Here is a 104,015-nt window from a genome sequence, read left to right as displayed (position 1 = left end):
ATGTGCCAGTGTCCCACAGAGTGACACGCGTCAGCCCAGATCAGCAGTTCCTAGGGCCATCTGTATTCTGGCTCCAGGTCCAGTCAGCTGGTCTGATCAATGCTAGGGACTGCAGTACCTGGTAGCTGCAACATCAGCCACCTACAGGAAGCACCTTTGGACCCCCCTCTCCTGGCCGCGTGCTCAGATTTGTGGTTGGCCCTTCTTGCTCTGCCCAGGCCTGGTCCATGCTGCACCAACACCATGTCAGTGGGCTTGCTGATGGCGGGCTGAGGTTCTGTGGGATCACAGTGCTAAATGCTTCAAGCATAATGCTCTCCGTCTTCCTAGTCCCACGGTCTGGCTGCTGAGCACCACAAATCCGTCATGCTGTCAGAGCCAGGCCCACTCATCCCTGCAGGGGGCCCAATGGCAAACCTGGCTTTCAGGCCCCACCATGGCCAGTGCTCCCCAGTCCTTCCTGCCCAGGGCAGAGCCTCTCTGTGTGCTCCTTGCTGCCCAAGCCCCTCACTGCACTCTCCTGCCTTGCCCATCGCTGGCCGTGCCAGGTTCCTTTGTTGGTACTGAGAGCCTGTGTCACGTTGTGTCATTGCATGGCCTGTGTTGGAGCTTCGCTCTCCAGAACGCCATTCCGCTTCAGCGGTTAGTGTTACGTAATTGGTGCTGCTGCTCTGAATGTCCCCAGTCCCAGATCACAACCTCTGCGCTTGCAACTGTGACAGTCTTGGCTGCGTCTTGGCTTACACTGCCCTGGCCCACAGAGCACTTGGCTCCTATCCCCAAAGGCTGCTGTTCACTTTGTACTGTTACGAAACATGGGGCAGCTTGTTGCATTTTATCAGTGTTTCCCTCACCCGCCCGTGCTGGAATCTGCCAGGGATGCACGTGGAGAGAGAGTAAAGGGCTGAATGATCTCCGTGCTGTAGTGATGCCATCTAGTGCCTCTAACCATACAGGGAGAAGCCTCTTGGAGTACTGGCAGCTGGCTGCAAGTCCGGGCTACGGGCACCAGGAAATGGTCCCTGATACAGAACTCACATTAAAGTGCTTGAAGTAGCGCAGACACTTTTCAAACTCTTCCATATATTCCTTAAAATACGACAGCAGCGTGATCTGACTGACTTCTAAAGTCAGTCAGGACCCCGGCCTCTGGTGTGCACACGTCTCCCAGGACTGAGAAAGGCAAACCAGCCTTCTGGGCCTCAGCCACAGAGTTCAGATCCAAACCGTCAGGGTCTTCGGTGTCAAACAGGAGCTGGGTTAGAAGTTTGTATCTAGCTGGGGATTTTCTCTTGAGTTTAGGAGTCTTTGGGTCCCAGGTTTCGGTTCAGGCCCATCTCTCGTTAATGGGAATTCAGGGAGGCACTAGACACAAACACAGATATGTCAGTCCTGGTGAAATCCTCTTTCTTCTTGTTGAGACTCTGCCTGGAATATAACCAGCGTCTGGCTTGGTTCCGGGGCATCATGGATTCAGCACTACAGAGCCTCTTGCACAAGGTCTTCAAACACATGATTAATGCACGAGGGACTCCGCAGGTGGCCTGCAGATCTGGATACTGCAGTGCCTGCGCTGGCCTTTCCTGAGGAATTCCCCACTGTGACGAGAGGTGCCAGCCTCCTAGCCATTGTCCCTGGAGTTCTGGCTGCTCCCAGCAAGCTGAGATCACACTAGAAACAACTCTGGCACAGGGGTGCTGGAACAATTTGTATAGTGGGGGAGCTAAGAGCCATTGAACTAAACAGTAAACCCTGGCTATGATGGAAACCACCTCAAGCCAGGGGGTGCTGCAGCACCCCTGCACCCCTAGTTCCAACACCTGTGCTCTGTCTACGCTGGTGCTGCCCCCACTAAGCGGCACCAGGGCTGGCAGTACCCTTGCCAGTTTTGTAGGTAAGGGGGGTTGCATTGTGGTGTGGTGGCGTATTATGGAGATGCTACATTCCTGGCTTGGGAGGCAGGGTCCTAGTGAAAATATTTACCCTTTAGAACAAGATGGGTCCAGGTGGGCTGCAGCTCTGCCAGCAGGTTGGTTGCAATGAAAAAACATCCATTAATCTCCTGAACGTGCCCATAGTGAGCAGATCTTGTCCAGGGCATGCAACCCTCAGCCTCCTGCTGCTCTCTGTGCTCAGGATTCCCTGCTTTGTCTTTGTGGGGCTCGTTGTAGCAGAAGAATCATATGCACTGCTAAAGGCTGGGGACTGACTGGCTAAGCGGCAGTTTGGCAGATTACAGAGGATTACAGTGTACGAGAAGCTGGATATGAGTCAGCAGTGTGCCCTTGTTGCCAAGAAGGCTAACGGTATATTGGGCTGTATTAGTAGGAGCATTGCCAGCAGATCGAGGGAAGTGATTATTCCCCTCTATTCGTCACTGGTGAGGCCACATCTGGAGCATTGCATCCAGTTTTGGAGCCCACACTACAAGAAGGATGTGGACAAATTGGAGAGAGTCCAGCGGAGGGCAATGACAATGATTAGGGGGCTGGGGCACATGATTTATGAGAAGAGGCTGAGGGAACTGGATTATTTAGTCTGCAGAAGAGAAGAGTGAGGGGGGATTTGCTAGCCGTCTTCAACTACCTGAAAGGGGGTTCCAAAGAGGATGGAGCTTGGCTGTTCTCAGTGGTGCCAGATGACAGAACAAGGAGCAATAGTCTCAAGTTGCAGTGGGGGAGGTTTAGGTTGGATATTAGGAAAAACTATTTCACTAGGAGGGTGGTGAAGCACTGGAATGGGTTACCTAGGGAGGTGGTGGAATCTTCATCCTTAGAGGTTTTTAAGGCCCGGCATGACAAAGCCCTGGCTGGGATGATTTAGTTGGGATTGGTCCTGCTTTGAGCAGGGGGTTGCACTAGATGACCTCCTGAGGTCTCTTCCAACCCTAATCTTCTATGATCCTATGAAAAGGACAGTGCTTGTCAAGGCTTCCTGTTTCAACGTGTTACAAGGAACTGCATTCTGCTAAGAGGCTTCTATAGAGCTCGCAGGGGCTCTGGGCACCATGCTCAGCCTGTGGTGTTAATCCTGCAAACATCTGCAGCGGATGGCTCCACAAACACATTCCTGCCCCTCACTTTTAAAACACACACGCTTAAGTAGCTGTCTGCAAGGAATGAGAAGGGCTTTTCCAAATGTATTTAGGTGGGGCCAGCAGAGGTACACGCTGGTAGCACATGGTGAGTGCCCACAGAATCCGGATGTCTTCTTCTGAAATCCGACGAAATGGGTCTTCACCCACGAAAGCTTGTGCTCCAATACGTCTGTTAATCTGTAAGGTGCCACAGGACTCTTTGCCACTTCTTCTGAAATAACTAGCTGTGCATTAATTAATGATGCAGAGGTTTTAAATTGTCATTGTTAGCTTTCAGGGTCAACATGGTCCTAAGCTGAATATGTGGAACTGCTTGACTGTCTAGCTGCAGGCTGGAGAGGATGGGGGAAGGTATTTTCACTCAGCCCTATCTGCAAAGGGTTAACGGACAGCAAGCTGTCCTTTTCTAAACACAGACCTGCAGTACCCACTGACGGCTGGGGCTCCACACTGCACATGGGGCTCTGAGGGAAAGGGAGAGCTCTGTGGTCATGTGGGGATCCCAGAGCCTGGAGGGACAAATCTTTGAGGTTCCCCAAGGGCAGAGCATAAAGCACTAGCCACCATTAGACTTCCTTGGGTATCATTCCAGCCAGTGTCGCCCCAGAGCAGCTGCTCAGCTCCCTCGAGGTTTGGGTCAGATGCCTCTGAACTGTGAAAGCGGCTGTTGCTGAGCTTGCCTAGGTTGGGCAGGAGTGGGAGGTGGGGGCTGGAAGGGGGCAGTAAATGCACAGCAGGGAGCAGGAGGCTAATGGCACCTGGCTTGTAGCGCCGATGCGCCCTCTCCCTGCTTCTAATACAGCAAAGTAGCGTGTACCACCCCCAGTTCTGGACCGGGACCCTGTGGTGCGAGGTGTGCACGCTGGAGTCGTGAGGTTTGAAGGACCACTCTCCCAAGTGGCCTGGGCCTGGAGCAGGTGCATGGCAGGCGGCTGATGCTAGGCAGGTGGGGATGGGAGAGAGGGAAGGTGACTGTGTTTGGCCTAAGAAAATCCAACAAACTCTATTTGGAAAACACTGTCCCAGCAAAAGGCCAGGGCATGATAGGGCTCTCCATTCCCTGCCTCTCTCACTGCGGGGTGGTTGTTTATATATAGTAGCGCCAGCAGCTTGCCAGGTGCTATGCAGCCAGAAGGCAATGTCCCTTCCTCACTTGATCTGAGGGTGACTCGCCTCCCCCGAGGCTGGGGCACCCTGCCCAGTGTGGGACCGTCTGATCTCAGATGCTTATCAGGGTCTTGCAGCAGAGGAATTAAACCTTGATTCCTATTCACTCTTGTGGTTTCCTGGAGCCCAGGGTAATAGCTGTTCCAAGTGCTGCCGAAGCCACGGTCTCGGTAACTGGCGGATGAGCAACTGTTGCTCTGGTTAGGGCTGGGGCTGGATTGTGCTCGCCACAGCATGAAACAATGCTCACGCCAGTTAGGCTGCAAGGGTATGTCAGGAAGCATCCTGAAATCCTGCCCTTTGGTGACTCTGATCCAGAAACCTACGTGTGGCAGCACGTCCCAGGACTTGCAGGGCCCAGAGCTAAGCCAGCTGGACAGGGGTGCCGGTAGCGAGGAGACACCCCCACTTTCTCTCCTGGGACCCACTGCCAGAGGGAGGGAGCAGGTCAGCCCTTCAGCTAGAGCTCTCTCAGGAGCGGTGGGTGCGCTCGGGCTTGGAGCCAGCCAGGTGCCCAGACAAGGAAAGAGTCTTTGTAGCACCAACTCCCCCTCCTGCCTGGAGAGCAGAGGAGGGTCTGTCCTGCTGGTGTCGGTCTCCATTAGCCAGTGCCAGTTGCACTGCACTATCCCTTCATCCCACCTCTGCCCCTGTGATGCTGGGACCCGGCTCGTCTCCTGTTTGCTTTCGTGCATCACCGTAGTGCTGCGCAGGGCTTCCGGCAGGCCATGCTCAGGGCCTGGCAGCAAACCACAGTGACAGAGGAGCGCGCCGGAAAAAAGGGCACCAGGCTGGATCCTGGAAAGTATTAGGCAACCTCCCCTAGGAGCCTTGCCAGTCCCTAGGAGTGCGGGAGGGAGGTGGCGCGAAGCGGTTTCTCTTTGAGCGGAACAGGAAGCCGTTTGTGGCGGTTGCTGGCTGCACGTCCTCTGCCGACTCGGGCTGTGCTGTGAGCTGCCAGTCTGGGCGGCCCTGGGGTGCTTCTGGGCCTCTCCTGTCCATGTCACCCAGCAGGGTCACTGCAAGTGTCTGCAAGCAACTGAGCTACCTTGGTCTGGGCAAATCGCAGGCCAGGAGGGGCGGGTTTGTTTGTGACTCAGGAAAGGGGAAGTGGCAAGAGGATTAAGTCAGCGGCTGCTGTCACTTCTGAGATGAGCCTTGATGCTGTGTCTTGTCCCGATACCGGGCAGAGAAGCCCAGGGCATGGGCTGGTGAGACTGCTGCCACAGCGTGCTGAGGAGAGGCCTCCCACGTCCCGGGTAAGTCCCGCTGTACAACCTCCACCCCCGGCTCCCGGGCCCTGGGTCGTTGTTCGATTGTTGCAATGACTGGTGGGAAAACCGACTAGCTCCAGGCCAAAAGGGCTGGGTCATGGGCTTTTGTAACTCTCCCTCACCCCACCCCCCCCCCCCGCTGCCTTGCTGCAAGGACTGGCCCAAAGGCCCCTGGGATGCAGGGCTCCGGGCCTAGAGGGGGGATGTGTGGGGTAATGGGAGAGGTTGAGGGCAGCGGCTGTAACTTGAGGCCTCCCCTCTGCCCCAGTCTGTGGAGGGAGCTGAGGCATCCGGTAGCACTGGGCCGGGGAAGATGCTCTTGGCCTCAGGTTGAGAAGTTTCTGGTGTTGGTGAGAGGGGTCACAGCAGAGCGGGGCGGCAGAGGGAGCTGGGGGTTGGGCACATGCTGCAGCTGCCCCTGGCTCCTGGGAGTGGTGAAACATGCCGGGCAGCTTCTCCCTCTGTCTCACAGTGACCCGCAAGCCCCGCTCGGTCCGCAGCGTGCAGGCAGGAGCCTGGCCCCGCTGCCCAGGGCCGCCGGCCTGGGGGTGAGATGAGGTGATGGCGCCCGTGCCAGCCACCGGGTGGCAGCACTGCCCGTCCAATCGCGCGGAGGCCTGTCGGCCCGCGACACAGCAGGAAACCCTGATGTGGATGGCCCCATCATCCCCACATTGGGCAACGGGGCATCTTGTGACTCCGGCTTCCTGCTTCCCACGGTAGCCGGCTGGCTGTAGACAGGCCCTAGCCCTGCGCCGCCTCCTCCTCCCACCCCTGTTCTCCCTGGCCAAGGCGCCTGCCCCCAAGCTGAGGCGAGGGGCTTTTGTGCTGCTCCCGTGGGAGTAACTTCATCAGGAGTCCCAGGCACCAGCTCTCCTCCCGCCCGCTCCAGCGGTGAGGGGCAGGGCTGCCAGGCCCCAGGCACCCAGTACCTCTGGCATCGCCAGAGCCCTTGGGCTCCTCAGCTGGGGGGCAGCACACCCAGGGGAGCTACCGTCAGCTCTTCCCGGCTCTTCCCTGGGGTGATGGCTGGACTGTCAGCATCGGCCTGCGTGCACGGCCCCCCACTCCAGGAGCGGTGGAGGCTGGTGTTGGTCTGACTGTGGCGAAGCAGAGGAGGAGCAAGGGGCCTCTGCGCTCTGCAGGCCACGGGCTGGGACAGGAGAAGGTTGTGGGGCTGCCCCATGGTGCCTGAAGGACTCCACCCACCCGCAGCATTGAGGGAGGACAGGGCCCTGGAGCCATGGCTGGGATTCTGGAGGAGAAGCTGGCCTGGGACCCAGACGACAATCTGGACCCAGCCCTTTGGGCCCTGTGCAGTCCGGCAGCTGGAGCCTCGCACAGGGACTGGCGTCAGGGCATGTTGCTAGCGCGAATGACCTCGTCCCCTATGGGGTGGTGTCACCAGCCCCGTGATCTAGGGAGGGGCAGTGGAGACGGGCCCAGGGAGTGACTGACCCCCAGTCACACAGTGAATTGGGGTCAGAGCCAGGAGCCCCCCGGCTCCTGCTAGCTTCCTCGGGGCCTCGCTCGGCAGACTGGCGGGACAAGGCCTGGACTGATGCTCTGGTGGCGGGAGAGAGGTCCCGGCTGGAAGCTGCGCCCGGTGGCAGGGCGAGCAAGAGGGCTCATCTAGGCTCCACGGGCGTCTGCCTGGAGCAGTGTGAAATGTCTGTGGACTCTGGAGCCTGTTGCCTGGTGTGAGAGAGGACGGGAGCCCTTATGAGTCCCTCTGGTCCCTCACTGGTTCAAGTGATCCTGTCATGGGCCTTGGGCTTGGGTGGGGAGTGCTCTCCGCTCCTGGGGTCAAAACAGCCCTGAGCGCGGCTCTCTATAGTGCAGGCAATTCTCTCCCAGGCCGTTCCCAGCTGAGGCAATGCTCTCTCTGTTCTGGGCTCTGTCCTGCTCTTCCCGCTCTGCTCTCTCCTCTGGCTGTGGCTGGGGAGGGAAATGCTCAGAGCTGGTGGGTGAGGAGACTCCAGAAGCCAGTGCCTGCTGCTCCACAGGCTTAGGTTAGCAAGGTCTCTGTCAGGGTTCCCTCCCCACTCTGAACTCTGGGGTGCAGATGTGGGGACCCGCATGAAAGACCCCCTAAGCTTATTTCTACCAGCTTAGGTTAAAAACTTCCCCAAGGCACAAATTCTTTCTTGTCCTTGGACGGTATCGCTGCCACCACCAAGTGAGTTAGACAAAGATTCAGGAAAAGGACCACTTGGAGTTCCTGTTTCCCCAAAATATCCCCCCAAGCCCCTTCACCCCCTTTCCTGGGGAGGCTTGAGAATAATATACCAACCAAATAGGTAAACAAGGTGAGTGCAGACCAGACCCTTGGGTTTTTAGGACACTAAAAACCAATCAGGATCTTAAAAGCAGAACTTTATTATAAAGAAAAAAGTAAAAGAAGCACCTCTGTAAAATCAGGATGGAAGGTAATTTTACAAGGTAATAAGATTTAAAACACAGAGGATTCCCCTCTAGACAAAACCTTAAGGTTACAAAAAACAGGAATAAACCTCCCTCTTAGCATAGGGAAAATTCACAAGCTAAAACAAAAGATTATCTAATGCATTTCCTTGCTTTACTTACAGTTTTGGTAATCTTAGATGCTTATTTCAGGTAGGGTTTTAGGAGAGGGTTTTTTCCTGCCTGGTCCCTCTCTCTGTCCCAAGAGAGCACAACCAAAAAGAGCACAAACAAAACCTCCCCCCAATAGATTTGAAAGGATCTTCTTCCCTTATTGGTCCTTTTGGTCAGGTGCCAACCAGGTTATTTGAGCTTCTTAACCCCTTACACGTAAAGGAGGGATTTTATGCTACCTTTAGCTGTTTGTTTATGACAGTCTCCCACAAGGCATCTCCCGGGGAAGTGGGCTTTGGGGGAGACCAGCCTGAGAGCAGGGCCTGGCCAGGGACAGGGTCTTTTCACCCCAGGCAGCCTGTCCTCTACTTTGTAAAGAGTCGGCCACGTAAGCGAGGCCTGAGAAGTAGTGAGCCTAGCTGTAGGGAGCAGACTCGGCCTAGATGAGTGGTACTCAACCAGGGTTAGGGGTACCCTGGGAGGTATACCCCAGAGGTCTTCCAGGGGGGACATCAACTTATCTAGCTATTTGCCGTATCTTACAACAGGCTACATAAAAAGCACTGGCAAAGTCAGTGCAAACTAAAATTTCATACAGACAATGACTAGTTTATACTGCTCTATATACTATGCACTGAAATGTAAGTACAATATTTATATTGCGTTTGATTTATTTTATAATTACATGGTAAAAATGAGAGAGCCAACCACTGTTCAGTAGTAGTGTGGCTGTGACACTTCTGTATGTCTGATTTTGTAAACAAGTAGTTTTTAAGTGAAGTGTAATTTGGGGGTATGCAAGACAAATCAGACTCCTGAAAGCGGTACAGTAGTCTGGAAAGGTTGAGACCCACTGGCCTAGAGCTCAGGCAGGCTTCCCATGGCTAGAGCTCTGCTTTTCCAGCCTTGCCACGGGGCCAAGGGGTTGGGCTAAAATTTTGGGGCATCAGCTGGGATGGAGGGGTGGGGGGAAGCAGGCTGAGTTACAGGCACAGAGTCAAGGGGTCCACTCAAATTTTGGGTGATGGGTCAGGTCTCTTATTCCATCTGAAGCAGCTTGAAGATGGGGGCCCTCCTTAGCCTGATCAGATGCTGTGGGGAAAATGAGCTGGAGACAAGTCTGTTCCAGGGGCAGTTTCTCCCTGCTGATGGTGGGTTTGCTGCAGAGCTTCCCAGAGCTGTTGGCTTGTCTGAGGGACGGCTTCCCAGGCCTGCCCCGTGGAACTCACTCAGGCTCTGCCTTTGCACTTGGATACGCTGCCAGCCAAAGCCGTAAATGCCAGGCCCGTGTGCACGTGGTGTTCATCCTGTGTTTCCATGGCATGAGTACTCGGGACCCTGCAGCGCTGATTGAGTGGCTGATGGATTTGGCAGGCTATCATCATCGTGACCAGGAGTGGAATGGGGAGCTATTTGCCAGCCAGGGGAAAGTTACCAATATGCTAATAGCTTGTTTTTGTATTTAGTTTCAATCCAGTAAGTAGTGTTTGGTGCTTAGGGAGCAGAGCTGTCGTCCTAGATGTCCCCATCCTGCCTGCACTCGCTGCTGCAGGAAGTGTGCACGGCTCCTTTGTGCAGGTGGGAGATATAAAGCTCAAGAATTTCCCTCTGGCTGCCTCTTCTATCAGCTGATACTTTTGACAAAACACTTGGCTTCTCCACTCCCCCCTCTTGGCAGCTCCTGGGCTGGAGTCTGCAGAGCTGCCTCAGACCGTGCTGTGCTCTGCCTTCCAGCAACTGCATCGTCGCCTTCTGCTTGGGTTTTATCCCCTAACGGGGCTCAGAAGGCTCCCCGATGGCAGACTCGCTGCTAAACCACTCCTGGCCATCGTTCTCAAAGCGCTGGATGAAGAGATGGTCCTTTAAGCGAGGTAACGTCCCACTTGTGGGCCCTGGATGCCTGTTGGAGCCCTGCTCTGTGGTCCTGGGTAACTGCTGCAGAGCAGTGCAGACACCCAGACCCAGAGCAAGATGGGAGCTAGCGGAGTTTGGCTTGCTTTGGCAGAGAGGCTTATGTTTGTTTAGAAACGAGCCTTTTCTTGCCGGAGGGGATGCTGCATAAGTATTTGTTCATGCTTTTCCTTCCCTTTAATCTTCTCTTCAGGGCACCTTAAGTGCTTTTAGCAGCTGGGTAATTGGTTAAATATCAGTCTTCTGGTTTGATAATGAACTTGATTCATTGCTCCCAGAGGACTGGAGAGCCTAAAGTTTATAGAGGCAGCTGTCTCCAGGTGAACCTCTGGCAGCGCTGCAGGTTGTGTCATGCTGAGAGCTCAGCTCCCAGAGCCATGTGTGCAAAGGGGCTGAATCTTGTGCTTTCAAGGAGACCCCCTGGAACTTGTGGACTAACAAAGCCTCAGCACTTGACAGGAGCAGCCTGTGATTTGAGGAACGTGGCGCGCCACACAGTACTGAGTAAGGCCCTTTGTTAATCAAAGACCAGCAGTGGTAGTGAGTGGTGACGGAGGAGACCGATTCTGGTATTGGGGTCCTCAACCCCCAAACGCTGCATAACTTTCTCTGCAAACATTGTGTTGCTATTGGCTGAGCTAGAGCCAGAGGCCTGAGGAGCATGAATTTCGCAGTCACTTGGGGCTTGACTTGTCGCTTGCAGACATCATTTCCCCAGTGAATATTTACAGTGTGCAACTGCCATGCTGCTCTGATGCTTCCAGGTATTTTTACCTGCGATGTCAGAGCTCTCAGCCTGCTCCTCCCCCTCCTTTTCACCTGGCTCCATTCTCCCCACATACCTGCCTGCCTTTTCCCCCAGCACTCCCCTCTCCTGAGTGGATGAGCCTTGGATACAGGGTGGATCTGAGACTCAAACTGAGGGACACATGGAAATTCATTCTGGGCAGGAAGCAGAAATTGACACGGGACTAGGCTCCCAAAAGGCTGATTCAGGCTAACCCTTTCCAAACCTGGTTGTGCTCTGGCAGCTGGCTGGGGCGCGGGGAGATTTGAGGCAGCTGATGAGAGCTGAATTTTGCTAATTTCCAAATGAAGCCAATCTCCCTTGTAGCAATGTCGTGGTACTAAGTGGCCCCTATGCATTGGGTTGGAGAGTGTCTGTCTCACACCAGCCTCCCTCCTGCAGCGCTGTAGGTTCTGCACACAACACAGCACTGCCTCGAACGGACTGTCCATTTGTGGCATGTGCACAGGATGCTCAGCTGTAGCTCAGCTCTGCCCTGCAGGTCTCTGCTGCGGCTGGAGAAGCCCTTTCTCTGGGCCAGATGCTCAAAATGCATCTGAATCCCCCACTTCCCTCCCCGCAAGTTATCTGGGACCTTTCAAGGTGCTTTATCAGTGTGACAGGCACAAACGGTACTGGGCTCACGCCATCCACCACCGACGTGCCGCCGTCTCTGGGGTGTCACAAAGGACTCGTGCGCGCGCCAGCTGGTGAATGAGAGAAGTCCCTGCATACAAATCCTTCATGAGCCATGTGGTGTGGGCTCTAAGCGCTCATCTAGTGGGGACCACCTGTTAACCGCATTGGTGTCAGGCCCTAGCTACTGGGGAACTCGGGAGCCAGGGTTACATACACAGCCTCTCCCAAGCACATCTCCTGTGCCCTGGAGCTGAATACCCCCGTGAGATTCTCCGGGAGCCTTTCTCAGCAGGACCCTGGCAAGTTCGTAGTCGAAGTGGAGCTGGTTTAAAGAACAAAGCCAGCACTTTGCTCCTCTCTGCCCCCTGCCCAGCGGCTGCCCCCACGTGGTTGACGGCTGGCCTGTTGGGAGGGAGCAGGGGATTTGTGTCAAGGAGTGAGAGGGGGAAAGGGCACTGGGTTGTCTTCTGGGTCTCTCAAGCCTGGAGCAGAGTAGGGCAGGTGAAGCAGCTACCAGCCTCAGAAAATGGACAGCGGGTGAGTACACGTGCCTGGAAAACAATCTGGTTCAACAGTAGCAGTTGCTGACAGAAATCCTGACCCAGCGCGGTCAGAAAGGGTCTGGAACCTATGACGACGTGGGGGTGTTTGCTGAAGGAAGCTAGAGTACAGCACCCGGCAGGCTCGGGGGCTGATTTAGGGGAAAGAGGAAGAAGCTGAGCGTATGTCACTTGGCCCTGGGCCCACTGCGTGAAGAGTGATTCCTACGGGGAGGGGGAGGTCCCGAGGGTGCTATGAGGGGCTACACCCCTCCGTGATGGGGAAACGGAGACTGGAGCTCACTCAGATGGATCCTGCTGGGTAATCATCTCCGGGGGGAATTCCAATGCTTGGAAGAATTTAAACTAAACTGGACAAAGACCTAGCAAGTATACAGCCAGAAACCATGTTGCCTTGGCGCCCAGGAGGGACCAGAGGGAACCCAACCGGGACCTCCTGCTGCCTGTCTCCCTAACGTGTGTGTGCATTTGTTTCCTTAGCAGTCAGCTGGCCCTGCCTGAGCCCAACAGCCAGGCCTGGGCACAGCTTGGAGGAACGGCTGGAGACTCCCCAGTGTATGGCTGCAAGTTACTGTTAGAGTCAGACAGCTTGTCTCCACTCCCCCAGCCCAGCCCTCATGAGCTGCTCTCTGCCACAGCGAAGGGCTGCTCACGCATGGCATTGGCACACGCACCAAGGGGTCGCACTCGTTCAGAGCCCCCAGGAGTGGCAGGTTTATTGCGCACTCTACAGCTGTCTTAGTCTGTAGCGCTAATAATCCGGAGAGCCAGCCCGTAAAGGGTTGGCTTTGGGGCCAGAAGGTGGCTTCTTGATAGTTCTTTTTCTCCCTTAAACTTGCTGCTGTTATAAGTGTCCAGGAGTCTCTGGCGCATGCTCTGCTGCTCAGGCTCCTGGGAAACCCCCTGGGACCCAGCCATTCCTGCCTCGTGGAAAGATTACACGGTGTGGCAGCGCTGCCTTTCTTCACAGTGTCTGGTGTTGCCTTTTAGAAAAAAGAAAGTGGGGAGAATGCCTGAGATGTGGAGACCCTGAGCTGCGCATACGGAATGTGCGCTCTTGATTTTTCTCCAGCATGTTTCCTCCCCAGACGGTTCCCTCACTCATTCACTGAGCCCCACTAAACCCTGCACTCTGTTGAGTGGGGGGAAACTGAGGCCCAGCTAGGGGGAAATGTCTTGCCCAAGGTCATATAGTGAGTCAGTGGCAGAGCTGGGAATACACCCTGACAGTCTGTCTTGCTCTAACCACTAGGCAGGTGCAGCATTCACATCAGATTCACCTGGTAGCCCAGTCTGCAAAGAACCAGGGACTGGTTTGTCAGAGACATCAGCAAGGGCTGCACTGACTGGGCTTTAATCCTTCGTGGTGGTGGTGGTGGTGGTGGTGGTGGTGGGGATTTAACCCCTTGTGGTGGGGTTTTCCTGGTACTTACACCCAGACTCTGCTTTGATGGAGTGGAACCTGCTCAGCCTGTCTCGATATCATCAGATCCAGAGAGGGGCTACAGGCCTGCATGCCTTTCTGCGTGCCCCTGGAAACGGGACGCTACTGGCCTCGGCCAGCCCTAGGGGCTGAGGGGCGCAGGGAGGTAGCATGAGCCAGGGGCACAGAGTGGAAGAGGCTCCAGTGTTGTCCTGTCCTTTGGGACCTGGGGGCAGATTCACCCAGGTCACAGGCCTGTCCTCTCCTACCTGCTGTGCATTTACACAGGTCCCAAACTGTCCTGTCGTGCTGCATGTTCCATCCCTTCTATCTGTGCAGGAGCTCCGCTACGGTACCAGGTGCCGGCCATGAAGCCAGGCTGTGGCTGAGCCTTAAATCAAACCAGGCTCCCAGGCTGCTGGTGGGGCCCTTTCCAGTCCTAGGGAACTCAGAGACAATTTCCCCACAAACTCACTCTGGGGATTCCATGGCCAGGCGCTCGCTCGCTGCAGCAGTACCCTTTTATGGTTCCCAGCCAGAGGCGCATTAAGCAACCACAGTCCTAATCTGCTTAATGTTTCCTTAAAGCAAACAGTGAATGCTCTTGAGAGCGTCACTCTGTCATCTCATCTCCAGCCTCCGGCTGAGCAAAGGTGCGAGCTGCTGCTGAGTGCCGGAGGTGTCTATCCGATTCCCCACCCCTCCAGCAGTTGCCGCATTGGGCCTGCCTGCCCCGAGGAGCCTGCATCTTTTACAAAGGAGCAAAACACACAGAGCCCAAGGCCTGGTCTATGCTTCAAAATTAGATGGCCCGAGCTACGGCTCTCAGGGAGGGGACGCGTTTTGTGACCTAAGCCCCCCTGACAACACAGCCAGGTTGATGGAAAGATTCTTCTGCCTCAGAGAGGAAAACCCTTCTGTCGCTATGGGAAGCATCGACACGACAGGAGCACAGCTTCAGCGTGGTAGCGGTACCATGATAGGGCCCGCAGTATAGACATGGCACGGGGCTGGCGACTGCGCTGAGCCCAGAGGCTGCAGGTTCCTACTCAGAGTGCTGTTGAGTGGGGGGAGCCTAATGCGGCGCCTCCTGCCCCGTGCAGGGCCATGGACTTGTCCAACTCTCCCAGAGTGGCACTGTGGATGCCCCTTGCCACGCAGTCCACTCCTGTGCTTGGCAGGCACGTGTCTTAGTCCTGCCCCGCACTGTTGCTCCAGGGTCACTCAGTCCCACCTGGGCCTGTCCTGCTCTCACTTGTGCTGTTGGAGTCAGGAAGGTGTAGGAGGGGAATCCTGCCTCTGGGTTCCTGCCAGTGTACTTGAGGGCTTCCTTGGGGCCAGGAAACCCCTCCCGCTCAGCAAAGGACGACGGATCTCCTCAGCAGTTGCTGAGTGGCTGCTCTGCGCAAGTGTGGATTGGTCTTGCCCAGCTGGTTCTTGTGTGCACACCAGTCTGCCCAGCCAAAATTGGGAATGCAATTTCAGAGGCTGGTTTGCGAATGTGGTGCGCCTGCCCACGTGCCAATCTGTTACACATAGCGACCAATTGGGTGTGGCTGATAGCGGTGCTGGCTTAGTAGGAAACTGTCCTGGGAGGGACTCTCGGGGCTGCTTGTGTTACATGTATTAGATCGGGGTTCTCACCCTTTTTCTTGCTGAGCCCCCCCCGCACCCCCCCCAACATGCTATAAAGACTCCATGGCCCACCTATGCTACAACTACTGGTTTTCAGCCCCGCCGTGGTGGGGCTCTGGCTTGGGATTTCTGCCCTGGGCCCCAGCCAGTCTAACGCTGGCCCTGCTTGGCAGACCCCCTGAAACCTGCTCACGGACCCCCAGGGGGCTGTGGCGCCCAGGTTGTGAACCGCTGGATTAGATGAACATGGTTGATGTGACATGACACCCGTGGTCCACAGTCTGCACTGGCTCAGGGCATTTGCTTCTCCTGGCAGTCGGATGAAGCCAGTCTGACCTTCAGGGCATCAGACAAGGCTCCTTTTGTTTCCTTAGTCTTTGGCTCCTGGGAGGGTTTGCTGGGGAGTGTGTGGATGGCTTTGCTACTTGGCTACCCCTTCACCTCGTCCCTCTCCATGGTACTAGCTAGAAAGGAGTCACTGCAAAGGTAGCGTGGGGTTTAATTTGTCATGTCTGGCTGTGCACATATTGCCTAAAATGGTCTCCCAGCCCTATAGCTCTGCGCTCTATATGCTGCTGAGTAATGATGCCTTGCTGTGCGGGGCTGTGTTATGAAGTTTATGGGGGTTGGTCTGCAGGACTGATTTATCGAGTGTTGAACAGGGTGTCTGCAATGCCCAGAGAGGATCTATGTTGTGCTGTGGGGTGGAGAAGTTACGTTGGCTGCAGTCTGTGTCTCTGTCCAGATCCCCAGCCCCGGGATGGCACGAGAAGAACAAGCTGAATGTTTTCCAGGATTCCAAGGGTGCTGGTTCCATTCCAGGGTTCCACTTCAGCACTGAAGATTGAAGGCCGCCTTGTACAGGCACGAAAGGCCTCTTTCTGGAGTGGCTCCGGCAGGCAGGACGTGGCTCCTGCTGTTAGAGGAAAACACTTCATTGGTTTAACTTCGACCCATGTGACTCGGAGGTATCACCCACATTGGTGTGGAAGAAAACACGTGTCAGTCTGCAGTGACTGCCTGGTCCCTGCAGCTGGCTACCTGTGGGGCCCTGCCCATTCACTTTCAGAGAAGGTCGCCTGTTTCAAAGGAGGCACAAACAAGAGGCTTCGTTTTTCTTCCCTTGTTCTAGGCAGCTCTCATTATGAAAACAGAGCTTGCTTCCCTCCCCTTGGGCACTGCCAGCTTAGCAGTCCCTCCTGCTAGTGGCGTATCTGGCACAGAGGCCAGTCACTGTGAAAAAGACTTGGGGCGGACAATCACCCGAAGATGAGCTCCCAATGCGATGCTGTGGCCAAAAGGGTGAATGCGATCCAGGTCCATGGGAGGGTCTACTTCCGTGTCTAACCCTGTCTGTCAGGAGTCTCTCAGTTGCTTTTGTCACATGGGGCATCCAACTACCTGCCTATTTAATCGCAGCCCAATGTCTGTGCTGTAGCCAGTCAGCTTGATTTAGATTTGTGACGTGACGAAGTGTGAGATGTCACCTCCGCTCCTCCTGCTACCTACTAAATAGTCCAGCACAGCCCTGTGACAGAGCAAACAAAAGGTTTTAGAAATCCTGGAACATTTTAATGGGGGTGTTTATGCTGATAGCCCATAAGTAATAGATTCAATTCAAATGTCTCTTATGTGGGATTTCAGTGTAATCTTTTAGGATTTTTTCTCTCATATGAATCAATCAATCCATATGGGAAAAAATAAAATTAAAAATGCATATTGCCAGACACTTGCTGATTGGTAGCAATTATAATTTGAAGTCTCTGGAAGGAACACTGAATTCTTAAGATTCAGGAAGGAAAGGTTAACAGCCATCAGATAGCTACATCATTGCATGCCAAGTTCCATGTAATGCATTGGCATGCAGAGGGAGGTTGTATGCTTACTCTAGGACAGTTCTGTAGGGCTTACCCATCTTGAGGCTGGTTGTATACTCATCACCCAGTTCGATGCTGGACAGTCCTGCGTGTGTAGAAGAGCATCAAGCCAGCCTAGTCTAAACAATGAACCATGTGCATGAAATGCATAGTGTTGTCATTGCAGACAGTGAATTTAAACAAGTTTACAATAGTTAGTTCAGGTTTCCTGGTGTCAGATACGGGGTCAGCAATAGAGATCTACAGAATACTTTGTTTGATTTAGATTTTGAAGTGTGTTGTGGTATTCCTTGCAGAGTTGGTTTGCCCTGTTGGGTCAGCTGGAGCGTTTGGCCTCTTGCAGAGAACAAAGCAAGAGACTGTACCTTAAATTATCTACCACAATGCTTGGTCTGGTGGCCTGGCTTCTGTCCAGTGTATTCCTTAGAGATGGCATCTGAATTCTTCATGAGTCATGCCATGGTTTAGAGATCATGGTTAACATTTTCTGTGTGGCTCGCTACATAGGAATGTGCTGTAGTCAGCTGGATGATGCATTGTACCACGAACCATGTCAAGCCTTTGTTTTATTTCTCAATGAGCTATCAGGTTGTGTGCATACACACACTTTTCTCTCACACACAAACACTCTACAGTGCAGAGGACACGGACGTAGGAGCGTTCTGATACCAGAGTATGAAATCCTTCCATGCTGCTCAGGGCTGTCATTAGAACCCCAGCGTATGGCTCTAGTCTCACACCTCCAAAGTCTCCTGGGCTGTAGCCTTTAAGAATAAAGGATGAAAGTAAAATTGTTGGATGTGTTTAAATCTTAAATTCCCATGGAGGGCAGCTGTCTGTGGGCCCTCGAGCAAACTCGTAGGACTATAAGCCCCTGAGAAATGCCTCAAAGCTTGTGACAACTATCTGCAATCCAGCTCTGGAACAGGGCATTGTCCGTGACTACTCTTTATGTGCTTTAGCTGAGAATGCTAATTTCCTCTTTTCAAGGACAGTGAATCTTTCACTGTTGGGACTTATTGTGAAACAGCTTTTCATTCCTGCAGTATTCATGTGTGGGGCTGCGGACACTGATAATAGGCTTTCATGCCAGGAGCCAGGAGAAATCCTTCCCCAGCCAAGGATGCAGATGCAAGTGACCAGGCTGGTAGAAGACAGCTTGCACCCTTTGTTCTGAGTGCCTTTGGCACTGCTCTGTGGAACCCATCGGGGTGGGAGTGAAATCTGTGGGTGCTGGACAAGCCCATCTTTCTCTGGGACAGTCCAGGACTATCCAGGTGAAAGCAGGTTACATACATGGTGGAGCTGTGTATTTATGGAGAACAGAACCTCATTTGGTCGGAATGCTGAAGAACCCTGGCCAGCGAGGGGAGGAGATGGGGGAGCGCCCAAGGGCATTCCTTGGTGGAAGCCATGTTCTCCTTGATGTACAGAGTTGTCTCTGGGTGTAGCTGATCTGGGCTCTGAGCCCCTTTTCTTCAGTGTCACTTTGGAGTCTCTGGGAATCTGTTCTGCGGAGAAGGCCACTGGAATGCCTGTATGGGATTCCTCCCAGCTGACAGGTGCAGGGGCCTGGGGGCTCACGGAGGGCTGGGAGAACAGTGCAGGTCACATGCCATGGAAATTGCCTGCTATAGCGTGTGGTGTTACCCGCACAAAATTCTCTGTCACGTGCACGCTCTGGGGCATCCCACCTCTACCTAGTGCTCAAGGCGTAACCTGGTTAATTTGGGCACCCCAGCCCTTTCCCAGTTCTTAGGGCTCCAGGAGAAAGGCACCTAATTTACCCCTCCGTGGGCTCTGGGCTCTACTCCTTCTGGGCTCAGAGCACACATCCATTCCGTGTGGACTCAGGGCTTAATCTTTTGCAGGTTTACGGGGTCTTTTATCAGTGAAAGAGCCTTACACAGTAATATCCTACTTAACCTCTATTTATTAACAATCACCAAAACAGAACACACACCCTAAACATACAATGTTCACCACTCCCACTCCCAATAAGACAGATGAACTTTTCTTGATGGCCAGTCAGGATCAGGTCATCTGGGGACTCCAGCTTCTGCACTGTGTCATTGGCAGAGTGTTGACGTCTGGCAGCTTTGTTCTTGGGGCTTTGTCCTGGAGTTGGTTCCCAAAGAACTTCCTTTCGGACCCCAGTTTATATAGTGAAACTTGAGTCCGGCTTAGATGTACCTTAACCAATCATTTTACTAAATTTTTACTAACCAATCCTAACATACTGTAACAAAATTCTCTAACCTAATCATCCCACCACCTTAATTAATTTACACCTAGTAAAATTAATTATGTAACAGACAGAAACAATCACGGGTGGCCGGTGACCCGGCTGCCCGAGGAGGCTAACCCCCGGCATTTCCCCTTGTGCCCGAGGCCCTGCTCCTACCCGCTTCTATCTCCCCTGCAGGAGCCCAAAGCACCCCCACCGCAGCCCCCCCTGCCCAGTGACGGACGGACGGACAGATGGGGGGGCGGGGCCCAGCCCCGGTACGCCACAGCCCCGGTGCTCAGGTGGCCGGGCAGCGTGGTCACCGTGCCCCCAGCCCCAGAACTCCAGGCGCTCCCCAGTCCCGGTGCTTGGGTGGCCAGTGCCAGGCAGGCAGCACGGCCCAGCAGCAGCTGCCTGGTGGCCCCAGTTGCTGCAGGAGGCATGCTGGCCTGGGGGCGGGGCCACGGCAGGCTGTTTGGGGAGGCAAAGCCTCCCCTTGCCTACGCTATCCGCCACCCGTGGAAACAATCAAAGAACCAGACAGAGATCACACAGACAAACAATAGAGAAGTGGGGACCATAAAGATAAAACAATAAAGAAATGAGGATTTTACAAGCACAACTATTGATAAGTGATTTCTTGACAGACAGACGCTATCAAACTAAGTTTTCTTTAACCATCTTAAGATCTGTTTCATTCTCTGGTGATGGTGGGTGCTCTTAGGACAGGAGCCTCCTTCCTAACAGCCTGCTCTGACCTTGTTTTAATGTACCGTAATTTAGATGGAATGTGAGGATGTGACTTTCTGCTGCTTAGCTACTGGCTGCTGCTGTCTTACTGTGGCTGCAGACAGACCTGAGGCCTCACAATATGGCGACAGTAAGTCGCCTGCTGTAGCAATCCTGGGAAGAGCGGGCTGGCGGAGCGCGAGCTGGCTGCCTGCCCCAGCCTCTGCTCAGGCACGTGCTGCTGCGACCGGTGAGCTGGTGCTGCTGCCGTCAGGGGGACTCTGGGGATGGGGAAGCCTGCCGGACCCTGGAAAGAGAACAAGTGGGGCAGGAGATCACTGAACCCAAACCCAGCCTTCATGCCAGACCCGAGCCAGCAAGGAGGGGACGTGAAGGCGGCTGGGTCCCATGATGGTTGTAGGCGCTGCCCTGCAGTGGAGGGGGAGTTAAGGAGTGTGGCATTTCAGCTGCTCGCAGGACAAGGCCTGCCCGGGGGTCCTGCTTGGCTCATGATTTAGATTTTCAATCCCTGAAGGTTTGTGGTAGCTCTGGTCAGAGGAGTAGCCCTGCTTCCTCCCCGAGAGCTGAAATTTGGGGCTCCCCTCCTGAGAGCCATGGAGGTCCCACAAGAAAGCCTCCCATAGCCCTAGGGCTGCCCTGAATTCTCTCAGACCTCCCCCCCCCGGCTCTCAGCTCTCGTTCAGGAGCCGCATTCGCTTACGTTTCACTGGGTTGGGGCCAGTGGAGACGTTCTGTGCTTGTGAAGCACGTTGTGGAGAGTTACAGCCCATCACAAGCACTCCCCTGTTCCCTGGGGATCACCAGCAAAGGAGACATTTCCATGCAGCAGAACTGCAGCCAATCCTGCTGCGCTGCCCTATGGAGGGGCCCTGCCTAAGGGGGTCTGGGGGGACAAGAGACATTCTGCATAACATTTATCACCCGTTGGCGGCGAAGGGGAATTTCAGATTGCGAGTGGAAGGGCTCGAGCTGCCCGTTTGGGCCACGAGGGAGCAGGGAACAGGCACATTCTGGGGCAGAAATACTGCATTTACAGCCCCAGCAATGACATTTGGCTTTCTCAGTGCAGGCCTCCCCACAGCCCATCGCCCTCTCTGCTGTCAGGGTGTCACGCTTGCTGTCTGTCCTAAGGCAGGTGATGGGGACATAGTCAGCATTGGAGAGAAGAGGCCAAGTTCATCACAAGGGCCTTGCGCCAGGGAGGAACGTAGTGTCCAGCTAGGTGGCTGGTGGCTCCCCTGGCTCAGTCAGGGCCTGATCACGCTCAGAGGCGTCTGGTTACAGATTCCTTGTCTCGTGCCGTTTGATTTTATACTGCATTTAGCAGATATACGTTCTGTCTTCTCCAGGCAGGCCCCGTGTGCCCTGGGCTCTCCCTGCTGCACCCTCCCTGGGGCAGGGACGCCAGGCCTTGGGGGTTGTGCAGGCCCCGTGTGCCCCACAGAGATGCCCTGCTCCTGCTGCACCAGGATGCAGGCACCTGGGCTGTTTGTTGTAGGGGCCGTGGAGACTCTGCTCATCCCCTCCCTCTGTCACGGCCAGATCTGCTGGCCACCAAGGCCCCAAGTTGATCACCCTCTGGCTCAGTTAATGGCCCATGTGCTCAGGTTATTGTTTAAAAGTCATTCCTCCATGGAGGTGCTCTCCTTGGCTGCTGCTTGGGTGTGACTTGGTGCTGGGCCAGTGCACAGGGCAGGCCCAACTCCCCTCTGACAGCCTTGGTGAGGAAACAGTGAATCCCGCATGGCATAGTGTGGCTGGGGGACAGGTAGGCCATACACTGCGGCGGGGGGGCGGGAGCTGGCCTGGGTCTGGGTCCAGGCTGGGGCAGTGCTTCTCGGGGGTAAACCCTCTTTGAAAGGACACGTCCAAATGAGCAGCCTGGGGGGAAGGGCTGGGCCTGGCCTGAGACAGGGGTCAGCATTCAGCTTGCAGTGCCTGGGCCTTCTTTAGCCAGTGGCTGACTCATCTCGCTGGGGCTTCCTCCTTAGCTCCCCTGGTCTCTGTGCAAAGGGCTAAGGAGGGCGCCCAGCTGACCCTGGCTTGGGCAAGTTCTGGCACTTACTGTGCTGTCTCCTTTCTAGGGCTTTGCTGTCTGTATCTAGTGCCCTACAGCCCTCCATGGGGAATGCAGGACCAGTGTCTGCCTTCTGCCACCAGCAGCTTAACCTCTGCCCAGCTGCCTTGGCATCTCGTTAGCAGCCCGAGGGCCTCAGTGGGGCAGACTGCAGCATCTCCAGTGCACCTGCAGAGAGGTGGCCATGGCATGCCATTCTCTAGCTGGCTCCGGGCTGATGGCTGCTGAGGCCACAATGGCCCCTGGCACGGCCACCATGTAGCAGCCCAGGGGGCTGCGTGCCATGTGTCGGACACTGGGGCTGCCCTGTTCTGCACTCGCTCTGCGTGGGTGCATCTGACCCATCGCTGCCCTTGTGGCTGTTCCCGTTTCCCTCTTGTTGAGCGACCGTGACCGTCTCTCTCTCTTGCAGGGTCAGACTGCAAGCCATGCTCCCGGGAGTTCGCTGCCAGCAGCATCCCCACGTCAGACTGCAGCAGCCCAGACACCTTCTCCCCATCCCTGGTTGCTGAGGATGAAGTCTTCTTCACCAGCATGGCAGAGGAAAAGGCAAGTGTGGCCTACAGTTCTGCTGCCAAAGCACTGTCCTGTGGGTGAGAGTGCTGAGTGGGCAGTCTCCAGCTATGCAGGGGCTAGGCAGGCAGCCCTGTGGGGAGGGCTCTGGACTGGGAGTCCCCCTCCCTTTTAGCACAGTATCCAGGGTACTGTCTGTCCTCTGCTCCCATCCACAGTCCCCGCTGGAAGCATCAGGTCCGTGGGACTGCCTCTGACCTGGTGGCAGTCTCGCTGTCCTCCGCAGGGTGCGGTGGATGGATGGTTGTTTCTCTGGGGAAAGTGAGTGAGATTTTGCTGCACCAAGGCTGCTCTGCTCAGCCAGTGGCTTCACTTGCAGAGACCTGATGCTCAAGCCCTTGGCTTTGGGTCTGGATCCAAGTGAAAGGGGTCAGAGGTCAGACAGCCCAGCCCCCAGCCAGCGTTTGTATCCCCCACCCTCTGGCCTTGCAGCAGCGAAAGCTTTTGATTAGGTCTCCTGCAGAGAGGGGAAGAATGTCCAGGAGGATTTGCACTGATGTGAGACTGGAGAGCAGGGCTACTGGGGAGCCTGGAGGGCTTGGGAGATAGAATCATAGAATATTCGGGTTGGAAGGGACCTCAGGAGGTCATCTAGTCCAACCCCCTGCTCAAAGCATGCACTTCCCCTGTGCAGGGGGAAATAACGCACTCCCCTTATCATAGAATCATAGAATATCAGGGTTGGAAGGGACCTCAGGAGGTCATCTAGTCCAACCCCCTGCTCAAAGCAGGACCAATCCCCAATTTTTGCCCCAGATCCCAAATGGCCCCCTCAGGGATTGAACTCACAACCCTGGGTTTAGCAGGCCAATGCTCAAACCACTGAGGTATGCCTCCCCCTCCCTTGACATTAGTGGGAGTCAGGCACAGGAATGCCATATGCCACAGGGCAGAAGCATTAGGCACTCCGTGCTAAGGTGGCAGCACAATTCACCCACCAGAGAAGCCCTTTGTGCCCTGCTCTTCGCCCTCCAGAGTTGAGACCAGCGACTGCCCTGCTCTGGGCCTGCAGTGCCTGTCCCGAGGCAAAATGCAGAAAGGTACCAGAGCCCTGCTCTTGGTGCAGGCAGCAGCACAAAAATGTCACGTCTCAGTCCTCAAAGCCAGCCAGGTGATAAGCCATAATTGTCAGAAAGCCTAACTCCAGCCCTTTGTGCCTCTTCCCCGTGTCCTGCCAGTCCCTGTGTGTCACAGGGCGACAGTGATATCTCCCCCACAGGGGAAGGTGAGGTGGACTGGGTGTGTTTCCGAGGTATCAGGGACAACATGTTAAGTGTTAATATTCCAAAGCCCCAGAGGGAGGGATTAGTTGCCTTTGTATGGGCCCAGCTGTCTCCTGGCTTGTCACAAGAGGTGAAAGGGAAGCTAGTGTGAGTGGGAGCATGCCCCTTTCTGAGGCCCGGGCAGCGTGGTCTGCCCCAGCCATGCTCTGCTGTGCCTGGTCTCTTCCCAAGGTATTAAACTGTTGCTCCCTTGGCAGGAAGACTCGTCGTCTCCGGAGCTGGATGCCCTGATGGGCAGTGTGCACAGCAGTACTGAGGATCTCCTCTCCATAGACTTAGCTCTCCATGACACAGAGTATTACAGAGACCTGGGGCTGCTGAACCTGCCAGAGGCCTGTGTGACTCCAGCAATGGCAATGCTGCCCGAACGGGCAGGCCAGGCGGTGCCAGGCTGTCCTGTACCGGAAGAGAAGCCTGGAGGCTTGGGGCGAACGCTTGTGGGCATTGGCTGCCCCGATCCCATCTCCGGCTCAGTGCAGTACAGGGAGGCCAGCTGCCATTTCCTGAACAGTGACTCTGCTTGCTCCTGTGCGGCAGGGCTCCCGGACAGCCCCCCTGCAGGGGGGTGCCAGGCAGAGCAGGGTAAAGGACCGGAGCGGCATGAGGATGGGGAGTCCTTCCCCGCGCTAATGAGATCCATGTCCACCTCATGGAGGCACAGCTGGGAAAGCCCTGTGTCACCTACAGACAGCGGGCGCAGGTACGGCAGGGCTCCCACAGCCAGGCTTGTGTGGGGCCTGTGGGGGGAAGGAGGGGGAGAGGATGTGGTGAAACAGCAGCTTTCCAGCCACCTGAAATCAGGGTTTGAGCCCCTGTGGGTGAGAAGGGGCTGCCGCTTCCTCTGCCTGGGATGCACCTGTGCTTGCTGTGTGACCAAAAAACTCCCCTAGGCTGGGGGTGGGGCTGGTGTCCCTCTCCTGGGCTTCCCTAGACGGGGAAGGGGGCAGTTCTGGGTCTTCCCCTTGGTTATTCATGTTGTGGCCACATACGGCCCAAGAACCACCCAAGGGTCTGAAGCTGACCCCTGACTATCAGGGGGCCACATTCCTTGCAGGTTTTTCAGTAATGCTGCTGTAAGCCCAGTGTCTCAAGGAGCTGGCAGCCCCAAGATGCTGCTTCCTTCCCCAGCCGGAACGCCCCAGAGCTGAGCGCTGGCTTATGGCTGTTCGCTCCAGGCACCAGACTGGGCCCTGGGGCCAAGCTCCCCTCTAGTCCAAGGTGGCAGCACCAGGCTGGGAGGAGCTGCTGGCTTGACAGTGACTGTGCCATCTCTGTTCTCCCCCAGGACACCCCAGCCCCGGTAACCATTCAGGGAAAGAACTCCAGTACCCCGGGTTGCCCTGAGCCACCCATACAATGGGTCTGTTCTCTGCTGACATCTCTGCTCCTCCCCCTGCAAGGGGCTGGCTGGCAGCCCACCCAGAGCAGCAAAGGCCTGTGCAGTGCTTTGGCTGGAATGCTCAGGCAGCCCAGATCTCTCTGCTGCTGGGTGGTCCCCCTCCCTAGTCAGCCTCTGCCAAGGGAGGCCTGGAAGCCTCCCACTCCCTGTGCTCTGTGGGATGTAAACTCTTGCAGGAGGCCTGGGTGTGGGGGGCCGGAAGAGGGTTTTGCACCATTAGCCGCTTGGCGAGAGGCAGCAGCAGCAAGAAGGCCCTTCCCAGCAGGCCCAGGAGTTGGAAAGAGGATCTCCCCTCCTGGGGTGAGCGGGGTCCCTGCCTGCATCCCTTTGCCCCAGGGCGGAGCTCCAGAGAATGGCACCAGCCCATCCTTGTCCCCTCAGCTCTGGCTGTGCCAGCAGGAGAAGGTGTTGAGTGGGCAGCTCTGCCAAACCAGCTGCTCTCCCCTGGAGGGAGCCTGCCCATGTGATCCCAGCTCTGACCCTGCCCTCTCTGGCAAGCCACATCCTCTTCTGGGTTCCTGTGGCTGGAGAGAGGGTGTTCTGTGGGTAAGGCTGAGCCAGGGCTGGAGCTGCCTCCTCCGCATGTGCTCTGTCACACACAGGCCTCTGGGAGGGATTTCTGTGCACTGGTGTGTCCTTGGGATGAACGTATTGATCTGGCTGCCGGCAGGGAGGGAGCTGTGAGCCAGCAACGACTATTTTTATCTCCTCCTCCTTATAAGGTGCCCTGGAATTATCTTGTGCTGAGATCTTGGCAGTTCTTTATCAGGCGCAGGCTTCGGTCCTAAGACCTATTGTTGTTCCATCCACTGTGTATCGTTCACGGCTTACGTTGTGGCAGGAGCATGTGAGCTAGTGTGGAGAGTGGCCAGGAGCAAGCCACAGCCTTGGTCAGTCCCCTTTCTGGGTGATTTATGATGTGTAGAGAAGGGGAATGTGTCTGGTTCTCCTGGGACCTGTGTCTGGCTAGCAGGAGCCAAGTGACAACGATCAGCACCTAGGTCCCACAAGGTACCATAAGATTTTTCCATTGGTCTCTATTCATCACTTCGCTGCTACGTGGCTGGCGTCCTGATAGCGCGCTAGGAATCATCAGGGCCTTGGGGGACAGGGGAGAGTTATCCTGGCCTGTGGCCCCCTGAACGAGGATTTCTTTGTCCTGCCTATTTAGCAGCCTCCACTGTAAGCAGGTGGTGGCAGGTTTACAGGACAGTTTTATGGCAGTGGCTCTCTGCCTGCAAAATCAGGCTTTTTCAAAGGGAAAGCCCGATGTGATTTTGATGGTGTTTTAGCCAACAGGCATACAGCATGCAAATGGAGTTAGGCCATGCTGGCTGGGCAGCTGCCCATGTCTGTCCCAGAACCTCGCAGGGGCTGGGCAGGGGTCAGCAGTGTTTGCTGGCACAGTCTGCCCTGCAGGGGTATGGGCAGGTCATGGACATGCTGATGATCAGAAAAACTGATCTGTAAATTCTAGAGTGATCTAGTAAGGTCACCCACTTTTAGGGGCCCAGCTCTGCAGGCCTCACCTCTCTTGGGCGGAGACCCGCATTTCTCTCCCTCCTGACTGGGGTATGTCCCGGCTGCACGGTTCCCTGCCTATGCTGCAATAGCCCCAGCCAATCAGACGGCCTAACCTAGCATCTGCACGTTGCTTTCTCCACAGAGGCTATAAGCAGCGTAACTGCCGACGGTTCTGTGACCACTCGACTCTTTCCAAGCAAGCACGTCTAGGTCTAAGGTGAAAGCAGTACACAGAAAGTATATTAAAAACACTAAAAGAGCCTGCATGCATGCTAATGAGCTCACCAGAGATCACCCCTAATGCCAGCAAGGGCTCTGGCCGGTGGACAGTCCTTCAAACCCCCAGGGGTTTTGTGTGGTTACAAGTTCATAACAGCTTTAGCTCAAAACAAGAACCACCGTGAATCGGTCACGCTCTCCTTTCTACTGCTCGGGCTTTAGCTCTTCAGATTCTGGAGTAGTAATTAGCAGACAGCGGTTCTGTCCTCAAGGCATAGCTTCAGACAGCTGGGTCGGGTGGTGTGAATTTACCTTCACCCCGAGGAATTTCCTAGGAAACCCACTTCACTTTGTCCCAAAAGATCCTCCGTGTCTAGCCCGTTGTTTAGAACAGACCTTTGAGGCTCACAACACTTGACAGGGTTTACTTTGGCCACATTTCCCCCTAGAGGAGTTGCTTCCAATTCCCCAATAATCCATAAACATAGCATTCAATACAGTGGACTTCACAGATAACTTAAACTTAATTCAGTGCTGTGAAGGGTTGGAGCCTGTCTTATAGCACACTCCTCCTACTTACCAGGCCAGGTTCTGCTCTTGGAGAGCCAGCTTGCTGCCTGGGGTTATTCTGTCCAAGCTCCCTTCAAAGAACCCAGGGAAGCAGTTTCCAGCTGGGTTTGCTGTTTATTTTAACCCTTTGAACAAAACAAATCAAACCTCATGGATTCTTCCCTCAAAGTCTGTGCAGGCGGAGTGGTCCCTTCCCCATATCTGGCCCTCACACCAATATCTTCAGCAACCCAAAATTCCTGGCTCTGACCTCAGAGCCTCAATAATTCAGGACTTCCCATAGTCTCCATTCTGCCCATTTGGTTTCTGGAGCAATTCCTTTCTGCAGTGGCTCCAGCAGCAGTCTGTTAGGGGAACAGCCCCTGGCCCTCAGCTTTCTGGAGTCTCTCCCTCTCTTATAAAGATCAGCTAATTACATTTCTGCTCTCCTCTCAGGTGCAGCAGGCTGGGCTTGCAGGCAGCCAGCTGGAGGCCTTGGACTCCAAAGGAATCGTATCCCTTATACCTTCACAAATATATTTTTTCCAGGCTATGGCAGGAAATTTCCCTATCTGTCACCCCCAGGCTGCTGTCCAAAGTAGTTCGTGCCTGTAATGGGCCTTTCTTGTCCTCAGCTGGCTGTCCTAGAATGGGGACGCAGGTGTGGCTTTACTTGGCCGGCCTCTGCTCACCTTCCTCAGACTAACAGCACAAATCACTGGCTTGGGCCCTCACTGAGGGCCAACGGCCTTTGTGGAACAGACGTATCTGGTGCAGAATTGGGCCTGGATTTCCTGTCTGTCCCTGGGGATAAGGCCTTTGACAGGTGGCTGTAGAGGAGGGCATGGACCGGTGTCCTCTGTTGGCCCCCTTGCTGCCTTCGCTACCTTCCTGTGGTCTGAGTTGGTTTCTGTTTCCTGAACTAGGCTAAGCTTGGATGCCTCCGAGATGGCCAGTGACCTGGAGCAAGAAGAGCTCGAAAGGAGCCTGCCCTGCCTGGCTCCCCGTGTGTCCCTGGAGCTGCCCGCGGCTGAGGTGGAGGCCTGGGGGGGCAGCGGCAGCGCTCTGATAAAAGTGGAGATAGAGCCCCTGCACCTGAACTTCGCCATCATGCCTGATCACGAGGACACAGTGAGTGGGCTTGAAAGCCGTGCCCGTAGCATGCTGTGGGGAGTGGGAGATGCTGGACTGCGGGACATGCAGGCTCAACCTGTGCCCCGTCTCTCCAGGCTCTGTTCCTGTCTGCACTACCCCCAGGGACCTTGGCACCTGTGAATCCTCAACTGTGTCCTCACTCTGCTCTGGGACAAACTGCTCCAGCCCCTGGGCCCTGAGGGGTCACGGGCACACGTTCCTGCATAATAATAACATGGGTCACTTGGTGGCTTCTGTGTAGTTAGGCTCACAGACTCCATCAGAGCCCCAGAGAAGAGGGACATCTCCCCCATCTTATAGACGGGGAACCTGATGCAGAGGTCACCGAGAGTCCAAGCCAGTGAGGAACAGAGCCCAGGTCTCCTGATTAGCAGCTCTACTCAATGCCTTTGTTTCTTTCGATTCACTATATCTAAAAAGGACACCTGTACAAAAGTTCTAGGCACCCTAGCCGGTAGACAGCAGATATCACAGCAGCATATACTTCTTCCACGCCATCCTAAAGCCCAGACCCTCAGCCCTCCCTAGAAACCCTAATAAATAGATGGCTTTTCCAGCATGTCCTGTGATCGTAACTCTGGTTAAATACCAAAGGGTGGGGTAGGATGTCAGCCTATTCCCAAGGTTTTTTTCCAGTGTAATTGGTTTTGAGGGGAGGCCCTGATTTATGCCGTGTGGTAACTATCTGACTGTGACTTCCACCAAGACGGTGGGATGGGGTCATCAGCAGAACCCTGCTGGTGCTCGGGACTGGTGCTAACCGCGTGCCCCTGAAGCACCCTTGCTGCATGAAGGGCAGGAGGCATTGCTGATTCTTCTCTTTTCCAGGAATATGACAGCAATGGGAAGAGACTGAAGTCAAAGTATGTCCCTTCTGCCTGCAACAAGGTTTCCTCTCCTCTAATCTCTCACAGCCTGGCGGTGTCGCTCCCAGCTGCCAAAGGTGAGTAAATGCCTGGCATGAAATAGGTTAACTGTACAGACATAGTCTTAAGAACGTGCACTAGCAGGAGATCCTGTGGAGAATCCCGAAATCTGTGCAGCCCTGAGTATGGACTCGGGTAGCTAGCCCATGCCGCTGCCTGTTTCACTCCAGCTACGTTACTGTGTGTTGCACACTAGCTCAGTCAGAGCTAGTGTGGTTATGTCTTCCCAAGCCAGAAATTACAGCCCCAGGTGCAGTGCAGACGCAGCCTGAGTCTGATCTAAGGAATTTCCATAGCCCTTGTTACCATGGTATGCAAGTCCTGACCTCATAGCTGTCTCCAATGCCACAGAATGTGTCCATGGCTGGATGCGGTGTCGGATCCCTGGTTGCACACAACAACAAACAGTGCCCTATGGACAGAAAGCGGCATCCCGACAACACAGTCTGTACATGAGCCTCAGTCCCGCCTGTCAGGGGCACTGTGCAGCTTCCCCTGGTAACCGAGCTTCCAGAATGGCTGGTGATGTGCAGCCAGCAAGTACTGAGCCTGCCTGGGATGGGATAAACCCAGGCAGGGCACAGCCTTTAGAGCAGAATCGCAGATTCTCATTCCTGGATTGGACAGGCTTTAGGAAAGCAGAGGCAGGCTAGAGAGAGAACTGACCATCACCTTGCTGGGTATCCTGTTGGGGTTTATGATCCCTTTGTGAAGTTCCCTGGGAAAAGCTGCTGACACACAAACCCTGCTCAGAAAGATCACCTTCCCCTTTACTCTTGCTCATTCAGAAACCCCTTGCTTCAGAGCAGGGTGATGAGACAAAACTTGTTGGAGAGCACAAGGAACCCATGAGAACACCAGGGTTTGACCATGGCCTGCCACCTCCAAAGCATCCCAGCTCATGGGAGCTCTGCTCTGTCCACACCCAGGGAGCCTGCTGCTGAAACCTCCATTAATGAGCCCGCCAGGCTGCCATCAAGCAATGTGCGTGTATCTCCGGCCCTGAGATGGGGAGGGAGCAGAGAGAGGATGTATCGGAGAAGTAGTGCAGGAGTGCAAGTAGCTTGGAACATATGTGATGAGCTGAGCTCTTGGCCTCTGATTTCAAGGGGAATGTGAAGGAGGCAGCAGAGAGAACGGAGCAAAGAAGGGACAGGTTGGGAAACCAAGGCAGATTCCACAGCGACTCTCCTTCCCCATTAAAGGGAGAGTGGGAGCCCAGCAGCCCCAGGGTTAATTGTTCCTAGCTTGAAATGTGACGCTCTGCCAAGGGGCAGCCCAGGGAGCTGGCATCCCCACTGACCATGTTTTCCCTGGGTTCCAGGTATTGAACCGCCTGCGCTGGAGATGATTGAAAAGGACCATGTGGCCCCAGACCATGTGTAGGTATCAGTGATCCTGGAGCAGGGGGTGGGTCAGTGATTCTCTAAGTTCTTCTGAGTTGCTGGGGATCCGGATTCAACCTCTAGCTGTAAGAGAGGAATTAACAGCAGTGCCATGAGCCATGGGAGTGCCTGCTCTGGGATGCGCCCCGGCCCCATGGGATGCTCTGGGAAATGCCCTGGGCTCACTGAGATTGTCAGCCAAACTCCCAGTGACTGCGCTGGGCTCGTGTTTCATGCTGTGTGAGGCACAAAGTGGCCCTGCAGGCAGGTCTCCGTAGCTGGCACGCTCCCTTCGTCAGCTGCTCCTTCCAGTCACCAGGGTATGAGGGAAGCATTTTGCTGGCTCTTGCTACCCCAGCCATGAATCTTGCCCTGGACTGAGCTGCATGGGGGTTTGAAGCAGCAGCCGGTAGGGAGACTTCCTAACCCCTTTCTTCCTCCCTGGCAGGCTGATCGTCCAGCAGGTGCTGCAGGAGCTGAAACAGTATCACGGGTGAGTGTGGGGCTGGGAGAAGGCACCTGTCACCTGGGGGCTGGCTAGTCTCATGGGCTGTCCTACCTCCCAGTGCCCCCTGGGGCAGCTTCCATGCAACAGCCCCCCAGAGTGCACAAGGCCCACCAGGGTCCCCCCAAGACCTTCCTGGGAGCTGACATGCACAGTTTACGTGGCCCCCAACACCACCCTAGGAGCAGAGCCACCCGTGCAGGGCTTGCCAGGGACCCACATGGGAACTGCCCCACACCAATCCCCCCCCCACAGGGTGTGCAAAGCCTGCTGGGGTCCCCCTGGACAGGCAAAACTCGCTCCCTTCAGAAGCTCTGGGGCAGTTTACTCTTCCTCCTAGTCTGATGACTTGTCCTGTTCCCCTGCCCAGGGCGGAGCAATGGGCCTGCACAGCGGACGGAAGCAGCGAATCCCAGCAGAACCTCACCTGGTTTGAGTTCCTGTCTGAGTAAGTGACCCGTTGGCACGGGTGCCCCATGTCCCCATCCTGGCTCCCGTGTCCCAGTTCTCCATCCACCCAGGCATCCCAGCCAGCTGCCTCAGGCGGGATCAGGGCCCCATTGTGTTGAGTGCTGCACAGATGCAGCCCTGCCCCAAGGAGCTTACTGTCCAAATAGGCAGCAGGGTTACTCTCCTCCTCTTGTAGGCAGGTGCTGCGTCACAGAGGGGAAGTGACTTTCCCAAGGACATGCAGGAAGTCAGTGGCTAAGCTGGGACTTGAACCCAGGTCCCTGGAGAGCTCAGCACCTTCACCACAAGGCTGCAGATGTGGGAGGCGACTCGCACAGAACCTGATGCTCATGAGATTTGGGAAACTCAATGTTGGGGGGGGGCCTTGGGGTGAGTTCCATTGGGTGTCTCTCCTGGGGGCATTGTGAGTGGGGTACATGCCTGTCCCAGGGCTTCCATGGCACTTCTCGCCCCCACTTGCCTTCCCTTTGGATGAGATTGGTTTCCTGGCTTGTTTCAGGGCTGAGGACAATGGGAAGAATGACAAGACTGAGAGAGGCACCAAGGTGAAGCACCGGCTGAGTTGCCTGCGGAACCGCGTCACCGGGTACCGGCAGAAGGATAAGGTGAGGGAGAAAAGTGGAACCCATGAGGGGCTCACAGCACTGTCACCAGAGAGGATGTAAGCTCCCCAGGATCTAGGGCAGGGTCTAGCGGGGCTGCTTTGGGTCAGACTTGGTCTCCTCAATGGTGAGCATGACAGCAGCCCAGCCCCTAATACCACCTGCTCGGAGCATTGCTCCCTGCGCCCCGCCCAGGGCCAGATTTCCTCAGGACTTGTCCTGGCTGCTCTAGCATGGGCTGCCCAATGTGCGGGGAGTTCCAATCAGGGAGGACATTTCCTCCAGGTGGCAGCACGGCCTCCCGTGTGGGGAAAGGGTGAGGAGAGGGCTGGCAGGGCTGGCTGCTGGACTGCCCTGGGGAAGCTGTCTTCTTTCCAGTGCATGGACCCTGCCCGGGGCACATCCCTCCCCAGGCAACAACCCCCGGGCATGGAGTCGGTGTGAGTTTATATTCTAGGGTGTGGTGCAGATGTTCTGCATCCTGCCCTCAGTCACATGTGCACCCACCCTAGTGGGGCTGCAGAGACTCTGGGGCTGGCTCAGTCCTTGGGGAACACATGCGGGCCGGGTACTAACCACATAATTGCATTAGCACTAATGGGCCCAACGTCTCTGCTGAGGGGTCAGCTCTAGGTGTGTGTGTGCACCCATAGTGAACTCCTGCTACTCTGTGCCATGACACTGCTTTCCCCCTTCTAGGGTAAGAACAAAGACCAACAAAAAGAGAGAGAAAAGAGCCAAAGGTGGAAAAGGGTCAATGGGCACCAGCTGGCGCCAGGGACTTTCTCCAGCTGCACCAGCTGTTCACTGTGCACCAAACCTCTGATGAATAAAAATGGCCTGCAGTGCCTGAGTGAGTATGGCTGATAACATGGCCTGGCTGTACCTACCCCCCCTCCCTTCTGGCCTGGCTTGGCCTAGTTGTGCTTCCTGCCTGGCCTGGCTGTACCCGCTCCCCCATCTGCCGTGCCTGGCCTGGCCTGGCCTGGCTGTGCCCCTGATTCCTGCCTGGCCTGGCTGTAATTGCTCCTCCCTCCGTGCCTGGCCTGGCTTGGCTGTGCCCCCGATTCCTGCCTGGCCTGGCTGTACCTGCTCCCACTCCGTGCCTGGCTTGACTGTGCCCCCAATTCCTGCCTGGCCTGGCTGTACCCAGGAAGCCTGGCCTAGCCTCTTTGTTCCCAGACTCCCATGGGGCATGGCACCCTGTTCATTCTCATTGGTCTTAGCTGCCCAGGCATCTCCTGTCTCTTTCCCAAAGGAGGGTTCAGGGTCAATTCATTCCTTTAAATTTTATATTAACAAAAAGGGAAGGTCAGGAAATGCTCTGTCCTTTCTGAGTAGCCCTGAGAGCATTTTTGGGCCTGGCTGGGGCTAGCCCCACTGGGCTGCCTGGGCCCAGTCTTTCCTTCCCAGAGACACAGATCTTTCAGCTCAGCATGTGATGTGGGAACAGACATGGGGAGTCAAAAAACCATCCAGGGCTTAGTTAACCAAAACCAAAGTGAAATGCTGTCACCCCGAGAACCCCCCCCCCACACACACTGGGGCTTGGCTCTCCCCTGTGGGGTTGCATGGAGAGCGCTAACCCTGTGCAGAGGCAGGACAAGCTCAGTGCATCTAAAGAGAGGGAAAAACATCCCTAGGCTGAGGTGGGAGGGCTCTCCTCTGTGGAATGTGCTGGATGGACGTAAGGCTTTATCCTGCTGCATGGTCTCACCCCTGGGCCTTGTCCCCCTGCTTCCTGGGCTTGGTGCGCGGGTGAAGCTGCTCAAGGCACTGCAGAACATTGACCTTCCAGAGGGAAGCAGCAGGAGTTTGGAAATGGCAGGTTCTCTCTCTGCACCCCATGCCCCTTGGCAAAGCTCGCGCCCAAGCGAGGGATCTTCAGAGGTGCTCAAGGTCAGTAACACCCTTCGAGGGGGAGGAAAGGACTGGCCACCCCATGCGCTCTCCACGGGAAGGATCTTTTCCTTAGCGGCGCCTCGGGCTGGCACTGAGGTGTAACCAGGGCTTTTACAGACACAGGCGGACCCGCTCGTATAGGCCTCTAGCCGGGCTTGTAACACCGGCTCTGATAGTTTTGTATTGCGGTAGTGCCTAGAGGCCTGGCCCTGATTCGCTGGGTGGTGCACCAACACGTAACAGTCAGGTGGCCCCTGCCTCAGAGAACTGACGGGCTAAAGGTAAGACAGAGGAACACAGGCAGAGACAAGGAGCCCAAGGAAAGAGTGAGATGCTGCTGGTCAGACTGAGAAGCTGCAACTGGAGTTCCCCAGCTGCCTGGCTGTCGTGTGTGTCATAGGTGTCACAGCAGAGGAAATGTCAAGGAGGGGTTTGGAGGGGGACCAGGAGATGGCTTAGCAGATGTTTATAGGGAATTCCTCCCATGCATGAGGGGTGACATGGTTACAGTGAGGCCTTGGAGTACTGGATGTTGGCTTTCCAATTAGCTACATTAGCCGTGACTTAGTGTATAGTGCTCTGTGCTGCCAGGCAGGAGACCTGCTTTGATACTCAGGTCAAGCCTCCTTAAGGAGCTCAGACCCGTGCCAATGCTGGCCAGGTTTCTTTGCACTGCCTTTGGGATCCTGGGTTCATTTCCCCAGGCTCGCATGCCTTAGGGGTTCGGACTCTGGTCTGCTGTGTAGGAGAGCCCAGTGCCTGGATCGTCTGGATGTGTACATGGTTCAGCGTGTCGCAGCCTGGAGCAAGTGCCTGGGGCTGGGTGTGAGCTGGAGCCGCACAAAGCTTGGATCTGAGCTGTGCTGTAGGACATCTGTGATCCTGTGTCTCCCGTGAACATGCAGGCACCAGACCCTGGCAGGAGGGAAAAGCTCCGAATCTCACCAGGACTGTGTGAGCGTCTCCTTTGGCTTTCCTGGGTGCCCAGGGATGTTGTGCTGTGCTGGTTAATATAGTGTGTTGGGCTGGGGCAGCCAGAGTTTGTTCTCACATGGTGTTCCCCTCAGGCTACCTTGACGGGAGCTATATGACAGCTGCTGTGATTAGATGCCCTTCTCCACCCAGACCACGAGGGAGCCCAGCACGCTGCAGCCTGTGGAGAGAGTGGCATTCAGATCGGGCTGGACAGCATGCTGGGGCTTGGAATCTCTATAGGCTGCACCTGTGGGCCAGTGATGATGGCTGACACCATTGGCTCCATTTATTCCAATTACGGCTGGCCCTGGGGCTCCTGTGAGGTGGCCCTTGGATAGGCAGCGTTTTGGTCCCTCCCCGGCAGCAACACAGCCAGAGTGACCTCCTGCTTCAGAGTGACACTGATGCCTGTCAGGTGGCAGTCCTGGAGCAATAGACCATTTCCACCCTCTCACCCGCCCCAAACATTGGCTGTTCCTATCCTTCTTGCTCAGTAATAGCAGTGAGGAGCCCGCACCTGTGATCCCAGACCTGTTGGCTGCTGGTCTTAGCATAGCAGGTGTTGACAGCATTTTAACAGCAGAGCCACCACATGGCAGAAGAGAAAACAAGTTTAGTGACCTAGATGAGCAAGCGAGTTACAGGGGAGGCCAGAGAGAGAGGATGGAGGGCTGGGTAAGAGGCCCCAGGACTTTCCAGTTTCCCGTGAGCACAGATGGTCTGGTAGCTACTCTGAGTGGACTATGACCTGGATTGCCAGTGAGAATCCGAGCTCTGCCCCTTTAAGTAAGAAGCAATAGCAGGACCTGTGCTCCTAATTCAGAAAGGCAAAGAGGAGTCAATTTGTTGCTGGTAACACAAATGCATGCTGTGAAAGAGAAAATCATCCTAAATAGCTCCACACAAAACACAATTGCCTCCCTCTCTCCATGAGATCCCACCAGCCATGCCTGGAATCAGGGGCACCCTAAGGTATAAAGTCCCTTAATGAGGGCAGGGAGGCAGGCAGCTGGGTGCCAGCTTAGAACCATGTGGGGTCCAGAGCATGACTAAAGAACATTTTCTGGAGCCCCTGTTTCAGGACAGTGGGTGATTCACAGTCTAAGCCCTGGTGGAAAATCCACACCCCTGTGTGACATGGTTATACCAACCAAACCCCCAGTGTAGACAGTGCTATGTGGACAGAGGGCTTCTCCTGTCAACATAGCTACTGCCTGTCAGGGTGGTGGAGTACCTACGCCGATGGGAGATGCTCTCCCATTGGCATAGTCGGTGTCTTCACTAAGCAGCACAGCTGCACTGGTGCAGTGCTGTAAGTGTAGACAAGCCCTTAGAAGTGAGATGCCAGCAGGACTGACTAGGATTCAAACTAAGCGGGTCCTCTGCAGCAATTGCGACCCCATCACTGGAGTCTAGACGGAGACAGGCCCCATTCTCAAGCGTGGAAAAGCCGGTGTGTCTAAATTAATCCTTTCTCATAAACATGCTCCCAATGTTTATGTAACAGGAGTTAGATGAATCCCAGGAAGCCACTGCCAGGAGCAGAGCTCTCCAGCTCGGCTGTGCCATGGAAGGGAGCCAAGGGTTTGCCACTGAATGTGTTACAGCAGGATTGTCTATATTAGGTTTGACCATTGGGGGGTTTTCTGCACCTGATGAGTGACGGATTACATGCTGAAGGCTATGTGAGGCAGTGTGCAGCCCCCAGTCCTGTGGGCATACGAAAGAGGGTCTGTAGAGATCTACCTGCCAGGGACATGCTGAAAATCTATAATTGCAGCCAAAGTGCTTTGCAGATTTCAGGGAAGCTCTTCTCCCCTTTGAGATTCAAAGTACTAGTGTGTTATTAAATCCCCATGAATCATAAAGGCTGGGGGACTGGCTGGCTCAGGTAACAGCAATGGCATATAAAGCCTTTAACCTTGATATCACTATTGCCCATCTGTCCCAGTTTGACGCCTTGCTGGCTCTCAGTGGAGAGACTCAATGGGCCTTGGAGAATGAGCTCCTGTTTAGACCCCAGTGCTGGGCTGAGGAATATTGGTGCGGGAGGCTTGAATTTCTCCGACCCATGTTATACCTGTTCTGTGTACATCAATCTCCGAAGTTGTTGGGCCAGCATCTTTCACTAGTGGTGAATTAATTGCTGAAGAAGAAAACAGGCTCAGGCGTCTCTTCTTTGTCCCATGCTCGGATTCTAACATGTTAAAGTGACCCCCTCATCTTGCCAGTTGTGTTTAGTACATTGATGTCTGCATTTTTGCCCTGGGCTCCCCAGAGCAGCGCCAGTAAGCTAATGTAGGCATGCAGTGCTTGGACTGGAAAAGAGCTGAATTCTGTGAATTCCAACAAGAAACTTCTGCTACTAGCCCTGACAGAGGCCAGAGGAATCTGAAAGCTAGCAGTAAACTTGAAACTTGACATTTCTAGAAAGAGACACAGCTGCCTAAAAACTTCTATTTAGGGAAAAGAGAAAGAGGTTTGGCTCCTGTGGCATGGTGACAGTGAAAAATGTGCTGGGAATCCCATTTGGAATGGGAAATTACTGACAAGAATCCAAATGAAACAACCAGCAGAACCAGAGAGACCACGAAAGGCCACCACGGTGATACTATGCTAACATTGCTGTAGGCCAAAACAAGGTGAGACTTCAAGCGATCTGTTGAATTTGTTGCCACATATCTGCATCCTAGTGGATGCTCATTGCAACCCCTGGAGTTTAGAGAAAGGGGACAGGATGGCTCTTTGCAGTCAGATGGCTCTGTTCAGTGCTTCTAGTGCGTCTCCTTGTTGCTTTTCATCTTCTTTTCCTTTCACTTCAGTGTTGCTTTTTTACTTGCCCCTCTGTGGAACAGTTCCAGGATCCTATTCCCTCAGTTGCCTGACACAGCTCCAGGATCTTATCTGCTCTGCCTGGGGAGTGGATAAGCAGGCCTGGTACTGATGGAGCTTCTCTTGATTACATGTCTGGGCTTTTCCCTATCTCCTATTTGTTCAGTGCCAATAACAAGTGTTTTTTCGTGTAGATTATTAAACGGCATTGGAAGGATAATGCTGTTTTCTTTGTCACTATCCATCCCTCATTTGGGTTTGAAGAGACAGTATTTGAACTGGTTGCTGTGCACATTCTATACTGACGTTGTTCAGATGCTCACAGGCCATATACCCCCAGCATAAGATGTTCTTCTTGTGCCAGTTTTGAAAAATTATAGTGACACGCAGGGCTGGATTTAGGGGCAGGTGACAGTGGGGGTTGGGAGGAGGCACGCTGGGCTTGGGGGGCTGCTTTTGGTTGTTAGTGACAAAATGGAAAATAGAATGTTTGAAGTAAAATGTTTCAGGTATTCCATATGTGGATTCATTTTTCACTACCCTCCTAGAATGTTCTGGACCTTTGTGTGCAAATTTATTGTCTTATATGACAGGGATAAATCATGCATGCAAATCATTCATCAAAGTCGTGAATTGGGCTACAAATACAATAAAAAATAAGGTATTCAAAAGTTTAACAAGTAAAGGGGGGCACTGAAGACGCTCCTTGCCTGGGGCGCCATTTGGTCTAGGGCCAGCCCTGCTGACACAGTCTGGGCTGCATTGCACTTGCGTATGCATCTCATCTCAGTGAAGCACAAACACAGTCTGTGTCTTAGGATGATTCTGTCACCAGATGGCAGCCTTCTGTTTACCCCCAAATGGCATCCTCGTTATTATTTATCATTTGTATTCCCATGGAGCCTAGGAGCCCCAGTAAAGGGCTAGGCACTGTACAAAGACAGAGCAAAAAGACAGTTTCTGCTGCAAAGAGCTTATAATGGAAGTATAAGAGCCGACAAATGGAGACAGGGACATGGGAATACAAGGAAACAGAGACCGTATAAGCCAGCATGATAGGTAGTGGTCTCAGCACACCAGCGGTCTAAACATGCCCCAAGTGTGGAGGGCAGCCTGTGTGTTTGAAAATTTAATTAGTCAGAGATGGAGGCTGGCATCCTGGGCCGATCAGAGGTGGGATTCAACATTTGAATAGTGAATGAGAGAGGATAGGCAGGGGGTGCTAAGTCATGCAGGGCCTTGGAAGTCAAGATAAGCAGTTTGTTTGATGTGATAGAGAGGGATCAGAGTAGCAGCCGTGTTAGTCTGTATTCGCAAAAAGAAAAGGAGTACTTGTGGCACCTTAGAGACTAACAAATTTATTTCAGCATCTGATGAAGTGAGCTGTAGCTCACGAAAGCTTATGCTCAAATAAATTGGTTAGTCTCTAAGGTGTCACAAGTACTCCTTTTCTTTTTAAAGAGAGGGATGTTATGGTCAAGGTAGGTCTAGGAAACTGATCTTTACAGCAGTGTTTTGAATGGATATGAGTAGAGCAGGATTGCATTTGTTAAGGTCAATGAAAAAGTTGCATCTCATCATTAGGCCAAAAGCAATTATTTTCAGTCCTTGTCATGTCTGGGTCCCCTCCTGGAATCTGGTCTGTCATGACTGAACTGGGTATTATGAAAATAACTAGGAGAGTTCATCGTTTCAGTTTGACAAAGCTGATGGCAAAAGGAATTTAAGTGTCTCAGGTCTTTTAGGGCTGTGTTTAATCATTGACATTCAGAACTTTGCGTCCGATCAGTTCACAATCCAAGAAGGGAAGAAAATATTTTAATAATGATAAGATGAGCCTGTAGGTGAATTATGCTTTGTTCACTGTAGGATGGCGTATGAGCACAGACAATGATTGAACAAAATACTGCAGTGTCTCATCCACTTGTATATGCAGCTTTGGAACCCTTTCACAAGAAACAAATGGACTTTATAGTTAAGGACAGTATTTTCATTCTCAGTTGTGCTTCTACACATCTTTGCTAATGCACCTCCGTACCCCCGAGGCACCCGACCCTCCTCATCATTGCAGTCAATCCTGCACAGCTTTGTTGACACAGCCAAATCCTGTCATGCAAGCGACACCCTAGTTTTGCAGTGCTGGGCTTCTCCTGAGCAGACCTGGACAGTTCCAGATTTTAGTGTGTTGATTCTGTGATAACTAGGCTGAAACCCCAAACTTATTTTTCTTTTAGTACATAAGCTTGTGATTTTTTTTCCTAAGGGTATTTTAGTAGCCAGGCATTGCAATCAAAGGATTAACTTGCTTGTCAGAATCCTTATTAATAATACAAAAATAAAAATAGATCGTTTTTATTTCCAGCAGAGTGAACGTGTTTGTTCATATAATATAGCATACAAGCTCTGCATCAAATGCTGAAACTAAACTTCCTTTACTGTATAATGTCTCTCTCCATGGCAATAGTTGCTTTGGAAATACTTATTAATATTAATGCCTTCCACTCTGCTGGCTGCATGGGGCACACTGTAAGTCGCAGCTGAATTTTGCTTGAGAAGACTTCGCTGTTGCTGCAGGATGCCCTTCCCCTGGCTGCACTTGTCTTAGCAAACAAAGATTTAAAATACCACTTTGGCGCTGTCTTTATTGAATGGAAAATTGCATCATAATTTTAATATGATTAATACCACATTTAATGTAAAGCCCTAAATGATCTTTACACAAACATATGAACTACCTTGCTAAAGCTGTCAGTCGAGGTACCATTCACCATTAATTAAAAGCCTAGCTATTTTTTTTCTAGTCACAGACTTTTGCTGATGAAAGGCAGGGCTTCTGGAAAGCCCCGTTGGTGAAGGTTCTGTTTATCGAAAAGCTCCTACTGGTCACGTAGCTCTTTGAGAGGAAGAAAGTTTGTCATCCATTCCTAGGATTAGGTTCAAATAAGTTATTGGCCCTTTTTATAAAATGCCAAATGTTCATTAAAAAAAATGCTTTTGTTTCAAGTATTTGAAGAGGGAACTGACTTGCTGTCTGAGCGTGCAAAGAGACGGTGAGCAGTGACCGGTGGAAATGGGCAGGGAACCATAGACGGGGTAAATAGCGTCTCGTGAATTCCTCTCCTTTGTATGGGGGATTCTTTGAGAGTCTAGATGGGCCCTCATTACCTGCTGCTCTAAACCTGCACCCTCTTGGAGAAAGGGTGTTGATGGGGTTCAGAGAAGCCCCAGAGGGATCAGTTCTCCATGAGATTGAGGTTATTTTCCCTACAGATCCTGGCTTCCAACAGGCTTTGGAGGCCAACCTCCTCAGTTCCTGAAGGGACCACTCGAAAGAAATGCTGAGATGACCCTCACAGAATGACCAGGACCCCTCACCCTTCTGTCTTGCATCTCACTGATAAGTAGGTTTAATGAACACACACCTAGGGTGGCCCTACACAGCACATGAAAGCCAGCGTGCTGGAAAACAACAGTGCAAAGCACCTTGCTGATTGGGAACCTTGGTCTGAGCACACAGCTTGCATGCTCCTCTCAGCACTGGCCCTGAATCTTGCTACGCAGTTGGGCCCGTTGCTTTCGGCTCTACCTCTCCACAGGGTTTGCAAGCTGCTATAATGAGCCCCTTTATACAGGTCTAGCTCAGTTGGGGGTCCCAGCGCTCCAGCCCCAGCCCAAACCTGAATGTGTAGACACTGGTTTTACAGAGCCACTGCCTGAGCCTCAGTCAGCTGACATAGGCCGGCCACAGCTGTTGCGCCACAGAGTGTTGTACCGCAGTGTAGATGGGGGTTTCTCCTCGGAGGCTGACCCACTGAGTTGTTTAAATTTTATATTGTGGCAGCGCCTAGAGGCCTTTGCGATTGGGTCTGATGTGCTGGGACCCTGCCCAGCCACGGCCCGTGCCCCACGGCATTGGCGGGGGACGGGGGACAGTGACTGACAGGCCCGGCTTTCTGCGAGCCTTGGGGTTCAGAGCTCAGGCCTGACTTTAAACTGCTCCTCTAGTCACACCCCCCGCTCCGCCCAGTCACAGACCCCCTTCCTCCCCAGTCACCCCCCCCTGCTCCCCCTCCCAGTCACAGACCCCCCCCGTCACCCCCCTGCTCCTCCCCCCAGTCAGAGACCCCCTTCCTCCTCGTCACCCCCCCGCTCCTCCCCCCAGTCACAGACTCCTCCCCCCAGTCACAGACCCCCTCTCCCAGTCACCCCCCGCTCCTCCCCCCAGTCACAGACCCCCCCTCCCAGTCACCCCCCTGCTCCTCCCCCCAGTCAGAGACCCCCTTCCTCCTCGTCACCTCCCCCCCTCCTCCCCCCAGTCACAGACCCCCCTCCCAGTCACCCCCCCGCTCCTCCCCCCCAGTCGCAGACCCCCCCTCCCAGTCACCCCCCGCTCCTCCCCCCAGTCACAGACCCTCCCCAGTCACAGACCCCTCCTCCCCCCAGTCAGAGACCCCCTTCCTCCCCAGTCACCCCCCCTCCTCCCCCCAGTCGCAGACCCCCTTCCTCCCCAGTCACCCCCCCTCCTCCCCCCCAGTCGCAGACCCCCTTCCTCCCCAGTCACCCCCCCCCGCTCCTCCCCCCAGTCGCAGACCCCCTTCCTCCCCAGTCACCCCCCCCGCTCCTCCCCCCAGTCGCAGACCCCCTTCCTCCCCAGTCACCCCCCCCCGCTCTTCCCCCCCAGTCGCAGACCCCGCTCTCCCCCCCCCGTGTGTGGGGAAGAGAAAGAAGCACAGCCCTCTCTGGCGCATGCGCCGTGCCGCCCCTCTACCTGCCGCGCTCTGCTTCCGGGTCATTGGGGCATTTCCTGTTGCCAGGCGGCGGCTCCCCCCGGACCCTCGGTAGGTGACGGGGGGTGTCAGCGCCCCGGGCCTCGCGCTCCCCGGCCGCCGCCTCCGGGGCGATCCCGGCCCGGCCCGGCAGGCTGCGCGGTGGGCGTGTCCCGGGGCCCGAGCCCCCGGGGACGGGACCAGCCTGGCCCTGCGGGCCGCGCTGCCCCGGGAGGCCGGGCCGGGCCGGCGGCGGGAGCGGGGCGGCCTGGCCCGAGGGCAGCGCCCCGGGGCTCGGGCTCCCGCTGGGCCGGCCGCGGGCGGGGTCAGATGGTGGGAAATTCCCGTCGCGCTGCGGGAGCCCGGGGGGTGCGGGGCCCCCGACAGCTTCTTGCCGCGACGCCCCTTGCGGGCGCTGGCGGTGGGCGGCCGGGGACGGGTCCCTTGGCGCTTCCCTGGGGCCCCGGCACCGGCCGCTGCCGGCAGCCAGGGCGCTGGGCTGGATCGGCCTTTGGGCGGACCCCGCCGGGCCCTCTTACGAGTCCTCCGCGCGTTTGGTGTCAAGCGGCGGGGCTCGCCTTCCCTGACACCAACGAAGAAACCAGAAAGTTGGACTCCCTCACCCCCTTATTGAGGCTTGAGGTGTGTGCTAGAGAATCCTGGAGGTTAGGGGTGGAAAAGCCCCAGCAGGGGGTCCTGCAGCTCCTGCTTGTGCAGGATTGTTCCCTATGCGGCAGGCACTTTCTCATGGTGGAGACACCCTTGTACTGCCGATCTGTGTCACTGAAAGGGTTTTCTTTTTTTGTATTCTGGCTGTAGTGATTGTATGTACAGCACATTTCCCAGCCTTCAGTAGGTAGGAGGGTGAAAACTCCCAGCTTTTTCTGTGGGCTGCTGCACTGTCTCTCTATAACTTGTCTTGAGTAAAAAGAAAAGGAGGACTTGTGGCACCTTAGAGACTAACAAATTTATTTGAGCATAAGCTTAGCTCACGAAAGCTTATGCTCAAATAAATTGGTTAGTCTCTAAGGTGCCACAAGTCCTCCTTTTCTTTTCGAGAATACAGACTAACAGGGCTGCTACTCTGAAACTTGTCTTGAGTAAGACTCCTGTGAGCTGATAGTTGGAAACTTATAGCAGTAAAGCAGACAGTGTACTGAAGTAGAAGATAACTTATTTTAGTTGATTTTAAGTTGTGATGTACATAATCAAGTTGGGGCATTAGGAGATGAGCCCCTGTCTTAGAAAGTTGACCACCTGGGATATTTGAGGGAGGTTGTTTTCTCATTTATATTTCGGCAGTTGCTTTATGTATCATATTCACAAGGTCAGACAGGATTTTTATTTTTTGACCTATGTAAAACATGAGTCTTCAGAACAGACTTTCAGGAAGAGTATGTATTCTTTGCCTATTCTGTATTTTAATAGTATGAAATAAATAGAATATTCTGAAAAAAATAAGTAGAGTTAGTATCTTGTTTTGCTGTCAGATACATGGGATTAGTTGTACAATTTTTATTCTGTATTTAGTTTTCACAGGAAAATTTTATACTGCAAAACAAAACAAAACAAAAAGCTGCAGTATCACAGACTGTGTATCTGTGTCAAGTCTCCTTAGTTACTAAGCAGAATTAGTAGTGTACTGTCTATCTAAGTGTTTTATATTGCATGCCTGTCACCATAATATCTGGGCTTCTTCCACGTGAAATCAGCAGCAAAAGTGAAGTCACTAATGGACTTCCTGGAATCTTTGGCACATCTCCCTTATTGAGGTAAAAACTCTGCTTGAGTATTTTTTGTTTGTTTGGTACTTACAGCTGCAAAGCAAAAATACATATATGAAATATGGCTCTCAAACAGGAGCTATCAGACATGATGTGCTGCACTTCCACTTAATGTTTACCTATCAGATGTTTTCAGTATATTTTGTAATTATGTCACAGTTGCTAATTCACACTCCCTTTGCTGTAACTCCATAATGCTCTTAATAGCATGTTTAGACACATTTTCAGCATTTGCAATTGAAGAGTCTGAGAAACTTGAAATGGAACAAATCTTTATTTTCGGTTAAAATGCTCATTTTGTATTGCAACTGTTCAAAAAGAAATGAAGTGCCTGATCTGAATCAATTTTGTTACTGAGTTTGTGTTTTAAAAAAAATTTTTTTTGTGGTGGTGGGCGTGATTTGAAAACTACTTATCTAACATTTAGAATAGAATTTGTTAAAAACAAATAAATTGAGAAAACATCCCCTCCTTGTTTTAGGAGAGAGAATAGTCTTAGTGGGTAAGGAATGGTGTCTCTAGCCTCTGTTTGTCAGAGGGTGGAGATGGATGGCAGGAGAGAGATTACTTGATCATTATCTGTTAGGTTCACTCCCTCTGGGGCACCTGGCATTGGCCACTGTCGGCAGACAGGATACTGGGCTGGATGGACCTTTGGTCTGACCCAGTATGGCCATCCTTATGTTCTTAATAAGGAAAATGAAATTACTCAATAAGTACAGGTTTCATGGCTTTTCAGTGTAGATTGTTCCTGCTGCTACATCAGAATGTACAGTTTTGCTTCTGCTCTACTCATTTAGGTGTTAAGAGAACAAGCAGGTGCCAGTCACTGGAGCCACTAGGACAAAGTTAAATCTGTTCTGAACTGATTAGGATACATGACCTGGATTTGCTCAGTTCAGAAACTGCTGCAAGTCCAGTTGAAACTCCACCTCCCTGATGAGATTGTCACAGACAGTTCCATTTTTTGGAACTGTATACTACCGTAGTAACAAAATAAACTGATTGTGTATCTTCAGGTCTATTCAGCTACCTTGGACTATGAATACATCAAAATGTTTATAATATTTCATAGATATTACATAAGAACAACTTAATTTCCATAAGCATATGGTGGTGTGTTTTTAGTGACTAAACCTGGATGCACTGGTGTTGGAAAGCACAGTTTGTGATTTAATTCTAACTATTTGTGCTGTGAATAAAAATGCAGCAAATTAGTGTGTTATGGCATACTTTTAAACAAATACCTTTATAGTTAATCCTTCAGAAGCACATTCATCATGAACTACATGGCATTTCCTATAGAGTCAGACTAGAGAAATAATCTTCTCGTTTTTCATACGGAGAGAAAAGGTTCCTTTTTGTTCTCTGAAGAATCCAAGCATGTCTGACAGCAGAGAAATCATTAATATCAAGGGAAAGGTATTTGGTTCACAGTTCATTTCTGTTAGGTCAGATCCATTAGGTAGTGAGTATATCCGTGGGCAAGCTCTGTACCTTTGCAAACAGTGACAGAGATTGCCAAATCTTATATTATAACTGAATTGTGCTTCAAGGATGTTTTCAATCTTTCTCTGTCTAATTTAAAAAAACAAATGCTCCAGAACCACATCGTGACTATTAGCAGTAAGGATTCAATCTAATTACAGCATACCTAGATCTTAGTCACAACTGATTTGCAAATGACCAGTTAAGAGTGATTTTACTAGGCAATGCATTTATTGTCCAGGGGGCAGGGTCATTCCCACTCATCATGTGTGATGAGTCACAGCTCCACACCGGAGCTTAATACTAATTATTGGACATTCTCATCTCTGCCTGTCAGTTTTGTACTAGTTGCTGTGGGAGGGAATGTATTGGCAGGTCCAGTTTGGTTTAATGGTTCAGTGACTTGTCAGATACTGTGGGTCAGCATAACCTGGCAACCTCTCTTGGGCTATCTAATGTGTTGTCCAATAAAAGCACTCGTACATGTTGACTTGTAAATTGGTTACTGCCAGTAGCTGCGTACACCTTGAGTAAACAGTAGCTGAATCCTAAATTGCCAGTGGTGGTTCCAGAGCACTGGATTTTGATAGGTGCTGAAATAATCTCATTGTGCTAGATATCTTGTTACATTTTAGCCTGTTGGGTTTATGGTACCATCTTAAATATTGTTATGAATCTCAACAAGTCTGGGGGAGAGCTGTTTTTTGACATAGAACAGAATTTCAGACCAGTCATCCACCTCAAATGTTTTAACACTTTGTATTGTATAAACTAACTTTTGGGAAGGAAAGGGGGAGCTTTTATTTTCTACCAGAAAATAACTTTAATATCTTTGGTCATGAAAATGATCTTTTATGATGATTGTTATTGATTATTTGCTCTCGAACATTGGACTTGCCCCACTGGATCAGACCCATTTTCCATCTTGTCCAGTATGCTGTTGATGAGTGGCCAAAAAATAGATTTTTTCGGAGGAAGCAAGAAACTCCACATGAAGCAGATGTGGGATAATCTGCCCTCCTGAAGGTCTCATCTTAATCTCTAATAATTAGAGTTTGGTTTAAATCCTGCAACATGAGGTTTTAGCTCACTCCCACTACTCTTTTTATTAGTGTTAATTGTTATAACTCTGGATATTTTTGTTAAACATATGAATGTCCATTGCCTCTTTGAATCTTTTCAAATTCTTGGCCTTAGTAAAATCAGGTGGCAGAGAGTTGCACAATCTAATTATATGTTGCATGAAAAACCTATTTTCTTTTGTCAGTTTTGAATTTGCCATTTTGCAATTGCAGAAGCTCCCATCTGTCTTTTCTAGACAGTCCATTATTTTATTTACTTTTTATTCATCTCCTTTCTAAGGTAACAATCTCAATCTTTTAAATCTCTTTTTGTTTGAGTTTTTCTATGCTCCTGATCATTCTTGTTGCTCTCCTTTGAACCCTCTCTAATTTTCCAATATTCTGTTCAGAAAGGTGCTCTGAAGGAATAGAGAATGCTAAAAGATCTTGTGTTTAGAGAAAAGAAATCAAATCCACCAGTCTGCAAGAGAATGAACAAATGTATATTATTTCACCTTTAACTATAGTGGTAATTTTGCTTCTCCACTACAGTAAGAAAGGTGTCAAATAGATATAACTGAAGCATATTTTATAAAATTCGGTGGGATTATAAAAGGCTTTATCAGTTTCTTTAACTCTGTTTTTTCACACTTTTTTCACATTTGGTGGGCAGTTTCAGAAACAACACCTGCCCATAAATTCTCTTGCCAATCCTTGAGGCTTTACAATTGCATTTTTTCCTATTTTCTAGTGTGTTTTTCTCTGCCTTGCTTTGTGAAAGGCTTCTACAACAAGGGAAACAAACTGACAATACAGGGAAACAGTGAAACTGTTCACACAGTACTATCAAATACATAATCTCCCAGATTTGGTAATTTTAGGTGTTGCTTGTAACAAAGATAGGTGAACAGTTTTCAGACAGAAGTGTATTTTTCAATTGATGTCCCTTTTAAAGTTATCTTAACAAATGCCTAAGTCTGGAGAATAGGACCTGGTCTTACTAATCATTAAAGAAAAAGGAACTGTTTAACCTAATCAATAAGTACACTTAAAACATTGCATTTTAAGTGCTGCAGCGCTTATGTGAAGATGCTTCTATGCTGACAGGAGAGTTCCTCCCATCAGCATAGTTAATCCACCTCCCCAGGAGAAGCTCTCCTCTACACTAGGGGTTAGGTCGGTATAACTATGTCACTTAGGGGTATGGATTTTTCACACCCCTGAGCAATGTATTTATACTGATACAGGTCTGTAGTGTAGACCTGGCCTAAGTCAATTATAGATTTAAGATCAGAGTGATTCAGGTGTCCAATCTGTTTGATCAGTTGAATGTTCATGGCAGCTTTTTGCATTATAAGTTCGTAAGTGAATAAAAGATTTAGAGTCAATCTGAAGATTTCCCTTTTTACAACGTTTTAAATATATTTTTATTCTTTTGTGGAAATTTTATTCAAGCTCACCCAAATACTTATAAATGGAATTCTAATGAAGCTTGTGGGTGCTTACAGCCAGCATTCCTAGGTGTACAGAAAGCAGAGAGGTTACTTTTACAAAAACATGACATTAGCAAACGATAAAATGCATGTTTCAGAGTAGCAGCCGTGTTAGTCTATATCTGAAGTGAGCTGTAGCTCACGAAAGCTTATGCTCAAATAAATTGGTTCGTCTCTAAGGTGCCACAAGTCCTCCTTTCCTTTTTATAAAACGCATGTGTACTGACGACCTTATACCTGTGACCTTTTCTCAGTGGAATGCCTCAGCTTCACTTTAAACCTGTCCAGCACTGTAACAGTGGCATAATGTCCTTATTTCTTAATTTCTGTTTTTTAAATGGAATTGTATTTAGCCGGTGAAAGGTGCTAGACTGACAGCGTTAGGCACGGATTCTTCATACAGCAGATATATCACAGGCAGTGATTGGCTGGGGCAGGGTTGGGGAGAAAGTTATCCAGTGTGCCCCCGTCTTGCCCCAGGGGTAAGAAGGGAGTTCAGTCTCCAGGGCCCATTCAATCAGGCACAATGTCATTAAATACTTTCAGAGTAGCAGCTGATGCAGTGAGCTGTAGCTCACGAAAGCTTATGCTCAAATAAATTTTAGTCTCTAAGGTGCCACAAGTCCTCCTTTTCTTTTTAATAAATATTTTGTTTCTAATTCCTGTTTTATGGTGGTTTCATTCTACAGTTTACTGGTTTGTTTCATGGGTGCGTTTGCCATTAGGCTCCTAATTATGTCCATTCAGAAATCCATAACAAATATTGAGAGCTCTTCTGGCATCTTCCTGAATCTGCTGATTTTGTTTCCCTTTTTTCTTTTAGAGCTCCTTCATTTTGTGGGGTGCTTGTGCTATGTTAGTGGGTTCATCAGTTTATACCCCACGTAGAATGGCTAATGCAGAATTCTTTCTTTGGTTTAAAGTTCGGATTGAAAGCACTTTTAATACATTTAGCATCATCCAATTTCAGTATCCAATTCATTTTTCACATTATTTCTAGTTTTAGTTGACAGAATTAAGCTTTTTGCAGAGATATTTTCTACTGAAAAGTCTGTGTGTGTGACATGCACTTTCAGCATTTATTCTACTCTTATACCTCTCACGTGTGGAAAAAGCATGTACTTATGCACCTTTTCATTTCCAGTTGTCATCCCATCTCCTAACGGGCCTGAGTCTCTGACTGTTGGTAATTTAGTTAGAGAGACAAGGAGGGTGAAGTAATATCTTTTATTGGACCAACTTCTCTTGGTGAAATAGACAAATTTCGAGCAGCCCAGAGCTCTTCGGGATATTACATTTTCCTCTTTGTCTCTCTAATAACCTGGAACCAACATGGCTGCTAACATTAACTTATTTAGGTATTTGGCTTGGATAAGGGTTTATCTGTTACTTGTATTCTCTTCTCAGACATTTATTGTAATTGTGGAAAATACTGCTGTGTAAATGAGCATGTAGCTATCTTACACCAGCAGTACTTAAAACAGTCCACCCTAGGTGCTGCTGACTGGCACCATAACGGGTTATATTTCTGCATGGATGAATATTGCTTGAACAGTTTTCCCCCAGTGCATTAGGCACAAACAGCCTTTTCTCAAGCAGTTACAGTGCAAGTCTTCCTGTTCTAGCTGTCCTCTTAAGCATGTTTTGTGTACATTGCAAGGGCAAAAAAATCCGGTTTCCCTCAATATTTGAGTTTCTGGTGTCCTGCTTCTATTGTCTCCAGGTAAGGAAAACATCTTAATTTACACAGGGCCAGGGGAGCTACTGGAGAATGTGTGAGTGGTGTCATCCAGTTGGACCCCACCCCCTGGGGTTATAATTATTTTGATGGGAAAAGGGCACTGAATTCAATCTTGGTTGGAAAGGTCTTGTGTGTTATCTCAGGATGCTCTAGTGACATGATGTGGAAGCAATTGCCTTATGCCGTAGAAAAGTGGTAGCATCTGGATCATTGATGCTACTTTGAGGGTCTTCTGGTTGCCTATTTCAGTTAATTTAATCAGTTCCTATTCACCATCCACATGTAAAAAGACACTGTGTACATTGTACATGAAGAATTACCTCGTCTCTGAATTTGTTTGGTATATTGCCTGAATTAGGTAACTTGATTCAGTTTGCCTTGGAATAACAGTTCAGAATCTGAAGAATACGGTGCTCGGACAGAGGTGGAAATGAACCAGAAGAATATCTGTGAATAATGAGCTCTTTACAGAAAGCAGTGAGAGCTTTTAACAAATATCATCCTTATAGGAACTAACAGAATTAATTCTATCTGTTAATCGCAAGATTTTCTGACTGTTATATTTTTGTTTGGGAGTTTGTTTCTCTGCTTTGTAAATGGACATGTAATGCTCATTTTTCATTTCATTAATGTTTGTGAGAATGATTTGCAATATGAAGATTATGTATACTTTTCATTTTGGTAAAGTGGGGAATCTGAGGTGAGATTAGTGAAGAAACCAGCAACCAGTTTTCTTGCTTGAAGTTTAGTTAAAAGGGGGTAGCAAAGGAATAGACTTGATTAACCAAGAAATGGTTTATACATCATACGCATGCACGTTCATGCACACAACAAAAAGAATAAACTTGCAATATGCAAGGTAAAAATATTGTAGAAAAAGGGAACAATTAACTGCACTTTTGTAGGAGACTGAAATATTGTGATAGTCATATTGCCCTTAGGAGACCATGCAAATGAAAAATATTGTTCTGTGCCACTGGGTTACAATATGAATCTGCTATATCGATTCTACTGTACTAGGGTTGGAACAAGCAGCATATTTATGTGGTACTGTTCCTGCCTTAGGCTGCCATCTGGTGATGCCCCAAAGGTACTGTGGTATCAGGGGGTAGCCGTGTTAGTCTGTATCCACAAAAACAAGGAGTCTGGTGGCACCTTAAAGACTATCAGATTTAGATTCTTATCTGAAGAAGTGGTGGTTTATCCACAAAAGCTTATGCCCTAATAAATCTGTTCGTCTTTAAGGTGCCAGAGGTACTCTGGTAATGGTGTTCTTTCAGACCCAGTACATCTCTTACCTTCATTCTTACAAGTTTGAGCATTTTGGTGTAAAACCAAGAGTTGAAATTGCACAATAAGTATTCCCAATGGAATACCTGGAGTCCTTTCCTGATCCTTTCAAATCTGAAAAATGAGTTATTTCTCTCTGTTGAAATGGGAGGGGTAAGAATAACTTAAATATTTTGTACATTTCAGACTGTGCAGTGAATGTCCACAAGAATTGCAAGACCTTACTGGCTGAATGCAGCAGTACCAGACCCAAGGTTGGTTTTACAACTTCTCCACCCTTATAAGATAGGATTAATATCACCTATATTCTCTATTGAATTCAGTGGAGTTACTCCGATTTACACCAGCTAAGAATCTGACCCTATATCTTCAAATCCCTGAATAGTTATTAACTGATCCAGCTAGTATCCCTTGATGGTTTTTGTATGTGTGGGGAAACTGAGGCAGGCTGATTTACCTAAAGCTATATAACAAGTCAGTGTTAGATTCACCCTCAGGAATTCCTGGCTCTTGAGCCCATTATTTGTTCCTGAAACGTTCTCACTCTCTTTAAAAGCAAATGATGTATATTCTTAATTTTTGGTACCCCTGTTTTTTAATGCCACTACATGGATAAAAGGTAACACAGCACTGTTGGTCCATGTTTGAGGAGGCTTGCATGAGAGGAGGGAGGTTGATCAGAACAGTTACATGCTAATTATAATCCGAGCACTGTAGAAATAGTGGTTTCAAGTTCTAAACTGTAAAATCTTCTTCTGAATCTTTGCAAGCCATGGCTCAGTGCCTTGACTTCTAGCCAAGCAGTTTATTTCTTTCTTACCTTTATCAAAATATGCTCATAGGATTCCATATAAGGTTAGTGTGGTCATAATCAACTATGTATTTGTAAAAAATATTTAGTCCATTCATGTGTTTTAAAACATGGTATTTGAATCTCATTTCCTCCTTCGGGTTTCAGAGTAGCAGCCGTGTTAGTCTGTATCTGCAAAAAGATACAAGGAGTACTTGTGGCACCTTAGAGACTAACAAATTTATTTGAGCATAAGCTTTCGTGAGCTACAGCTCACCTCATCGGATGCATCTGATGAAGTGAGCTGTAGCTCACGAAAGCTTATGCTCAAATAAATTTGTTAGTCTCTAAGGTGCCACAATTACTCCTTTTCTGTTTCCTCCTTCACTTACCTATTGAGACTTACATTCAAATGTTGGGTTTTTTTTCCACATGCAACTGTTGACTTCAGAGACCTAAGGCAGAGCAGGGAGTAATATGGGGAAGAACAGAGAGTACAGAACAGCCCAAGTCTTGGCAGTCAAGGGATGAAGGAATCAATTTTCAGCCCAGTCCTGAGGGCAGAATTATTGTTTGTTTTCTACTTTGAACTTTCAAAGCATCCTGTTTTTTTTTTAACATGCAAACACAATTATGCCTATCTTCTGTGCAATAGAAATGTTCCATTTGCAGATACAACTTTCTACAAACTCTAATACATAACCAGGCTCCCACAAATCACTCTTAGGACAAGAGAAAAGAGAGAGAAGTAGGCTGAAATAGAAACAGAAGACAAAATAAATAATGAAATGCAATGAGACCCCCATAATAATTACCTGCCACAGAAATATATTATTTATTTTTCCTGCGTATTGACATCTTGGCTCTTAACAGATTGACCTTTGGACATTGCCCTATCATACGAATGAGGACTTGTCTGTGTGAGAAAGCTGCACTGGTGTAACTAAAGCTCTGATTTAAATTGCTTTAACTAAACCTGAACAAAGCCCTGTGCAGACACTCTACTTTTGGTTTAAATTAGTTTAAGCCAATTAGGAATTGGTTTAAAATAAACCAAAATAAGCTACTCTTAACCTGAAATAAGTGTCCACACCTGGTTTCGTGGTTTTAATAAAGCTATTTAAATTGTACCTTTAAACTGTGCAGCTTTCTGATGTAGGCAAGGCTTAGTCTTGCTTATACTCTGCAAAGCATTCTTAGCATTTATTTCTAATTTTTAAGTCTAGATACATTGCTTTGTTTTAGAATGTGAAAAAAATTAAAACCTTTTTCTACAGAAGTTTTTGGTTTCCTAGTTTAAGTGTAAGGATCCACCTGTAATCTGTAATTCATGATACTGAAAATGTGGTTCACTGTGAAATGATGCTCTCATCTTTGTAGTTAAGGACACCCTTTAAGAAATTTTTATTTTTTCTCCTATAGCAGAACAGACCTCCTGGATTCCCACAAAATTCACCCCAGTGCTTTTACCCAGGTTTGTACTAAAGAATGATTTCTGTGCTCAAAGCTTGTCTGTTGAGTTTTATACTTTTTTCTTTAATATGTTTTAGAAACAATATACAGTGTATTATTGAAGGTTAGAAAAGGTCTCTCTTAATAAGATGACTTCATTTTTCCCCATTGGGAATGAGCTTAGAAGTCTCCTGTGTGTTTTTATCCGTTTATATTTTTATTCTATTTTATACCTTCTTGCTGTGTAACTTCAAAATATCGCAGTGAAGAAAGATCGATAAACTAGTTTCTCATTGATTGCCTATTTTCTGTCTTCTGAAAAGACTAGAACTGTGAACTGGAACCTTCATTGTACATCAGATTTTCATAATTGTCTATTAAAAATTTGCCTGCAGTTGGTGCTAGCTAGCTGTCTCTGAGACAAGCAGGCATTAGCGGTCTGAAAGATATATCTTTGTCATAAATTTGGAAAAAGGATTGGGGAAAAAATATTTGAAAAGAGCAATTATTTTGAAGCATAAGCTCTGAAATAGCTTTTTGCTATTGCCATGGAAAATACATGCTTGCTTTCAAGCACCGTTATCCAATAGATAAATCATTCATTCCCCTCTCCCCCTGCCCATGGCTGTGGTGCTGAAGCTATGCTGAGGCCTTTTGGATCCCTCCAAATGGGCATCTTCACCATCACAGAATTTTCTCTCATCAAACAGTCTGTAAGATTCTGCACCTTTGCTCTGAGTCGTTTCTAGAATTTGGATACTGGTGTTTATTTTGAGGTACAGCTGTTCTTCTCAATCAGTGATTACATAAAATGCTAATGGGGTGTTCTCCATTGAGTGGGTTAGACTCAGATCTCTGCTACGCTGGTGTAAGTGTATTAGAGCTGTTCTGTGTTTGTGCCCATGTGAGCGAGATCACAGTGCAGCCCTGTGTGTGCGTAAATACCATTTGAGGTGGTAGGAATTGACAGGTGTGTGTTAAGGGGAGAAACAGACTCCTCAGGTTGTAAGATGACTGGGTTGATCAAAACAAGGGCAAAATTAGTCTCTGCCTGGATGTGCTGGTCTCTGTTCAGTTGTGTTACTCACTGAGACACATTGTAGATAGGGATGTCTGTTATCTGGTGTACCAGTGTGTGTATGTTAGGTGGTGGCTGACTTGCATGTCAAGGGTTTTTTTTAAAAAAGCTTTTACTGTGGAGACAGCACAGGGGGACTAATTGTTAGAATAAGATCGGTGGCTGTTTTCGTTGCCAAGAATGGCTTTGTCTCCTTATGGGAAGGTTTAGAGCAGGGGTTGGCAACCTATGGCACGCGTGCCAAAGACAGCATGCGAGCCGATTTTTACTGGCATGCTGCTGCCTGCCGGGTCCCAACTGCCGGCCCCACTCAGCCCGCTGCCGAACCCAGGCCGGCAGCGGGCTGAGCGGGACCGGGGCCAGTACCCCGGCAGGCAGCAGTGTGCCGTTAAAAATCCTGCCCGCCCCTGCCTGCTCTTCTCTGCCCCACCCCGCGGGGGCAAGGTGAAGAAGCTTGATCCGCAGCTGCTGCTGCAGGGCAGGCAAGCTCCCCCCTCCCCCGCCTCTTCCTCTGGTTCCTGCCCCTCCTCTTCTCCCTCCCTGCCGCTGATCAGCTGATGGCCCTTGCCAGGGAGGGGGAGAAGCTGAGCTGCAGCGCACTTGCTGCTTCGGGGAGGTGGCGGAGAAGAGGTGGGGACGGGGCTTTTGGGAAGGGGGGTGGAATCAGGGCATATCCCCTACAGCCCCCTGCCGTGAGCCGCTCTGGGCAGGGGGCTGGGAGCACCCCCACAATCCTAGCCCACGCTCCCAGCCCCCTGCCCTGACCCCTGCACCTCCCTCACGCACTCCCAACCCTCTGCCCTGATCCCTGTACCCCCCACGACCCCAGCCCTGACTCCAGCACCCACCACACATGCCCCCAGTCCTCTCCCCTGACTCCTGTACCCCCCATGCCCTGACTCTTGCACCCCCCCACATTCCCACCCCCACCCTGAGCACCAAATGGGAGCTCCTACACACACACCCCCACATTCCCACCTGCACCCCTTGCACCAAATGGGAGCTGCTCAGGTAAGCACTTCACACCCAAACCTCGTGCCCCAATGCTGAGCCCCCTCCCTCATTCTAGCTCTTGGCCAGGCCCTACACCCCAACCCCCAGCCTACTCCTTCACCCCCAGCCCTGTGCTCAGTGTTCTCTCACCCTCAGCTCAGTGCAGAGAGAGAGGAAGAGAATGGGCAAGAACCAGGGAGAAGGTAGGTACCCACTCTGTGGGCAGGGCCAGGATCCCAGACCAGTAGCGGGCTGAGCCGCTCAGCCCACTGCCAGTCTGGGGTCCCGGCCGCTGACCCCGCTCAGCCCGCTGCCGGTCTGGGGTTCTGGCTGCCAGTCCTTTGCCAGCCGGGGTCCCGGCCTCAGGCCCCACTCAGCCTGCTGCCGGCCTGGGTGAACGGAACCCCAGGCTGGCAGCGGGCTGAGCTGGCCAGCGGCATAAGATCAGCATTTTAATTTAATTTTAAATGAAGCTGCTTAAACATTTTGAAAACCTTGTTTACTTTACATACGACAATAGTTTAGTTATATAATATATAAACTTCTAGAGAGAGACCTTCTAAAAAATGTTAAAATGTATTACTGGCACGTGAAACCTTAAATTAAAATGAATAAATGAAGACTTGGCACACCACTTCTGAAAGGTTGCCGACCCCTGATTTAGAGACTAAAATAGGAAACATGAAAGAATAATGAAAATGGAAAAAGTTAATCCTAGATCTTGTCCTTGGAACATCTCTGTGGTATACAGTCTGGTCTGGTGTGATGGGCTAACAGCAATCAATGATGACTCAGCAGTGTGCAGACAGTGCTAATTGAACTCAGAAAATGACTTTTTCTTTAGTACAGACTCTGCTAGGTACATTGAAAAATGGGAATATAGTAGAAAAAGTAGAAGGGCTAAGAAGTTGAAAAGAACAGCTAATGCCATGGGCAGTACATGTCTTTACTCATAGTATACGCTGTATTAAAACAGTAAGTTACATCTGACTGGGAATTGTTTTAAGTGAAAGTAATTTCAAGAATAGGTTCTAAGATGCAAGGAAACCGCATTGGAGGCCCCAAGATCGGTTTGGCCTTATTGGCATTTAGGGATATTTTGTGTGTGCTCTGCTTGGTTTTGGCAGTGAAAAGATAAAAGCTGTTGGATTTGCTTATAAATACATATTGAAGGACTTTTTGGAATGTGGATGGCAGCTCTGAAAGACTATATCAGCCTCTTTAGTGCTGTAGCTTTCCTTAAAGGCACTACATCAGCCACATATGCTCTATTTGCTGTACATTTGCAGTCTGAAATTCTCAAGAAAACTGGCATATACGTGAAAATATTACACACTTGGTGAACAAATTTGTTGCTAGCCTGATGGTTCAGCGGGCTACCGAAAACCAATTTTTTGCAACCTTCCTTTACCAAATTTTAGTCCTATCTAGTGTGGCATTGGCTTAATGTCTGAAATATTGTATGTTTATGAGATGATGGGTATACTTCACTTTCAGAGGATGGTTTGTTAGCACTCTTCCTTCTCCAACTTTTATAAAAGGACCAAAGCTATTGCATCAATAGAAGAAGAAATCACTTTTAAGCCAGGAAAGTCTGAAGAGTCATTTTCTCAGTATAGTTCTGGAGTTGCTGTAGAAGACAGCAGGTTGCTGTGAATTGGACCATTCCAGGTTGGTGAAAGCAAGCAGGGAAATACTGAGCCTGTTGTTGGTTGCGGTTGTCATCATTTCCCTGCTGGAGATGGGATGCTACCTATCCTCAAGGCAGCTATGATGAGTCCTCTGCTCAAGAAGCTACCCATTGACGCTGACCTTGCTAACAATTGACCAGTATCCATCCAATCGTCCTTTTCTGGCAAAGTCACTGAGTTTGTGTCAGGAAGCTCTGGCTTCTGGCTGGGCTGTGGAAATCAGTCAGGTTTCAGACTTAGGAATGAGACAAATAGGTTCCACTGGTAGAGGAGTTCCTCTTGTCGATGGATGATTCTTTTGGGTCTGTTAGCTGCCTTTGCTACAACTCACCACTAGGTTTTACGGATACATCTGCACTTCCTAGCAGGGGGGACAGAGTTGCTTACTCTACTCCTTTCTTCATGAAAGGGTGCTTTTGGGCAGTTTCTTTTTTTGCCCTGAGGCAGGGCACTGTAGGGGTCTGTTTTATTATTCCTTCTGTACATGGGCGGGGGTGAATAGAGGCTACATTGTTTTCAGTATACTGATGATCCTTGGATCTGTCTCTCTTGTATGTCAGTCTTGGCAGGTACAGTGGAATGAGTGATTTGGTATCTGAGAGTGGGATGTTGCTGAAGTAATGTTGGTAGGATGTGGGAACCAACCAGGAACATTAAAGAAGATGACTTTGTCCATCCAGTGGAGGCAGGGACCTGTATTAGAGGTTAGCAAGTTCAAGGTTTTATGAAAGAGGGAGTCCCTGGTTGCTTAGGTAGCAGCTGCGGCCCAGGGCACTCAGTCATGTGCACCTTCCTATGTCAGGTATGGACCTTGCCTGGGTTATCCACACCTTAGTCTCATGTCACAGTGATGATGGGAGGCATTCTATGTGAGGCTGTACCTGGGGACTGCAAGGAAGCTGAAATTAATGCAGAGCACTAAGGACTGCTGTTAAGCAGAGTTTCACTAAGAGGACATGTAACTTCTGTAATTTGCACTAGCTGTCTTTTAGCTGCCAGGTGGTGTTCAAGGTGTTGGGTTTGACATATAGTAAACAGCCTTAAGCAGTTTAGCACTTGGCTACCTAGATTGGGCTGCATCACTTCCCCACAGAGACCTCCCTACCAACACTACAAAAAGAAGGATTCTAGGTGGATTCCTCCTGAAGGTCAAGACAGCAGACTGGACTTCTACATAGAGTGCTTCCGCCGATGTGCATGGGCTGAAATTGTGGAAAAGCAGCATCACTTGCCCCACAAATTCAGCCGTGCAGAACACAATGCCATCCACAGCCTCAGAAACAACTCTGACATCATAATCAAAAAGGCTGACAAAGGAGGTGCTGTTGTCATCATGAATAGGTCGCAATATGAACAAGAGGCTGCTCGGCAGCTCTCCAACACCACTTTCTACAAGCCATTACCCTCTGATCCCACTGAGAGTTACCAAAAGAAACTACAGCATTTGCTCAGGAAACTCCCTGAAAAAGCACAAGATTAAATCCGCACAGACACACCCCTGGAACCCTGACCTAGGATATTCTATCTACTACCCAAGATCTATAAACCTGGAAATCCTGGGCGCCCCATCATCTCAGGCATTGGCACCCTGACAGCAGGATTGTCTGGCTATGTAGACTCCCTCCTCAGGTCCTACGCTACCAACACTCCCAGCTACCTTCGAGACACCACTGACTTCCTGAGGAAACTACAATCCATCGATGATCTTCCTGATAACACCATCCTGGCCACTATGGATGTAGAAGCCCTCTACACCAACATTCCACACAAAGATGGACTACAAGCCGTCAAGAACACTATCCCCGATAATGTCACGGCTAACCTGGTGGCTGGACTTTGTCCTCACCCATAACTATTTTACATTTGGGGACAATGTATACCTTCAGATCAGCGGCACAGCTATGAGTACCCGCATGGCCCCACAGTATGCCAACATTTTTATGGCTGACTTAGAACAACGCTTCCTCACCTCTCGTCCCTTAATGACCCTACTCTTCTTGCACTATATTGATGACATCTTCATCATCTGGACCCATGGAAAAGAAGCCCTTGAGGAATTCCACCATGATTTCAATAATTTTCATCCCAACATCAACCTCAGCCTGGACCAGTCCACACAAGAGATCCACTTCCTGGACACTACAGTGCTAATAAACGATGGTATAATAAACTATTACATAAACACCACCCTATACCGGAAACCTACTGACCGCTATTCCTACCTACATGCCTCCAGCTTTCACCCTGACCACACCACACGATCCATTGTCTACAGCCAAGCTCTGCGATACAACCGCATTTGCTCCAACCCCTCAGACAGAGACAAACACCTACAAGATCTCTATCAAGCATTCTTACAACTACAATACCCACCTGTGGAAGTGAAGAAACAGATTGATAGAACCAGAAGAGTTCCCAGAAGTCACCTACTACAGGACAGGCCTAACAAAGAAAATAACAGAACGCCACTAGCCGTCACCTTCAGCCCCCAACTAAAACCCCTCCAACGCATTATTAAGGATCTACAACCTATCCTGAAGGATGACCCAACACTCTCACAAATCTTGGGAGACAGGCCAGTCCTTGCTTACAGACAGCCCCTCAACCTGAAGCAAATACTCACCAGCAACCACATACCACACAACAGAACCACTAACCCAGGAACCTATCCTTGCAACAAAGCCCGTTGCCAACTGTGCCCACATATCTATTCAGGGGACACCATCATAGGGCTTAATAACATCAGCCACACTATCAGAGGCTTGTTCACCTGCACATCCACCAATATGATATATGCCATCATGTGCCAGCAATGCCCCTCTGCCATGTACATTGGTCAAAGTGGACAGTCTCTACGTAAAAGAATAAATGGACACCAATCAGATGTGAAGAATTATAACATTCATAAACCAGTCGGAGAACACTTCAATCTCTCTGGTCGCTCGATTACAGACATGAAAGTTGCAATATTACAACAGAAAAACTTCAAAACCAGACTCCAGCGAGAGACTGTTGAATTGGAATTCATTTGCAAATTGGATACAATTAACTTAGGCTTGAATAGAGACTGGGAGTGGCTAAGTCATTATGCAAGGTAACCTATCCCCCCCCCCCCCCCCCACGTTCTTGTTAAACCCTGGATTTGTGCTGGAAATGGCCCACCTTGATTATCATACACATTGTAAGGAGAGTGATCACTTTAGATAAGCTATTACCAGCAGGAGAGTGGGGTGGGGGGAGAGAAAACTTTTTGTAGTGGTAAACACCCATTTTTTCATGCTTTGTGTGTATAAAAAGATCTTCTATACTTTCCACAGTATGTATCCGATGAAGTGAGCTGTAGCTCACGAAAGCTTATGCTCAAATAAATCGGTTAGTCTCTAAGGTGCCACAAGTACTCCTTTTCTTTTTGCAAATACAGACTAACACGGCTGTTACTCTGAAACCTGACTACCATGTTTGTGATCAGGCACTCAAGCTAGCACCTCTACTCCATTTTCAGAAAATAGGGGGTAGAGGCAGTGTTATGGGCAGGATGTCTGACTTTGGAACTCACTCCCTGCCTTGTTGGTCTGCCGGAGTCTAGATTTGTTAGCCTGCCAGGGTTAGTGCAAAGCCCTTGGCTGCCCCAGGCTTTTGATAAGGAATAGTTGTGACTTGATGGTCAAATAAACATGGATGTTCTGTTGTATTTTGGGAGGTGAATACTGTGAATCTGTATGGTCTTGGCTCAGTGGCTTATTTCTGAATTTTATTCTTATTTAAAGGGACACAGTCAAGTTGAAATATACTGTAGTCTGTTAACAAAGGTTAACAGCAATTTCAGAACCTACACCTGCCAGTGTTTGTTCTTTTACCATCACGCTTTGTTAAACTTTTTAAAATGCTTTTCTGTCCCCGGTTGTTGTGTGAATGACCCATGCAAACTGTGGGGCTGACCGACTTCATATATGGAGCAGGGACAACACAGTCAAAGTGACTATAGACAAAATGCTTCCTATATGCAGTGTAAACAAATTGAGAAAAATAACTGTTATTGTCTTTCAGTGGTAGTGATCTTAGGGGCTACGTATAAAAATAGCAGGTGAAAAAACTCCTTACAAAAGTGTGTGTTTTGGTATTTTTTATGTTGACGGCCCCTTTAGTTCTGGTACACTATCTGGAGCCGTGGCTGCGTATTTGTTAAAATATATATAGTCTTTGCAATGCTAGCTTCTTTCTTTTTTTGCAGTCCTTTGAGTTGATGGCCCTTTCTGAAATTTTGTTTAAACAAGATTTTTTATAGGCTTTAAATTGATGCTATTGACTATTTACTTTAATTGGTAAGGTGAACTGTAATTAAACTGAACTTGCTCCTTTCTCCCCACACTTCTGCATCACTTTCTCTATATATGTGGGCCCCTTCTTTTGACAGATGAAAATCCAATGGCTCAGTACTACAAACTCAACATACCTTTGAAACCTAGAATTATTCGAGTGAGATTCTAGTTATATAGTAAAATGATGAGATGCAAAGGCTCATAATATTAATGCATGCACAGATGACATTCTTTACTAATGAGGTATTGTGCTAGTATGGTGAATCTGGGCAATATCACTATGAGTAGGGATCTAATTACGTTAACCTTTTTGTGTAGAAATCATACAGAGATGGGGATTGGTTGCAGTGATATATTTTAATGCACCCTTCAGAACAGTGGTTCTGAACCAAGGGTCCTGGGGCTGGGGGGCCGTGAGCAGGTTTCAGGAGGGTCCACCAGCCATGGCGGGTGTTAGACTCGCTAGGTCCCAAGGCAGAAAGCCAACGCCCTGCCACACAGGACTGCAGCGCCGGGACCCCAAGCCCCACCACCCAGGGCCAGAGCCGAAGCCTGAGCAGCTTAGCTTCTCAGTGCCCACTGTAGCGTGGGTCCCTGGGCAGTGGTCCTGCTTGCTACCTTCCAGTGCTGGTGGTTGTGGCACAGCTGGGCCGTGAAGTTTTTATAGCACATTGGGGGAGGGCCTCACAAAGCAAAAGGTTGAGAACCCTACTTCAGAAGCTTGTTCAAAGGTTCTCGCCACTCCCCCCGCCCCCAGAATAGAAACCTTACCTTCTAAAGTGCGCAGCATTAAAGACACTGTTTCTTAATGGAAGGTCACCACTGTCTTAAATAAGACTTTTGAGAAGATGCAATTCACCTGGAACCTGAATTTCAAATGCACTTGAAACTCTCAGAAGGGAAACTCATTTTGGGGTCTCTCTTGAGTGATTGTTGACATGATCTTATCAAGGGTTAGTTGCAAATTTGTTACTTAAGTGAACAGAAGATCAGTTTGCAGTTGCCATATCGCTGCTTGCAGATGTATGGGTCTCCACCAGTGACATTCAGGAGTGCTGAAAATCAGATAAGAACTTCAAACACTGAGTCTCTAGACATAGAAAAATTCTTTAATTCTCGCTTTTTGTTGTGATCACAGCAATAAAATATTGTGTTCCTGATGACAATAAAATGATCTTCCCACAAACTTTAATCAGGCTTTTGATACAAACCAGCTGGCTTTGTAGGCCAACATTTTGCAATAAATGAAAGGCTGGATCCTGCCGCCTCATGCACTTAGTCCACTGAAGCCAGTGGATCTCTTCCTGCGATCAAGGGTTTGTAGGATTGGGTCCTAATATTGAAATTGATTTTGTATTTCAAGACTTGTAGCCTCTTCCTCTAAAGAGGCATTCAGTAGCCATTGGCCCTCCTCGCATGGAAGTTAATAAAACAATACACAAGGGGAAATCTCTGGCATTTGTATATTCAGTGGAATAGCAAGTAGAATATGATCCATCTGCTGCTTAGTTGAACACTAATTTATGTAGCCTGGAGTAATAAAGGCTCTAATTTCATTGCAGTGTTTTGATAGCTTCATGAATCAAAAGACTGATTTATACATGTCACCGGAACTGCAACATAGAATTAAAGCCCCATTCTATGCACATATTAGTGATTATATTTAATAATCCCTGGTTTTTAAAAACTTTATCCATATATCAGTCCTTGGCATCATCTGGCTCCCCATTTGCTGGAATTTGTGTTGCTCCCTTCCTCCCTTGAGTTCCCTTCTTGAGCTTTCCACCTCTCCTCCTCTGGCTTTTCTTTCTGGGAGCACCTCTCATTTCAACAGAGCAGTCCTGTGGGTATTACGAGCACTTGGAAGAAAGGGCAGCTGCAGATTTCATCAGTGATGTGAAGGTTTAAAGATTGTGTCTGGCTGGTTTCTCTACCTGTGACTTTTCTAAAATCATTACGAAAAATAACATAATATTAATGCACTTCATCTCCTGTTCCTTATTTTACATTACAGGCATTAATACTAAGAAATTATATCTATTACAGGCTTCCATGCATTGTATAATAGTGATTATAGGTTTTAAATATCTGTCCAGTTTGCAGTCTGTATAGATTTTAAAAGAATTGAAAAGTTGACTTATTAAAATTCAGTTTAGCTGTGGGGGGGGGGGGGTGTGTGTGTGTGTATGTATAAATCACTATGTAGCAATAAGCATGTCAGAGAACTGTTTTTTTTTTGTGATCTCAGATTTTTCTTGTTTGACATGAAATGTTCTATGCTCTTGTACAATGGGGTGTGAATAATTGTGTGTAGCTTATAGTGCTTTACTAAAGAAGATACTTTGCAATTTCCACACTAAATGGACCCAGCAGGGACCAATTTCCTGCACTTCAGACCTGCTGATTTAGCCAATACAGTACGTTAAGTGGCAGCTTTACATTTCTAGAAGGATCACAAGATAGTATAAAAACAGTGCATCTGTGGGGCCACTTTACTGTGCTAAATCTTAGGGCAGCCAGTTGCGAGCATGGGGAATACAAATTCAAAAAGCAGTGGCAGAAACAACACAATGCCAGCTCCTCCTGAGCTGTCCTTTTGTAGCTCGTTTTCAAGAAAATGGAATGAGAATGTCTTTTTGGACAATGAGCTCCTGACATCCAAGATCTTGTCTGCTCTCCAGCCACGTTCAGAGAGGAGGGGTTTGAGAGCATGCAATTTGCAGTGTGCTCCTCACTTTTTGAGCACTAATTCAGTTTTTGCTTCTGTAGCAGCCTCTCTGAAGGAGCAGCCCCGAAGTGCTGTCCTGGAATCGGATGGCACCCCAGTTCTGCCTCGGAATCTCGTATGACTATCACCCAAAGAAGAAAATTCACAGTCTTCACTGAATACTGCTGGTTCTGTTAATAAATTTGGGTAAGTAGACAGCCTCTCTTATAAGCTACTTTGTTTTTCCTACAGTTACGGAACTAAATCCCTTCCAAATTAAGGACATGCACTTACTGCAAGCTGTAGAGAGTATTAGATAAACCCTTAGTGCTGAATTGTGTTGAGAAATGCTCTCCAAATAGACAGCTGTTTGTTTCTTTGTGAGGATGCAAAATCTCTGTAGTTCCTTTCTGCTACAGATAAAATACCATGGATTATGGTGAAATTTGGATTGTGGCATTTGAGTACCCTTGCCCAAGCTTTATTGTCCATCTAAGTCCTTTACCTCTAGGTCTCTGGAATCCTAGGAATAGTTTCTTAGCCTGGTTTCAGAGTAACAGCCGTGTTAGTCTGTATTTGCAAAAGAAAAGGAGTACTTGTGGCATCTTAGAGACTAACCAATTTATTTGAGCATAAGCTTTTGTTAGCTACAGCTCACTTCATCGGATGCAAGCTTATGCTCAAATAAATTGGTTAGTCTCTAAGGTGCCACAAGTCCTCCTTTTCTTAGCCTGAATTTCTTGGGCCAAGTAGGGTAGTTGACAATGCTGTTTAAATTGAAATAGTCCCTTATTTTAATCAAGGGATATTTCAAATCTATGTATCACATTTTTGTTTGCCACAATTATGTGTCTCGTCTTATTGATGGAGCTTTTAATTTTGACCCTACATGGGGAATATAGTGCCCTGTCCAGTTCAGCAACAGAAGATTAGGCGCCTGTTAAGGTGTAGCACCAGAAGCTGTACAAGAGTTGATTGATCAAGAGAAGAGAATAAGAGACTTTTAATTTAAACTGGAAATTTATCCACCGAGTTTCAATGTTTATTACCAAATTGAATTTGACTATTTCATGTCAAAAAGCAAGGATAGCCTGTGTTTGTTATAACTAATTAGCTCCATAATAAAGGAAGAGTGCAAATTAAAATGGTTTGTTATAATTTAGTTATGCTTTTCTCTCAAAAAATTAATATTCTGTGTTAAAGTAACACAGTTGTATAATTTTTTTGCCTATTTAGACCAATCACAGGAGAAATGGATGAAGGGGATTCGGGATTTATAAAATTTAAGCAGACATCAGATGATGTTGTCTCACTTGCACCTTCAACAGCAGAATCCATCTTTCTGGAAGGTATGGAACTTCTCTGTCTTTTGAGGATTTCCTGCTGGTTTGTTTTCTTTTCTTCTCTTTTTTTTTAAACAAATTGAGTCTCAGAGAGACTATATTGAAATGTTTTAACTCTTTTTATGTTCATAAAAGTTATTGGAGGATATGTCCAAGTTATAATGTTGTTTAAGGCATAATGTTAGTTAAATGGAATGTGCTTTTGGTCTAGATGCATACTTTTCCTCTCTGAGAAATGAGATAGAAACAGATGCTCATGAGTTTGAGGCTGAATCTTGGAGTCACACAGTGGAACAGCCTTATGCAAAGGAGCAAAAGAGAGAAGTTAGGAAAAGGCAAGATGTCATTTATGGTAAGAACAATTTATTTCTGTCATTTACATAGTGCTTCTTTTTTAAAATGTCTCCTATTGCTATTTTGAGTAGTATAATAGGATTCAGTGATTTCACTGCTTCCCTGTTTTCTTTTGTGCTTAGAAGACAGGATTGTGTGAAGATTTCCCCTCTTCTACCCCTGGACATGCTGTGTACTTGGATTCTGATTTGTTATATTGTCAAACAACTTGTGGTTTTCAGATTGCTAATGTAAGCTGTAAATTCCACCTATAAAACAAGGCAATATCCTTAGCCACCATCTCGATGTTCTTAAGGATCCCATGGTTCCTATTGCAAGAGTAGGCTTGTCAGCCCTGTTGTCCTGGCCAAATTGCAACCTATAATGCTAAAACTCCCTCTAGGGTTTTAATGGGATTATAAGGAGTCTTCATTTCTCCTTCTAGAAACCCTTTCAGGAAGTGTTTCCGGTTCAGAATGCTAGCTCGATTCCAGCCCAGAGATGAATGAAATTATTTTTTTATCCTGAAGTTCTTTACAAATTGCGTGAATAGGGATTATTATTGCTGTCGACATTGATTACTGTTTCTGCGCTGCATACTTCAAAATGTTTACAGCTGCTTTGTAATGTAGACTGCAGTTTTAGACAGACTAGAGAATTTAGCTGTCAGATTTGCACCCTCCTCAGAGTTGTGTTGCATACCCAGCTTTGAGCTGATCTGAGGAAAGTCTTTAGCACTGCCATGCTGGTATATTGCTGCTATAGTCCTTGGCACGTATTGGTGATATTATTTTATTACTGTCTGGGAGAAATCCAAAAGCATCATAAATGAGTTTTCCATAGGCACAGGCTGGCTTTCATAGCTGTGAGAGTATCTCATGTCCCATGTTTCTGTTCTAATGAGATGTTTAGATTTCAGTAATTCAGGGTCTCCTAGGCTTTGATTTGAATCATAATAAAAGCTGTCAGTCTTCACCTGACTTCAGTAAAAATAAGGATTTTTGATGGATACTGAAAAATTTAACTGAAAGCACTCCCTCCGAGGAATGCACAAACTTCACAGCATCCAACACACAACAGTATAAGATCACCTGTCAGTTTATCTTGCCAATAAGAAGTGGTGAGTGTGTTTTATAAATTTAGAATGAAGTAAAATAGCTGAGCTATCGATGCCCATCATTATTTCAGTGGTGCCTTTGCTAGCAACATGCACCAGCACTTTGATAAGAGGCTTGCTGTGGCTGCTGACTTTCACAGCCTGCTCTGCTAGGTGCTTGGCCAGCCGCTGCCTAACATTTCTAAATGACCGCTAACGTTTTTTCTCTCCAGAGCTCATGCAAACTGAAATGCATCATGTCCGAACATTGAAAATTATGCTGAAGGTGTACTCCAAAGCTCTGAGAGAGGAGCTGCAGTTCACGAACACTGGCATCAACAAAATCTTTCCTTGTGTGGATGAATTGTTGGAGCTGCATGGGCAATTCCTGTTCCAATTAAAGGAGCGACGGAAGGCATCCTTGGAGGAAGGCAGTGACCGGAATTACATTATCCAGAACATTGGAGACCTCTTGGTACAACAGGTGTGAACTAAGCTCTAATAACATTAGTTGATGCTATATTTAACTTCTAAGAACTTAACTGTAATATTAAAGTTGGGTTAAGTAAAGTTTGAATGTAGTGGGCCCTTGACAAAACACTGGGTTTAAAGTGCTCCTTCCAATACCACATTTGTCTTTGGCTTCTGGAAATGCAGCTGGTCCCTAATTATGTGAAATGTTGAACATTTCCTTTGTGTATTTATGCACAACATGGCATGCTACTGGGAGGGGCGTGGTCCTGCTTCTTGTCCACTCCAGAATTAAAGCAGCACACCACTGAAGTCCTTCAAAGTAGCGTCCTCATATGCCCCCTGAACACAGCTTTCCTGCATCAATTGCTGACCCTCTTGGGTTATAAAGACCCTTGCTGTAACTGGCTTTCCCTTTTTTCTGCTACTCTATACGCTCTCCTTGACTTGGAATGATGCAACAGAAACTCTCTTACATCACCACCAATTTGCTGTCCCTCCCGCCCTTTCCAGCTCCAAAAAAGCTCTGAGTTTGGGTCCCAGAAGCTCTTACTCACATTTGTTGTCTTTCTGCCAGGAGTAAATGAATATTTGGGTACATCACAATGTCTGAGCAAGTGGAGTGGCTCAATCTCTCCTATATCTGGTGCAGGAGAAGAAGCTGGAGTAGCAAAGAAATTTGACCCTAAAAGCCAATCAGCACAAAGCCTAATTAAACCCAAGAGTGTTATAGTAGCCAAGCTTTCTGGGAGTAACTGGCTGCATTTTAAACTGGCTAATTTAATGTCCTTCCTCATTTTTCCAATTAGTTTTCAGGTGAAAGTGGAGAGAGAATGAAAGAAAAATATGGTATGTTCTGTTGTGGTCACAGTGAAGCTGTCAGTCACTATAAGGACCTGCTGCAGAGCAACAAGAAGTTCCAAAACTTAATAAAGGTAAAAAACCCAGCCAGTGACCCAGTCTGCCCCATTTCCAAAAAGCAAAATATCTCTGATTTCTTGGGTTTGGTTTTGAATCAAACTTAAAGCTGAAAGGAGTGTTAGCTTGTTACTTGGCTGGTTCTGTCTGTCTGTCTGTCTCTCTGTGTTACATGCAAACTGCTCATGAGGCATCTGTAACAAAGCCCACCAAGAGAACTGCAGCTCTAGAACGGTCTGGTGGATAGAGCACTGGACTGGGTCTCAGGAGACCTAGGTTTTATTCCTGTCTCTGCCACTGGCTTGCTATGTGACCTTAGGCAAGTTGCTTCACCTCTCTATGCCTCAGTTTCCTCATCTCTAAAATGGGGATAATCATTCTTTGAGATCTACCATAAAAAGCGCTGTATAAGAACTAGGTACTATTGTCATAGTTTTGCCCACTATGACATCTCTCCAGAATCAAGAGACTGGCTCCAGGGCATGTGTCAGTCTCTTGCGCACTGGAATGTGCAGTCTAACATAGGTAGAACAAAATGAGCTGCTATACGTTTAAATGTAGCCAATTTGTAAGGAGTTAACCTGAATCTTAGATGAACGTTGCATGGTCCAGATGGATGGAATTTTCTAAATCCTACAGTTCAATAATTCTGAGTACTTCCCAGTATTGTTCTAAATTATAGATCCTCTTAGGTGGTGTCTTTTAAAAGGGACAGTTCATTACTGTCAAGAATTTAAATGAGTTTAAAAGTGCAGTGCATTCTGTTTTCTGAGAAGAGAGTATCCATGAATCTGTAATCCATTCTGCTGCCAGGATCCCAGAGTACCTGGAATCGGACTGACTGTTGGGGTTCTGATGCTTTCATTCATAAGTGGATCTGTATTTATTAGCATTAAATTCCAGAAACCCTGGTAAAGGAGACACCTACACACCGCTCAGTAGCAAGTGTAATTCAGTTCAGTTATACTGTTGAACCCGATTAGAAGATATTTATAAATATGTTTTAAAAGTGGGCATAATATATATATTATATATATTTATATATATATAAATAAAAGAAAATCCACCGTTAAATGGGAAATCCAACAATTTGAAGTTGGATTTTGCTCTGCTTTGGTCCAGGTCTGTGTTGCACTAGCTGGAAATAACATTTAAAAATATTTTTCCTGTGATGCAAGTCAAAATAACAACTTTTGGTTTGCTGGGTGCAAGAGTTTGTGGTTGACACTAATGGGGCTGTGGTGCAAGAATAGCCGCTGGGTCGTGTAGTCAGTGGAGATCTTGTTGCACTAAAAAGAAATGTCAAGAGGTAAGGAATGTGTACTTGGGGACGGGGAGGAGACGGAGGGCTATCTCAAATGCAGATTGTATCACAACATGGAGTTTATGCCACGTAGAGTTGTCTAACCACATGCTCTGTTTTTGTTGTTGTGGTTTTTTCTTGTTTGTTTTTTTGCTCCCTAGAAAATAGGAAACTCTTCTATTGTGAGGAGACTTGGTGTCCAGGAGTGTATCCTCCTAGTCACTCAACGCATTACGAAGTACCCAGTGCTGGTGGAACGTATTCTTCAGAATACAGAAGGTATATGAGGTGCCCTGTAATACCTGCCCACCCTGCCCTGGCTGTCTTCCTTTGCACCACCCTCCTTCTAAACGTGGAGCGTTGTCTGGGACTCCCATTAGGCTCTGCCGCTTCACTCCATTATCCATTGAAGGGTTGTTATTGAGCAACAAAAATCACAGGCTCAGGGGCAGCATTAGATTTAACTCTAAAGACAAGAAATCTTGGTGTTTTAGCCTCTCAGTTTGATCAGAATTTGATGCTTTGGTTTTTTTCGGACTTTATGCTACAAAGAAACACTTTGAGCTGCTAAGCACAGAGCCTGTCACATTAGGAGGTGATTGGGATTTGTTTAGAGGGGGCATTTTGTGTCCTGGAAATCTAAATAACTTTCATTTTATGAATTATTCCCTTAATTTCTGCAGCAAAATCAGACTAACCAACACTCTGCCTCTTTATAGCTGGCACTAAGGATTATGAAGATCTGTCCCAGGCACTCAGTTTAATTAAGGACATGATCACTCATGTAGATGCCAAGGTAAATGAGTGTGAGAAGAGGCAGCGTCTTAGAGAGATTATGTACAAAATGGAGCTGAAATCATCAGCGAAATTCAAGAATGGGCTGCTCTTCCGGAAGAATGACATGGGGCAGCGGCAGCTCCTGCTGGATGGGATGCTATGCTGGAAAGCTGCATCAGGGAGGCTCAAAGGTAAATAAAAGGGCTGAAAAGGGGGAAAAACACAACTGGAAAACAAGATTTCCATTTGTTTATTACTGATCAATTGAGTATAAAGTCAGATGAGTATAAAGATAACCTGCTAGTTTCATAGGGTACTGGAAGAAATAGCACTTGTTCTATTCCTGACTTGTCAAATAAGCAACTCTATAATGGTACACGATAAATTCCTTATGCAGTTTGATGCTTATAATCTGTCCGATCCTCTGCCCAATTCAAATGGGAGGTCTTTAGATAGATGACAAGGTGTTGAGTCAAATCTTCTTAGACTCCTGTGGAAAAACATTATTTGTGCGAGCTCCAGTTCACACTGAAAAATTGTCATGTCAACCTCATGACATCTTCCTTCCACAAACTGACTGACTGGTCAGAAAATCAATACGGCTTCCATAAGCTCATTGGCTCATCTAATGTAGCCAGAGGTATCTGGTGCCTCTGGATTTCACACAGTTCACACAGATTTTGCTGCTGGGACAGAGGCATGTTCCCTCATGAGCAGATTGGGTTTATATGTTAACCTGTGCCTCAGGAGAACTTTTCATCTTCAAATCTCTTTGCAGATATTTTAATGAGTTCCTTTTGTGTTCCTGCAAAAAGTGCATTCTGTCAGGCTGTGTGTGTGACCATTGCAAATTTAAAGGAATAATGTACATGCCATTGCAATGCTGACGGTAGGAAAGGCCTGTTGAACAGTGTTTAGAGTAGTTGTGAACAGTTAGCAAGTGTTTCCACTTTTCCCACTTCTCTGAAAACTTTTGCTGCTTTAAATCTAGGCTTTTCTTTGGGATGGAGGTCCATAATCACAGTGCGTTAGAAATAACTACAAGGAGCTGCAGATAGGTGTCTAATCTACATCTGATTTTCTGATATAGACTGTGTCTATCACTAGAGCAATAAGTATGATCAGCCCCCCCTGTGTATTTGATGTTGCCAACGAATTTGCTTTGGAATCCAACTGGTTGCAGAATCGGCTCCAGAATCTAAACTTTCCTTATATACAAAGCTTGTTGTGGTAGAAATGAGCCTTAAAAACATGACCTGAGTGTAAGCAATGCAGTAACAATGGCTCTGTGGGGTGATCTACTCCATTCCTCTCAATAGGCTTTAAATCTCAACCCCAACTAATTACAGTTAAATGTCAATATTCTTAACTATTTCACTGCTGATCACTTTAATAGAAATCTGCTGATCTCATCCCAGGATCCCAAACTGCCTAACATGCCTTCTTAGGGACAAAAGCCCCAACTAGACAGCCTCTGACGTGACCCATGACAGTTAAGTGGTTTTGATTTTAGTCCTAAGTAGATCATAGGATCTGGTACAAGAAGTGAATATAGTTGAACTGCTTGATAATAGTGACCATAATGTAAATAAATTTAACATCCTTGTAGGGGGAAGAATGCCAAAGAAACCCACCATGGCAGCATTTAATTTAAAAACGGGGAACTACACATATATGAGGTTAAACAGAAATTAAATTAAACAGGGACAGTAATAAAGACAAACTGCATGGAGGCTACTTAAAAACCCCATAATAGAGGCTCAAACTAAACATCTTACCCACCCATCCCCTGCCCCCAGTCAAAAAGTAATAGAACAAAAAAATGCCACCATGGCTAAACAGCAGAGTAAAAGAGGCAGTGAGAGGCAAAAAGGCATCCTTTTAAAATTGAAAGTCAGATCCTAGTGAGGACAATAGAAAGGAGCATAAACTCTGGTAAGTTGAGTATAAAAGCGCAATAAGGTAGGCCAAGAAAAAATTTGAAGAGTATCTAAGGACACACAAACTATTAGCAAAATTTTTTCAAAGTACATCAGAAGCAGAATGACTGGCAGGCTGTGGGGCCACTGGACGATGGAGATGCTAAGGGAGCACTCAAGGAAGACAGTGCTGCTGCAGAGAAGCTAAATGAATCCTTTGCATTGTACCAGTGCAGAGGGTATAGGGAAATCCCCACACCTGGCAATTCTTTTTAGGTGACAGATCTGAGGAACTGTCCCAGCTTGAGATGTCAGTAGAGGAAGTTTTGGAACTAATTGCTCAATTCAACCGTAGTAAGTCACCAGGACCAGATGGTATTCACCCAAGGGTTTTGAAAAAACTCAAATATGAAACTGCAGAACTACTAACTGTGGTATTTAACCTATTGGTTAAAGCAGCCTCTGTACCAGATGACAGGTGGATAGCTAATGTGACACCAATTTTTAACCAAGGCTCCAGAGGCAATCCTGGCAATAACAAGCCGGTAAGTCTGATTTCAGTACCAAGCAAATTGGTTGAAACTGTAGTAAAGAACAGAATTATCAGGCACATAGATGAACAGGGGAGGAAGTATTTCTTTGCACAGTCAACATGTGGAACTCGTTGGTAGGTGATGTTGTGAAGGCCAAAAGTATAACTGGATTCAAAAAAGAATTAGATAAATCCATTGCGGATTAGTCAAGATTGTCAGGGACACAACCCATGCTCTTGATATCCCTGACCCTCCAACTGCCAGAAGCTAGGACTGGACGACAGTATCACTTGATAATTGCGCTGTTCTGTTCATTCCTGCTGAAGCATCTGGCACTGGCAACTGTCAGAGACAGGATACTGGGCTAGATGGACCGTTGGTCTGAGCCAGTAGGCCATTCTTATGAGGCCGTTCAATACAGGCCAATATAAAATCAATAATACAAGGGCTACTTTACTGCCTATATTCATTTTCATATTCATTTTAGTAAAAGCATCCATTTGTTGTTTATTTAAAATGAAGCTGCAGAAAATGAGTCCTTGCCACATAATTGAGGTCTAACTCGATACAGAGTACACAGGGCCTTGATTATAATCCATCCAGGTAGGCTGCATCACAAAGTGGCTCATCACAATGTAGAATGGTACTGAAAGGCTTCTGGTACCAAAACATTCTCTGTAAATCATCTGCACTGTTTGACATTTACACTGTAGTGTTAGCTCAAGTGGTTTCTTGTTTGCATCAAGTCTTTTGGCTTTAAAACCATTTCATTTTTCTCCTGTTGCCTTGAGTAGATATTCTGGCTGTCCTGTTAACTGACGTACTTTTGCTGTTGCAAGAAAAGGACCAAAAATATACTTTTGCATCTGTGGTATGTATCTTTCTGCTTCATTAAAATATTCACTCATAATATTCATGAATGTTGGTAGCAGTATTCATATTAAATGTGTATATTTTGGTAGTGATCAAGCTCCCCGATTGAGATCAAGGCCTCATTATGCTGAGGGACTGCACAAACATGCCTGACTGGCCTATGGAATTCACTCATATGCCAGCTGATATGGAGACTCTGTCTCTGTTGGTTGGGAATCTGTCACCACTGGAAGTGCATGCGTCATTGTACATAATAGAAACGTAAGAGTCATGAGAGTGGAGTTTGTTCTAAACTAAACTAATGCCCCCTCGTGAGCTGCAGAGGCACCCACATAGAAGAATCAAAAAGAGAAAATATCTGAAAGAAGAATATGATTAGAAAACAAACTAGATATCTTAGGGTCACGTAAGCTAAACCTGGTTCAGCCCCAGAACTTCTCTCTTAGTACGGAACTCCTAACCCAAGCAAACTCTCTAACTTCCTGTGGCATTGAGCACTGTTCTGTGTTCTTTTCACTGCTCCCCCTATCGCTGGGTTGTGTATGCTGGCAGCATATGAGGAAGTGTGCTAGAACCCTGCTTTGAAAGGCCCCTATAAACAGCCCTTTAGAGAAGGGGAACTCTGCTGCTCAACTCCCCTTCAGTGTGTTAATTTGAGGCTTGATGAAGGAAAAAAAATCCTGCCATGTCATCTGAGGAAATGGTAAACTGTGACTCGGGTAGCCTCCGACCTGCTGGCGACTGAGATTTTCTTATGTAAACGTAATGAGCACTAACCCATATGTAATTACTGCAGCAATTTGGAGCACTTGTGGATTTGCTTGTTTTTCAGGGCCTTTCCTAGTTCTTAGGACAGACGTGTACATTTGGAACTGACCAAAGTTCAGTTGTGACTGTAACAGGATTTACTAATTACAATTTTGAAAGGGGTTTTTTGTTTTAAATTATTTACTTTGTCCTGATATTTTTCAACATATCAAGACTGGGACTGAATTTCCCTGGCAAACTGTATCACTTGACTTCCATGGGATTTAAGCAAGTACTTAAAATTTTAAGCCTATACCTATGATTTCTGGGTAGGTGTGTTTTCTATCTGTTCTAAAGTTGCTGCACCTGGGCTTTTACAGCCTATTCATCCATTCATGACAACACACACACACTGTTCGGCTTCTATAGCACTGGAGTAGAGTGGGATATTTGCTTCTGATCCGTTTCCCAAAACATACGCATTCAGGTTGAATGTTAAACCCAAATGTAATACTCAAAACTACAGCTGGAGCACTTGGATAGTTGTCACTGGGAATGTTTGAGTTTGCTCCTCTGCCCCTCTGTGTGGCTTGCAGCCTTTTTGTCCTGTGTTACTGTATTTGCAATTCTACTTCACTAGCTCAGCTCCTGCTACAGAAGAACCTAGATATCATGTGTTAGAATGCTAAGAGCATCCAGCCTCTTGTCACCATCCCAAATCGCTAATCCCTAGTGGAGGGTGCCTTGCCTGGTGGAATACTGTCTGTCCATAGTCATGGATTGATCTGTTCTTGGCACCTTTATATTTATGGGCTCTGTTTAAAATGAGCTAAATATTAATCTCTCCTAGATAAATTAAGAGGAGGGAGGGGAGTGAATAGATCTACCCAGCTCTCCTGCATTGTCCTAGTGACCCGAGCACACAGCTTGCAGGGGAGCCCGAGGACAGTTGGCAAAACTTTGTTTTCTTGATGTCACAGTTTCAGGAATCCCCTCTGCTTCCCCCCAAGATTTATGCGGTGGAAATGGAGCATGTTCAGCAGCCTGCAAAATAACTCCTTTCTCACCCTGTGATGGGTTATCTAAGTGTTGTACATTGGCTGAAATGTAAAGTGTAGCTAGGGACACTGGTTACAAATATAACCCTTTTAGAAACCATTTATCATGGAGAGTGCTGTTAATCTGTTATATAAGAAGGGTTTTACCCTTTGGACCTGGTTTCAGTTTCCTAGACCTGAAGGTGACTCTATATCCCTGTCCTATGAGCTAACCTGCCAGTTTGGCACCAGCATGGCTTCCTGCTGCTCTCCTTTCATTTTTATATTCATGTATCATTAGGTCTAGTGGTGGTGTTTTTTTCCCTGTTCTGTTTTTATTACTGCCAAAAGAAGCAAAGTCCAAACTAGTTCATGCTGCCCTCCCTCACGGGGAACTCTGAAGAGCCAAAATTCACAACTCACAAGTCTCATGTTTTTAGAATGTAAGTCCTTGAGACTCATCTGTTATGTGCCATGCACGGGTGCTATATAAAAGGGCCCCAGCAATAAAACTGCACCATTGCAGTTTGTCTTCATTGGTCACAGACAGACAAGAAACCCTAATCCTAAAGATGTTGTGTGATCTAGTGCTTCAGCAAAACTTAACACATCAACTTATATTTTTGTTCTGCAGGACTCTAAGCCACCAGTTATTTCATTGCAAAAGCTAATTGTAAGAGAGGTAGCTAATGAGGAGAAAGCAATGTTCTTAATTAGTGCCTCATTAAAAGGACCAGAGATGTATGAAATTCACACCAGCTCCAAAGAAGAGAGAAATTCTTGGATGGCGCAAATTCGCAGAGCTGTGGAAAGGTAAATTATGACTGAAAATTGGAGGGTTTGATTTCCTGATCATGTGTTTGATCTCTCAGCACAGCTGAAAGTTCTGCTTGTGGGGTAAAGATACATTTGACTAACCTGGTCCCTCAGGCTCCATTTCACATCCTTGCTAAGATGTATACTAGTCATGTCAGTGCGCCTTCTCTCAGGAGACCAGATAGATTTGACTATCTTTTGGTTTTGGTTTTTGCTGTTGTATTTCATGCTCTTCGTAAGAGTGGAGCATGTTGCTTTGCACATGCTTACCTGAAGGAGACAGATCACAGCAGATGAGAGAAGATTAGGGGTTTTATTTGCCAGTAACTTGACCTGGTCAGAAGATTCAGCCTCCCTAGGAAGCGTGTTTGCCCACTACCTGACATAATAGTAGCGTTCTGGATGCGAGATACAAACAGACTGCAGGATAAAGCACCTCCCAAGCAAGGATGCAGGATCTGGGCCAAGGCTTTCAGTAGGTTATCTATGCATAGATCAAATCAATCTCCTCCTGCCTTGCCTCATTTTATAGCTGCCCTGATGAAGAGGAAGGAACATTCAGTGAGCCTGAAGAAGAAAGGAGACTGGCTGAAGCACGAGTTGCTAAATTAAAAGAATTTCAAGGTAATGGTTTATGCAAGCATCCAGTGAACAGCTTCTCAGTATCACTAACTCTTCGTGACCCTCTTATTCTTGGTGGACACTTAATGACTAAGAATGTGATCCCATAACACATCTAAAAAACCCCTCTCGCTTTCTGTTGAGATGTGAGAAAAACGATGAGGGGTGTGGAACAGCTTCCGTATGAGGACAGATAAAAAGACTGGGACCGTTCAGCTTGGAAAAGAGACGACGAAGTGTGGGGGATGGGACAGAGGTCTATAAAATCATGACTGGTGTGGAGAAAGTGCATAAGGACGTGTTGTTTGCTCCTTCCCATAACACAAGAACCGGTAGTCACCCCATGAAATTAATGGGCAGCAGGTTTAAACTAACATAAGGAAGCAGAGGCGCTGACTTTCTGCGTGCTCCAGGGCTGGAGCACGCACGGGGGAAAATTAGTGGGTGCTCTGCGCTCACTGGCAGCCAAGCTCCTGCCCTCCCTTGCCTCCTTCTCCCCCCCCCGGCTCTGAGCGCGCCGTGTCCCCGCTCCTCCTTCCCCCTCCCCCCACCTCCCCCCAGCGCTTCCCACTGTTTGGTGGTGCTTAGGACTTTCCGGGACGGAGGGGGAGGAGCGGGGATGCGGCGCACTCAGGGGAGGAGATGGAGAAGAGGCGGGGAAGGGGGTGGGAAGGGGCTGGGGTGGGAAAAGACGGGATGGGGCGGGGACTTTGGGGAAGGGGTGGAATGGGGGTAGGGTGAGGGTGGTGCAGGGGCGGGAAGAGGCAAGGCCAGGGGCGGCGGGGGGTGGGGTTTGAGCGCCCACCAGGCAGAGGGGAAGTCGGTGCCTATGTAAGGAAGTACTTCTTCATACAACACACCTGTGGAACTCATTGCCTTGGGGGTGTTGTGAAGGCCAAAAGTACAACTGGGTTCAAAAAAGAATTAGATAAATTCATGGAGGATAGGTCCATCTTGGCTAATAGCCAAGATGGTCAGGGGTGCAAACCCATGCTCTGAGAGTCCCTAAACTTCTGACTGCCAGAAGCTGGGACTGGACAAAGATGGCTCACTCACCAGTTGCCCTGTTCTGTTCATTTTCTCTGAAGCCTCTGGCACTGGCAACTGTCAGAGATAGGATATTGAGCTTGATGGACCATTGGTGTGACCAGTATGGCCATTTTTATCTGCTTCCTTTTCTGCCATTTGGCTCTTTCTGGCCATTTATGATAGTAAGAGCTTCAAACAGAAGAAATACAAAATAAATCAATATGATCTTCTGAAATTAGCATTATGCTTCTGATAATGGTTTTACAAACAGCTTTGTAGGGTTTAAATTAGTTTGTTTTTCCCCCTAGACCGTCTGAGCATGAAAGATGATCTGATTTTGCAAAGTCTAAATGAGAAACAACAGATTTATCTAGAAATGTCTGAAATGAATGGGTTTGAAGATCTTTCCCAAGGAGCCCGATCCAAACTTCTTCTCAGGGGAGAGACCTTAGAGAATCTGCAAGGAGAGGTGATCCTGAAATCTGCAGTGATGGAAAGTAAGTGCAAAACAGGAATGTGTGTGTGTGTGTGTGTGTGTGTAGGTAGGTAGGTAGGTAGGTAGGTAGATATAAAGAGAGAAGCTATGGGGTTTAATGGTATCTAAAAAGTTAGTACTTGGGTAGTGCTGTTCAGACTATTAATTCTCAGAGCCCTCCTGTGAAATGGGTAATGTGGACGTTCCCCACAAATTAGAACAATTTTTAAAAGTTAGATCAAATTATGGCGCGTAGACATGAGTCTGTTCAGATGTGTGGCTACTGAGTGCCCTGACAGCATGCCAGCGTGCACTGAGATACCGTGCAAGGGTCCCAAATTAAGGGAGGTTGGGCTGCCTGTGAGAGCAAGGATGGCATGAGCACAGATAACAAACATCACCTTAATTGGTGCCTGATGTGTGAAGAGTCATTGATTTAGCCTTCTGAAAGCCCATTCAGACTGGCCTAATGACTTGAGTCCCCATTTGAAGATGAGGCATCATCTTCACATGCGCCTTTCGGTTTGAGTATGAGGTAAGGGAAAATACGTCTGTGCTGTAAAGAGGCTCTCCGTCTGATCTCTAAATGCATGTCAGAGTTTTGAATGGTTGTATACGTAACATAGTAGCATGGTGCCAATGCATCATTGCATGGACATGACTCCTTAAAATTACCTGTGCTCCTCTTCCCTAGTTGAGAATCTCCAGAACCTGATCTTCACACAGTCAGCCAATGTGACCTATCGTTCTGAAGACAGCTGTGGGTTGGGGCCGCTCAGGAGAGCGGAGACCTTTGGGGGATATGACAGCACCACCACAATACAAAACAAAAGTAAGACACTGGGGCCTTCGGGGATCCAGTCCAGGACTGCAGACCCAGTGTGTCAGTGAGAGGAGCTGGCATTCTGGTCACCTTACTAATCTTTTCGGTGAAAGCCCAGGATGTCAGCTGTTCTCCAGCACAGTCGTTCTGTTAATAGCCCCATAGGCTATGAGGGCTGTAGAAATTGCCGATGTGGATGGTAAGATGGCTTGGTATTGGTAACCCTGATGCGGCCATTCCATTGTTGGTGGCTTATGCATGTTTCTCACTATCAGATCGCCCATCTTGATGATGATTGAGTAAAGGTTTGTGATAGGCATGACCTAGTCGGAATCCTTAAAGTCATGTTTTACAAACGTTGGGAGTCCATATTTAGGGTGATGGCTTGCAGATACAAGGATGTATCCTCTGCAGGATTGTTGTGATGTAATTGCACTTTGCGTTGGATAGGCCTCGTTATTGAGCTGCATAATTTTCAGCGATGGGTCTATTGGAAGGAAGGTTTGGTCTGGACATGTGCAGTTATTGCCGTTGCTTTTCTGACTGGGAGGACCCTTAAGATCATTTGGTTACTGATTTGATGACATTCATTGTGGTTTTTGCATGTAACAGGCGACCGTGTGAAGGGTGTCCTCTCTGCCCCCATGCCATCCACACGGGCAGTTTCAGTAGCCACCATGACCTATGGGGCTATTATAGGAACGACCATCCTGGGCTTTCACCAAAGACCAGGACCTCTTTTTAGGATGCCAAAACCTGTGGCACATTTGGGTCAGCCCGATGGAGGAAGTGCTACGCTCGTGACCTTTGTTTTGTGTCACATAATATTAGCGGCCACATGTCATATACAAGGTCAGTTCTCAGTGACTCTCCCAACAGCCAACACCACCTGGCTGTGATTTGTGTACAAGTTCCTCTAATTCGATTCCCTTCTGAAACTCCACTAGAATTTACACTCTGCTGATTGGTCCTGCTATGAGGCGATTTTAGAGGGCTTGATAAACTGGATCCCCCCGTATCTGGCTCATTACCACCACTTTATAGGTCTACTAATATTGGCCACCAAATCAAGCAGTGCAAGAGGCTTCAGAAAAGCATTCATTCCTTCCTCGACAGACGAGAGCGAGGCACTCTTCCAGCAATATCAAGCCAACAAAAGCCTCAAAATTGCAACGTCATTGAGTCTTTGAATGCAGTAAGAAGGAGAAGGCTCTGCGAAACCGTGATGGCTCTTGACTTCACGAGGTCAAGCCACAAAGCCTGGAAGCTCCTCTGTCCTTCAGGCAGTGCGGCTCCCGCAGCTTACAAACCACCTCAGGTACGAGCAGGTGCCATCGCTGCCGTTAACTGCCAATGTCCGTGAGCCGCTGGATAAAAACCTAAGGTGGAAAGTCCACAAACAACTTTACTGCACAGTGCCAGTTGTCTACCTCCCTAACGCCTTCTACGCAGTAGATGAAATGGATACGGGTCTCTCCAACAGTAAGTCCGGGAATGCATCAGGAATGGATGAAATATATCTAGAAATTCTGGATAAAACTTGGTCTGAAAGCACGAATATGGCTGGCAGACTTCTTCCTTAACAGCTGCTCTTCTGGTAGAATACCAAAAGAATGGAATGTAGCTAAGATTATAGTCATTGGAAGCCCGGAAAGAGGCCACTGATCCAAAAAAGTTACCAGCCCATCTCCCTCCTGAGTGTTGCTATAAACTGTTGAGTGGCTCCCACTTCAAAGGTTATAGCCGATAGTGGAACATCTGGTTTCCAAAGAGCAGGCCAGATTTAGAACCAGTCGCAGCTGCTGTGACCAGGCACTGGCCTTAACCAGCTACACAGAATCTGGTTACTAGCAAAAATTAAAAATAGTGGCAGCATTTATTAACCTTCCTTCCACATACACTACTGTGTGGTGCAAAGGTCTCCTGCTGAAGTTATTAGTTTTCCCGGCCAGCCAACCATCAGCTTCCTCACAGAGATGCTGAGTAACGGAAGATTCACCGCACACCTCGGTGACTCCACTAGCAAATTACAGAGATTGAACAGCAGCTGCCCAGAGGGACCCGTTTTAGCGCCTGCCCTGTTTAATCTCCCCACCATCTCTCGTCACATCATCCCATAAATTCATGTGTACAGATGATACTGCATTAGCAATGTGAGTGTCCTCTCTGAAGGCCACAGAAAAGGTCACTAACAACGACCTCTGGACACTTGAGCCGTATTTCAAAGCTTGGCAACTGAAACCCAACACTCCCAAAAGCACTCGTCTTTGCCTTCCACTTGAACAACCCTGAGACCAAAGTGCCACTGAAAGTGGACTTTTGTGGTCTGCCTTTAACACACGACCACAATCCATGGTCCCTTGAAGTTACCTTCAATTGGACGCTGAGCTGTCGCCAACACCGAAAGGAGATAAAGGCAAGGGTTAGCACCATTCAGAAGCTCACTGGCACATCCTGGGGATGTGATGCGCACATACTTGGAACATCCTCCAAGCCCTGCTGCCCCTTCCCCACCATCTTTTATCTACAGCAGCTGTTTCACCTGCCTATTAAAGGTAGTTGGTGTGATACGAAAAGAGCACACGGTAGATACTCTCCTTATGAGACTTGGTTTTCAGTTCCTCCCCTATCCACCACAGTAATTGCTTCAGGTAAGATGTATGTAGCAATAGATATCAGAGGGTATGTTTTAGTAACCACTGATGTTTTCAGTCTTTGCCTTGTTGCTGGTTGTGTGTTAATCTGTACACGGACTATTTTAATTCACTCTCACTATTTCCCTTAGTCTGTTCTCTTCAGGTCTCTCACAACTCTCAGGTGGACCTGACTCTCCCTGTTCCCTACTTTCATACATATTTTTAAATCAACAAATTGCAAATCTATACAAACTTCCAACCCCAGAGTTGTTCTGCTTTTGCCCATTAAATTGTTTCAATTTTTACATTTTTTTCCTAATAGAAAGTACCAAGTGTTGCACATATCATCTCTGTGTATGTTGACTGGGTTACTTGCTTTTTCAGATGGTAGTTTTAAGAAGGTCTGTGGTAGTGACCAGAGGCTGAGAGACCGGAGAGGCCCTGCAATAAGTTCAGATGTGCAGCTCTGTGACCTTCCTCTTGATGCAGAAGAAGGACCTCACACAGTACGTTAGTCTTCACTCATCATTTTAAAATGCATATCCTGGTAGTCCTAGACAAACATGGTGGAGACAGAGGATAAGTCACTGAAAACCAGAAGTCCCAACAGCGGATGATGTCCGCTCCTTAGCAGAGTCCTACGTCGTGTTAAATAAGTTGGCTCCATTAAGGCTACTGTTCTTTAGGGTTGAACTCGTGGTTTGTGGTTTTACATCTGAAGTGCAAGAATCTACATGTACTTATTTGCAACTTTTTCATTGTAGTGCTTGTCCATTCTGTACTGTATGTACTGTTTACATGTAGTTTTTAATGATTGTGCATCTATTTCAACCTGGAATTTGGCTAAAATATTTCCTATGTCGCTCCTCAGTGTGAGAGCCCTTGGGGAAGCTGCCTTTAATTAAGGCCATCTAGATAATGCCACACAACGACGTATTGGGAGAGGTGTGTCAATGGTCCCACTCCCTTTACTTTATTTTTTCTTCAAATTAATGTTCTTAACACTAAAATGATTTGGAGGGTTTCACAGAATAGAACCTAATGTGACTCATTGCTTTAAATTGGATTCTTACCAGCATTAATCATCCATGTCAAAATGAATTTTTAAAAAACAAGAAAATTCTTTTGATACTTGAGAAATAAATTGGACTATTTCTTTATGGTACTTTACTATTTACTTGGAATATGGTCTTCTAGGTCTGCAAACACTTGCAATGCTTTAAATGAGTCTGAAATAGGGCTAATCAAATGTTCTCTACTGAAATGATGGTTGTAAAATTTCCATCTAAATAAGCCTTCTCCCATTGTAAAGCTGAGAGAGTGACGACAAAGCAGCCTATGTGCATGCTGACTCTTATCTACAGTATGCTCTAGGACATCTGTTGCTTGTGTCTTTTTCCAGAGTGATGTAATGAGACTGGATTACAACAGCAGTTTCCAGCCCCTCCTGGAATCCGAGGTACTAGAATAAGCTATGTCTGTGCTTTAAGACAGAGTAAAGAGGAGTGACGTTTGGCTCCATAGTATACAAAGAAAATGTAGGTTTCAGAGTAGCAGCCGTGTTAGTCTGTATTCGCAAAAAGAGGAGTACTTGTGGCACCTTAGAGACTAACAAATTTATTTGAGCGTATAGCATTTTAATGTTCATAGACTCAGAAACTTGTCAACAGCCTGGACCTTGCAGTTACTTACTTGGATATAATAAATGCAGAGAGTGAAATCCTATTGAAAGCGAAGATGAGTTTTAGGTATAGTGAGCTAACTACTTCCCATTCACCCTCACTCTCACACTAACAGTTTACTAAGGTGAAACTGAATCTCTGAGAGATGGTTCAAGCAGCTGCGTATGTGTCATAGCTCCATGCTGGTGTGTTGGAGGAAACCAGCATCAAGTCCCTAAACTGGGGAAAGCCTAACACAAGGATTGCTGCCCAGAATCTGTGTGGTGTTAGTGGGCACTGATACTCTAGCTGGACAACAGATTAGTATTGACAATATGAATGTCGCCACCATATCCTCCCCAGAATCTAATGCCTTTCTCTTTCCTCAGCTTGTCCAACGGATACAGAGGCTGTCACAGTTGCTCCTCAGCCTTCAGGTAAAACACTGCTATCCAAGAGATTTGTTTAAAGCTGAACTAATCAGTCTGCAGAAATGTAGGTAGTAATGGTAATTTAATACAGCACTGGAAACAACAAAGTTCATGCGTAGGCTGGGGAGGCTGCAGGATTTGTCTGAGACTTGGGTGCCAGAGTAACCAATACTATCCCCAGTATTTCAGAGGAAGCCTAGCCCCCTGTGCCTTTACAGAATGAAATCCTTCGCTCCTTCTGATCTAACTAGCTCCCTTCTTTCTACCTCTCTGAGCTCCACTTGGTTTCCTTACTGCTGAGATACACTGTGCTTCCCACAATGACTCTATAGAATGCGCACACCACGTCTATGTGGATGTGTATAGATAATCCTGTCAGATACAGACCGATAATTAGGTTCAAAAGATGCATCATTTTGAATGATGCAAGTTAGGTTTTTTGGCTCAAGGTCACATGTAGTACCAGGTTAATGGCAACCACAGGTTCCAAGTGGGAATTCAGCCCTCTTGTGCTGAGGGGAATGGGCTGGGTAACCTAATATGTCTCTTTATCTTCTGAGATTTATAGACTGGTAGACAATGCAGTCTCTGACCTCACTTCTCCTGTATTTTTCAAGCCCATGTGTTGTGTTGTTTTTTCCAGGCAGTGATATCACAGCAGGACAGCTACATTGAAATCCAGCGAGCCACCATCATAGATCGGGAGAAGCAGTACCGGCTACAGTCCACGCGCGGGAACCTGCTGCTAGAGCAGGAAAAGCAACGCAACTTTGAGAAGCAGAGAGAAGAACTGGCCAATGTGCAGAAGCTTCAGAACCAGCTGAAGGTGGAACAGCAGCGTTGGGAACGGGAGAGGGACCGGCAGCAGAGGGAGTTTGAAAGTATAGAGGCACGGTTGCAGGAGCGAGAAGAGGAGACTCGGCAGCTGAAAGATCGCTTGAACCAGGAGAGGGAAGAGCTGGAGAGACAGCGAGAGGCCTATCAGCATGACCTGGAGAGGCTACGGGAAGCGCAGAGAGCAGTTGAGAAAGAGAGAGAGCGTGTGGAGCAGCTCAAGAAGCTGAAAAAACAGAACACGGTGTCGGGCACGTTCTCCCCGGAAGTGGGACAGGTAAGCACTGAGTTGCGTGCAGCTGGATGCTTGATTTCTAACTGCCACCTTCACATAGACTTCTAAATGGAAGTCTCCCTCCTTTACAGTAGTTGCTACATCTTAATGCTGTGACTTTCCCTGGGGAAAGTTATCCCATAGCTGCCTCTTGCAGGGTTTCGTTGCACCTTTCTCTGAAGAAGCAGGTACTGGCCACTCTTGGAGACAGGGCAGCGGGGTAGATGGTCTTGTTCTGATTCAGCCTGGCAACTTGCCCAAGCGTTCTGCAGAGCATGTGAGAGAAGTTGAGGAAATTGCATTTGGGGCCTGTGGCTGCAATAGGGTTTGCTAAACAAAGGCACTGTACTCTGCCCTGGAGATGATTGCACCAGAGGGGTTTAGTGGTGACATGCTGTAATTTTCCTGAATTCTGTGCATTTAAATTCTAAAAACATGCTCCCCCTTCAAAGTGTGACCTTCTGCCTCTGGCTGCCCCCAGCTCCACTGGTTCAGTCCCTCTCCAGGGAGAGGAATCCAGCCACAGCAGGCGGGGCTGTGAGATAGGTGACCAAGCTTCCTTGCCATGTAGAAGTACAAGAGGCCGGGACATCCCGGGCAGAGCTGCAGGTGGTAGTAGCTCAGCTCAGCCACTTCTTAAAGCCTTAAAACGCCATTTTGTTTTAAATGCCTCTTTGAGCCCAGAGCAGGCACCTGCTCGCTGTCTGTGGGCGTGGGTGAGGTTCTTAGCCTGATTGTAACAGGTGTGTGCTGTACTTCCCCACGCGTAGTGCAGGTCTCTGCTCTCATGTCACTGCCCCACTTGCTGGCCCACAGCCTAATCTGCTGGCTTGTTTGCTTTTTTTTTTTTTTTTTTTTTTTACTGTCTGCCCTATTTGTACTTTGTCAGCCGGTGGTTCCTTCCAAAGCCCTCTGCCAGGGATGGTATTAATCAAGGTCCAAAGCTGCCAAGATATTTTTCTTTAGTTTGCCAAGACTTATGCGGACTGAGTTTTTCTTGCTGCTTCTTTTGTTCGGTAGCACAAGGGAGGTCCGGTGTTGGCCACAGGAAGGCGTGTGTATATTTTGGGAGTTGTCTTTTGTTTCCTCCCCTCCTCAGTCCTTGGGGATATGAGGTATCAGCTTCATGTAACACGATTCTTTTCTCTTGTAGAGTCAAATACTGAATCATTCCATCAGTTTCAATGGAGAAGGGTAGAAGGGTCTGTGCAACACTTGAAGCCCTTTGGGAGGGCTAGTGTCTCGGAGTGGATTATGTGGAGCGGGCCAGAGCTGGTTCGCAGGGACAGTGCCATATTGGAGAATCGTCCAGTTCTTGCAATGAAGAACGAAGTGCCAATCCACCTGCTGAGTGCAACCAACCAGATACAGAAACAGGCTGCAGTTCAGCAGCAAATCCCCACCAAGCTTGCCACCTTCACGAAAGGAAGCAAAGAAAAGGGGGGGAAGAGCAAAGCATCGCACAGGACAGACAGCTCAGGTGAGTGCATGAAGAGGATCTCTGAGCTCTGCTGAAATTACAGATGCACACAACACCATATGGAGCAAGTCTCTGGCCACCTCCATCCAGCCACACAATCCCTCACAGGAATTCATAAGCCACAGAAAGCACTAGGACCCTTCTTGGGGTGGAAATGCAGCTGAAAATTGAATGTCCTAAGTAAACCAGCATGGAACTTAAGGCTGATTTAATCCTATGTCTCCCTGACCCTGTCCTCGGCTGCTGTAACACTGGGAATTTGGGGCGGGGGGTTCTCAAATAGAGCATCCAACTCTGCTTTGGGCATACATATTTAAACACATCTGAATGACTTTCACCCCGAATCCTAGCTTGTTTTGTGAATCCTGAGCAGTATCTCTTATCCTCATGGTGGTGTATGGAATATTCTGAGCCTCTCCTCCTCGCCATTGTTGGGTACCCTGGCGTGAGAGAGAACTGGCTTTCCCCCACCTCCCTGCGGGCAATGGCTTGTCCAGGAAGATTTCTCACTTGCGAAGGCCATTCTGAAAATCCCAAAGGGGAAGATGTGCACTTCCTAGCACAAAGCTGCTGGTTCTAATACCTAGCCATGTTCTCCCCTGGAATCTGAAAGGCAGTAATCTGCCAACGTTTCTCACCCTGTGAACATGAATCTCCAGGCCAGAACAAGGGTGCTGCATGTATTGCAGAGCTAAAAAGAGCTAATTCTGTCAGGAATAGAAGGGACTACAAATGCAGTCACGATGCCATGATGTAATTTCTGCTTCTAAGAGCTGGTTACTAAAATAGTGGCCTTTGATAATGACAGACAATGCAAAACCCACAGTTTTCCAGCCACTTGAAAGCACTTTATTTCCAGCCTTTAGTTTTGAGTTTTATATAAATATCTTTACTTCCATGCCAGATTGTCCTGGCAAGTTTACACATCTGACAGCTCCATGTTTATGTAGCGTGGATAGTGTCAGGCTTCTCCAGGTGCATTGGGGAGGCATCTTCCACCCGTGCTCTCCTATAGTTCTGGTGTTTAAACTTAACTTTATTTTCATAACATGAATTGGCTTATTTCCAGCACCTAACGGTAACCTCGTATCCCCTTACCTCTGAACCAAGTGGTGGCAACAGAGAAAACAAAGCTGGAGTAGTACAATTCCCCAACTTGATTTTTGTAAATTGCTTTTACACAGTGGTGTTGTAGCAACATGGTGACTTACCGGCACGGCACCTCCTGCTGGCCATCTTGGGAATTAACTCTTTCCAGCCTTCGGAGCACCCTCTGCAGGCCGGTGTCTCGCCTGCTGCTGGCATCCGTGTCCCTCCTGGACTCTGGTGCCCTTTACCCTGGGGTTCTGCTCCAGCAGTACCCCCATGCTCTGGGTCTCCCCTCCCTGGGGAACCCCCAACCCTCTAAAGCCACCTTGCCTCAGTGGCTACTGCCAGTCATCATCTAGCCTCCGCTCACTGGGGCAGACTGCAGTTCAGTGGCCACTCATCATTGTCAGGGGGTTAGGACCAGCTGCCTCTGTCTATTCCCAGGATGCCCCTCTGCAGCCCCAGTACCTTTTCATAGGCCTTCATCAAGGCCTCAGCCTAGGGTTTTACCAGGCTGGAGCTCCCCAGCTCCCTTGCCCTATTCCTCAGCACGGCTCCAGTTCCCCTTTCAAAAGGACTTGTGAGGCATCCATTCTAACGGCAAACCTTGCATATTACAAAATGAACAATATAACTGTAGCGAAGCGACGGCTCACCGGCATGGCACCTCCTGGTGGTCGTCTAGGGAATTAGCTCTTTCCAGCCTTCGGAGGCCGGTGTCTCGCCTGCTGCTGGGATCTGTGTTCCTCCCTGACTCCAGTGCCTATTCCCAAGCTGCCCCTCTGCAGTCCCAGTACCTTTCTTGGCCTTTAGCAAGGCCTGCAGCCTGGGTGTTTACCAGGCTGGAGCTCCCCAGCTCCCTTTGCCCTTGCCCAGCACTGCTCTGCTTCAGTACCTTGCTCCCAGCAGCTAGCCCTTCCCACTCCAGGGCTAGAGTGAGACTCCTCCAGCTTCTGGCCCACAGCCCTCTTATAAGAGCCAGCTGTGCCCTGCTTGGGGCGTGCCCCCAGCTGTGGCTGCTTCCCCCAGTCAGCCTAGCTTTTCCCAGCTGCAGCCCTCTCCAGGGCTGCTTTTACTATTGGCTCCCCCAGGCAGCCCTCTCCCATGGCTGTTTTAACCCCTTCAGGGCCAGAGTGTGGTGACCATCCTGCTACAGATGTGCACAGTGGAAATGTACTTAATAGTTTTTCATCAGCTTATGAGCAAGGTGCAAAACCCAAACCTCTTGGGTCCATTCTCATCAGCGCTAATGGGATCGTCTGTTCATGGGTGTAGAGCTGAGAATAAAACGTACTAAGACTTTCTGCACCAAGGGCACATAGTTCAGAACTTTGTGTCTCATTTGGCTTGTAGGTTGCTAGGTAAGGGATGGGCATTGGGATGTGGAGGCCTTTTGGACTGGAGTGATTTAATTCCCATTGATTGCTTTTGTTTCTGGAATAAAAACATTGGCAAAGTGTCCCATCAGAGCTGCTGTGTTTTCTCACTGCTGCAGCTGCGTTGCAGGTAAGGAGCACGGGTAGATTTGTGGTGACCTTTCTAGTGTGGAGAGTGGTAATAGCCATTTTGGTTCTGCGTGTCTTGACTATACCAGACCATCATAAAACTGGATTAAAATCTTCAGTTGTCCTAGGGGAGCCACTTGGGAGTTGGGGTGTCTCTGTGTAACTAAATAGAAGGTGCTGGGTGCGGGAGAGAGAGGGTGAATGCTCATGGTCTGAGCAGTTGAAGAGGTAAATTAAGTTTATTAGTACCAGCCCTTTGGGGGTGTGAGGAGTGGGGAGTGGGTATTAGGTGTCTGAGCCTGGGCTGAAACAGTGGAGTCGGCAAAATGCTCCCAGGATGAAGTACTGATGTGTAAAGCAACTTTTTTTCTTTTCAGCATCTGTTGACCTGAAACAGCTGCTTACACCTAAGCTTGTTGGGAAAGATGAGGGTGCACTGAAGAACAGACGGTCAGCGAGCCCGGTCCTCCTGAACAGCCAGAGCATTGCGTTCCAGCCAGGTAAGTCTTGCCAAAGAGCAGTGAGAGGCCACTCTGTGCTGAGACATTCTTGTGTACTATGGTGAGTCTTTCCTCTCCCTCTTTCTCCCACAGAGAGTTACAGCCCAGCTGACAACCAGCCCGAAGCAGTGAATCCATTCAAGCCCAACAATGTTCACGTCCACACATTGGTGGCCTCTCCGCCAGCCCTGATAAATGTTGAAGACGATACCTGCAAGGAAGATGTCATTTTTTTCTAAGTGTTTCCTGTTCAAGAAGGTCCTTGTGCCATGCCGTTTCAAAGAACAGAAGGTCAGCATCGTGGATGTCCTTCCACCACTGACGCAGTGGAGCAGGATTTCAGTGTTGCTTGGTTGGCTTCTCTACTGACAGCTGAGAATGAATTCACCATAGTAACACACTTTCTTTTAACTTTTCCAAGCATGGGAAAGTATTGATTTTTATATGGCTTAGGTGTATAAATTCAAAGCCTGTTAAAATGTTGCCATCTACTGTAATTTGCTCTCTTTGATGAATTTGCAGTAGCTCTTGGTAGATCTTTTATCTTGTAAAGCAAGTCAGTTTTAGTTGATGTTGGGCCTCTCAGATTTTTATGTACTAGTTTTAAGAATAGGCCCTCAAATGGCTGAGAAGTTTAATTCTGTCTTTACAGAGCAGTGATCAGTGTAATGGATTATTCATTTTGTTTTAATAACTAGCTGGACAGCAAGCCAGTCTTCTCACAACCAGCGTGACAGAGGAGAGCTACCCACTCACATGAAAGGAACAGCATCTTGTACCTTTTACTGAGTTCAGCAGAACATGTGCTTACTGCACATGCAAAATGTACGAGGGACTGTAAACCTCTTAACATTCAAAAAATCCAAGAGCCAAAAAGCTCCCCCTAGTTGTGACAGCAAAGGGTTGGACATGTATAAACTCTCTAACGTGGTAATGAAGAATTGAGCTAGGAGAGTATTCCCTGGCAATCACTTGCACTAGGTCTGATGTCCATCTTCGGGAAAGGCTCCTTAAAGACACAACAAGTAGACAACCATCTCCATGTCTGTGAGTGTGTAAAAATTCCCAAGGCAAAAACCATGTGTTGGTTCAAAATTAGCTTTGAGACTGGGGTTTTATTCCAGCTGAAGATGCTGACCATAAAGAGCTGGTTCAGCATGCAGTTGGCTACTGTCCTGTCTAACCTCTTGTCTTCTGGATCTTTATCTGTCTGCCGCCTCAGTGGACATCACACCAAGGACTGGAATGTAACAAAGCTGCTGTTACTGCAGGGAGTGCTCTGCAGCACTGTGTCAAGAATGAAGGGAATAAGGAATATTTAGAATAATTTACCATTAACTAAATCATCTTACAGCTGCTTTGACATCTCCTCTTATTGGATGGGTCGGGTTTAGTGAATTTTGGAATGTTGACAAAGTTAACACCATTCTGCTCAAAGGGCAGTGTGCATTTTGGGAAATCATTCAGCGTATTACAGGACTCCAGTGTGTGTCTCAGTTCTTGAATATGCACTACATCTAATTAACATGTAACCTAGTACATGGATGTGTCTGGTCAAATATACTGTGTACAATGATGTGCACCAAAAGAGATTGTTCTGTGGGGATGATGCCATAGGAAGGAAAACCGGTCTTTCTCAACCTTAGCAAGTTTGGGGAAATGCTTCCTAAAATACGATTGCAGTAGATTTGGCGCACAAAATCCTGGCTAAAATCATTTCAGCACAAGTTAGGGCAGTTTCCCAACCAGAAGCATTTGGATATGCTGCTTTATTCCAGCCTGAGAGGAAAGTGAGTTATTTCTGCTTTAAATAAACTGTTCCCTCTGAACGGGCAGAGCACGTGTGCTGCATGTCAGTAACTTCAGTTCAGCCCAAGTATTTTCGATTTTTCAGTGAGGGAAGCCCAGGAGGTTTTATAAATTGTCAAAAGTATTTGCTGCAGAATACAGTCTTGGTTTCAAAGTGGCTAAATGGTGTAAGCAGGATTATTGCCCCAAGCAAGCTCAGCTGTAACTGGGAGACTCAAATATCCTGGAAATCTGTGACCAGTGAGGGAGAAAGACAGAAATTTGGAAGCCAAGTGGCCTGTGCCTAATGTGCTGGGCAAGTGCCCTCTCCTGCGGTGCTGCCTTGGACATTGCTGGCTTAATGCTCATCCCTGGTGAAAATCGGGAGCAACGAGCGTTACCCTGGTGTAAGCGAGACGAGAATCCGGCCCCATGTCATGTGGTTTATCTCCAGAGAAGTGCCCTCTAGAAGCTCCTATTGAATATTTTTCTGTTTTGAGACACGTTGTTTCTAAATCAGGCCCCTTTGGCGGCGGTGTCGCAATGCTGCCTGCTGATTTGCAGCCTTGCCGAGCTCGTGCAGTTGGTTATGGAGCCGAGGTGCAAAGAGCTGAAAGGTCACACCAAGAGACAGCCTGATGCTGGCATCGTGATATTGCGTTACTGTGACCCAGTGTGTCCCCTTATTAGTGGTCAGGACATGGGACCATGATGAGTTTGTGGCTCTGTCTTCATTTGACAGTCTCTCTTCTTCACCCTCTCTTGGCTGCTGGGCTGGAATTTCTTCTCTCCTTAGAGTAAGATGAGTTCTGATCTAACCTGCACGAGGGCCCACCGAGTCGCCCAGTAAGGGTTGATTGCTGTATTTGATCAGCTGATGCTGCAGTTCCAGTCCTGTGTAATAGAGACACACACATTTCCTTGTGTAAATGTACATCAAAGCAGCAGGAGTGCAGGGCTGCTGTATTCTCTCCATTCCAAGCCGAAACTCTATTCGGCCATTCCCTCAGGACCCCGGGGTTCAGGAGCTTTAGCACAGAGCTACGCTTATGTCCACGGTCCCAGGTCGGGGATGGGGCCTTTAAACCAATTTTCCGAAACAAATACTTTGTTTTATTTTTGTCATTCTAACATTGTGGGAGATAAACAGTGTATGGGCCCGCAAGGCTGATGTAGCTGCTGCTGTCCTCACCCCTCCCTGCAATAAATCCTCTCAGATGTAGAAGAGTGACACCTGAAACTGCCAGGTCTGTAATGAGAACTCATCAGAACCATAACCCAAGTTTTAAACAGCTGCTTTATCAGTGTTGTTCCCAGGAAGTGATTGTAGCTACACGTGAGCAGAGGTGGTGCCTCTTGGGCGCCATCCCGAGGGCTCCTTCCCAGAGGGGCCTTCAGTCCACAACTGAGGAGCTACCTTAAGAGTCAGCATCTGCCTCAATGCACACGTCTCACTGCTGCGAGCGTTTGTGGAGGTTGCGTTTATCTGGTGTGGTGACTGGACCCCTGTGACTCTTGGTCTCGAGTCAAACTCAGGTTTGTTTGGGTTTTTTAAGTGCCAGGCTAGGCACTGATGTGATTCTTCTGTGCGGTGACCGGCCTGAAGAGGCATGACCGTGAATTAGCGAATGATGCGCTATCTTAATGATAGTGTGCGCAAAATCTGTAACTCTCCAAGGCTCTAAGCCAAAACGTGACAGTCACCTACCAAAGTGCAAAATAAATCGTGTGTGGAACTGAGAGGAAAAGGTGATTTAAGAAATTCACCTGTTCAGAGGCCTTGAAATTTCATTAAATTCCTCCAATGTCACAAGACAAATTTTGTCATTAAAAAATAGTTCATTGGGGTATTTCACCCAGCACTAGTTTTTAAACCCATTCCCCTGAAGCAGCCTAGATTCTAAAGACGCTGTTCAAGTCTGGGGTAATTGGCATATTTCTAATGCTCTTCAGGGAAGAACTTACTTATTTTAAGTGGGGGGGGGGAAGCTCACTACCAAATGTTTGCTTTTAAATACTGTTGCTACAAATCAGAAGCTCCATGCTGCCCTTCCTGCCTGAACTCACCCTTTGGTCCTCTATTGCCCTGAGGTATGGTGGGAGTTTCAGCATGACCTTTGAACTACTTGGCTGTTCTTCACTTTATGTCACAGCCTTCCCATCCTGGATGATGTGTGTGTTTCATACTGTTGCTTTGAAATGTTACGGTTGCTTGCAGTCTTCGATCTTTTAAAATCCAATCCAAAGGCTGCTTCCTTTCTTCTCTCAGTTCACACTGCTGCCCCTTCATGTTTCCTGCCTTCGGGTTCCAATGGCTTCCTCAAGGTTGAGCTCACTCGGACACTCTCAAGTGCTTTCTTAGCGTCTGACTTCCCCAGCTGTGACTTGTAGGTGCAGCCGGCCCAGCAAGTTGACTTTGGAATCTATTTCCCTGTGTGGGGGGAAGAGTTGCTGATTTCTAGAGGTGCCTGTTCACTGCATACCAGTTACGAGTGTGCCCGGACAAGCAGCTGATTCCGAGTAAAGTGGTGGCAATTCTGCCTTTCTAAATGGTCCTCTGTTTTTAAAGTCCTGTAGCCAGATGCAGGCGACTGTTTGAGTCCATTCATGGCACTTGTTAAAGCAAATGGCAAAATACCTAGAATCAAAGTAGCATATTAGACTGCAATAGGGTTTAAAAATAATGTAAAAAAAAATAAATCCTTATACCTGATCCTGCAGAACCCAGTTCCCTGAGACTCTGCTAATGCTCGCGAATGACGCACCAGTTCGTGGCGTAGATTCTCCCCACCGGAGAGCGCAGGAGCATTTTGTCGTCTTCCCAGTTCCCAGCATTTTTAAAATCTCCCTTTGCAGTAGATTTTACCTCTGCCGCAGCTGCAAACCCTGCTCATTGAGAAATCTGGGGAACAGCCTTCCCCCCTTCAAGGCCAGTCCAGTACCTTTGAAACAGTTAGCTACCCTTTATCCATTGTGTGTGCATGCTACTTGTCGAATTCCACTTGTGCCATGTGTCCAATCAATGTTTTATATTTTTGTACTGAAAAGAATTGGAGCACTTTAGGAAAGTTTATTTTAAATTCCTCTTCTGTTTGTACCAAGGTAAATGCTCACGAAAGTAAATCCCGTTGTATCTCGCCCAGTGAGATGTGAACTGTCTTAACGCTGTTTAGTCTTGGGCCTGGTTTAAAGGCCCCCTGCGCTGCAGTGATTCATGAATAATCATGATTTATGGTTACATGGGATTTAAATTGAGTATTTTGTTGGGGAAATGTCTCAGTTGTTTTCCTTTTGTTAGGATGTAAACATTGTAAATAGTTCCTCTACTGTCAATAATTCAGTAATTCAACTTCTTTGTAGTCCTTTAATTTTATTTGTAAAGTCAATGGTTAAATGTTACTATTCTCTTGAATTGTGCACTTCTTGGTTAATTGTAAACGTGATTTTAGCACACCAAACAATTTATTTTTTCAGTGATTGCAATGTTTCTCCACTGAAGGGTTTCAGAGCAGCAATAGACCTGAAACCAACTTCGAGCAATAAAAATACCCTCAAAAACTAGCTGCTTTAAGACACTTTTATTTCAATTTAAGATTAAATGCTGTCCTAAAACAGATCAGAGAACCAGCCATTTCTCATGTACATCTGGTTTTCTGCCCTACAGACAAAATTCCTTGTGTGTTAGTGACACCACATCTGCTGCCTAGAGGAAGGGGGAGGCATACAGTGAGTCAGGCAGGTGCAAGGGTCTTGACAAGTATAGGGATCTCCAAGGAGCTGAAGCCCCCATGAAGGGGCCTGGTCCCAGAATGGCAGAAATACAGTGTAGTGGTGGGAGTGTGAAGGTAGGAAATTACCTTACATTGGCAGACAGCAACTTGGGGCCAGTCTGGTTTGAGATGTTGCTGGTGCTGCTTCAGTCAATCAGTTTCCATCTGCAATGTATCGAACTCTTTCTGTGCCAGCCTGGTGGCTGCTGCTAGGTATTGCCAGCATGGGACTCATTTGACTAGTTGTACTCGGCCCCTGCTACAGGTCTGACAATGCGCATTCTATGGGGAGCTCCTCACAACACTAAGTATTGACAGACTCCAAAGGAAGCCCCAGTCAGCCTGCCTTGGCTTTGGCAGGGGATAGACCAGATAAAATGAAAGAAGGCAGCAGGGGGTTCCTGGACTCCAGCAGACTGAAGGCATTTTCTGTCCACCCGTTCCATATGGAGTCTGCTGAGGAACACCTTTGGCCAGATATGCATGCATGTGTGTGAATGTGGCAGACTCTGAATGATTAGATTTGTCTAATAACGGTAAAATCATATCAATCTCAAAGTGGTATCAAGGGATCTGGGCTGTATCTCTGTTGGAAGCTACTCTTCACCTGTGAAATGTTCTTAGCATCTCAAGTTGTGGGTCTTCAAAGTTCATATTAGATTGAGGGTCCCAAGTATTTTCCCAGCATATGTCAACACTGACAGATGTATTGGTGGAGCTGAGTGATGCTTCAGAGGATGGAGCTCTAAAGGCCGTGTAAATAGATCCTGACTTTACTTGCATCTGCCTTGAGGACAAAACATTTGTGCTTATTCTGGCCCCCTGGTAAGCGCTCTCGGTGCTCAGCTGCAGTGGCCACTGGGGGTCACTGTTATATGCATTTCCTGTTTGTCTGGGTAGCTAGCCAAAGTGCAATATTGCTTTTTTAAATATTGTACAGCAGCAGAAAATGGAGCTTTGCTGTTTCTGGTGGGTGACACTGGGTGGGGGGGGGCTGCTTTATGCCTGGAATTAAAGGGCAGTGCTGTTGGTAGGGCTGGAGTCCTGCCCAACTAAATCTCAGGGTGTGAGGTGATTAATAACCAAGTTGGGAGGCCCGGACTGTATGCAGTGTTCCCAGAGCAAGAGCTAACCAGCAGTGGCCAAAGGAAAATTCAGGCTGACTAGGATTTTGCTGCCAGTGAGACTAGGGAGCTGCCTCGCGGAAGTGCTGATGTCCCCGTTGCTGGAGCAGGTTGTGGGTAGATGGGGCAACGTGCAGGGGTCTAGTCTGTGCTGCAGGGAAACAGGGAGGTGGGGGCAGATGGACAGGGTGACCTGCACAGACGACAGCCGCTGCTCCAGGGCCGCAGGCAGTGTGGGGGCGTCCAGGCAAAGACCCCAGGGTAGAGAGGTGAGAAGAGGGGCAGTGCTGGGGGTGGACGAGACAAGCACGGAGAAAGCGGTTTGGAAAACTCAGGAAGCCCAAAGACCAGTGCCGAAGGGATGGCGTGACTGGCAAGTGTTTGCAGCCGGGGAGGAGGGGCCAATTCCAGGCCTCAGCACAGGCTGAAAGTCCGCCGTAAAGTCATGCAGCTGGTGGTTCCCTCATAATTGCTCACCCGCATCTGCCATGCAGATGTGCCAGTCCGGCAGTGGGAAGGGAATATTTCTGCCAGCGACGACAGACTCACTAAAGCCCAAGGGAGACTCAGGGGAGTGGCAAATAACCATTTCACAAAGCACAGGCCATGGCGAGAGCAAGTGGCTGGGAACGGAGACCCTGAGGGGCCTGTTCTCAGCTCTGATGCTGGCTTGTGGTGAGGCTCTGGGCAAATCATTGCTGCTCTGTGAAATGAATATAAAGCTACTTCTGCCCTGGCCTCCCCTCACGGGAGAGTGAGTTTGTGAAGCCCCTGGACAGCTGCTCTGTTCTAAGTTTTCCCTGATAGTCTCCCCTAGAGCCGGACTCTGTAACCAGTTGCGTGTGAGCAAGTAGTAAACCTAGTACCTCAGCAAGGGCAGCAGCTCCACCTGCCTTCGCTAATTTCAGATCTGATGCCGATTCAACTCCAGCCCAACCATCACCCCTTCTCCAAGGATGAATCGCTTGAGCCATGGGGAATGACAAGTTTCGAGCTGCGAACGTTCCCTTTCATGTGGGGGAGGCTCGGCTGCATGTGCATCTGAGCGCCGCTGGAGAGCCAGGTGTTGAAGGAAGAGCGCTCAGAGAATACTGGGGCCATCCTGTGCTGCTGAGAGGGGGAATATGCTGCTTCATCACCCTGTAAATCAAAACCAGCCCTGTTTCCTACCCCAGGAGTGGGCCAGTCTGCTCTCAGCATACAAGGGGTGATGCCTGAGGCGCTTTCTTCTGGCGAAGCAAGGTAAGTGCCTCCCTCCCAGTGCTCTGGGCGACCTGTCTTGGCAGCTGGCAGCATTGGAGTGTCACAGGGATCTCAGACAAGGGCCCAGCTGCATTCTGTTCCAGGGCTGCTTTTCTTAAAAAAAAAAAGCTGAGAGTAAAACTACTACCTTGAAACATCCTCGGGAGGGTGCTGTGGGATGGGCCAGGCCTGCCCCTAGCCCTTTGGACAGTAGCAGACGTCACCCCTTTCCAAACAAAGTCTGATGTCTCTTTAATTCTTAATATAAATTAAGCAATATGAAGTAACCACAACTACCCCAGAGTGCTGAGATCAACAGACAGAAGCAGAGGCTGGCACCAGACGCGACAGCTAAATCTTGATAGCGCAAATATTTCAAATGGGTGATGGAGGTTTCACTCTAAACTGCTCGGTAAGCTCCACAGCGGATCAAGTTTAAATATTATCAAAGCAAAAAGAGGAGAGAGAAAATAACAGTAAATACAATAAGGGAGGCTATTCCCATCCCTCCCCCGATCTGCTCTGAGACTTCGGGGAAGTTGCTTTCCCTCTCTCTGCCTTTGTGAGAGGACACAAAGAATAACAGATAACAGCCGCACACGAAGCGAGTGCTAACACAGCCACTTAATAACTCTCTCACCCAATATAAACTCTGTGCATGCAAATGCATGTATAACATCCACAAATCCCCATTTGCCCCCCCACCCCGTCCCCCCCAATTCCCCCAGAGGTCGCTGGGGTTTAGAAAGATCTTGTTTACGTAGTGTCAGCTCCTCAGCAGAACCACGTCTTCCAGATACAAAGCCCAGTCTTCCAGGGTTGGCTCAGGGGAGTTTCCCCTTTAGGAAGCAGAACACTTTGCACCCAGTACTGACATGGGCTTGGAGGGGGGCCTGGCAGGCAGCGTACCCCTGAGGCGTGACGGCCAGCTCAGCATGGATGACGCTTTCCAGTATTTCTGTGACAGGTGCCTTTCCGGTATCTGAAAGCTCTTTTCCCTTCAGTCACGTTTGGATGTTTGGACAAGACTAAATCATACACCCAGTAACTACTGGCGTGGTCCAGGCATGTAATGGAGACTCTTCAAAGTGAGGATTAAGGAGCATCCTCTGCGTTCCTTGGCTAGCAGGATGGTGGCTGCAGCACAGGGCTTCTTGGGGAGGGGTAACTGTGACCGAACTAAGCATGAGGAGCAGGAGAGTGTCCTAGGAACATCTCCACCCCTAGCTTACGAGGCAGCAGAGGACGATGGATAATGAACGGAGCCACGCGTGATCTTCGCCAGCTGTGAAGCGAGAGGTCCCAATGTTACTGCTCTGTCAGAGAGGATTACGTGGGCATCCAGCCTGAGGAGGAGGTAAGGCCTGAGAGCAGCAGGGCTGGCCTGGTATGTCCCCCGCGTGCCAGTAGCAGGAGACGACTCCCAGGGTGCAGCTGGGAACCCAAGGGGAGGAATTGTGGGAACGTTTGCCTCAGCGTTTGATTCTCTAACCGAGGCTGCTGCTTGTGACTCGGCGTGTTCCAAGCACCGCAGCCACCTGGGCCAGGTGCGGCGTGGGGGCCCAACTAGGCACCATGGCGACAGCCTGTTATCTGTCGGCAGGCCCCCCATGCGCCAGGGCCGGCTGGCAGTGAATCCTAGAATCTCAGTGTGGGAAGGGACCTCAGGAGGTATCTAGTCCAACCCCCTGCTCAAAGCAGGACCAAACCCCGATTTTTGCCCCAGATCCCTAAATGCCCCCTCAAGGATTGAACTCACAACCCTGGGTTTACCAGGCCAATGCTCAAACCACTGAGCGATTCCCTCCCCGAATCTTTTCAGCTCGGCCTGGCCTCGGCTGCTGGTCCTGTGACTGTGGCTTCTCAGCCTTTTCTGAAAGTCAGGATTTGAAGCGAGAGACCCAGGGCTGGTCTGCAGACTGGGGTTTCTTGGCCCTTCGAATGCCAGCTGCACAAGGCACTTGAGGAGCTGCCAGGCTCCACTTCCTGCTGAACACTGGGCCACGTGTGCCAGTTGCCCGGCTGTGTGGCCATCGCGGGGAGGGTCGGTCTGTCTAGTATCTGACACCTGCTCAGGGTTGAAGAATCTGGTTGTGCAGCTCCCAGGCTGTGCGGGGGGAATGGGGTCTGGGAGGGTGAAGTCACAGGGCTGGGCTGCGAGGAGAGCCAGGTGTACAGCCATTGTTCTCGCTTGGCAGGAGTGCGCCCGGCGGCCAGGCCAGTCTCCACGCTGGGAGGGTCTCCCTTTGCTGCTGCAGCACAGCTGTTGTAGGACGTCCCGGGCCCGGAGGGACAGGCCCCTTCTCCGATAGCTCGGGCCAGTGCCGCAGGAGGCTTTGAGGTGAGCGCTGTGGCTGGGAGCTGCTTCGGGGCCTTCTCTCGCTGCTCACATCCCATGGGAGGCGTTAGTCTTTGGAAGGGAATGCCAAGCCTCGTGCTTCCTGGGGCGGTGCTTCCTCAGCAGGTTCCTAGGCGGCTGGAGCCCTCCAGCAAGGTGGGGCGGGAGAATAGGGACTACTGGGCCCCACAAGCAATCTGGGTTCCCGCAGCATAAAGGCCTTGGTTGTCAAAGCAGGGTCCACTCCTATTCCCCAGGCCCACAGTCAGGGCCAGCGAGTGCTGGGCCTCGATACGATGGTGCTGGGGACACCCAGGCCCAGCGGGGTCTGTGCACTGCCCTTGCAGGGGGCCAGGCCTGAGCCTCTGTCCTGGGCCTCTCCATGCTGAGGCTGGTGGACAGGGCTTGGATTACACTGGCAGTCCCAGCAGGCAGGTCCCCGCGAGGGGATGCGGTGGCTGTGTAAAGCTCAGTGCCCAGCAGAGCAGCGTGCACAGGGGAAGGAGGGAGGGAGCAGACTGGCTCAACATGCCAGGCAGGTTTGGCTTTCGGGTGGGGCCGGGCCAATAACTGCTATGAAATATTTACTGTTGTTTCCTGTCCGGAGCGTGGCCTGGGCAGCAGCTGCCTAGAGGGACTCCCTTGATCTCAGAAGTGCTCCAGATAAGGCAGTTGAGGGGTTTCGATAAACGTCCTGCTTAGAAACGGACCCTTACTCTCACTGCCTCTCTCCATCCCCCAGCCACCCAGCTAGAGCGACTCCTAGCCAGTCCGTATAATGCTGTGGGAGGCTTAGTGCTACTGGAGAAGAGGGGACTCATTAGCCTGTGGCTGCTCATCGCTGAGATGGACCCTGGTGGTTCCCAGGGCTGCCTTCCCTCCTGAACCATGGCTCTGGCCTGGCACCGCGAGTCCCTGGGCTAACCCAGCTATCAGGCCGTCGTGTGACTGGGGAACAGAAACACTGTCCTGGGCAGGGCCAGCTCCTGCTTCTCCTGCTGCCACCTGCGCACGAGTGCTCAGCTGAGCGAGGTTCACAGCCTGGCACAGTGCCCTGCCTAGCAGCTGGGTGGTGACTCATTGAGGCGCCAGTGCTTGGCTGCGGGCCTGTGCTGCGCACAGCAGGGGCTGTGACTGCGCAGTAGCTGGTTAGCAGGCTGGAAACAGCCTGGCCTAGGCTGGCCGCTCATTAACGTGCTCATCCTTGGGCTGCTGATAAGATCATAGAGCCTTGCCAGTGACTGAGGAAACACCGGTGCCGGTCAGACGGGGCAGCTGGTTTGCAATGTTCACTGCTCCTTCCTGACGTCTGCAAACTGGTTTGTGCCGCTGAGCGGTTTAAATGTCCCCAGCCAAGCCCAGAACGTCCAGGGTCCTCTCCAGGCAATCACGCAAACCAAAGAAACCGACTCAAAGGGAAGCTGCAGCAGCTTCGGAGGCTCCTGGAACTGAGCTGTAGGGCAGCTGTGCAAGTCAGGTCCAGTTTGCTTGGGGCTTTGTGTACAATCAGGCCTGGACATTAATATTGCACCAATTATGTGACCAGTCTGACTAAGGGGAGGCACACGCCCAGCCATGGGAGCCTGTGCCCAGGAAATCCCGTGGCTGCCAGTGCCAAAGGCTGTCTGGTTCAAGCAGTGTTCAGTCTCGAATGGTTAGTTCAGGGGGGTTTCTGCTCCAGTGAGCAAACAGACCCTGAAGCGGATCTGCAGCTTCTGCGGAAGGACTGCAGCCCTTTCAGTCTAAGAGGTGCTGACGTGGTTACGATGCGTTTCCCAGCTCCCAAGTGGATCCATGTGCAGATGCCAACGAAGGAGCCGAAATCTCCAGCCAGGAAGGCGGGTCTGTGTTGCACATGGCTGGGGCCCATGGGGCTAAGGCTTCCCCAGGTGTCTCTGTAGCACTAGAAGCCACACTTGACGGGGAGAGGGCAGAGCTGGGGGCAGGGCAGTGCTCAGTGCGGAATGGCAAGGAGGCCAGAGCAACCCACGGCAGTTTCTTGGTCTTTATTACACAGCAGCCAGGGCCCTTTGCTGAGCAAAGGGATCCAGCCACGGAGGAGGCGGCTGGTGCCCTTTCCCCATGAGAGGCAGAGTTTGCTCTAAAGGTAGTGCAAGGCAGGGAAATGACTCGCGGATGCTTATGAAGGCTCCAGCACAAGGGACCCTCAAAGAAAAACGCTATGCCCGGAGCTCAGATAACATCCCAGCGCCATGGGCAGGAAGCAGATGGAGACTCAGTGGTGCTGTAGCAACAAAACCAAGGTTGTCCTTGTTGCAAAAGCGGGAGGTGGCTGAGAACCAGAGCTCCGTTGCCTGGCAGCGTGAACAAAACAGGGGCTACACAAACAGCCATGAATGAAACCTTGAGTGTTGAGCTTATTGGAGTCAAGTTGGACTTTGCCTACCCCTTGAAAGCAGCCGCTGGTTTAAAGGGGAAGGAGACACTTCCTGTTCAGTAACAGCTGAGATTAGATAAGGAAAGGGAGGCAACTCTGCTGGGTTCTAGCCCCAGCTCTCCAGCTGTCTGGCTTTGTGAGCTGAGGCCTCAGTTTCCCCCTTTGTGAAACACCATTGGTGCATGCCTGCCTGCACTGCTCAATGGCAGAGCCGGCAGGTGCAGAGAGCTGCAGCCCTCGTGTCACTGCGTTTCAAGCAGGCTCTCCCCCGGATGCAGCTGCCGGCTCCTCTCCCTACCTTGCGCCTGGCCCCCCAGCTGTGCCGCAGTCTCAGCAGGAGCGTCGGAGGAGGCTCAGTGTGAGTAAATGTTACGGGGAGAGGAACCCTGGTGCACAAGCAGGCGGCAGGAGCCCTAAACTAGACTGTGGCTCAGGGGACGAGCTTGCAGAAACTGCATCAGCTCTACCTGCCAAGGGCAGGCCCTTCCTCCCTTTCACACCAGGCTCTCTGCCTGCCCAGGGGCTGGGCTCAGCCGGTGATGTTGACTTTTAGCTTGTCAGCCTGAAAACAAATGAAGGTTCAAACCCAAACAGCGCTTCTCCCCGACAGTCAGACACTGGATTGCACGTACAGTTTGCTTCCTGTGAACAAGTTCCGGTGTTTCCAAACTTCAGCCCAAATCTTCACAGCAGGCTGCAACTCCAGACTCAAATCGCTGGCGGCAGCAGGCCCCAGAGCTGACTCTGCTGCACGAGACCGAGCGAGGGGAAACGAGAGAAGTTTCAGCCAAACAGTGCTGTTCTTAGACGCTTCTGCACGTGCAGCCAGCACAGCGGCTCCTTTGGGAGCCGGCTTCGGTTGCTGATGCAAACTAGA

At 48.9% G+C, this 104,015-nt stretch overlaps 1 protein-coding gene across 1 annotated transcript; it reads left to right on the top strand.

Moving 5' to 3' along the window:
• The first annotated feature begins 5,141 nt into the window (after positions 1–5,141).
• ARHGEF18 (Rho/Rac guanine nucleotide exchange factor 18) lies at positions 5,142–95,827 on the top strand. Its single transcript, XM_027834281.3, is given in 33 exon segments — positions 5,142–5,523; positions 9,794–9,986; positions 22,414–22,550; positions 24,055–24,557; positions 28,475–28,679; positions 29,532–29,646; positions 30,954–31,011; positions 31,463–31,507; positions 31,890–31,967; positions 32,490–32,595; positions 33,292–33,445; positions 52,111–52,178; positions 54,137–54,188; positions 65,017–65,161; positions 66,191–66,303; positions 66,509–66,649; positions 67,960–68,210; positions 69,007–69,132; positions 70,580–70,697; positions 71,138–71,386; positions 74,442–74,518; positions 76,939–77,117; positions 77,653–77,744; positions 79,079–79,267; positions 79,940–80,077; positions 83,089–83,210; positions 84,107–84,163; positions 84,755–84,802; positions 85,440–85,907; positions 87,058–87,114; positions 87,117–87,384; positions 90,356–90,478; positions 90,572–95,827. Coding segments are annotated over 32 exon segments (4,704 nt in total). The 5' UTR covers positions 5,142–5,523; positions 9,794–9,910; the 3' UTR covers positions 90,718–95,827.
• Positions 95,828–104,015: the final 8,188 nt, after the last annotated feature.

Source organism: Chelonia mydas, chromosome 25, assembly GCF_015237465.2.
Source record: "Chelonia mydas isolate rCheMyd1 chromosome 25, rCheMyd1.pri.v2, whole genome shotgun sequence".
Lineage (NCBI taxonomy): Eukaryota > Metazoa > Chordata > Testudines > Cheloniidae > Chelonia > Chelonia mydas.
Note: the sequence above shows the minus strand (reverse complement) of the source record. Positions and strands in the feature narration are given on the sequence as shown.